The 144,179-nt window shown below is 41.8% G+C and overlaps 5 protein-coding genes across 6 annotated transcripts in view; 4 read left to right on the forward strand and 1 right to left on the reverse strand.

The window, feature by feature from the left end:
• Positions 1-2,482: 2,482 nt before the first annotated feature.
• oxct1a (3-oxoacid CoA transferase 1a) lies at positions 2,483-70,019 on the reverse strand. The gene is made up of 17 exons (XM_083785034.1): positions 69,774-70,019; positions 66,359-66,467; positions 65,163-65,253; positions 58,283-58,418; positions 57,909-58,058; positions 57,263-57,369; positions 54,780-54,840; positions 34,623-34,730; positions 34,146-34,260; positions 32,934-33,028; positions 32,089-32,137; positions 31,846-31,918; positions 29,871-29,946; positions 16,401-16,490; positions 14,746-14,826; positions 4,745-4,846; positions 2,483-4,021 (listed from the first exon to the last, which is right to left on the reverse strand). Exons 1-17 carry the CDS (start codon positions 69,867-69,869, stop codon positions 3,986-3,988), a joined length of 1,575 nt encoding a protein of 524 aa, XP_083641160.1. The 5' UTR covers positions 69,870-70,019; the 3' UTR covers positions 2,483-3,985.
• An 827-nt stretch (positions 70,020-70,846) lies between these two features.
• rimoc1 (rab7a interacting mon1-ccz1 complex subunit 1) lies at positions 70,847-79,453 on the forward strand. 2 transcript variants are annotated; one of them, XM_083783247.1, is made up of 6 exons: positions 70,847-70,955; positions 71,691-71,800; positions 74,301-74,447; positions 75,446-75,577; positions 77,373-77,487; positions 77,633-79,453. In XM_083783247.1, exons 1-6 carry the CDS (start codon positions 70,862-70,864, stop codon positions 77,866-77,868), a joined length of 834 nt encoding a protein of 277 aa, XP_083639373.1. In that variant the 5' UTR covers positions 70,847-70,861; the 3' UTR covers positions 77,869-79,453. The 2 variants fall into 2 exon arrangements, with proteins under 2 accessions (XP_083639373.1, XP_083639374.1); XM_083783248.1 differs by having other exon boundaries at positions 75,452-75,577.
• Positions 79,454-79,963: 510 nt separating this feature from the next.
• fbxo4 (F-box protein 4) lies at positions 79,964-83,934 on the forward strand. Its single transcript, XM_083783256.1, has 7 exons — positions 79,964-80,225; positions 80,751-81,028; positions 81,192-81,418; positions 82,704-82,779; positions 82,896-83,068; positions 83,615-83,750; positions 83,851-83,934. Exons 1-6 carry the CDS (start codon positions 80,064-80,066, stop codon positions 83,707-83,709), a joined length of 1,011 nt encoding a protein of 336 aa, XP_083639382.1. The 5' UTR covers positions 79,964-80,063; the 3' UTR covers positions 83,710-83,750; positions 83,851-83,934.
• Positions 83,935-98,880: 14,946 nt separating this feature from the next.
• On the forward strand, positions 98,881-141,123 carry ghra (growth hormone receptor a). The gene is made up of 10 exons (XM_083784172.1): positions 98,881-99,223; positions 112,062-112,171; positions 125,458-125,590; positions 125,935-126,107; positions 129,969-130,147; positions 133,584-133,743; positions 134,118-134,205; positions 134,579-134,648; positions 135,977-136,209; positions 136,364-141,123. The coding sequence occupies exons 2-10, from the start codon at positions 112,066-112,068 to the stop codon at positions 137,118-137,120; spliced, it is 1,899 nt and encodes a 632-aa protein (XP_083640298.1). The 5' UTR covers positions 98,881-99,223; positions 112,062-112,065; the 3' UTR covers positions 137,121-141,123.
• A 2,935-nt stretch (positions 141,124-144,058) lies between these two features.
• Positions 144,059-144,179, forward strand: part of LOC310871702 (elastase-1-like) — a gene marked incomplete at its 3' end in the record, with an annotated part of 8,490 nt that continues 8,369 nt past the window's right edge. Inside the window, exon 1 of the mRNA XM_083783342.1 lies at positions 144,059-144,110. Coding sequence (XP_083639468.1) covers positions 144,071-144,110 — 40 coding nt within the window. The 5' untranslated portion in view covers positions 144,059-144,070. The remainder of the gene's footprint in view (positions 144,111-144,179) is intronic.

A 144,179-nucleotide genomic window follows, 5' to 3' on the forward strand; every position in this document is an offset into this window, starting at 1 on the left:
ATTTCCACTCAAGCGGGCAATTGCACGCAACTCGTCCATGTATGTTTTGGTAGCATTAACACGGGCATTTAACGTATAAACACTTGCCAAGCTCTGTATTTCGTAAACAACTGCATCTTGATTGGAATGTTTCAACTGAAACGGCAGCAGGGGCTCTAATGTTTCCATGGCAGTGCCACATTTAAACTCTGCTATCAAGTGGTGGTGGAAATCTGAGTTTTTGTCATTAATGGTAAAGAATCTGTTAATTTCACCATGTTTCTGAAGATAAGTAACGACCTCATCATCAGCGGATGTACCTGTTATCCCATTAACTATTACAGAGTTGGGGATTTTGATCGATTCTTTCATCACAATTTCCATTTTGACTGTATTAGGTTTGGACTCAGATTTTGAATGTAACCCGTTGCAAATCAATAATAACCAATTAAGTGACAATTAAGCATCCCACACAGCTCCTGGCTAGCTCGCCAATTGTAATACCAACTTGTGCCAAACGGGGGCGAGTGACACTTCTGTGAGTAACTTGTAGCACCTATAAGGCACTATAGCAAAATCTGGACTAGTTATTGTGTAGGTTCGACTGCTGGAGCTATGGGGAGTGCTTAAATGAGACTCAGACACAAGGAGGTTAAATGTTAAATGATTGCCGGCAGTTATATTGAAAAAAACAATTAACAAACAAACATACAAACATACAATATGGAAAAGAAATAAATTGGTACCAACTTGAATAGCAATTGCTCAAATTCTCACAGTTCACTGTGTCTCTCTAATTTGGGTGCACCCTTCTAACTTTCCAGTTCAATCAAACAATCAAAATAGGACATACAATTTACAAATATCCACCCTTTCAATAAGTAATGAATTGATCACTCAGTCACTGTTCTCCCAATGAATGAACAAGGTAAGGTAAGGTAATGTATGTATGCAAAATCAGTATATGTGTTATGGTTCAGAGTTCCAAGGATAAACCATCCAGGTATGTATCAGTGTATGTGTCAAAGTTCCATATGGTTTCCAAAACTGTAAGTGTCAGAGTTCCAATTCCAGGGGAATGTATGTGCATGCGTGTGCGCGAAGGGAGAGAGGGGGAATTGGGATTACTGCAGCTGAGAGTGGGGGAGTCTGCAGATTAAGGCCTACCACACCGTAGAGTGCAGTAGTCTGTCTGTCCAGTGGTCACCAGAGTATGGGGGAATACTCGCTGTCGCTCAATCTCTAGATCCTGGTGGGAAGCTCGCCATCTATTGGAATGGTCAACTGGAAAACGATCCAATCCAACAAAAAAAACCTGACCTGTCATCAGACAGGGTCAGAGAAATCTAATCAGTATCAAAGTATCAACTGTGTTGATTAGTTTTTAACCATGAAATATGCATTACATGAACTTTCTTTAAATGAAAACAAATTAAATACTGTATGCAACACTGTGCATTTTTAACCTTTGTACATACTTTTTCACATTATGTATTTTAAACAACACACACCTTCACATGAACATCAGTACACTTGTAGGAAGTGCATCATGAAATGGATTACATCCATTTTAGTAAACAACCATAAACTTCTTCTTAGTAGTATTACACTCTCAAAGTGTTCACTTGCAAAGTGCAAAAATAACAACAATATCCCTTCATTGAAATTAAATGAACTGTCTCACCGATTCTGTGTGAAACAGGCTGGGCACAAACAATGCAATGGCTGCCCCAGTGAATCCACAATGGTTTCTAGAAATAAACAATACCACTCATCAAAACCAAAGTAATTTCCAATTATTTGTTACTCTTAAATTAACTCATAAGATGTGGTGAGTTACCTTGCTTCGCTGTGGTTTGTGCTCATAAAACTCTTCTAGTATCACACTTTTTCTCTCTCTGTTCTGTGCTCTTCTCATGTGCTGTGCACTGCTGTTTGGCTGTCTTTCTCTCTCTAACCTCAACAGCTGAACTGACTCAGTTCAATTGGGCTTGATTAGTGCAGCACTGCAGGTAGAAGGTAATCACTGCTTCAACAGGTTACTGTGTGGCTGGAACAGCATATCAGCCAGGCCTAAACTGACTGCTGATTGGTGGAACCACATGTCACTCTGTCTCTAATATCTAGTGATTTTTAGATAGCTTAACAAATCTCTGCACTACTCAGTGGTTAGGTTTCAGACAGGGTCACTAAACATAGTAACTTTAGATTTAGTTCTTAGGCAAAAGCACACATATAAGGCAACTGTAGCTTGTCTCTATATGTTAGGGTTATACTGTAATCCACTAAATCATGTGTGTTACATATGGGCATGTCTAGAGATTGGGTGTTTGTGGTCAAATACCCGTTGATTGGTGCCGTGGCATGTATATACTGTGTACCTCATGTATAGTTAGTTGATTTTATTCCAGACAAGGCCACAGTGGTCAGAAATGTTTTGCTTATGATAAAAAAAAAAAGCTATATGGTTCTCACCTTTTTAGATAGGATTTCAGAATGCTGCTGAACTGTAACCAAACTTGTATTTTATTTAATATACAACAACAACAGCACAGGAACAGTCAGAGCAGAAAAATATTAAGTCTGAATGTTTTGTTGTTAAAATGTCTGTTTATGTACAGTACTATACAGTATTTCACTCCAGTCTGGTATTGCAGAGACAAATGATTCTCTGTCTCTCTCTCCGTCTGTCTCTCTCGGCTGGTGTTGTGCCGAGATGCCCATTGCCATGTTTATCCAACCCTCGCACATTCTTACCCTAACCACAACAAAACATTGTCTCACAGATTGCGTTAGCACCTGCAAGGAACACTGCATTGGGTTATCGGCTGAATGTGTCACTTTGCTGCAGTCAAACTAAATGCCATTGTTTAACAATCAAGACATTTGGAATTTCTGACTGATTATCCGCTTTCGATCTTTCATTCATATGTCATTATAGTCAAAATGTTCAAACAATGTCAGAAGTTGTAACATTCTTCTAAAATAGCAGATGTACAGATCTATACAGTAACAGCACTATTAGAAGGCTGGTGATAAGTGGTTAAATGACAAACCAAGTTGGAGTCAAAGCCAGATGGCTGGAGAGTGTTGAACAGTAAATACTGTAAGTCAGATAATTCAATTATCAATGAATTTACTGTAGATACATATCGTTGTGAAGTTTGATTTGTGCAAGTCTAATCAACTAAGTGAGTTGATTCGACAAAAGAGACGAATTATTTTTAGAACGATTCATTCGCAAATCACAGTTTGTAAGCAAGTTAGAGGCCAGGATAGTTCACATCTAAGAAAAAAGTTACATGAAGGCTTCATGTTTGAAGCTCAGACATTAAGTTCTTACAATTACTGTACTGTGTTTCAATCCAACAGATAAACCAATTAATTACACACAAATTCTACATTGGATATTTCATCCATAGACAAGTTCATTAGTAAATGCAGGTTTCCATTGGTTTCATTCGGCACCGATTATAGACAAGTTTATCTACAGTATATTAGGTGTATACTGTTTATTGTCTAATTCATAACGGCTCACATTTCAACCCTGTTCATCCCTTATATATCCCATTACAGTAACGTACAGTAACTAAGTACTGACTCTTTTGTAAATATTAATGTACAAGAATAATTCATTTTCATCCAATCAGGAGAATGATTCCTGTGATCGGTGAATATTTGGTTCTCTCCTAATAACTACTGCCGTATAGGCTATGTGAAGTAATCACGAGGACCAAGACAAAATGTTCCGTAATACCTTTTTTTTAACACATCACAGAAATTTAATTTAGATCAGTAGTATAGCTTGTATTGTGAGCTAAATTAGGACACCCCACTCTGGCCCCTATGACTCTCACTAATTATGCATCATCAGCACTTAAACCCATGTCTGTCATGCAACAACCTTGGCCAAAGAATCTTCTCAATATCACCTGAAACAAGAATTAAAGAGGACTATTCTTTAAAGCCTTCAAGATCAGGACTCCTCTGATCACTTCCAGGTGTTTTAGATCTGCTGCATGGGCCTCAGGTTGGGGGACACCTGTCAGACATCAAACACAACAACAGTGTTAACTTTGACAGAAAGACAGAAAGATGTGGTTTAGTTTTTTTCATAGTCTTTTGAATAAAATTTCATTTAGTTTTTGTCATATTTTATTAGACATCTTAAAAGTTTTAGTCGACAAAATAATGTTTTGGTGGGCCTTGATGGGGGTTGTAAGGGCTGACTTTACACTTGGTTGCATGCTGAAAATAGCATTGTGAGCTTGTAGATCTGCTGTTTTCAGATCGCAAAATTTGTATTTGTTGACGAAATTGTCAATATATTTAGTCTTAGTTTTACCATAGCTTATTTTTACATTTTTTTAGTCTTTATCAGTGAATAAAGGTAGACGACGAACATTTTTCGTCATAGTTTTAGTCAACGAAATTAACATTGCACAACAAGGGTGACAAAATTAGCAAGATGAAGTGGTTAAAATACCACACACTTGATACCATGAAATCCATCCTACACTGCTACTAGCTGCTTTACTGACTGCTGTTTTTAAAAAGACATGTAAAATGTGCTACTGCAACGCAATGGTCCCATTCATTTTAAGCTTTCAGCCATTTTAGTACTATAAATGCTTTGCTACAGTCCAGACATACATTTTTCATTTGACATCATCAGCTGAAGTGAAATACTATAATGGGAAGGTCCTTGGCCAGGCTACAGTTTGGCTGTTTGTGAGCTCCATTGTTGTTTGTAACAGTTACTCACTGCAAACTCTGCACCAGTGCACGCCTTGATGTCCTCTGCTGTCAGTCCCTCCCACACCTCGATTAGAGTCAGGCCATTTGTCTTGTCAACGTCAAACACCGCCTGGTGGAGGGAAAGAAAATAGGGATGGCACAGTATGTTTTGTTGGGAAGAGAGAAAGATGGAGATAACTGAAAAGAGGAGACAGAGCATTCTATCTCTTCAATAGAAAGCTTTGAAACTCGTTAAATGGAAATTGATTCGAGTTCACAGACACAGTTCTGCTGTTACAACAACTCATACCTCCTCAGCTGTGCAAAGGCACTGTGCACTCTGGAGAATCATAGCAAAAGCTGCCTTTCAGGCACCCCAAGGACACGACATACTCCAAACGATGGAAATGAAAAACCATCAAAGGTAAAACACAATGTTGAATCCTGACCACCAGAGGATGACTGGCATAGAGAAACTGACTTTAATGGTTTCAGAGTATGGTCTTTGCTCTTAAGGTCTGCAGCCACCGACTCCAAAACACACTTCCTTCTATCCTGAAGCATACAGACCATTTCCTGCGCAACTCAGAATATCCTCCACTCTGCTAACATTTTGAGGTGTTGCATGTGAGCTGTATGAGCTGTGCATTTGTTAAACTGGCTGAGCCTGTCCGTTGATTGTCTTTACACTTTAGCCACCATATCTTTCATTATCAGTAATTACTGAAGCAGCTGTGCCTCTTATCAAGCTTTATCAAGTGCCACAAGGAAATGTAATTATTTTATAGTGGCATACTTGATTTCTCTGTTCGATATCTTATGGACGCAAGACTTTAACTAGTGCCTGGCCTAGGTTGTACAAAAATATAAAATATACCTTACACGCTAATTAGTCTGTAGTCTAATGTCTGCTTATGAGCAAGAACAGCCCTTTCACCCAACCTTTTTCTTCCAGAAATACATCACACCCCACCCTGAACCGTAATTGTTTTTCTCAACTCATTAACTAATCCTCCTTATCGTAGCTCTTGTCCAATGCTTACAGTATAGTCCCACACTCCCATTATCTGATCCTATATGATTGCAGGATCATTTGCTGAGCACTACGGAGTGACCTTGCACTCTCTACTCTCCATTTCCTGTCTCCCGCTATCCTATCAAAAAAATAAAAGCCCAGAAAAACACACTTTTTATGTATATTCCCATAGAAATCATTCCTATTATGATTATATTACGATTGATTACTGTAGAACTGATTATTCTGTAGAACTATTGAACACTTACTTAACTCATTCTAGGTACTTATTTTCTTTTAACAAATAGCCATCCAGGCCAAAGATGTCTTTACAATTGTCCTTACAACTCTCTTTCTAAAAAAATAGAACAAATCTTAGCCTGTGCTGAACTATTGCTACTGCCATTTAGCTATGTATGAGTTAAAAATTGACTTAGAATACCTTTCACCAGTTACATCATCATGGATTACAAGTTAACATAAACAGCCTTTTCCTTTGTGAAATTAAGTTTGTCATGTTTCTTTTATTTTTTTTTAACAATGAAATCTAGTTAGAAATTGCAAGTTTGAAGTCCAAGGTTGATAAAACATAGTGATGAATAAGTAACTCAATAACCATATTTCCCCTCAAATATAACATTGGACTGATGCCAGTGCTTCGGTTATTTGACGTCGTAGGCGGACCCAGGCCTGCTGAGCTGAGCTAGATGCTGTTAATCTGATTGGGCAGAGAGTGACAGGCTAAAGCCATAGAGATATCCAAGGAGGAGTCTCACTCAGCTCATTAGAACCCTGCACAGTGACAAGGCAGTAGGCAGAAATCACACTATGGCAGTGCAAGACAGATGGGATGTCACAGACTACATGGGAGCAATGGATAATGGAGACCTTGAAACGTAGCTGCAAACAGCGTGACATTAAAAGTGATTAGAGAACGTTCACGATTCCCAATGAACAGTTTGTCTCTTAATTGCTGAGTTGAGGAGAACGAGCGAGATGGTAAGAATGAGTCAGAGCTGGAAAAGAGGCTGAAAGAGAGGTAGGGAAGCATGACCTAATTAGTGATCATAAGGAATCCGACAGTCACCTTCTAATCGTTATCTATCTTGACCAGCATTGTCATCATCATCATTGTCATTCATCACACTGCTGTCTAGTGGAGGCAAATCATTAAGGAACTGAGTCTGAGGCCTCATTCACACATAAACATGTTCTGTGCTCTGCCTGTGTTTGATGGCCGCCTCAATGATTTTCCAATGGGAGGGGAGCGGGACAGAACACAGCCATCAAACACAAATGTTTGGTCAAACCATGTGATGGGGGGAGAGTGGTGGCCTAAAAAAACTAAAAAATGACCAAACATTTGTTTGATGGTGTTTGATACGTGTTTGATACACATGTACACAGTAAAATCCAAACTCTTAGAGCTAAATTAACCCTTACACCTGAGGTCAGCAAGATAGCTTGCGAGGCTCCGACCAACTCATTGGAGGCAATGTGGGGTTCAATGTCTTGCCCATGGAAACTTCGACATGTGGATGGACACTTCGACATGTGGACAGGAGAAGCCGGGATTCGAACCGCCGACCCACGGATCATTGGACGACCTGCTCTACCTCCTGAGCCACAGCCGCCCCATAAGCATAGAAATGCTATATACAGTATATGGGGAAAGGTAATTGCCATCATTGATTGACACTACTCATCACTGCAGATGCCACAGGCGGCTATTTGTTGTGGCACCGCTGCTATAATCTGAATAATTCAGGTATTGCGCTCCTTCTGCCTTGAACGGATGGCAGAGAGAGCATATCTTTCGAATGAAAATGCCGTCTCCCTGAGTAATGCTACATCAAAGGTGCGATGATTGATTTACCTTGGGGAGTGGACGGGAGTACCCCAAGCACAATGGTCCACAGAGGTGGCACGATTTAATCATAAAACACACACGACACACGTGCGTGATCACACACACAAACTACTTCAAATCTACTTCAAAGCCCATCATTATAACAACATTGCTGCAAGCCGACTTGGTAAAAAGGGAAACAGCGTAGCTGTGATTAAGAGGAATGGGAAACGGTAATGTAGGAAATAAAACGCCCTGCCTAGGGAAATAAGAGAGGAAAAAGTGAGAACTGTAGATTTGCAGCCTGCCTGCAACTTCCATCTGGGATCTCAAATACAATTTGCACCATTTAGGACATATTTCAATTCCTTTTCACCATGGCCACAAGGAGTACATGGAGGATTTTCCTTGTTTGTGTGAATACAAGTTCCTGTGTATGTGTGTGTGTGCGCGTGCGTGCGTGCGTGCGTGCGTGTGTGTGTGTGTGTGTGTGTGTGTGTGTGTACATGTGACAGTATGGAGACAGAAATGTTTGTGTCATTTGGCACGGTTGTAGGAAACCAGTTTCTTCTCTAATTTTGGAAACAAATTAGAGCTGAGATTTCAATTATGCAGAGAAGTAGCAACACATTAGAGATAACCACTAATGGGGTTATACCACAGTCATGTCTGCTACTGTCAACTGCAATGCTATCAACGCTTCCTCTGGGGACCCACAAATTTGTCTCTGCCCCTGTCCGTCTGTCCTTAGGTGCCCGTGTTTGTCGGTCTGTGAGCAATTAATCTCCGGCACTCATTCTGTGTAATATAATAAGTCACTTGAACTGACTGGTACTGGTATTATGTATGAGTATCAGTGGTCTATCAAAGGTAAGCGTAAACACCCCACCACACGTGCACGCACATACACATACACATGAAGAAAGTCAAGGAACAGAGTGCATGCAGGGTAATTTCAACAGCAATAGCAGCAAAGCCTTGATTACAGGGTTTCCCCCACTAAACAAAACCATGATCAAAAGCGTGTTATTAGGGAAGGGCAGATGGCTTATGAATTAATATTGAATAATACTCTCTATTTTGGAGTGATTGGATAGAATTCCAGAGAGATGGCACTTGAGACATTAAGGAAAGTGACATGTAAATTGCAGGATCTCTGCCTGTCTATTGGCAGCGCTTTATTAAAGACTCCATTGCCGAATTGTAGATCAATGCCCACCGCTGCTGTGAGGGACCTCAACTCCTCTCCTCCACCTCATACTAAGACCTCCAACAGGAGCCAATTTAAGCAATAGGATTAGACCTCTGTGGGACAATTGGGATATTCCCAGATTCACTGAGCCCCTCTCTCTTCCTCTTGGGTCCTCTTTGAGGTTTCTTCCTGTTAAAGGGTGCATCTTTCCTTGCTCCCATTAGCCAATTTTAATATAGGATATAAAACCAACCAAATAAAGTTTGATATTCAGAAGAAAACATATTTAAATAGTAGGATAACGTAGCTAAATATCTATATAGGCTCATATTACCCCGTTCTCCCCTATACAGTATACCTAAAATGCCATGAGATAATAATTTGTTGTGATTTGCCGTTATATAATTTAAATTGTCTGGACTTGATTGCATGCCTTACATAAATATCAAGGTCACAGTTAAATATAAGGGTTTATATTTTAATGAGGACACATGACTGCGTTGCAGCTAAAATGTTTTACACATAACCAGACACACAGGATTATGGTAATGTAATCCCCACCTCCTCCTTTTAGCTCAACACTAAAACGCAATGAAATGTTCTCAAATTAATTGCATTCTCAAAAAGAAAATATGAGGTGGTGTTTGTGAGCTTAGCAGAGCAGGATTGGGAGGAATGTAGGAATGGAAGTGGAACCGGAGATGGCAAGGATGAAGGGGGTGAACGGTGTAAGGAGAGAAGACAGAAGAGGACGTGACAGAAAAAGGGGGCAAGAATAATTAGTGGCATACTATTCTATTCCATTATAAGCTGTAAGTATAAAGTAATAGATGAAATGACATAGAGGGGGGATTTAATAGACAGATATAAAGACAGAGAGAGAGCTGGAAGAGAGTGTAAAGGAAGAGGAGGTGGTCCAAATATTATCACCCCTTTATACAGTGGGCCTACATGCAGACACAAATGTTTTCACTTAGATATCGGGCTGTGTGCTTGAAATTAATGCTGGCAGACCAAGCAAAAAAGAACAGACGGGGAGGAGAAGTGAAGCAAAAGAGAAATGTAAGGAAATGGAGCAGACTTTGTCTGACAGGTCATGTCTCCACAGCACAGTAAGCTACCACAGAGGGTAATGAGCCCATGACCATGCACCCATGGTGCCAGCCAGCTCTACCAGACAACACTGGAACATCTCTGCAGGCATGCTCTAATCTCCACCGCAATGCTTCTCAGTAACTTCTTCCTTTCTTCAGGTTCAGCATTGCATTTCACCCAAGCACTGTAGCTGAGTAAACAACAACTAAAGAGGCTTGCAATGTAGTTAATGTTTAGGTGACCTGTTTACCTGTTCATCAATTTCATATACCGTTAACAAACACCCATTCTTCTAGAATCTAGATGAATCTGGACCTGCTACTTGCTTCCATGTAGTTATCCCCCCTGTGAGTTTGTCTGTCTGTTAGCAGCTAATCTCTGGCACCGTTGGGCAGATTGGCATGAAACGTAAACTCCCAGTAGGCCAAGGAAGAATCTCTTTTTGGCCAACTCCCCACATTATATAGGCCACGTCCCGTGACTTTATGGGCCCTGGTTAGGTAACCCAGCCTGGCAGGTATCTGGGTCGATTTACACTTATGATGTGGTTATGGCTTAGGAAGGATTTAGGGGCCATGTCCACTAAAATGTGTTTTCCCGGCTGAAAACGCCATGGCACTCGCCTAAAAAGTGTTGTAAAGTTGAAACTTCGCTGGCGATTCCAAAAACGTGGTGCTCCCATATTGTACAATAATTCAAAACATAGGCTGCGCTCAGCTGAAGAAGAAAGAAAAACTCAGCACTCAGCTGAAAAAGAACTCATCTGAAACAGAAATAAATATACACAGCCCCTAAGACGTTTCTTGGGAACGAGAGTGTTGTTTTTTTTTGCCAGCCACTCAGAGGTGCTCCATGGGTAGTCAAATTTAAAAGAATATCTGAGAATGTACAATTGTACATTATAACCGTAGAACGGAGTCATTCTACACTGACGATTCACCCTGAAAATAGCAGGAATAGCAGATCTACAAGCTCATTTGGTTGACGGGCGCGCAGAATAGGATTTTCCCCTTCTTTGGGACTGGAAAAAAGAGAATGACACCCTAGAAAAATCTAAAAAAGGTAATCACACTTTTTCACTCTGCATGCTTAGCAGCTTCAGGCCCATCACTTTTAATGAGTGATTCATGAACCATCACAATGATGCAGCACCCATCCTGTGGTGAGGACGAATGGGGATGTACCGATGAAGCATCAACATCACCCATCCTGTGGTGAGGACGAATGGGGATGTACCGATGAAGCATCAACATCACCCATCCTGTGGTGAGGACGAATGGGGATGTACCGATGAAGCATCACCATCACCCATCCTGTGGTGAGGACGAATGGGGATGTACCGATGAAGCATCACCATCACCCATCCTGTGGTGAGGACGAATGGGGATGTACCGATGAAGCATCACCATCACCCATCCTGTGGTGAGGACGAATGGGGATGTACCGATGAAGCATCACCATCACCCATCCTGTGGTGAGGACGAATGGGGATGTACCGATGAAGCATCACCATCACCCATCCTGTGGTGAGGACGAATGGGGATGGTACCGATGAAGCATCACCATCACCCATCCTGTGGTGAGGACGAATGGGGATGGTACCGATGAAGCATCACCATCACCCATCCTGTGGTGAGGACGAATGGGGATGTACCGATGAAGCATCACCATCACCCATCCTGTGGTGAGGACGAATGGGGATGGTACCGATGAAGCATCACCATCACCCATCCTGTGGTGAGGACGAATGGGGATGTACCGATGAAGCATCAACATCACCCATCCTGTGGTGAGGACGAATGGGGATGTACCGATGAAGCATCAACATCACCCATCCTGTGGTGAGGACGAATGGGGATGTACCGATGAAGCATCACCATCACCCATCCTGTGGTGAGGACGAATGGGGATGGTACCGATGAAGCATCACCATCACCAGTGACAGGAACAAGCTGGGCCATGTGGAGTGGATGGTGAGATCATTAAAGCACAGCATCGTCCACAGTCCCAAATCTAACCGCACAGTAAAAAAAAATCACACCGGTGTGAACTGAGTGGTGCAACTCCCCTCTCCCCCCTCTCTCATTATCTCTCTCTCTCTCTCTATTTCTCTCTCTCTCTCATTAGCAGGCAACAGTGCAACACTATCTCATAGTCATACTGGTGCTCATAGGTTAACACGGACATAGTCACATAGTCACATAGGTGAACACGGACATTGCTGTTCCTTGGAGTGGTTGCACCACTCAAAAATCCTCAGTGTAACATTACTGTGAGTGGAAAGAAAAGACCCAAATGTACCCTCAAGGGCAGGTTTTTACATTCTCCGAGTTAAATTAACAGAATCTTCTGTATGCAAGAAACAATTAAAATAAATTGATAACCAGGCTACTGGCAGTAATCGGCTGATTGGATTAGGCTGAATAAATATAACTTCCATCTTCCTGTGCCACTTTCTTTTATCACTGTGCTCATCAGTCACTCCCCACCAGGGGGGCAGTCAGACAGATATTTTGTGAAGCCACTAAGGAAATCGGGACTTCCTGAAAGTTCCTATGGCCTGTTGTGGCGCTGTCATTGGGCCCAAAAAAACCCATAGCTCCACCATGTATTCACCTAGACTGTATTACCTTAATAAACATGGGCATGAATACTTTCTGCTTCCAGTCACTAGTTTAAAGTCTCATTTCATAATATTCTTTTTGGAAAACCATAACCATAACCATGACCATAAAGTCGCGTATGTTCTGAGGGGCGTGGCTACCGTTATAGTCTATGATCGGGAGCCACCCCCCGTTCGAGTCAAAATAAAAACCAACGAAGAAGAAGGGGGAAGTCCCGCCTCGTTGTCTGTTCCAGCCAATGGCCAGCTGGGCCCAAACGGATCTACAAAGATGGCGACTTACAGTTCAAGGACTGACAGGCTTCATTTTACGTCTATATAAGACCCGGAGAACGCTTTGTCTATATTTTTTACAGTCTATGCTCCCCACACTATCAGTCCCAGTGTGTGTGTGTGTGTGTGTGTGTGTGTGTGTGTGTGTACATGAGCATCAAGGTGTCTTTCTTTGGCTTCTGTGTGCATGCGTGCGAGTATTACTGACACATTATGGGAACTGATTGGTTGTTGATAAGGCAGAAAGCATACCCAGTGAATGATCATGGGCATTTCAGTCAGTCAAACGAATAAGGCAGCATAGTCAGGAAATATTAATATATTAACACTACGTTTGCCGGGGAATTTTTCAGAATAAAGGCGCTAGAGTGGCAAGCAGATGGGCAGATTTTACTCTGAAAAGCCCCGCCTTTCCATTTCTCCCCAAAACCGGGAGGTATAATGTTCCATTACTACCTCGTGCTAATAAGTCTGATCTCTCTTTAGAAGGGTTAATATTCCAAACGTGATGCTTCGTTAAGTCAGACACTAGGACAGAACATCGGCGTTCTGATCAGAACCATGGACATCAGGACATGGCCGTAGACTTCGAGATGATAGCAAGTTCTGCCGGCCCGTAAAAGTGAAAGGCTTCGCACATGTGCTAAATAGGTCCAGGAGCTCTGAGCAAGGCGTTGCCTAGCAACGGCCGCTGTCAAAAAAATGGATTTGAGCAATCCCGCTTTATATAATATTAATGGAAGCTAACTTGCATACTGGGTGTACGCAGGGGTCGATTGTCTTTTTTGGGGGGGGGGGGGGGGGGTCGAACCCCCCAATACCCCTTAAATGCATAGAAAACTGCATTTTAGCACAGTATACCTAACCTATAACACGATACAAAAACAGGTCTTACAAATCATTAGTCCAAATGTCTCTTGCAATGTCTTCTTCTGAAGATATCAGATACAGGTATCTGATAACTATTTTCCCCATCAAAGCAAATTCAATTAAATTAAAATAAGCACACATTAAACAGCTTTTTACTGTTTGTGTTTACTTACAATAAATTACTGTTTTTGAAAACCAAAAGATGTTGAGAATGGAGCAGAACATACTGTAGTAAATACTTTGGGGGACCTTGACTGATTTATAGTAGGCCTACAATCGTTTGGATTGCAGTGTCCCCACATTGTTTCATCAGGAACAATATTTCTAGTTATTATTAATAATAATAATACATTATTATTATTATTACCTGTGCTTGCTACTGGATCTGCTCCTGCTGTGAGTACTTGCAGGGTCTCTGCTGGCTTATTATCCAGGCTAGGTTTCTGCCTCCTCCCCATCTGTCTCACTCTCAGTCTCAAGCAACTCTATGGTCTCAATTTGCTCTGCATCTTCATCAACTGTAGTTTTTCTAACTTTTTCTTTAACTACATTATCAGCTTAACTCTATCTTTTCTCTTAAACAGTTGAGCTATTGTTCGTTGCATTGCCATTTGGCTTAAATTATTTGTTTAATCGCATTCCCACCTACTATATCCTTCATATGCATGCATATGTTAGGGAGATGAACGTCCGTTTCCGTATCCGCTCTGAATTTTCAACATGCAAAGTGAACTGGTCCCTGCAGCCAGCACATCGACGCAAGTGAGAAACACTTCTCCTCTCTCCAGTCCGTGCGGTGGTGGATTAATAACAACGGGTCGCATCGCTGACTGACATAAACACACAGTTACAATTCAGAAGCACTTCATTAAAAAAACTCAACTAATAACACTTGTGTGTGTTAATCTGCCCGATTCTGACGTTAGTATATAATGTTTTGATTGTTTTCCTCTTGGACATGCGTTTGTGGGCACAGTGGCAGGTTATTTAATATAGTATTTTGATAGCTCCGGTGCGCTCCGGGGCGTCAGGTCTTACCGGGTCGGAGCTCCGGACCGTCCCGGCCCACTTTTACCCCTGGGTGCACGTATGACAATCAAGTAAATACATACCTTTTCTGTGATGATGCGATCCACACATTGTTTCCCTGTCAATGGCAGGTTGCATTTTTCCAGGATCTTGTGTTTTCCACCCTGAGAGAGACAGAGAGAGAGAGAGAGAGAGAGAGAGAGAGAGATGGAGGGAGAGAGTTGGATTAGGGGTCATTTATCCCGTTTATGTTCGGACTCAGTCAAATGCCACGTGTTTGTTTCAGGGATGCAGCTGGCAACAGAGTACTTTCATTATTCTCTCCCTAGGGGTGTGTGATCCCATGTGTGTCTCAATTTCCCCAACACCCCCACACCATCCCCGTCCCCATGCCTGTGTGCATGTGCGCACCCCACACCCACTCAATCACTAATGATGACAGGCCTCAGTGCGCTTGATGTATTCTCACCTGTTGCACCATCTGGACTACAGCCGCAGTGGCACATCAGACAACATTGGCATACTGTATATCAGTAGGCTTCCCTGGACACACAGCACCGTGTTGCCATTGCATCATGCCAGCCGGCGGAGCATTCTAAAAGTAAACCAATTAAGCCAAATCCTACAACCGGGAGGTGATTTATATACAATGCAGGACTGGCCTAATGGCTGAGAGTCCATTTTCAGATGTGCATTTAACTTAACCGTAAGCTAAATAGCCAGAGACTTGAGAGAGGCAGTCTGTCTACAGACAAGTAAGACGCGCAAACGCGGGGAGCGAACGCAGCTCGTGTGTGTGTGGTTGTGTGTGTGTGTGTGTGTGTGTGTGTGTGTGTGTGTGTGTGCTACAGCTGCGCCCTGTGTGTGTGTGTGTGTGCTACAGCTGCGCCCTCTGGTGGCGGGTGGGTGGTGTAACAGCGGGACAGACACACACACACACAGACACACACACAGACAGACATTCAGCCCTTGCTGTCATAGTAAGTGGCTCACTGCGTTCGCAAAAACCTCATGGGGCTGAGCACGCACTGACAGACAAAAAGGCATTAAGCAATCCATTAGCAGAATCATCCTCAATCAGTCATTATACTCTCTCACTCATTATCATAGAAGACAGAGACAAGGTGCACTGCTCGGAGGCACTTGGAGGCTAAACGGTCCATCCATTAAATAGGACTTGGGATTCTTGGAAAATAAAATTAGAAAGCAAATGGAGGGGAGGGGGAAAAATGTAAACAAGAAAGAATGAGTTACTATTGATGATGCCACTGCTAAGGAAACGAGTGCAATAGATGCTCACATGATGTCACAGTGTAAATGGTAAATGGTGCATTTATATAGCGCCTTTATCCAAGGCGCTTTACAGAGATTGTGCATTACATTCACCCATTCACACACACATTCATACACCGATGGCAGCGGAAACCATGCAAGGCACCAACTAGCACATCGGGAGCAATTAGGGGTTCAGTGTCTTGCTCAAGGACACTTCGACAGTAACTCTGGGGGAGCCCGGGTTCGAACTGGAAACCTTACGGTTACCATCCAGGCACTCTACCCCTGAGCCACCGCCGCCCCTGCCAGTGTGACATCCAAACACACATGCATGCACCTAGTGGTTGACAAAGTACTCAACCCTAGTACTAGTCAAAGTATAGATATTGTACTCAAGTGAAGGTACTTAATTACTGGCAACCAGCATGCACAGTGCATACACCTGCTGCAACAAATGTAGTACCTTGGCTGAATGTTCCATGGTCACCACCACCTTGGTTCCAGCACTGGCCACTAGGTCCATGGCTCCTCCCATTCCCTTCACCATCTTCCCCTGAGGAGAAGAAGAGCCTTGGTTGACTGATTGATTTATTAGGTGACTGATTTAACTCAATTATCACTAATTAATTTATGCATTCAACCTTTTGGATTTCAGTATAATGTTTTTCACAGCAAAATTACAAAGTACAAACTACAAACCAGTCGTGACAAATTTACAAATAATGTTTTTGGTGATAATAGAGCATGTGGAAACATTTTCACTCAAATCTAATTATGAGATATGAACCTTTGCATTTGTGACACGCCCAAGTGGCTAAGACTTAGCATCAGAACAAGTGCACCACGTTTGGTTGCGACGAGTTCGCAGTTTACTATGAAAACCTGAATATCATGTCAGTCAGTCCGTCATGCCTCGTGCATTTCATGTCAGTCCGTCAGCTCTCGTGACACGCTCCATATATGGCCGTCTCCATAAATGAAGATCACACAACTGACCTCATCAAACCCTGGATAGCCATACATGGAGAAGACTGGATCATCACCTAGATCTGCATATATGGAGCCGGCCAGCAACTCTACATCTGACCTCACGGACACCATGTTGATCTGACCTCATCTAACTCTTAGATCTCCATATATGGAGCTGACCTGTTATAACATTCCATATCTTGATCCTCCCCCACCCGTCCTTCCTCTTCGATGTCTCCCTTTTGACTGATACCTGTCCATTCAACCTCTAGACAGGCCCGCCCCAAAGTAATTACCGCAGAAAATGAATGTCCGGACCTACCTGGGCCCTAACTGGGCTGGCCTTACTAATTAGCACACATTTTACGCCCTACCCAGCCGAAAATGCCCAGACCTGTTTCAGTGCGGCTTACTGGTTACAATACTTTAGATAAAAGGAGAACTTCACCCATTTCCAACCTATCTTTATATAATTGGTCCTCACAAATGCTCATTATTAAATGGTATCATTTCTGTGTATTTGCTGTGTGTCTCAGAAGAGGGCTGTACCTGAGCTGAACCTGAACTATGTGAATTGTAAAAAACGAAACAGGGAAGTTCCATGGTCAAGCTCCTGAAAGAGAGGAGGCCAGATTAATAAGGAACGTTGTTGTCTATGTCTATTGTTGACCTATACAAATTATTACAATTTGATTGAAATTACATTTCAAATGTCAAAAAAGGATAGAAAACAACAACAACAACTATGATTACGTACAGATAATTCAACAAAAATGAATTAAGTTTAAATAAATTTAAATTAAGGGACAGAAGTAGAGGGAAATATGTTTGCAAAATTGTATGGAAAATCGAACTATTAAAATATATATAAGTAATGGAAAAAATACGACCTCACCCTCATGCATTAGAAGTACCGTCTAATCATATGCGTGAGGGGGATTTTAATTGATGACAATTGCTTAACATTTATAGGCCAAAATGTAAAGTTGCTTGTGATAACAATTGATGCCCACTTGACACTTTGTAATCTGAGTAGCGGCTGAGTTTTTGGATCCCTAATAAGCGAATTAAACTAAAACATGTAACGTAATTCAAAAGAATAAATTAATTTAGAGTTGAGGAAAAACACATTCCTCTTCACTGACACAACTTGAAAGTGCAGGCAAATGCAACATTTTCTCTATAGAATACAGTATCTTAGTACAACTAGAAAAAGTGCCCCCTGTGAAAAGGGTGCCATTTGTTCTTACACCATTGATGGCAATTGGATGATTTGAGGCATTTTGTTCCAAAAATGTGTTTTGCAAAAATCCACCTGTAGGTGGCGCTATAACAGGCCAATGTGAAAAGGGTGGGATATATTCCTCAGCCTAGTAGGAAAGTCTGTGGAAGATTTCACGTAAATTGCACACTGCGTTCATGATTTGAGGCTTTTTGTTTCAAAAAGGATGGAATATGAAATATCGGACAGATCCAACTTGAACACATGACTATAGAGATAGTGTGTAACGATTTGCAGGATTTTTGGGCAGAATCTGGAGGATATTATAAAAAAAACGTGTTTATCAAAAGTTGGCCTCCTGGTGGCGCTATAACAGGCCGTTCTGGAAATTCATCGTTAGCATCGAGTGTGTGTGCAAAATGTGGCATTGACCGGGTTAACGGTGCCGGAGATTAGCTGTTCAGACGGACGGACGGACGGACAGACAGACACAGGAGTGCAAAACATACTCTCTCCCCATGCCTTCGGCCTGGTGGACAATTAGTAGAATACAACCGCTGCTGTTCAGGCCTTTGTCTTCAAAAGCAAGAATACTTTTCATTGGCCAATGGAAACTTTCAACCTTTGAAAATAACCTAAGAGGGAGTTGAGAAGGACAGAAATACATAGTCTCTGAAATTGTCAGAATACAAATCTGGGTGTGAAAACTCATTACAGTAACAACATCACAAACGGGTGTCTATGAAACTAAATAGCCTAGAATCACTATGCGGTGCGGTGCCTCAAATAATTAATGCCAATCCACTTTAAGCTTAACAAAGGGACATTAACTGAAACAAAGCAGGATTCCAATTAAACAGGAATAAATATTGTATTTATTTTATTAAAATGGGAGACCTGAAAAAATAAATCACCATAAAAAATATAATTGCCAGGTGGGAGAATGATTGTCTTCGACTATCTCATTCTTCCGTTTCTGAATAAGGAAGGCTGACATGTAGATATCGCTGCAGGGCAGTGGCTGTGTAACTGAATTAAAATCCCATTCGCTCATCAATCATACGTAGGAAGAGCTTGCCATGCTTTCTGCTCAACAACCAGAGGATATGTTCGGCACGCCACATAATAAGGATACTGTATGCCTCAAGGGAGGCAGGCTGGGAGAGGAAGATATCAGCTGAGAGGAGAGCGAGTACGAAGAGCGGTGTAAGAGGTGGATGGTGGGGGGCTGGTGGATGGGTCCAGGGGGGGGAATTTAATTTCTGAATGTGGCCTGCAGAGTGCAGAATCACACATAGGCTACTGTACGCGAATGTTCACATATGAAGTGGAAATCACTGAAAAACACTTGTCTATCCTAGCAAGCAAATCCCCGCAAAACACTCAGACTGAGTAACATACATATAGATTGACAGAACTATTGAAGTGTTCAGGTAAAGAAAAAGAAGAAAAAAGCAGACAATGGGAATGATGAATGTCTGACCTCTGCAGTGCTTTTCAGATGGCTGCTCAACTAAGTTATATCTTATTCTTACCGGTATTCTATAAACCCATATCTCCTTGGATGGTGACCCTGAGATGGCAGGCTAAAAAGGACACTCTGGCCTTTCTCATATTGGCAACATTAATTTGATCCCTGGTGCTTAAAGAGCTTGGTGTGTGCATGTGTGTGTGTGCGCGCGCGCGTGCGTGCGTGCGTGCAGGAAGATAACACAACATAAGCTCGGAATGTCAGGGTTAGATTTACAGCTATGTTACTCAGAGTAGACATTCAATAATGGAGTCCACCCAGCCATTGGGTTGCCGTTAATGAAAGGGGAAGGGGGGGGAGGGGGCAAGTGGTGCCACATACAGTCATTTAACCCTGTTGCAGCTCATCTAATAAGGTTGCTGAGTGCAAAGATACAATTAACCAAATGCAAAAAAAAAATTGATCACTAAGCCATTGAAAATGGGGATGAGAATAAAATGAATCAAATGGCCATAAATGATGCAACTGTATTGCAGCCATTAAAGCTACGGGTATTGCCACAGGCCATTGGACGTTAGGCCATTGGATGTTAACTGTGGAGAGAAATGAACCAGCAACAGTGCGGCATTCATGACCAGTGCCAGCATGCTGACATCTAGCATTAAAATGATACTAGGTTCAAGCCTAAAATGGGTTTGTTTCCACCGTTATAGAATTAAACAAGAAAATGCATGAAATTTAGTGCTTGGTTCGTACAAATTACTCATCACTCACTTTCGATCATAATCGAAAAAGAGGGGTATGGGGCTTGTCATTGTCCTATATCACACTGAATTTGCTTATCCTCGGCTCTGCAGCTTACAGTAGCATCTGGTTATCTGAGCTAGCTTTGATCTTTAAGCTGCTTCATATAACACAATTCAAACGTATTCTTGTGCATGTGAGAGAGAGAGAGAGAGAGAGAGAGAGAGAGAGAGATAGAGAGACATGTCAGATTTTTGGCTGCGTATCGTGTGGCTTGCCATAAATAGTAGGCTACATCTGCAAGCTCACAACGTGCCGCAGATCGACGCGTTGCAAGCTTGTAGATCTGCAATTTTCGGTGAGCGACGCCACCCTACAACCAAGTACAGAAATCACCCTTGAGAGCATGAGACTAAGCATGTGAGACAGAGAGAGAAGGAGAGCATGATATAGGGAATTAAATAATAACCTATTCCATCCTGCACACTGAAGTGAATTCATCAAATCAAATCAAGGTGTAAACTTTTGTTGGCTGTTGCCTAGACTTGTTTTGTCTGGGTGAGCATGGTTGCCATGCTACAGTGAATCTGCTCACCTGGAGTCTGTGGTGGACGTGAATAGGTCCTTTCTAGAACACCAACCTTTTTCACCTCATGTTCATGACCTTGAGGATTTAGGACAACAGCCTTTCACAAAACCAATAATTCTGGAGGACCTAAAAAATTGCTGGCTGTCACTGCATCGGACATCGCGACCATGGCGAATGAATGATGCAAACCATGCTACTAATCTAAACGATGCCTCACTCATGCAGAATGATGCCTTTATTGGTGGTGGAAAAAAACTCACATAGCCTAATGTTCATGTTCTGTAGCCTACTCAGTACAGCTTGAATTAATGAGAATTGCAACAACATTGTAGGCATGTGCAATTAACCGAAAATGTATCAAAACCAATATATTTTTTTGATCAATATCTGAATTAATCTTGCTTACATAGTTTAATCTATTAAATCTAAATTTAGTATAATCGACTTAATCAATATAAACCACTTAATGGTATTATACATCACTAGCCCTACTTGAAAGTGTACCATTTTAACTCTCTGAGTTACATGAACACTGATGTCTTGGTCCAGGGACCCCCAGGGGTCCTTTACGAATTACAGGTTGGTTACTCTGAGTGTACAGTTGTACACTCTCAGAGTTAGGGTTTTACAATGTAGATTGGGGCCCGAGAGATACACAATTACTGTATATCAAATGGGCCAAATTCGTTTTGAAGTTTGAGAATCGCTGCTTATTGTAAACCTACAGAAAAGAAGAATAAAGGGACATCCACGGAAGGGAAATATCCTCTGCCAAGTGCTCAACAAGCGTGGCAGTAATTTAGGCATTTAATTAAAACAAGCTTTGATGACATTAACCTTGCCGGGTCCGAGTGAAGCCTCACAGGTTTTAATTTCCTCACCGCTCTGATTGTGTCCTTCTGGAGGTGTGTGTGTGTGTGTGTGTGTGTGTGTGTGCACACAAGCTGCAGAGATGCCATTGAACACACTTCATTATCGCGTTCACACAAAACATGAAAACAAGCCGTGACACGTCTGACCTCTCTGACATTCTCATACAAACCCATTGTCAAATTTGCAAAACACAAACCATCTTTTGAGGCAGCATACACAGCGGCCAAGCGCTGTTACTTATGAGGCGAATGTGAGTTGGATGTAATTGCACAACACTGTACATAGTGAGTATGAGAACCAAATCGAATCACTTACATGTTATCTTTTTTTGTTCCATTTTCTTTCTTTTTTTCCTAAATTAGATCTCTAATGAGAAAATCTTTGCGCACCAGTTCCCATGGATTTGTCACACACCCAACACGCCCATCTTCTGGAAACATGTATTTGACTCTCTAGCGGGTTCATTGAACTCTCCCTTTGAAATGTATCCTTGCCAAAGGGAGATACGGTACATACAGTAGCCCCCACATTTGCTAATTAAATAGGCACTGAGGTGCAAGTTCAAGATGAAATCTCTATTCACTTTCTCACTGAATGTCTTTAAAAAGGGGGATGCATGTGCGTGTCTTCTGGAGGGAGTGATATAAATATTGAAAGATTCAGCTAAAAGGAGACCTTCCCAGGTGGAAACTCTACTCCGATGACACCTGACCTGTGAGCTTGTAGAATGGCTATATGTTCGGTGTGTGAGCATTCATGTGAAATATTAAAAAGAAGATGTAATACAATTGATAAGACTGTCTTATACCTTCTTATCTATCTATCTATCTATAAATGCGGCACGTCTCTGTATGTCTGTAATCTGTAATCCACGTAACTCGAGAATCTTTCGCCCATACCGACTTCAAATTCGACACACGTGTTCCACACCACCACAGGGAGTGCAGTGTCGAGTCCGTCTGACCCACGGTTGTCCAGAACCAGCACAAAAGCCTCTGCCCAGGCTCCGGACATGGCCAAAATCCAGATCACCCCTGAATCTCCTCCATATACAGTATGGCCAGTACAGAATTCATTCCATATGTTGATCTGACCTCATCAAACCCCTAGCTCTGCCAGTTGACCTCACCTGTACATTCCATGACGTCACATTGAGATTAGGCAACACACGTTTGGGCACATTTGGGCATGCCTGACACAGAACTCCATATATAGGAATAAAGGGACACAGAGAGACAGATACAGAACCGTTTGACGCAACAACTTCAAATTCGACACACGTGTTCCACACCCCCAGGCCAGCTCTCTGATAGGGCAGTAAGCAGTACAGGGGCCCCCCAGGGGACAGTTAGTTCCTCCCTTTTAATTACCCTATACACAAATGACTGTGTCAGCTCACAGCCCAATCAGTGTGTGTCAAATTCTCTGACGACACTGTTATCCTTAGTTTACTCACAAGTTCTTTGACACCAGTAGCCATACAACTGGAGTGGACAGGTTTGTAACCTGGTGTGATGAACATCACTTACAAGTTAATGTAAGAAAAACGGAGGAGATTGTAGTGGATCCCAGGTCTATAGGTGACCACACCACGATCACCATACATGGTCATGACATCAAACAGGTCACATCCTATAAATATCTAGGAGTGCACATGGATTGTGATATGAGCTGGCACTCCCATGTGACAAGTATGTGTGCAAAAGTACACCAACGCCTTCATTTTCTACGTAGGCTCAGACTTTCTGGTGTAAGTAGAAACATAATGCTGATCTTCTATAGAGCTAGCATAGAGTCAATTCTAAGGTATGGTATCACCAGTAGGTTTAGAAACCTAACTGTAAAATACAAATCTGAGATACTTAGATTAGCCAAAATGGCAGGGAAGATCATGGGTATGTCTACACCTCCAATCACTGCCCAGGTCATCTTTGAGCAGGCCACCATTGGACAGGTTAAGAAAATTGTGTCTGACCCCTCCCATGTACTATACCCTGAGTATCGGCTAATGCCATCAGGTAGGAGGTACGAGGTCCATGCGTGCAAATACAATAGGTACAAGCATTCCTTTGTCCCTCTGTCAATCACGCTCCTTAACAGAGTCCTTGCAGAGGGCAGACAGGGTAGGGGTCGAAGGTTACAAGTAAGACGCGCAAACGCGGGAAGCGAACGCAGCTCGTAAATTGCAATAACAACAATTAGAATAAATTACGTACTTTTTTTTTCTTTTTAGTTAGTAATTTTTTTAAGTTTTCTACTGTGTGTGTGTGTGTTTGTTTGTTTGTTTGTTGTGTGTGTGTGTGTGTGTGTGTGTGTGCTACAGCTGCGCCCTCTGGTGGCGGGCGAATGGTGTCACAGCGGGACAGACAGACACAGTTCGCAATAATTCATCTTCTGCACTAGGTATGTTGGGTATGGTTTTTTAATGTTGTACGGGTCACTGTGTGCCTTTGTTGTCTTGTATTGTATTGTATTTTATTTGTATGATGCAGAGGGTCCAAGACAAATTTCTCTCTTGGGAGACAAAATAAAGAAACCTTGACCTTGACCCCACATAGTGCAGTGCCCGGTGTCGAGACCGTCGGATAGCCGGTTGTCCAGAACCAGCACAAAAGCCTCTGCCCGGGAATTGGACCCCTATATCTCCATATATGGAGATGGCCATACCCATAGATTACATGGGCATGCCTGACAAAGAAATGGTAATTGGTAAATAGTGCATTTATATAGCGCCTTTATCCAGGCGCTTTACATAGATTGTGCATTACATTCACCCATTCACACACACCTTCATACACCAATGGTGGCAGAAACCATGCAAGGCACCAACCAACAAATCAGGAGCAATTAGGGGTTCAGTGTCTGGCTCAAGGACACTTCTACACTAACTCTGGGGAAGCCCGGGTTCGAACTGGCAACCTTGCGGTTACCATCCAGCCATTCTACCCCTGAGCCACCGCCGCCCTCCATATATGGGCAAAAAAGGGACACAGAATAATAACTGGGTGGGGAATGCATTTCCAACTTCGATCCAAGTAGGCCAGTGCACAACGGTTATACAAAATACCTGGTTGGGGTGGTCCTTGACGATTGTTCAAAATATGATAGTGGTCCAGAGCTCAAACATTTTTTGAGAAGCACAGTTGTCATTCCCATTTATTCAACAAGGTCTCCCTCAGAGAGGGAGCAGAATTCACAACCATCCCATTTGGCATGTGAAGGGACATGCATGGAGGAGTGGCAAAGACATACCTCACAAAAAAAGGCCAGAACCAAGCTCTACACTTTCATCACTACAACAACTTAGTGCAGGGTTTTTCAACTGATTGTGAATAAGGGTCCACCACCCTGACTTAGAATTAACCTGGGGACCACTGTTGTGTTGGGGGATATGGGTTAAGATTAGTGCTTTTGTATCACTTGCTATGCATCCCATGTGTATAAATCCCAGTTATTCTATTCTACCAGTGGTCCACGGACCACCTTTTGAAAACCCCTGACTTAGTGGAACTAAACATTTTACAATGGTGACTATGTAGCAGTCCTTCTAGAAGCGTCCAACGCATAGAGTTATATAAAAACGGAGTACGGATGTTGGTGCCCAAATGCGAAAAGATTCATGCACCAAGGCATGAACACTGTGGTTTCAGGCGATAGCATGTGCAGCAGCATCTTTTATGTGCTAAGCTTGGTTATGGGGGCTTGGTCCTACCTGTGCTTGGTTCATTCATACAACACTTACAATAACCTCAAGAAGAACTACTTTTCCATGAGCCATCAGGCAATCATTTCAAAGACAAGAAAATGAACTACCATTACTATATATTCTGTCTGCCATTATAGTAAGAGAAGGGTACTGCTGCAGTACAAATGCATGATGGGAGTCTTATAACCTGTCTACCACTGTATGTCTAATGCTAGACAAGTCTAGCGTTCACTGTTGCGTTACCATGACAACATATACATTTTCATCTTGTGGATTGTGTAGCCCTTGTGTTCACTTATCAGTAAACGACTGGAGAAACATGGTAGAAAATCACCCCCTTGACAACCCAAGAGCTCCCACTTCCTTCCTCCCTCTCTCTCTCTGGTTCTCTGACAATCTCCTCTGTCTGATACAAATGTCTCTCTCTATTTAATAACATAGCGACGGACTGCTGAGAGAATTGTTGCCCAGACAACTAATGACAAGTGCCAGTGGCATAGGCAGGACTGGCAGAAAACAATAGGCTCCATGTTCAGTTTCAATGGACGACGCTCTTGTGTACGGAGTCCCTTATATGTAACTAGAGGGGTAGAATATTGTATTACCACTTGAGCCCCATATGATTTACCTTTAGCCTATAAAGACATGTTCCAAATACGGACACCAGATTGAAAGTGGTTAATTAAAGCAATAAGCCACAAGAGGTCTCAGGTTATCGGGTATTTTATAATGGCTGAGAGACGTCGGGTCTCCGACCCTGTCAGCCATTATAAAATATACGGTAAGCTGGGACCTCGCGTGGCTTATTGCTTTTCTAAAACGGTTACAAACATATAACATATAATATATAGCAATATCTTCCTCATAAAACGTAACCACCAGAGCGAGCCACACTTTGTTTTTACTCCAGTCTCTGTGACGGGGGAATGGGAGGCGCTTGATGTCTTTACGAGGCCGCCCGGAGCCACACATTCAGGTACTTAGACGCCCGCACGGCCAGGGTGTGTAAGGCAATCAAGTGCTCCCCTTCCCCAGTTCAGCTACAGAGTTGCGGGATAGGCTGGGAATGATATAAAGTGATTGAAGGTGTGGATTATCGTGAGAAGCAAAAAAGCAGCCAAGCACGGAAAGATGCCAATCAGAATCAAGTATTGGGACTAACCGTTTTAGAAACTGATTAAAACTAAGAAATATGCCCTTTTGATCCTTTGAGCCAAAGTTCATCTGGCAATTCCACATGAACTGCAACAATGCAATAATAGGACTAAAAGACGCATTATACAATAATTGCTGCATCAAATAGTTTTTCCTACTGTTCTTTGTAGACTACAAATTGTTTCTTCAAACTAACTTAATCGTTATTCGTTAACCTGTGGTGGGGTTGTGTGTGAAGTGTTTATGTGAGTAATTACTAATTTGTTGAGCATTGGCACTGTTGGCAATTAATTCACTGACTTTAAATCAATAGCCACATAGCATGGAATGCATTGATACAATACTGGCAACTGAGAAGAGGAACGTGTTAGAGACACAATTTTCCTCCACTTCTTTCATTAATCACATGACAATGCCATTCTTCACTCAGGCACAGAATTGTCACGATATATCCAGCTAGTGGTGAATACTGGACAACTCACAAACAACCTTTACAATAGTTGCCTTAGGTTCAAGATTCATTGAACTTGTAATATGCTATTGGCTGTTTATATTCTTTTTGTAAAAATATAAAAAGATACTCCTATGGAAAGGCAATCACTGTAGTAGCCTTTTCATAAATTATATTTACTAGTCTTTACCCGTTGTGAGATATTTGCCCCCCCCCCCCCCCCCCCCTTGTGGCCGTGAAGGGTACTGCGCCCGGGTGCGTTTGTAATTGACTAATACATAAATTAATAGTCATGAATGTGTCAAATCGAAAAAAGGGCTTTGTTACGCCCTCCATATTCATATGGTCAATGCATGTGTGAATTGTGGGAGTGATTGGTGCAGGCAGTAAGGAGTTACGGCACTGTTTCTGACAGACACACACACACACACGGACACAGACATTGTTAGAATTATAGTATGATGATGATATTAGGCTGTCTGCTGTCATGAAAGTTTATAGTTAGAACACCAAAGTAGTAGTAGTTTTGGACTGAATGTTTTCTTTATCCTCGTATTGAGTTTCTGTTTTCGCCAAAGTTTTTGTTTTTTTGTTCTCAAAAGTGTACATCTGTGATCTGTTGTCCTTCAAGTTCCCTCCTGGGGACAATTCCGGGAGGAAAAACGGGGATGGGGTGAGTTATCCCGTTACCCTAGTGCAGGGGTTCCCAAACTGTGGTGCGTGCCGTGCACCCCTTGTGGGGGTGCGTGACATGTAAAGGGTAATGGCGGTTTTATGGTGTTATTTAACACAAACGGCAAAATCTGGTAAAACACTGTTGTAAGGAGATGTATAGAGCAGCTGCGGGAGTATACAGCAGCTGCATGTCTCTCAGTGAGTGCAGTGACATTCTGTGATTATTTGCCATAATCATATTAAAAATGTATCATTTTCATCCAAATACAACAAGACTTAGTGTTGGGGGGGTGCGTCAGTTAGGTCAGGAGGTAACAGTTGGTGCACGGGCAAAACAGTTTGGGGACCGCTGCGGCCTAGTGGCTACCCCATGCCTTCCCATAGCATTGATTAGGTATCGTCTTGAAGGGGTGCCTTCTTTTACAACAATTTAGAGTACATGTAATGTAAATCATCACAATCCAGCAACTCATGGCAATGTTTGCCCTCTTTAAAACAATAATATTAAATAAAAATCACACCTGTGTGAAGTGAGGGGCGCCACACACATTCAAATTCAAATAGGTATTTACCACACCCCAAAAAAACCAAACAACCAACAGAGCCCTATCTAAGGATCTATGGCTGCGCTCTGGCACAGATGGGACCGGCATATCTAAAATGTAACTGGGCGCCTGGCCTCGCAAGGCTTTAAAACTAAGTAATTAGTAATATCATGAAATCAATTCTCCTGAAACTCAGCATCAACCAGTGAAGAGAAGATAATGGGTGTATTATGGTCACATTCCTTAGAATTGATTAATCCTTTTCGCACCAGTTGGAGACGGGAGATAACCTTTTTACTGAGCCCGGAGTAGAGGGAGTTGCAGTAGATAGACTATGCAATATGCATCACAAATAAATGAAAGCCTAAATGACCTTTTCAAGGTGTGCAAATGATGAGGACTTTCAGTTTCACAGCTGGAAGAAGCATGATTGTACCTCCTTTCTCACTTGACCATCTAAGGACAAGTCAGAGACACATATCACACCCAGATAAAGAGAGAGGTGGGGGGGGGGGATCTCTGAGTTTGCCTCATATATCTGGATTCTGGAGGAAGTTCTGGGACATAGTGTCACAAAGACATGTAAGGATACTGCACATACTGTATTGCCTTCACCACCAGGTTACACATCCCAGTGGGATGTATAACTGTGTATCATGTGCATAACAATGAAAATGGATGTGGCTATGAATAATATGTCTATGTGCATGTCTAATATGTCTATGTGCAAATGTCCACCAATGTGGACATTTGGTTTAGTCAGCTAGCTTATTCATCAGCTTGACACGCAAAATAAAGTCACAGCTAAACAGTAGTAGCTGAGTTATAAAATTGTAAACTGTACACCAAATTATATAATCTGTATACATATTTGTTTTTCCATGTTTCACCTCGAGTGGAGATTGAAAACCCTCGCTTGTAAAAGCATTGAATGCGCTCAACTGGAAAATGTTCATCTCCATTTTGCATATTAAAAACGCCCATAATCGACATAATCACCATTGCCAATCGCCTACGTAAAACATTTCCAATTTCACGCTATGTACCCATCTTTAGATACTGAATAATTTTCATAATCACTTGGGGGGTTGCAATTCAATTCATGTATCATGTATCTGGCAGAATAGTGAAGACTAAAATGGAGATTGGAACAGAGAAATGTGTTCCAATTAACAATTAAATCCAGAATGATTTAAGCTAGGACACAAAGACGACTTAATAGTTCACCTTTAAATGTGGCAATCCAAAATGAACAGGTCTCTTGTATTATGTACATTCCTAATCAACATATATTTGTATTAATAAATAAACAAAATCACAATCCCTTCAGGCCCAATTACTCTGCCAACAATTAAATGTGATCGAAACATTTATAGCCTAATAATTGTAATTGCTTTGTGAGAGCAGTGTGGAGTATTTTGCTTGCTCACAACGGCTTGTATTGTGCTGCGTTGTACATCCGCTTGTCGAATGTTCACATATTACAACATGCCCAGAAAAAGGAGTTTTTAACATAATCCAAAACAGACTTACTGGAATCATCCAGTTTGCAAGATCTCCAGTCTTGGACACCTGCATGGCTCCCAGCATGGTCAGGTTGATATGACCCCTGAGGAGGAGGAGACAGTCATCAGCTTACCTATCGATTCGCTTATCCATCTGCCAGTTAATCAATTGCTCCCTACATTAACCATGTTTTTGGCTGTGACCTGTCAGAGGCAGTAGCAGCCCAGTGATGGGTGTCATCAATGTTAATGTGCTGTATACTTAATGGAACATTAATTATGCATTAGTGCATAGATGTCGGAGAGAGAATTTGCCATGAGACCTGTATCACTGCGACTAATTGATGGTTTAGGTACATGATATATGATACAGCAGTGCAATTCATTATGACAAAACATATCACAGTTCAAATGTATAGCCTGCCCATTGACTCAGTGTTCTACAATAGTTTCCATTCAACTATGGACACACCACACACATACTGTACACAGAACTAATGAACAGACTCGCGCACGCACACACACACACACACACACACCCCAGTTTTGTATGACTCAGCATGGCCAGAAGAGCTTTGTGAAGAATCTGTCAACTTGACCATTGGGCAGCACTATTTATGAGTGCTATTGAATTTCCGCTGGGAGGAGGAACAGAAGCCATGCTTTAGGGAGGGTGGGTGGGAGGAGGAACAGAAGCCATGCTTTAGGGAGGGTGGGTGGGAGGAGGAACAGAAGCCATGCTTTAGGGAGGGTGGGTGGGCCGTGTCACAGACAACGAGTAAATCAATACCAGCCGGGGGAATATTGTCACGGCTGACATCTCGCTGCACAGGCGATAATGGTTATTTGTTAATGCACAGAGGTTACAAATCACGGCTGGGGCTTGTGTTCAGTCTTTTTTATGGTTACTGGTGGCTTTTTTGTTCAGGTGATAAACTGTTCTGACATGAGTGGAAAGCCTATTAAGAAAGTTATGAAATGGCCTGGGCCGTGGCTCAGCGGTCCAGGCACCTTGGCTGGTAATCCAATCTGGCAGTGTGCCGCGGGTTCGACTCCCGATCCCGACGGCCTTTACTGCATGTCATCCCCCCCCCCATCTCTCTCCCCATTTCCTGTCAGCCTACTGTCTGTCCCTCCATAAAAAATATAAAATAAAAGGTAAAAGCCACAAAAAAACATTAAAAAGTAATAATAATAAAGTTATGAAATATAAGGTGTTCTGCGAACACAGCTAGCAGGATGAGCGAGAGAGGGGTAGAGGCTTTAGTTCCGACATACTATTGGTCCGATCATATAGTATTAGACCGACAACCTACCTCAAACGCTAACCTAACCATAACCGCAAGCACAGGAGCAGCGCATGTCCGACCATTGTTTCTGCATGTCGGACCTTTGGTGGTGTCGGATCTGCGTGTGAATCCCCGAGAGAGAGGTTCCCCTCTGGCTGGTTCTCAGCAAAACCCTATAGATGATGTATGTCTGATGTGTGTCCCTACATGATAGTGAAGTGACAATTTAAGGACTTTTAAAGCACCTTAACTGCAGAAGACTTGATATGGCATCTTTGTAATTAATCCCGTTGTCTGCCGAATACTTGATATGGTGTCTTTGATCGCTTTATATCAATATGAAACGGTTTAGCTGAAAACCAACTTTCAGCCCTGGCCTGGTTGCTAGGCAACGGCCTGCTCACCCCCCGCCCGCACGAAACGTGCTCGCACATGCGTAGACTCCCATTATAACAGGGATCTTTTCTTTTCAGAAACTACGAGCGCTGTTCATGGTTTTGATCATCCATCCGAGGTTCGGATCTGATTTATGATATTTCATGACATCATGATTAGAATATTAACGTTTCTGAAAAAAGATAGACATCGTTTCTTCTTCTCTGGCATCTTGTTCTTTAAAATGTGCCTCAAATCTGATGATTTAGAAGACTTTTTTTTAAATTTCAACGTCAGGCCTAAATGGGTTAAGCATGATCTAATACGTTATAGCCTTACCCTCTGATCATGGCAAAGGACTCATCACTGGAGAAATAGGCTGCACCAGGAAGCACTGTGACCGTCTCCTTTCCTGTACACAGCATGAGGAGTGAGGATTACTTATCACAATCTGGGGATTCATGTAACAAGATAGATGCAAACAATTAAACAATTAAAAAATGAAATGAAATATGAAATATATAAGTGTGTCATACAAAATACTGATTGACAATGACCATTCTGTTGCACAGGGAAACTCACCAGCATTAATAAGGTCTGCATCTACGTTCTCCTCTGTGGGGTATGGGCCCTATACAGAAAGCAGAGAGATTAGATGACCGTGCACACACGCACGCAAAATCAGGTCAGTCCGCCTGACTGACCATGATCTTTCAAGTCAAGAGACACACACAAAGGCACAATCACATCTTTCTGATTAGATGAGACATTTCTCTCCTTGTGACATAAGGATCAATCCTTATAGGGGTAGCATAAAGAATGGGAGAGGAGAGGAAAAGGAGAGGAGAGCGGAGACTGAAAGACTGAAACTTTGACAAATAATTCATTAACATAGCTGCCTACATTCACCTGTCAACAGAACTGATTGGAAAGCCTTGCCGTAGCCACATCCTTTGTTGGATGTGCAGCAGGCAAATAATGAATGCAGGAGAAAGGAATTGAACTGTCAAACCCCCACATTTGTTATATAATAAATCCAGCACAATATAAATTTAAATTCTTGAAAAAAGGAAGGCTACTCTTCTAATGATGTGCTCAAGAGTGCTTCAGTTTCAAATGTATATAAGAAAAAGGTCAAACTTCACAGCGGAGCAATAATAATGTTATGCCTGATTTATACTTGGTTGCACGCTGTGTCGCGCACTGACAATAGCAGACCTACAAGCTCACAACAAGTTGTGTCGGCAACACATTGTGAGCTTGCTATTTCGGTTGCACGACACTGGCACAAAACTAAGTATAACTCAGGCCATACTCTCCTCATTACTGTGTTTACCAGCTGGTGCACTGAAACCTATAAATAATAAGATCAGACATACTTTAACTTTTTACTTTTAACAATAGGAGAAAACAAGTGGCTGCCTTACCAATCCCAGAATACCATTCTCACTTTGCAGGTGCACAGTGATGTCAGACCCGATAAAGTTGCTGGCCAGCATGGGAATACCAATACCAAGGTTGGCTGATGGACTCTGATGTCAAAGATCATAACATAACTAAGCATAATGCCTACAAATACTAACAATAATACTACGTAACGTATATATTATTAACTCATTTATTGCGGCTATCCGTTAGCATAAATCCCAGTTCCAGGTGACACCATACGCGTTCACTTTAAAAGTCGGAGTCGGCGCCCCCCACACACACTCGCTACACACACTAAAGTATCATTGGAACAAGCACACACTGTTTACCTTTCGTCAGAAGCTTTTACATGGTGGGAGCGTTGCGGTACAAAGGCACAAATTAAATCCGAAATTTGGATGGCAGAAGATCCACCAAGGACAGCTCTCCTGGAGTCCGAATTATATGGACGTTTGAAAATCCTCCTTTCAAACTTGGACACTCAGGCATGAAGGAAGCATGAGTTCAAGTCCGTTGCTCTCCCCTTGTTCCCCATATATGGGGACTAGGTTGGTGGAGGGTGTGTAGAGCCCAGGATCACATTAGATGATTGACACAGGGGTGAAAAATGGGTTACAAAATCGTGGGATAAAAAATATATTAAAAAAAGAAAATCCTCCTTTCAACTGCTTTACACAGTGATTATATTTTCAATCCCATAGCTGGAGTGGTGGGGCGTTGCCATAGGAACCGGACCAATGTTAAAAGCTGCGGTGGGACTCAACCCATTATATAGACACAGTATACGTTGGGGTCCGTATATATATATATATACGGACCTGGGATATGACGTCCCCTAGCACCGGGGTCCGTATATCGGACATGGGAAAGAAATAATTAATACTCTAATGCTGCGTTCACATGGATTCAGGCAGACGATAGATGGCAAGCCAGATACCATCACTGTTGGGCAGAAACCTTGTAGACTAACTCCATATTATGTTTTTTTTATTTTATGTTTTTTTGTGGCTTTCGCCTTTATTTTTATTTTATGGAGGGACAGACAGTAGGCTGACAGGACATTAGGAGAGAGATGGGGGGATGACATGCAGTAAAGGCCATCGGGATCGTGAGTCGAACCCGCAGCACACTGCCAGACTGGATTACCAGCCAAGGTGCTTGGACCGCTGAGCCACGGCTCAGGCCATCTTTTTATGGTTTTAAAAGGATACCATACATTCCATCCTCAAACTCCAGAGCAGCCCGGCGAATGATCCTTTCTCGAACAATATCAGAATCTTTCTTTGGTTTGGGCTTCTCCGTCTGGCCTTTCTGTACTGTGCGTCTCTGGTGGAGAGAGAGAGCGAGAGCGAGAGCGAGAGCGAGAACGAGAGAGAGAGAGAGAGAGATGGTGACAGGAAGAGAAATTGAGCAGCCATGCCAAGATTGTTCAAGATTATCAGCCAGACGATGAACTGAAAAACTGACGATGAATTCACAGGAAAATGTATTAACTTCTATTGTTCATATACTGTAGTCATATCCTTCAAGATTGGAGGATCGGAGTGCTGGCCTTCAGACAGAATGTAAATTCAATCAGTGGAGGGATTTTAAACACAATAGTGGAAAGAAACAAACCCACGTATCAAAGCACAATAACATTGCCCACTGCCCTTTTGAGTTTGAACACAGCATTTATAAGTGCATACCTCAATCCTCTTCTCGTAGCTGCTTCCTTTGACAATCCTGTCGATGTAGACACTAGGAATGTGGATGTCCTCCTCAGCAAAGGTGCCCACATCCACTATCTCCTCCACCTATAGAGACAGACAGACAGACAGACAGACAGACAGACAGATGAGCAGAGACCTCTCCAGGGAAAATCCCGGTCCAAATCATTAGAAGTGGAGATCAGGGAACCATACTAATAGAATCACTCTCCCTGGAAATAACTTCTGCCCACTCAGATATACTGTAGAAAAAGCAACGCAGATTTACTAATAGATAATCCTGAGGATTGGGCCCCCAACTTTTTTAATGCGTTTCTCTACTGCTGTAGATGTCGCTCCTGTGATTGGGATCTTTCTCGTGGCAAAAACCGCTGCCATACAGTTCTGTATGGCCCTGGGATCACTTTTAGATTGTGACAAACGATTTCCACCTGCACCTTCTATCCATGCCCATCTCCATTTCTTTATCACACTTATCGTAATAAAAATGTGAGTCACTGCCGGCAGGGCATTGTGACTTGAGTCATCGCTGGCGAGGGATAAGAAACTGCCAAACTCGCATGCCAGTGGACATGGAGTGGATAAGGGGTTGGTGGATAAGGGGTTGGTGGAGGATCCAACATATTAAACCTAGTGCCCCTGTTCTGCGGGGTCAGCTAGAAAAGGAGGCGGCTTAGTATAGACCCCTGGGGGACTCTAGTCAACAGTGGTTTGAAGGCTGACTTTCAGCATGAGAAACACAGGGACTGGTTCTTTCTCCATTGTTTCTATAGAGCACCGAAGTCTGACGCCACTTTCAGTAGAGGGCACCAATACACAGGTTCATGTCTTTTTTTATTTGCAGTGAAATCTCCATAGAGCGATTTTAGGTCGCTTCATATAAGAACTGTGTTTGAAAAATAAACCGAACACCCCAGCCTTTCTGTCAGGGGAGTGGCTGTGCGTCGTTGATGATGTCCATTCATATTTGATACAGCCAGTTTCTGGAGAAAATGGAATTCATGTGGCCGCAAACGCCTTGAAACTACATATGAAGGCAATGTCGCTGCTAATATATTATTCATTCAGCTGGTGGTGACTCGACTCGTACTAACCACGAAACATTAAATATAAATAAAATAAAAATAAACGTAATTAACATTCAGTTTCTGTTGTGCGACGGGCAGATGCAGCCACCCGCCTACCCGGAAATGTAGTCTCTGGGTTGTTTGGGTTGTTTTGAACGCTTATTTTGTTACTCTTTGGGTATATTTGTACATTTCAACCTACAGTCGATGCTTCATATCCATATGAGTGAAAAGGCCGGGGTGATCGGTTTATTTTTCAAAGACAGTTCTTATATGAGGCGATCTAAAATCCCCCTATGGAGATTACAATGCAAATAAAAAGTACACGAACCTGTGGATTGATGCCCTCTACTGACAGTGACGTCAGGACTTCGGTGCTCTATATATATGGCTGTGTATCAGGCGTATCCCACACACTCGGTGGAGAAGCACCAGTAATATTTTGTATACAATATTCTGATAATCATTACAGAGGAGGTCAAACACACAATGTGTCCATCGTCAGTGACAAACATATTGGCATGATCTGCTTCTCAACTACTGTACATTGAAATGGAAGAAAAACTATTAAACTGATACATCGCTTATAAGGTTTCCAAGTACCATTTCCAGAATTTGTATTATTCTTTTTTTTTAATCAATTTTGGGAAAGAATAATAGAATTATTAGGAAAAAATGTTTGAACAGGCTGAGTGTGAGTCTATGATATTTCTGTCGGCCTAACGACATACAGATGGAAATGGCAATGGATTTTAGGGATAGCAGGCCCACAAGGACCATGCCTGCTCCTTCCTGTTGCAACAAAAAGGGCCTACACAGCCTTAACTCCTCCGATGCAGATACCAGAGGTGTGTATGCAACTTGCAAGTGTACACAGTAACATCAACAGACCCGTAAGAGTCCATTTGGACTCAAGAGTTAAATGACTCCCTAAGAATTTTACTTCAATCCAACTCGTACAGTACATCTAGCAGTACAAATGTGGTGTGTGACAGCAGTATTGACTGCACTAAATCTGTCCAGAGAAAAAACACAGGCTTGCATAATCGTATAGGCAGAATTGGGCATTTAGCCGAGTGTAGATTAAAGCAGGCTTTTCTGGTGCCAAAACATTTCTGAAGAATGCAAAGTGACATAACTCTACACTCTACAGGGTGCTCAAAAATAGGGAAGAGCTAGAAAAAGGGCAGTATTTGTCTTAACATCTCTGAAGGAGACCAGTGGGAACTGTCATAACTAAATTCACACGTGCAAAGTACTTCACTGCATTTGCACAAGGGGCACAAGACGCTAACCGACGAATTTAATTGAATCTCTCCAGACCTATGCTGCTGCCTCCCTCCCCACCCTAAGAGTTGAGTGCAAAAAGAGGAGCCAACAGTGGATCTCCATCTTTAGTGTTGTCATGGATACGCAGGATTTTGTTTGCCGTGGGCCGGAGACTGCTCGGCTGGGTAAGTGATTTCACCATCTAACACTCAGTCTCATAGGGATCCTCCAAGGTTAGTGAACGTCCAAATGCAGTGCTGGAAAGTAACTGAGTATGTTTACTCAAGTACTGTATTTTAAACTTCTACACTCCATTACATGCCACTCCAATAAATCAGAGGCAAATATTGTACCTTTTCTTATCCACTACAAGTATTGTTAAAAAAATATTGGTTACAATGAAGTTACTTTGCAGATTTATATTATTTCAAAACATAAATTAAAGGTATATTCAGTGATTTCACTTAATTCAAATATCACTTCTTTTTTTGTTTTGTTGTGATAATCCTCCCTACTATCATATCGAGCGGGACGGGCCTTCGTGTGTGTACTGTTGGCCTGTTGCACTGTAGTGTGTGCATGTGCACATCTTGTTACCGGGCGGACCGGGATTTTTTCCAAATCACTGAATGCTCCTTTAATCAATCAAGTCCTATTTTATACTTTGTCAAACTTGTAAGGCATTCTGCCTGATGTGTTCTTTTATCTTTGGTACTTTAAGTATATTTTGATGCCAATAGTAATAGAATACAGGACTTGTAACAGATACTACCAAATTTCTAGTGCTACTTTTATTTCAGGAGTAAATTCTGGAGTACTTCTTCACAGAAGTAACTAATACAGCCCTCTGACACAATTGCATGCCCACATATCATTCTTTGTGAAAATGCCATTTGCAATGGAGAGGACTTTAGCACGCAACACTAATTCACATTTAGTTGTTGATAGAAGGGGACTGTGATAACCACCTGGAATGTTTTGTGGCACAAATTCCCCAAAGTGAAAAGACTGAAGACTACAAAGTACACAAAGCTGTTTAAAAAAAATTGCATCTCACATTTGCTGTATTCAGCTCAAATTTCAATTAGCTTTCCAAAGCTAAGGCAGCACAATACAACGAGCTCATACAATGTAAATGTACCGTGTGTAGCCTACTGTATATAAACAGCCTTCTCTCCCTTTCATGTGGGTGATGCACTCAAGCTGCACCGGTGCTTGGATGTAGCGGTTTTAGACCAGAGGATGGGTATAGATATATATAAAGAATATAAGAATATATATGTGCTCACAGATGTATCTTTAAGCATGTAACACAGTTAAGTGCATAAACAGGCATGTGTATTGAGCCGGCAAATTTTCTTACACTCAGACACACGCACACACACACACACGCACACACACACACACACACACACACACACACACACACACACACACACACACACACGCACACATGTATTCCTATATCTGCGAAAGAATTTTCACATCAATGAGAGCAGAGTAAGGCATGAAGAGCTCTGTTCATGGCACATGGCACATGGGTACAATCAAAGTGCCCTCTGGACATGCGCGCGCACGCATACATGCACGCACCTTATTTTGTCAGTTTGTGCTCTTTGGGGCTGTAAGCACTGTCAAAACCAATTAGTTTCAAACTGATGGGCACACAGTGTCTCCAGATTCCTAGAATAAACCACCTTGAAAAAGGTGTTTGTGTGTGTGTGTGTGTGTGTGTGTGTGTTAGACAATTTGTCCTATTGCTTGCTCATTATTGGTCAACCCAAAACAAACAGTTTAACATTCCTATCAATAGATGTAGGAATCAGCAGAGATGCCAAGTAATGCTGCATTCATATAGAATCAGACAAACGGAATACCGGACTTAATTTTAGTGGATCGGAGCAGGACGGTAAACGGAACAGGACAGCATGGCAGCCAGAACCGGCGACGGTAACGGCAGACGGCATCAATGTTAAAATATTTCATCTTTTTACCATATTAAAAATATGAGGGAAAATAGAACAGAAAAACACAGCTCATGAAAATTAACCGATTAAAGACGTTCACAAAACGGGGGACATGACTAAAGCTCATCCAATGCCACAGCGGTTTGTACCGGATCCTTTCACCGGATCAAAATGAGAGTGTTACATGGGGAAACTGGACGCAGCTGAGCACCGTAAATTGATATTAAAAAAGGCGTGATAAGGCGTCACTGGCAACGAGTATGTGTGTGTGTGTGTGTGTGTGTGTACCATGTGACAATGAGGAGAAAGAGACAGAGTAGCTACGGGTGACAGAACAGAAGGATGACAGTGACTCCATACTTTTATTACCGTGTATTTATAGACTCTCAATCTCAACCCTGTGTGTGTGTGTGTGTGTGTGTGTGTGTGTGTGTGTGTGTGTGTGTGTGTGTGTGTGTGTGTGTGTGTGTGAGTGAGTGAGTGAGAGAGAGAGAGCTTAACCATGCTGTTAGCCTGCCAGTGTCTGGGCTCAGCTCAGGCTCCTCTAACCCAGAATATTGACACCACGACAATCAGTTTCTCCGCAATGTTCAAAGAGCCTTTTATGCTATACAAAAGTAAATGGGAAACTAAGGACAGCCAACTTCTATGTAAGTACGCCACAGAGGCTAAAGCGCTACATGCATTTACGTTTCAAATGATTCATAATGCAATGTGATGTGATGAATGTAAAAATAAGCCTACCCCTGGTTCCCCAGGGAACTGCCCATAGATCCGAAGTCCCGTTAGTCCGAACATGCACTGCTCCCGTGCTTGCGGTTAGGTTTGCTCCCGTGCTTGCGGTTAGGTTTAGGTTTGCTCCCGTGCTTGCGGTTAGGTTTAGGTTAGGGTTAGAGACAGGGATAGTAATTTCGGCACAATGAACCTTCTGACTAATGACACGGCACCGGTTCCCCAAACACTGGCCCATTAGCACGAGTCCGGGTGAACCAATATGTCTCTCTTGCTCTGTCTCTATCTATCTCACACACACACACACACACTCCTTGCAACTACTCACAACTCCTTGCAACAAAACAAACCACACCAATGCAACTTGTTGCATGTTGCAAGGAGTTGGTGAAAAGTTGACTCTGTCCGATTGAATGAAAATACCAAGGATTCGTCAGGGACTGTTGTTTATAAACTGCTTCGAGTCCATGTTACTTCCGTGTTGCGTAGCATAACAGTGACGTCACTTTGGAATCCTTGGTATCTTTACCGTTACTGTGTGTTCAGAGCAGCAGCAGCAGCAGCAGCGGAACAAAAACAAGCTGCAGCCCATTTTGTTACTCGCGCTAATGAAATAAAGCACTACACGGTATGGGATTATTATTTTACGTCAATACATATTGAAGTATCAGAAGATGATGTAACCCAGGTAAAGTAATGAGTCACTCTAGATGTCCTTGTTAATATAACGCCATTTAGGTCAACAATATAACATTATAGCAGCGCAGCGGATAGGCTACTTAGGCCAGTCAACGGTCTTTCCCGCGGTTTAGGTTTAGGTGATGATGCCCCCCCTACCCGTATGCAGGCATTTTGTTGGGAACCCCTGCTGTAGAAGACCCGGACGGACAGACAGACAGACAGACAGAGTGACTGTAGTTTCATTTCTCTTAAAAAGCCCTTGATTATGGACTATAGACAACATTTGACCAATCATAGTCGACTATACAAATCCTTAGTCGGGGACAGCCCTAGAAAGCATACAGGAACACAAATATTTTAGCTTTAGCTGCAAAGGTTTTGTGCTTTAAAGGTTACATTCACAATATGACCTCATTATACAACACGCATGGGAGCACTGTGGCGCAGTCGGTAGCACTTCTTCTGCTTCCTTCTGTGCCGACTGCCCAGCCTAGGCAATGACCATTGATTTAATTTCAACACAGATGCCTGGAGGCTGTTGATGAGACCATGAGGATGGAGCTCATTCAGGTCCAATTAGACCCCAGACCGCTCTGAAGGTATACAGAACATTACATACACATTTGCTGTATACCCTCTTGCGCACGCTCGCGCGCGCGCACGCACGCACGCACGCACGCACGCACACACACACACACACACACACACACACACACACACACACACACACACACACACACACACACACACACACACACACACACACACACACACACACACACACACACACACACACACACACACACACACACACACACACACACACACACACACACACACACACACACACACACACGAAGAGCAAATGGGTACATGGTTTACTGCAACAGATAATCCAACTGTGGCATAGAACTCCGCTTTGATATAATCCCCAGTGTGTCGAATCCCACAATGCACTGAGCCTTTCATGTGTACCTGCAATAGCGAAATAAATGTACCTGCTGAATACTATAGCACATTACACAATTGAATATCATGGATTGGTTACCTAGCAACCATAGTGGGAGCTGATGATGATTTGGTCATTTTCAAAGTGCTTTCCTGTTAAATTCAGTCAGACAACCCAACAATCTGCTTGTCTGACACACAAAATACCTACTTTTTCTTATTCACAGAAACACTAGCGTGTTCTGGGACAGATTTTATTTCACTGAATATTTGATTTGATTTGATTTATTTGATATATTCAAGATACAGTTCAAAAAGAGCAGTGCATAATTGTCAGGATTGCACAAAAATACTTAATTCCATTGTTATTATTATTGTTAATAAATAAATACAGCATATGGTATAGCAAGAACATGCGTTGACTAAAATCCCAATAATAAGGACATTACAACGACACCACATCATAGATCAAAACAAAACAATAAATACATAATAAATAGATAAATACAGCACTATTCTAGCTTGCCCATCAGCCAGTTTTTCAACATATTTTTTTAAAATGTTCAAGGACTGGGCAAATTTAATTTCCCTGGGGATGTTGTTCCAATCCTCCACCCCTGTATATTTAAATGAGCTTCTGCCTACCTTATTTTTTAGGTTTGGTAGTTTAAGATCAGCTACACTCGCCCTTGTATTCAAGCTATGGGACTCGTTGACAGACGGGAAGTAACCTTTAAAATATGTTGGGCATTTTTCCTTTAAAATGAGTCTCAGTTGTTGTATTCTGCCTTCGACTGGAAGCCAATTTAATTGTCTAAAGTGGTTAGCACCAATGTGGGTTCTTGGGGAGAGATACAGAACTACCTGCATTAGTTTATTTTGTGATGTCTGTAGTTTATCTTTGGTATTTTTAGATATACCGCTGTACCAGGTTAGGCAGGTGTAATCAAAGTGACATTGGACTAATGCTGAGGCCAGTGTCCTCATAGTGGTTCTGACTAGGAATTTGGCGATCCTAGCTAGGAACTTAGTCCTTGCGTGGATCTTGCAAATAACTGAGTGAGCCATCGATTCACTGGTCATGTTCTGGTCTAGTGTACAACCTAGATATGGAACAGATGTTTTCACCTGGAGTTTAACTCTGTTACATTCAACTGAAAAGTTGGATATCTCTCTTAAGTTGTGTCTTGAAGCAAAAACTATACATTCGGATTTACCCAAATGCAGGGATAACTTGTTATCACTTAACCATCAGTTGACCTTTTTTAACTCGTTTTCTAGAGAGCGACTAACTGATTCCAAGCACATCAGTAGTGCAGAATCATCAGTAGTGCAGAATCATCTGCGTACAAAAATAAAGGACCTATTATGCTTCCTTGAGGAACTCAAGGAAGCATTTTTCAGCTCCGAGAGCAAACCACCTGTTTCGACCATTTGGAATCTGTCTGAAAGGTAGGACTGTATCAGTGACTGAGCCTCACTTTTAAAACCTATTTCCTTTAATTTATATAATAATATCTGGTGATTGATTGTGTCAAAGGCCTTCTGAACGTCCAGCATGACCATCCCGCAGTACTTGCCATTGTCAACTTCCTTTTTTATCAGGTCAGTTAGGTATAGTAGTGTGACTGTCTAAAACCCGACTGTAAGTTATATAAAATATCAAACTGATTTACATAATTTGAAATCTGTTCGTGGATAACTCTTTCAAATATTTTGCTAAGAATGCTTAAAATAGATACTGATCGGTAATTACTTACATCATCCCTCCTGAATGTTTTATGTAGGGCAGTAACTCTGTTTTTTTTTTATTCATGGGGCACCTTTGCTTGGGAGATTGAAAGACTTATAATGTGTGTGTTACATGGAGCTATCACCTCAGCTCCATCCCGCAAAAAAGTGGCAGGGATGGCACCTAGGACTGTTGCTTTGGCAGCATCTAATCCTCTTAAAATCTTTGCAACTGTTTCCTTTGGTATTTGTGAGAAAGATAACTGCTCTTTCCCTATGCCTTTGACCTCGTAATAATGATTTACTTGGGTTTCTCCATATGTTTCTGGACTAAATCATTAGCAAGGGCGGCGGTGGCTCAGGGGTAGAGTGCCTGGATGGTAACCGTAAGGTTGCCAGTTCGAACCCGGGCTCCCCCAGAGTTACTGTCGAAGTGTCCTTGAGCAAGACACTGAACCCCTAATTGCTCCCGATGTGCTAGTTGGTGCCTTGCATGGTTTCCGCTGCCATCGGTGTATGAATGTGTGTGTGATAAAGGCGCTATATAAATGCACCATTTACCATTTACCAATATTGGTGAAAAACTCATTAAAGTTCTCTGCCACACTGTCTTTATCAAAGGTAACTTCAGGGTTGCCCAGAGCTTTTTAGAGTCCCTTTTATGTTCTTCGATCTTATTCTTAAAAAAAGTTTTTTGGCTTCTTCCACCATTTTTTGTACTTTATTTCTCAACTTTTTGAATTTACTATCTAGTTCTGGTATCCTGTTTCTCTTAAATTTCTTAAATATTTTGTCTCTTAGATGTATTGTGTCTAGAATAGCTTTATTCATCCATGGCTGCGTTCTTTGTTTTATTCTAAGCTTCTTTTTGGAGCTATTTTATCTAAAACATTAAGAAACGTACTTTGAAATAATATTAAGTTACCGTGACAAAGACTACATTTGCTGTCAATAATAACCAGTGTAAGATGTAGTTCATTGGTAAGTAAAGGAGAGACACTTTATTGTGAAGGGCCCTTCACAGCGCCTGCTGGAAAGAGAGTTTGTGTTGCTCAGAGCCTTATATCCCTCTGGCCCTCCGGCGTTTGTCGCTGTGAATGTGAAGTTGTTGGCACTGCATGTTGCCGGTAAAAGGACCTGCTGTCACTACGTTATGCCACTGAAAGTCATTATCATTTGAGGAGGCTTGTGTTTCAATTCCAGAAGTACTTCAAGTTTCATTACCTGCCTTTGTCAAGATGCACATGTGCATTTGGAACTACATATCTCTCTCTGTCAGTGTTTTTCCACGCTGGCATACCTGAATCAGGTGAACATATGGAATAAATTCTGTACTGGAGATCTAAGGGTGGCAGCGGGGGCAGTGTCTTGAGTGTACAGGGTTTGAGGAGGGCCCAGGTAGGGCCAGGCCTTGATTTTCAGGCATGTTGAACTTGAGAACTCTAGTTTTCGCGGGCTGCACTACTAACGAGTTTGAATGGACAGGTATCAGTCAAAAGGGAGACATCGAAGAGGAAGGACGGGTGAGGAGGATCAACATATGGAATGTCAGAACAGGTCAGCTCCATATATGGAGATCTAAGGGTTTGAGGTCAGACGTAGAACTGCTGGCCGGTTCCATATATGCAGATCTAGGTGATGAATATGATCCAGTCTTCTCCATGTATAGCTATCAAAGGCCAGTGTCGTGATCTTCATAATATATGGAGACATCCATATATGGTGGCGTGTCTTTCACGAGGCGTGACCATATATGGAGGCGTGATGTCACAACAAGGCATGACCATATATGGAGGTGTGACCGACCGCACGACCGACTAAACTGGGACCTACGGTTGCAATCAACTGAATAATCTCTATGAAGATAGGATAGCACTATAATATTGTAAATGTTATGGTAAATGTTTTATTTGCTAAAGCAGAATGAAAAGAATGAATCTCGTCCAAAGTCACCCACTTGGGCCATTGGGATATAAAGACCGCTGTGTGAAAGTCAAAGGGTTAGAGAGCACACAAGCTCAGAGGAAATAAATATGTGCAAATTATATTTAATCTTATTTAATTTTATCTCTGCATCTGTCAGTGCTTGCGCTTTTATGCCCATATATGGAGATCACTGTTTTCATCAGTATATGACCACGTGGGCATGCACCCTTTTGTTGACATATATGGAGCTGACTGATTGGTTTGTGCCCGATGCCATGATGACACATTGAGCTTGGACAACACACTCCATATTAAATTCAACAAAGTGCACCATTACTGGACATACTGAAAAGTGCACCGTTTATGTGTGTCTTCTCTTGACTAAACTCCTTCAAAGTCACCATTATAATCTCTAAAGGAACACCATGAACCTGGATCATTTCACTTTTCAAGGCAAGACAAATAAGTGGTCCATTCCTCTCAGAATCAAAATGTCATCACTGACAGACCAGAATTGTCCTTGTATATCAATCTGACAGCCAATGTGGGCAAAGGCTTTTAAAAGCACAGGCTGCTGTTGAATGTGGTCACACATTGTTCTGGCTGAATTTGGGATGGATGCATGATGCATCATATTCTGTCACTCCTGACCAATTTGAAATTGTAGCTTAGCAATTATCAGTTAAAACATCAACCCATCCCATATACTTAACAAAGGGATGGGCAACTTTGATGATGGAGAGGGCCACTATATTTATCAACTTTGATGATGGAGAGGGCCACTATATTTCCACACTCACTCCAGAGGGTCACATTGCTGTCAGGCAGAAACCTCTTATCTCCGTATTTTTTTATTTTTTATTAATGCCCTACTTTGTCATTCTGTCACACAAAAGTAGAAATAATTGCCGATCTACAAGTTCAAAACATGTCGCATGTGTGACGTGATCTGCCTATTTTTGGTCAAGAGATTACGTGTAGAGGGTGGAAAAGGGGTTCAAGTAGGCCTACAGAGGTCCGTTTAATGGCGCAGTATAAATGGTGAAGTATATACCATGCTTTAAAGGTGTAGGGTAACGGAAATGGTGGGCATTTTATTTTGAAGTTTCAGACGGTTTCAACATGAAACACCGCTCTGAAGTTTCTGAACCAATCAGAGCGTCGCATCCCTTCAGGCGATGGGACGGTAGTTAGGGACGGTAGCTATGCTATACGCAGGAGCATGGTGTGTGTTTGTTTACAAGTCAGATAGTTGGCCAGCTGTACCAGTTTACGGTTATGTGGCTTATTTCTACCCTATAATGTTTTCAGATACATATTTTAGCGTGATGATTAAGTTGAAACCGAGTAATACACTGTCTGGATGTTATCTTGAATGGGAATAAAAACTGAGGATTTCTGTAATCAGTAGCAGCTGTGCTGGACGGATGCGCAGATATGGGGAATTATACGGGTGAGCTTCATTTGTATTGGCTTTTATCGATGTGTATCTCTACACATCATCACGCTGCACGTTTTCAGGAAGTAATTAAAAAAATATTTGTATGGACTTTTGATATAAACTATAGGCTATGGACAGTCAAAGGAACAGCGCAGAGTGAATCTGTGGGTGAAAAAAAGTGCGCTGGGTTACTCGGCTGTAGCAAATTAATGGTTGGGTGGTGCACACTCACATAAACACTGTATTAAATTATGGCCGATTAATGTAACACTTTAACACTAATTTAACACTTATTATTACTAAAAAATAAAATAAAACGTTGTTGGGCACGTTGGCCGGCCAGGAAAACTGCCCCATAATTGTACCCATCTGTCTGTGTCCCTTTTGTGCCCATATATGGAGATCTTTGTCGGTCCTTGTCTCTTTTATGCCAGAATATGTAGATCTGTGATGTCATCAGTTATGTTCATATATTGGAATGACCATATATGGGCATATGTTGGGATCGGCGGTTACGGAACGTGTTTGAAATTATGCACATGACCATAATTGGCATAGCGGTTGGATCAGTGGCTCTGGACAACCGGATCTCTGCATCTGTCAGTGCTTGCGCTTTTATGCCCATATATGGAGATCACTGTTTTCATCAGTATATGACCACGTGGGCATGCACCCTTTTGTTGACATATATGGAGCTGACTGATTGGTTTGTGCCCGATGCCATGATGACACATTGAGCTTGGACAACACACTCCATATTAACTCCTTGTATGGTTATGGCTGAGTCATAGTGACATGAGCTAACATCAGAATAGTGACATGAGCATGACATCAGAATAGTGACATGAGCGTGACATCAGAATAGTGACATGAGCGTGACATCAGAAGATGATATAAATGTCCTCTGTCTAACCTATCTTTATATTATGATGAATATAGCATAGCGATGCCATCCACTAAACAGTTCACCATCTGTACTCTCCTGCTTTTAGGCTTCCTTTATCTGTTGCAGATAAAGGAAGACATCACTGATCTCATGGCTGGAGTGAAGTGTGTCCTGGTTGGTGTATGGCCAGAGAAAGCCTGTGTGCCCACCGACCCATCTTCCTCCAGCCACTTCGTTATCATCCGGAGCTCCGACTGCGACTTTGACAGTGGGGTCCCCAACGCCCACAAAGCAGAGTGCAAGATGGACATTGTTCACAACGTGAGCCTTGTTGAATCGATCAGAATGAGATCTTTCAAATCTGATGACTTCACACTCCTTTATGTGTTGGTATGTGTCTTACTGAGGCGAGTTATCTGGTGGGTTATCCTCATGCGCGAAGATGAGATAGCCAATTACTTGGTCCAGTATATCCTCTGTTGGAGAAGCAGCCACATGCTAAATAGATTCCCTGTCCACAACCACAAGAAAGGGGGCGATGCGGACGACGTGTGTGCCATCTGTCTGGAAGAGTACGAGGAAGGAGACATGCTGAGGGCCCTGCCGTGTTCGCATGCCTTCCACAGTAAGTGTGTGGACTACTGGCTGTACGACATGATAAAGACCACGTGTCCCCTGTGCACGCAGGAGGTGTGGCTGACCGTCGATGATGAAGAGTAAGAATGCTGGAGGAGCTGTCACAGCCCAGCTCACGAAAACGCAGTGGGTGGTCAATGGCAGTATAGTTAAAACCCTAGTCTTAGAGAACTGGACTTGAGTTCAGGCTTGGGCGGCCAATCATGGTCCTGCCCCACACCCCGCCCCAATCTGCCAAAAGCCAATCACAAACATGCCTGCCAGAGAGCACACAAGAAACGACCCTGCCAAAACACGAGCACACCAAGAAAAACGAGGGGGCCCGCCCACCTCCCACATCTACGGACAGACAAATAAAGAAATAAAAATTCACCTCCACATCTACGGACAGACAAATAAAGAAATAAAAATTCACCTCCACATCTACAGACAGACAAATAAAGAAATAAAAATAAAGTTTGATTCTTACACTGTCAGCTTGTTCTTTTGTCTATGGCATGTCATGATCTAATAATTTCGTTTATAATTAAATGTGACCCACACAATCAGTTGGTTGTTTGTTGCAATGAGGAAGTCTTCAATCATTACAAAATGTTCTAATTTGATTAGTTTACTGCCTTTCTTATCATTGTTCAGCTCCTGCATCGGACCTGCCAAACTAACGGACTGTGGACCTCCTTTCTTTAATATCCAATATTATTAACTGATCATAACGTTACAGGCAATCGCTTTGGACTGGAACCCAAAGCGATGACTGCCCGATCATCGCATCTTATTATAGTCTATTTGAGAACACAGAGGAAGCCGGAATAATAACTGTCATGATGTGATATATATTATATAGGCCTAATCAATACATACACAAAAGTGGTGTTACTGCACTCTTTCATTTTATTTCTATTATTTGTAATCAAATGTTATTGAAATGACATGTTCCTCAATTTTACAGTAGAATACTGTATATTATTTGTTCATATAATTCATATATATAATTCATTCATTGTAATATACAGGGCAAGACATACTGTATGTCACAGTCAAATTGCTTTACACAGTACATTCAAGTTGTAACATATAAGTCTACACAATAGCCTATGAAGTGAATAGGCTATTATTTAATTGTTTAATGATTACACTGCAATGACAATGTCTGTGCTTTGATAAGGTTAATGTTTAAGTATATTATCCGAATTATATGATCTATAGTGTTACCCCTGGCATTATAGGCTACAAGTCAAGCATCAGTAATGTTTTGGATCGTCATATACATTTTCAGGTCTTATCTGAATCAATGACAGAGGTTGTAAGGACATCACAGTTTTTAATTAAAAAGTCTACATAACCCTTGGGAACTACTTTCATTTGCTGTTGTCAGCCATGGCTGTATTGTCTCCCAATCCCTAACGATAGCAAGCGAAAATCTAACGTCTGCCTGTCACAGAGATCGTACAAATCCATTTAGGCACCCAAGACCACTGACATTTAACTAATATAAGGCATATCTCCCTCATATCTCCCTCATTACGCACAGACTTGGACAGCCCTGCATGGCGTTCTCTTCCTCTCAATTTTATTAATGTAAGAACAATGAGTTCTATTGCAGCATGATAACTTATTTCCAGGAAGAGAAAGGCTATTTCTATTAGCTTGGAATCGACATTGATGTCAGCAGTTTTCTGAACTGTCCATAATCCACCAATGAGACACAGACTGAATAGACGGACATCGTGCCATAGACCAAACAGAAATTGTGCCATCTTATAATGATCACTAGTGGTTACCAGTTACATGAAGATAAGGTTGAAAATGGTTGAAAAAGTGTTCCTTTAGGCGTACACCATAGAAGCTGTCACACACACACAGACAAGAGTTTAACAAACACAAAGCCAAATCTGATCTACTGTATGCACATGCATGAAACTGCCCTGAGAGAACATGAATAATATGTATGCAGTGGCCTCTGAAACACCTGAACAATGGCTGGCGTCTCTTTGGTCACAGCCTTTTCGGAGTACAACCGCAGCAGGATCAATACTGACCACACGCCAGATTTATGACATGTCATGCTCTGAATTCTAAAGAGCAACTTACCGCCAGGACAACCACAACTGCTTCACTATCAGGCATTAAAGGCTCATAATGGACCTGGCTGCTCAGTCCCATTACTTTATTGTGCCCAATAATTCATCTTTTCATAGAAAATGTTCACGTGTTGTGTGCGCTGCTACAACAGAGGGAAGGTGGCAGATACAGTAAGTAAGGACTGATGACAAAACTTGTTCCGACAATAATGGGTGTCTGAGCTCTTAGACAGAGGCTATATCTCATGAATTAATTGATGCCTAATGTTATGCTTTAATCAAAAATAAGTACATTATACTATTTTCAAGTGATTCATTTCTGTATACAAGACAATCATAAGGATCATGGACCATTTGAGAGTGATGAAAACCAATGACAGAATGTGGAGGGATGAACCAATTTTAATTCAGTGAATATCTCTTTCACAATTGAATGTGCCATGAAAAAAAACATGAATTTGTTTGTCATTCACATTAGATGGCCGCCTGGCTAAAAAGCATTCATTTCATATGCAGACAAGCGTCTCAAAGAGCTGTTTGTTGGAACGAGATATTGAAAGGAGGCGTGCGAATAAGAGACTTCGTCAAAGACTACTGGCAGAAATGACAGATGTCTGATGCAGCCTGATTTTGGCACATGGAAAATATTGGATGTTTTTTTTCTTGCGAGCATTTAACTTGATTTCTGATGTGGGTGTGATAGGATCTCAAACAAGGTTGGGAAATGTAAGCCAGAGAAACTAGGCATGGGATTGACATGTGCGACAAATAATTATTTAGTCATTATGCAGTCCAACTACAGCCCTCGTCTCATGGCTGTGTTTCAGAACCACTCCCTCCGCTTGGTACAGACACCCTGAGCAGATGGTTCCTTCCTTTCGTGCAAAGATTGAAGCAGACGTTTCATGATTAAACCCACCAAATTATGTCCTTGGCGGTTTGTGTGGCCTCGTCTCGTCTGCACTGAGTTGAGCTGCTTCATCATTCATGTCACTCTCTCCCTTCTTCTTAAGTCACACAAGAGTCTTTACTGTACCAAACTGCATCGCTTGCGTCAGAGGGAGGAGGAACAATATTACTTATTTGGAGAGAAAATGTGGCATTGTCATGGTGTGACACTGAACCACGACCTGCTGTTTTCATTATGAACACTCCAGGGCTCCAGACTAAGGGGGGCCCCACGTCCCGGGGACTATAAAATATCTATTTGGGACAACCAAAACATTTGGTTACCCCTCTGGGGCTGATCTAAAGATTCTAAGAAGGCATTTATTTCAAGGATTAATGCATTTATCAAGGATTATTATGATACCTTGATACCTATTATGATTCCTTGCCACTTTCAAAAGCAATGCTGTAAGTCTTTAAATAACCGTTATATGTTCTGCCCTCACATTAGTATGAATGGTTAGAATGACATTCAAAATTAAAATAAATCGGGACTGTATACATTCACTTTGGGACGGTTAAAATTATCTTTTGGGACGGTTCCGGGATGTTGGTGAAAAACTTTAGTCTGGAGCCCTGGAACACTCCCATCATCTCCCCGTCAACAGATTCAAGACACAGACATCCTAATGGGATCCTTTTTTATTAGGGTCCTTGGACCCTAATTAAAAGCGACAAAATGTTTCATTGTGATGTCACACTGTATCGCAATATTTTACACGCACGCACGCACACTCGGTGTAGGTAGGGAGGCAGGCACACCAGCAAGGAAAGAACAGCATTTCAAGCATGGCCCGGGCAGGAATGCATCTATTATGGAGAAGTTTTCTCATTCCTCCCTGCTGCTCTCTGACTCAAATAGTTTCTATATTGGAGGTGTTTACTGTGAAACTAGGCTGTGTGTGCAGCAAGAATTCTTCTGCAAATGTCCTGTGAATATCGTGAACAGACAGATGGAATGAAATGTATCCTGTGTGTGATGCAGAAGTCTGTAAGTACAAAGAGTAGCATTCATTTCAGTGGTAAAAATGCACTCAGTGAGGTGCCACTGGGGGGGGGGGGGGGATCACAGTCTATACAACTCACGCACGCATGCACACGTGAGAAAAGAATCAAGACAGACAATATTTCTGTTTACCTACATGTCCCCCTGCTCCCCAGCATCACAGTTTGAAAAAGAGTCAAAGACACAATGAGAGTAAATGGCTCACAGGCTCTAAAACTTAAGGCATCTTGTAGTAAATGAATAATACCACTACTAGGACAGTCTACCAGTATAATGTTCACCAAGTGGAGGTGTAAAACAGGCTCACTAACCATAACATAAATATCCATGGCAGTATTAGTGGTTTTGGATGCACTGCAATGTGCAATACACCTGGGGTGTATAGTGAAAGAGATACAGCAGAATATCCGATAATCATTTACACTTGAGGAAGGAGTGCCCTCGATCTTAGCCTTTGAGGAATCCTGATACTAGAAGCAAATTTTCTAGAGCATGTATTGGATTTGCCTGCCGGGGTTTCTCACTTTGCTTAAATCTCAGGAAGCGTGTGACGAAAGGCCTCAGGGGAGCCCAGTCCTTGGATGGAGCCAATGAACGGTGAGCACTCTTCAAATCCAGGCCTCCGGGAAAATCCTCCTGGAAGATCTCCCAATGTGTTTTCTTCAGTTAAGATATGGCATAAATTCTCTAATGTCAGATCACTTTAAGTTTTGTAGAATTGCAGCATTAGATTTAGTCTCAAACACTGATCCATCCAAGGATTTAGTAGACGTCTGTCCTGTTATTTCACTTGTAGTGATGATAAGGATTAGAACTGGTAACTTGTGATACAAGTAACACACATCATGGATGGTTTAAGCAAAATAAACAATAATGGTGCTGGAACTATCCAATCAAACAGGCATCTTCCTCTGCACTTCTCTTTATCAAGAAGGTTGATTAAGTTTTCAGCCAGGACAAAGACAGCCAATGTCTCTACTACAATTAGCGGCTGCTAGGGAGACCGTTTGTGAGAAAAGGTCTGCCTGCTCGCACACCACATGTCCAATTGCCTCAATATTTTCCACAGAAAATCGGTTTATGCTCAACGTCTACTTTGAATTTTTCATTTTACATATTTTTATTTTGTTTGGCCCATGTTTTTGTCAGGATCTCCTCAATGGTCAGTAAGAATACATTGAGGACACATTGAGCACTCATTCAAGGTTACTTCGACTATGCATGCACCTCATGGTACCATAGCACCACAAAGGCCCTAAAAACAAGGCTCCAGACATCCCAAAACAAACTGATCAGGCCTTACTCCTACAACTCATCTTACCGCTGCTCATGTTGCCAGGTTGGGATGGGTACAGGACAGAGTACAGCAACTTGCAATGGGCCTGGTCTACAAGATACGCTACACCACAAAGACACCGACGTACCTGTCAAATGACTTCCAAAACGTCAACGCCATCCACAATCACAACACCAGAGGGAGCTCCACAAAATCATGTTCCAAACCTCTAGTATACCAAATTCTCAACATGCTATAATCATACCCACTATTCAAAACAACATCTTCATTGCTCACTACATGGACACAATTACTACATTTTCCCACAAATAACACAACACTGCTAACTAACTAACTAAATCTGCACATGCCCCAAGGGCGCTTTTTTCAAGTCAACTAAATTAGTCACAAGTGTTGCCCATTGCTCACACACCACGCACCACTGCCACAGTGCCACAATAACCCATGTATAAGCGAAAACCTGACCTTTAACAGATTAAAATCATTCAATCGAAACAATAGGTGTGTTGTGGTGTTGGCGGCTACGTGATGTGTGTGCTGTGCTGTCAGCAATGCTAGCATCTGGATTGGAGTCTTTCCTGATGCTATTCTGCAGCTTTCTCCACCATGCTCTCTTCATGGTCTACATTAAAAAACATCCATAAAATACTTATAGTATATAATAAGGTGCACAACCTGGTGTCCTGAGGAAATACGTATCATTTGACACAGTGTGGCACCAGTGCCAAAATAATCTAACCCTAACCTAACATAACCACACGCCGTAGCCACATAGCCGGAATGTCAGCGTGTCTGAATGCCACGCTGCTATGCTATATGCTTACAAGACGGGTAACTTCCGCCCGCCCCGGAAGTGATAGCCGTCCATACTTGAGCCAAATCTTCATTCTAGGCTATGCATCGTCGCAGGATGGTTTCACTTTCTTTTTTTTTTTAAAGATATTTTTTTGCGGCTTACGCCTTTTATTGATTTTTGAAGGGACAGACAGTAGGCTGACAGGAAACGGGAGAGAGATGGGGGATGACATGCGGTAAAGGCCGTGTCGGGTCCGGGAGTCGAACCCGCGGCACACTGCGACTGGATTACCAGTCCGGTGCCCAGACCGTTACGCTACGGCCTGGGCCTGGTTTCACTTTCTTAGCGTGATCAAAGTTAAGACTTTTATAAGGTTTTATAAGATTGCAGTTTGTCTCATTTTGAGATAAGGTACTATTAAGCGTGCGTGCGGCCACGTGCGCGTCAGATCCGTGTGGAGGCTGTCTAACATGTGAGTAAAAGCAAAGAAAAGCAATTAACGAAAACCTTTTTTTTTATTGCTGGATTAAATCAATTTAAAGAAAGACGAGTTCCCTCATTTTGGCACAGGCGGGTCATGGAGAGAAGAACGAGGTTCCCGCGTTCTTGGCATAGATTCGGTTAATATACTTTATTATAGAGTATATTATTGAGTATTTAATACTAACACTATTCATAATCATTGTGCACCGTGACAGATGATTGTTGTGTCTGATATGCGTACCTCTACTATGGTGGTTTTGGCTGCCTTGCACATGGGCTGGTTGAAGTTCCTCGCCGTTTTCCTGTCCGAAGAGAAGGACAGAGGTGGCTATAAACAAAACAGATTTGTTTTTTGTCCAGTCACTTGTTAAAACAAAACCTGAAAAACAGAGGTGACAGTGAAGACCTTACCACAAACGCACATCAATATAGGTGGAAAAACTAAAAACAATAAGGACTACCCATGTCTGCTTTTCAGAGCTGCTTAAAAAAGCAATCAACACTGTTGAAAAGGCTTGTAGATTACTTGAGGTGAAACACTGCTCTCTTGTGAATAAAGACTGAACTGCATCAACTGCAGCAATATCAATGAATAGGAAGAAAATGCCATTCTTAAAAACAATGTGTCATTCACACATTTCATTTGTATTGTTGCTTGGCTCATTTCAGCAATTTAGAGCAGAGGTTTTCAACTGGTGGTACGTGGATCACTGGTGGTCCCTGAAGGTATTGCATGTGGTTCCCCCTGGCCATGTCTTTAGTAATGTACTGTAGGAAAGTGAAGATTTGTTTGCCCATCATTTTATTTGGTTCTATTTTGGAGAAGCTTAATAACAGAGTTATTAATTAAATACATTATCATCATAATCAGTTGTCATTTGAGGAGGCTTATGCTTCAATTCCAAAAGTACTTCCAATCCACAGACTGTCAAGAGAGGCAGATATGAAACACAGTCCCTGTTCTGAATGAGTTGTCAGGCAGAGTTTACAGTAAAAGCTAAATTAATGTTACCTTCAACCTTTCTCAACTAGTGGTCCAAGGACCACCGTAGTATTGTGCAATGAATTAACAGGATATAATATAATATTATATATATATATATATATATATATATATAATATATAATTTAAAGCTTTCCTCCCTCAAACCATTCAAATTCAAATATTTTCTTAAATTTGATGGACTTATGACATATGATTTTAACAGAATACATTTAATTTTATTTATTTATTTACTTAATTTTTTTTTTTACATATTCCCATGGTCCACCTGCAGGCCTAACCATGTCATAGACCACTAATTGGTTGAGATGCATTGGTTGAGATGCATATTGTTACCAAAGTAAACTATTCTTAGCCTATAGTTTCCAGCAATGTCTCGTCATAGAGAGCCCTCATCTCTTTGATCTCCACCCCTCGCCCTGTTCTGGGGCAAGCAGAACCATAGCTGAACGCTGTAGAATCTAGCTGACAATTCATGCGCTTTGCGTTTGTAAACTTACTGATTTGCCTACTAAAGATTGAACAGAAAACTAATGAAAAGACGAGGCTTCCGCTCAACATACCGTACAAGGACAAGCTATGAGGAAGAGAGCGTTATTTCTGCAAAATCGGGGACATTATGGACACACAGAATGGAAAGATGATTTTGACAGCCCACTTTCACGGCTACAACTGTATTGAAGCAGTAGCCTACCTTATTGAAGGAACGAGCTATTATACATAATTGCTTTGCTTCCATAGCGAAACATCTGCAGGAAATCTTTCATGCCATGTTTATTTTACATCTGCGGTGGGTGCTCCGTTGATTCGGAACTGAATTAATTAATCAAGAACACCAGGCTTTCCACCAAAAGTCTGCTGTCTCGCTGGCCGAAGTTTGCATGCTTTTCGCTTGATGGAGATGCAAAAGAATCACAACCTATACACCCAATTAAAATAGAAACCTCAGATTATATAAAACTTGGAATTAAAAAAATCGCTTCAGATTAAATGAAGAGTGCTCGACTGTTGCCTCCATTATATGCGCCATGAGTGCACATTTGCTTGATAGTTGATACTTGCTTGTTTGATAGTCGAGACAATAATATCCTTCCTTCTAAAGTCCTTCTGTTATGGTACAAGTATGAAATGAGCAAATCTGCACAATTCTAAGTCAATAAAGTGGTATGAAATAGCATGGAAAAGTCACTGTTTACAATCTCCGTCATGTCACTCTAGCAAAGTGATTGATCTGTGTCTGTCTATAGCCCTCACTTGCCCCACAACAGGGCTCCGGGCTCCCAAATGACAAATGTTAACACCCTCCCCCCACATTCTGCCTGGCCTTATATTGCCATCACAAGAAAACAGAGGTGCCCAGGTTGATTCTTAGTCAGGGTGGTGGTCACCCTGACTAAACCAAAGGTCAAAACTAACTAAGTGACTAAACCAAAAGGTCAAAACCAACTAAATCCATTTACAGTATTATGTATGTAATGTGCCCCTTCGTCCTTTTGAACTGCAGATCTCATCTCATGGTATGAAAGAAATAACTGTCCCCACATCCCTACAAATAATACCATCCATTACTGAATGGCCTGAATTCGCAAGCACGTGCTGCTTATGGTGCAAACATGAAAAGGTGATTAAGAGAAGTTTAACGTGCTCTGAGGTGAGAAGTAGCTGAACCACAGGAAAAGTAAATATTTACACTGTCGTAAGGGAACATGTGGGCTCCAGTACCTGAAGACAATGTTTCCTGCTTTGTCGGCTTTCCAGGCCTTGATCAGAGCAAAGTCTCCAGTGATAGCCTTTTCCATGATGTAGTTCCTACCGTTGAATTCCCGCACCTACACATATTCAAGACATCATACATGCAGTATTTATTTACAGTAGTGCTTTTCTAAAAAGTTGCCAAGACGAAAAGGCAAAAGCAAACTATATGGCTTAGTGCTTAACCGCATTAATCCTATCTTGGGTAATTATTTTAGTTATTTATATATAGTTTTTATTTATTTTAAACAGCAAAAAATACCAGATACCAGAACACATTGCGATGCAACACGTTGTGAACTTCTAGATCAGCAAATGTATATAGGCCTTAAGTGGTTAAAAAGTAGAAATGCAATTATGTCAGAATTTGTCACACAGAACAACAATCACACACCACTTAACTCAGGTGACTCATGGTGGCTCTATTCAGCAACAAACTGCTATTTGGAAAAAATCCAAATGAAATTTGTGAAGAATATCTAGTGGTTGGCATTCATTCAAATAGCTGATGCCATGGAAGAACAATTCGTTTGCCCCAGCACTAAACTGATGCGGGTGAGTTCATTTTATTTCTTTCAAGTGAAACAACCAATATGCCAATAGGCTGCGTTCTGACCTCCCTCGACTCGCTTGCAATGGCGATGGTGCCATCTTTGTTGTATTTGATGGGGGAGCCTCCCTCTTGGATCAGTGTACCATAGCCTGTGGCTGTGAAGAAGGCTGGAACTCCTGCTCCCCCTGCTCTGATCCTCTCTGCCAGGGTACCCTGAAGGTGCAAGGTGGGGAGGAGGAAAGCAAAGAAACAGATTTTCAAACAATATATGCCATTTACTGAGCAACAGTCAGATGGAATATAAATGACAAAATAGTAGTTTTAAGAGTTTAGCAAATTGAAGGCAAGGCTTGTACGTAGCATGTAGGTATGCTGGATTTGACAATGTTGCTGTGTGTGTGTGTGTGTGTGTGTGTGTGTGTGTGTGTGTGTCCAACCTGTGGTGTAAGTTCCACCTCCAGCTCCCCAGACAGATACTGTCTCTCAAACTCCACATTCTCTCCAACGTATGAGGAAATCATCCTTTTGATCTGTTTTGTCTTGAGGAGGAGGCCAAGCCCGAAGTTATCCACCCTGTGCTTGCGCACACGCACACACACACACACACACACACACACACACACACACACACACACACACACATTAGTGTTTTAAAAGAGTATAGACACATGCGAGACGATGCAAAACGCATCACAGAAGCCCCAAATAGGCTCTGCCTGTCACACTTTTCCAACCCGGAAGAACGGATGAAAAGGAAGTATGCGCTGGGTGAACAACTGTCACGTTTTCCTTTTACTTTATACCTGATGTAAACAGGTATAAAGTATAGTCTGGGTCACTTTCCCAAATATATGAACTCCGAAGGCAAATCGTGTTAATTTATGGCATACATGTTTTCTAGGGGTATTAAGGTCTGCTGAATCCAAATCTGCTGTATGCCAAGCTCAAAAATAGATGCTAAGCCCTCAAAATGGACCATTTAAAGATGGCGGCCACCACTATGCTGAAACATATAATAAAACACATTATGTTTGACTAAACATGGTAGAAAATAGACTGAAATGTCCTCTTTTATGTTTTCATATATCGGGAATACAATGCAATATTCTGATTTAAGATCAATTGTGAAGAAACCAGTTTTATATAATTTATAGTGACAATTGTCCTCTTTAGTCCAGGCCCTTAGGGATATGTCGTGCTAATCAGTCTAAAAGCACCATATTTGGCCCAGATGTAGTCCAGGGCATGTTCTAATGATTTAGAACATGCTTGGTGTCCATTTCAGGAGGTTTGACGATAAGAAACATTTTGGAATACTTATCTTTATGATTGGGTGTGTCTGGACACCTAATTTGCATATGTCCAAGATGGAGGCAATATGAAAATACCTTGTTGTACCTTAACATTTCACACTATATTGGCAAACTTGTGTCTATTTGTATGTTTTTTCTTTAGCATTAGAAACATTGGAATGCTCTTATACTGTATGTTGTCGTCTGGACCCTCATTATTGGTGCAGGCACTCTCACATGAGGGTGGCCTGGATGCTCAGTAGAGCACTCACCTTTCAACCACAATAGAGTATGTGCATGCATAAAGTGAGTGGCAAAGTGAGTTTAACGTTGTTTAATGCAATCAGATTTCTGTTTGGAGGTATGAGCTGTCACGGGTAAAGGTATGATGATGATGTCATGTGCATGCCCTCTATGACTATGCCATGGCTTTGATCCTGGGCACCTCCGACTCTGATAAGAAGGCACTTTGACCTACTTACTTGTACTACTTACTGTTATAGAGTCCCATATACTGAAATCATGAATATGACAACCATGCAGACACAATAGCAAGGGGATGGGATTAGCCACTGCAACCACATGGATGTGCTAAAGAAAGATGTTGATGTGGAAAACACAACTGGCTAGAATCGCTAGATGTACTGTATGGGGAATCGAGATAGCCGAAGACGCAGATGAAGGAGTCGCTGGACATCAGAGTTGATCTGCACAGGCTCCAAGGTGAGGGCAACTATACTGTAGGTTGCCTGTCAGATCCAGTGTTGCCTACTTGCCTCCAAAACTGCCTATTCACAGCCTGTTAGCACATGGAAGAGAGGCAAAGCCAGTGACTTTTGGAGACCAGGAGCATTGCAGATATCATGAACAGGAATGTCCCAGTAGTTATTTCCGCAGCCAAAGCCAATCCAGCTGTGTGATGCTTAATGTCTCAAATAAGTGGATTGCAAGAACTACAATTGATAGACAAATGCCTTTATGGCCATTGGCCCCAGCATGGGCCATGTACAGAACAATTGTTGTGTCCTTTTCAGGATGGTTTCAAAGCTGTAGTGCAGATAAATTGAATCCAGGTTAGTTTGAGAGCACATTTTTCTTGTTACAAAGCAGCAGTTAACCCTACATGTCATCATCCATGAGCTCATCACTGATAATCCCAAAAAGTCACTTCTACAGTTACTTAGAGGAAGAAAGTATACCAGACATTATTAGGTGTACATGTTGTCATCAATCGCGTGCGTGCGTGCATGTGTGCGTGTGGCGAAGTATCAATGATTAATTGCTGGTCTGATCTAAACATATTGTTTAAATTCTAAACAATGTTAATATGTTAGCTGTATCAAAACTACTTACTTACTTATGTTATTGTTTCAATATCTGAAAATTGCATAGGTTGTTTGTTTTGAGTTTAACTCAATCTGGGGGCGAAAATGTACAATAGATATTGGTGAATAGTGACCATATTGGTAATAATAAGCAAATTAAAGTGCTCTAGTCTAGATAGATTGAATCATCATAATACACCAAGTTTACCAAGAGTGTTTTTCAAATCTTCCTATAACTGCCATCTCGGAAATATATACGAATTAGGCGTCCACCCAATCATAAAGAAAAGTATTTCAACATGTATCTATTGTCTAAAAATGTGAAATACACAAGTTTGCATATGTTGATCATCTGGTTTAAACATTACAGCCCACACCGTTTATATGTGGTGGCCATATTGGATTTGGCTGCTGTGGCGACCCCGAAGGTCGCTGACTTGGGTGCCCTAACTAAATCATTAGAGCATGCGCTGGGCTACATCCAGGCCTGGATTGGCCACAGGACATACCAGGCATGTGCCCGGTGGGCTGACCCTCTGGTGGGCCGGTCTGGGCCAAATGTTAAATTAGTTGTCTGTTGGTTGTGTATCATTTATGTTGTATACTGTTAAATGTGGAGGTGTTAAGGGCTTGTATTTCAAGTATTTGTATGGGCCTCGACCCCTGAAAAGTCACTAGAGTATCTGCGCACTGGTTGTGGTGGGCCAGTCTGGGCCAAATTCCGCAAAAATGTCCGGGCCAAATTTTTGTCTTAGTCCAACCATGGCTACATATGGGGAAACTTTGGTGATTAGACTGATTAAGGGCCTGGACCATTCATAGAGAAGCAGCAAGCCGTTTGTGGCTGATATTGTAGTTAGGCCATCAGTTTATACCACAGGCATGCAATATTATTTTTAAGCAGTTTCTTCACAAGTATTATGGAGTTGGTTTCCTTGTACACATGTTATGTACATATACTTATTGGGAACATCAATTATTGCTTAAAGTTGGTTGGAAAAATATTCGCCAATAAATGTCAATTTTCACAATATGTATGAATTTTAAGCAATTTCCTCACACTTGATTTCAAATCAGAATATTGAATTGTATTCCCCATATATGAAAACATAAAAAATTACACTTCAGTCTATATTTCTACCTTGTTTAGTAAAAAATATAGGCGTTTTATTATGTTTCAGCATAATGGGGGCCGCCATCTTTAAATGGTCCATTTTGAGGGCTTAGCATCCATTTTTGAGTTTGGCATACAGCAGATTTGGATTCAGCAGACCTTAATACCCCTAGAAAACATGTATGCCATAAATTAACACGATTTGCCTTCAGCACATTCTCTGAAATCCTGCCTTGACTAGTAGTGATCTTTCTGGTTTTATCCTCGTAGCAGTTTTTGTATTGACCTACTACAAATGTCAATCAAGCTTGTTTGTTAAAGGTATATTCAGTGATTTCACTTAATTCAAATTTCACTTATTTTTTTGTTTTGTTGTGATAATCCTCCCTACTATAGAGTGTGCTGGCCATATAAGGATTTCCTCCCTGTCCCCAGTTAACCTCTGGGGGTCAAAAAAACCATAGGTTTCGTTTTTGACTCTCTATCCTGATTGGACGAAAGGCTGGGTCCCACAGCCAAAAATGAAACCTAAGGTTTTTTGAGCGAAATCACTGAATATACCTTTAAATGTAGGCTATATAAAATTGTACAATCCTATGCGGTAGGCTATATTAATGTCTGTAGTATGATGTATGAATGCATGAGAAAGTGTGTGTGTGTGTGTGTGTGTGTGTGTGTGTGTGTGTGTGTGTGTGTGTGTGTGCGTGTGTGTGTGTGTGTGTGTGTGTGTGTGTGTATATACAAGTTTAGTGTTGTTCAACATTTTCATGTCAGTGACCCACACATCCTTCTTTTGAAAGGTTTTATGCAAGAATTTTTACAGAAAACCCCATAAAGACAGTTTTTGTTGTTAGACTACATTTAGAACAAAATTATACAAAACTAGATTGGTCTATACTGTGTAGTCGGATAAGAGTGGAGAGTGAAACCTATGATTTGAAGTCATTCTTATAAATTCTCTCACTGAGCTAACTTCTAGTCAGTGTACAAAATGGTAAAATGTAACTGTCCCTCATTTTTCTGTAGGCTTCCTGAAACTCAGTCAAGGACCCCTGTGGGTGCCCTGACCTCACTTTTTCAACCAGTGTATGCAGCAAACTGTTGAGCATTAGCACAGAATCATTTGCTTGCTATTAGTTATCCATACTACAATCTGTATGATCACACACTCTGGTATATTTCCTTTTCATTATACCAGCCAAGAAGAGAACTACACTCATTCATGAAGACATGAGTATTCTATCTATAGTTCCGAAGCAACTGTTCCAAAGCAGTTGTGGAATGAGGACGACACAGAGAACCCTGCTTTGTCCTTCATTCAAGTCCTATGTCAGCTGATGAGACATCTAGGTCATGTGTGCTTAGAATACAAAAAGAAAATCACATGATTTACCCTGTTGCACAATAAAACTTGCATGTGTTGTGCACAAAACGGTAGTGTGTGGGTGTGTTCCCCACAGACATAATAATATTTACTGCCACCGCCCTTAAAGTAGCCAGGCCAATGTCTTGATAAAAGCCACCGCCCTTACTACTTCAAGGGGCTGATGATTGTATTGTAAAAATGATAGTGAGTTGTTATAGTGTGTTTGTTCAGTTACTGTCTCCCAGTCTCTCTTGTTCTTTAAAACAGAACATGACAGTGGTAAAATTTCAGTATTTGTCTTTACAATGTAAACCTCCAGTAGGGAATTACCCTCTCAAAGTTTTGCTTCCATGCACCATTGTCCATCTCATATTACACTGCAGCCCATTGTTTCTGAGTGAATGCTAAAGCTAGAGTGCTATATAGAATAAAGAAGCACTGTTTCTATCTACATTCACTCCAGAATGATCTAGCTCACCAAGCAAATGAAAGATAATATGTATTATCATGCTTTTTTATTTTTTTAATATGTGCCTATTTGTATTGTTTCTCTTATGACTAGACTGTTCAAGAGCATGGCCTTTAACATACAGTACATGCTGGAAAGCAAACATTTTGACTGTCTGTCCCAAGGGTGATAAAGTCCAACTTTGGTTAAAGCATACTGGCAGCTTTCAGCAAAGCCATATTACCACTTTTATTCTTTTCTGGTTGTGTTTTTTCAGGCACTAAATTATAGCAATAATTTCAGTCTAACATTGCAGTCGTGATATAATGATATAATGGTGAAATGTATTCACTTCATGGTATACTGACCATTTAAATCTCCTTACAACCTGATTTTGATAAGGCAACCTGGCCTAGAATTTGAGATGCACTACCAAGTCCAATATTATGTTTTCATTGAAATGGTAGTTTCAAGCCAATTCATGCTGCCAACTTTATCATCCGAAATAATAATAAAGTGTATAATAATAATATCCGTAGATCAAAATTCAACAATATTTCACAGCATAGTAGACTTACGTAGTAGTTCTGCAGCTTTCTCCTCCATGAGCTACAGACAGGCATTCAGACTAGTGTGCATTGTTGCCGCTCTATCTCACAAAACTTCATAGGGTATCAGATACCTGATGAAGGTTGTTTAGACCGAAACGTCTGAAAAGTCTGAATAAAACTGCTGCTCTATAAGTGAAGACAGTGTGTTTCCTCTCATGATTCGCATTTGGTTGCCGGCTCCTACGCACCTGTCATTGTAGTTGTACATAAGGCCTCTTCTCTACCAACCCTTCAAGGATATAAAATCTAATATAAAATGCATATTGTTATAATCATGATCGCCCATGTCTGTGTACTTGAACGTGAGACACAGTGTACTTGATACAGTATGTATTGTGTACTGCCTGATCTGTAGCATACTTTATAGTTAGGCTACGAGAGACATCTCAGACAGCAAGGTCAGCCTTGCTGCAGTAGGCACGTTTGTTATTATGTCTCATATCTTGTCATTACGATCCAGCACTGTATATGTTCCCGTTTGTGTAATAAACTTTGTGAACCTTTAGCAAGTTTAGCATGATACTGTCTCGTGTCGCGTTATTGTTCTCCCGGGCCCGCCGCCGCAGTCGCCGTACCGAAGGAATACTTCAAACGGATTATCACACACCACCCAGCCTGCACACACTACCTGTCTGTCAAACCAGACGAGGGTCCAGTACAACACATATCACAATGAAACATGTTGTGAGCTTGTAGAAAAACATTATTGGAAATTTGAAGAATGCCCAAAATAGGTTCACCAGACTTTTACACATTTATATGAAAGCAATTTTTTTGGAAGGAAGAAAGGGAAACAAATTATATATATATATATATTTATACCGGATATATAACAATAATGTTATTCATATTATTTAGGAGTAAATAGCACTGTGCCCCTCAATCTTTAAACAACCGTGGTTGCAGATTCTGGCCATGATCAAATTGAAACAAACATCTTCTTACAATTCTTTATGAAGTCCATTTACTGTTGAAACAACAACTTTGGATTTTTGAGTAGAGCTTTTGGCTTGACAACATCCTTTATAAAAAATCTTCCACCACCATGGAAGGCAACGCGTGTTTTAGGTTTAGGGTTGCATGTAGGTACCTGCACATGATGTTCACCGTCATACAAACAGCCTCACACACACACACACACACACACACACAAACACTTACCCAGCATTGTTGCTTACTGCCGTGAGACCGTTAACGCCAGTCTTCAGTAAACTGTTTATAAGGTTCTCTGGGATTCCACACAACCCAAAGCCTGTATATAAAGAGAGACATTAGTTACGCAATAGAACAAGTCAAATGCTTTGAGAAAGGTCATGGAGATAACACAATGGAAAGTGCCAGCCTGGAGAGACTATAAATATGAGCTGTGAGATCTCAGTACACAGTGCACATACACTGTGTGCATGCACTGTACTAATGGCACAGAATGAGTACAATGTACAATGTGGTGACACTTGTTTGACTGCAAGGTTGAACAAGGCTGTGCATACATATGCCCAATCAAGTTAAACAGTCAGTCTATTAGCCCAGTGGTTTCCAAACTTTTCAGGTCGAGACCCAAAAGAGAACTAACAACAAACTAGATCTACAAGCTTGCAATGCGGCACGAAGCAACACGTTCACTACTTCTTAATTATTGTTCTTTTCTTTTTTTTTTACTCTTGTCGTGACCCATAAAATTGGTCCGTGAACGGCAAATGGGTCGAGACCCACTGCTTGGGAAACAGTGCACTAGCCTATAGACCGATTCACAGAGGGTTTCCTGGGTGCGGCCATTACTGAGGTGTACCATTAAGTGCAGCTACACCTGGTCTACAGAGCACCTGCTCCATGTATTACACCTCAGAAATGGCCGCGCCCAGGGCACCCCTCTGTGAATCGGTCTATATGTTTATAATCTGAGTTCCCAGAAGTTTTATTTTTCGCCACTAGGCGGGCGAGAAAGACTTCTGGGAAAAAAGGACCGTATCCCTGTGAGGGAAGTACGTTGCGCTCAGAATCTGAGCGGACACTCCCCTTTCCGGTCTGAAGCACTGTGCATACCATGAAAATAGTCCGAAGGGAATCCAATTCCAAATTGAATTGTAGTAGGCCACCACCGCTCAAGGAGCAATTGTTTCCCTTCCGTCTTATTTAGATGTAGCGCCCACTCCATGTGGAACCCGCCCCTGTCTTTTTATTCGCATTTCTATTTGAAACGCAATGCACTGGGCCACGCCCCTGCTGCACAGGATCTGAGGCCAATTTTCCTAGACTAATATGTTTATAACACACCAACAACAGCATTTTGCTCTTAATAAACTGGGTGACACCGTCAGTCGTCACTGAACCGGTGCGGTCCTGACTGTACAGCTTACCTCCCACTAGAACAGTTGCACCGTTTGGGATGTCTTTCACAGCTTCTGTGGGATCTGTGTAGAACTTAGAATTCCTCTGGCTGGTGGTGGAAAAGTAACAGCCACATGTCTGTGGAAAGAGAACAAATGCATTTAAGTATAAGCTGTGGAGTGGATAGAAACAGAACAATGTGCGAGGGGGAAACAGATATATACAGCTTACGGGGCTGATCCAGTTTATACAGTCAAAGAATGAAAAGATAAACAAAACTGCTGAGCAAATCCAGCAACAAAGGGAGCAGAGATTTAGGACATCATTGTGCCACTTCACAGTTTGCAGACTCAGCTAGAAAATACATTATTTCACTATTTCACTCAACTATGACTAAAGATCAGCTAATTCATTTGAAAATTATGATTTACAGCCTTAAGCCCTAACCACACCAAAGGGTCAAGGCGGTTTTAGCGTTGTCCCTGCAGTGTGATGTCTTGTTGCACGTTGACCCTAGTGATTCAATGCATCATCATTATTCCATCTACATTGTATGAAAAACAGTAATGCACCTTTCAAAGTACAACTAACGACCCACTCTGTTTTGAAGCCCAGATTTCCCTAGGTTGTGGGTTGTGTTCAATTTACAGTACAGATATGTTAACTCTATGTATAAATGCACCATGTCTCTGTACATCTGTAATGCACGTAACTAGAGAACCGTTAGCACCACCGACTTCAAATTTGACATACGCATTCCACACCCCCACAGGAAGTGCAGTGCCTGGTGTCGAGTTGGTCGGACCCACGGTTGTCCAGAACCACCACAAAAGGCTCTTCCTGGGCTCTGGACAGGGCCGCTGCCCATGCTCCATATATGGAGCTGGCCTGACATCATTCTGACATCTGCATAGACTCCATACTTGGGTATGCCTGACAAAGAACTCCATATATGGGCATAAAAGGGACAGGGACATAATAACTGGGTGGGGCATTCATTTCTAACTTGCATCGTTCCAAGTAGGCCAGTGCCCAATCGGCAGTTCCTGACAGTTCCTGTCTTTTCCTTCCTGTCTTTTCCATGTGAGAAAACCATCTGGTGGACAGTCAGTAAAGGGTGTAAAACTGACTGTCTACCAGGAAGGAGTTCTTATAAAGTCAACTTTAACTCCATCTGGGGCCAGGGCTTTCATTTTCAGACAGAATCCCATCCTCACCTATTGCTTTATTCATTAACCCTTGGCATAACTAATTATGCAACAGTTAGTTCCAACCAAGTAATTTGATTGGTCTGTCATTATCTATCTTAGATACACTGTCCAAGTCCAAGTCCAGTTGAGTTGGCAGAGCGAAATAAATTATTACAAAAACATAAAGATAATAATCTGTTGTTTTCTGTTTACTGTTAACTAATAAAAACTGTTTATTACACAAGATCACACTTGAGGTTGTGTTGAATATCAGTATGGCTGTGATTCAGTTGTATAGGCTGCCCAAGAGAAACATTCACCCCGTTAGAAATATTCCCTCGTTAAATGTGCCAAGGTGGTTGCAACTATTTTGGAAACCAGAAAATGTTTAACAACCTTAAAATTATAAACCTATTTCAAATTGTGAAATTCAACATGTTAATCCTGTAAGGGGCCTTATGATGAACGGTCTACTCTATCTCAGGATAACACCATTCATCATATCTTGGCTGTGTCTGAGATGTTATAACCAAGATGTCAGAAATATAAACTGGACTAATGTGTATTCTACTCTGGAGCTAGAGCCTTCTTTACATATTATTTTTATTAACATCTTTAAGAGGAGTGTATACTCTATGGCTATACACATTTTCACTAGAAGAGCAGGAGATGGAAAAATGAATCATCATTCCTTTAATAAAGTTGCTCTACATATAAGCTTATTATGCTCTTGGATGTGCTTCAATTGTTTTCAGGGCTATTTATGGGTGCGAGTCTATCCCATACACATGGCTGCAATGGAAACATTCTCATCAGCTGTGTGACTCGTGTGGGACCATGCTGGTAGTAAGTTATGCAAGAACGATCTCTGATTTCTCTCTCTCTCAACATTTGTAGTCCACACACACACACACACACACACACACACACACGTCAGGCTCGTACTTGGCCTCACCCCCCGAACCCCTGCCCACTTTGACAGGCTGGAATGGCTTAGGGTCGACGACAGAGCAGCATCTTTAGTACAGTGCAGCATCTTGCAATGGGATACACCACCAAGATACCCATGTACCTGTCTAAATACTTCCTTAATGTTAACGAAGTCCACACCCACAACACCAGAGGGAGTGCAACAAACCATGTACAACCCAGATTCGGCACAAACAAGGGACTAAATTATTTTCGCTCCTATGCCACCAAAATGTGGAACGCCCTACCAACAGTCATTAAGACATGTGAATCCCTTGACTCCTTCAAAACCGCTCTCAAAAGCAATTTGAAACTGGCCCCCATAAAATCGGAATCCCCCCCCCCCCCCTTTGTTTCCCCCCCTCACTGTATATGTTTATTTTCCCTTTTTACCTCCTTTATGATGAATTCCTGTTCTGTTCTGTTCTTTGGCTATATAGAAGTGTCTATTTGTACGTCTCTAAATGTTTTGATTAATTGAACAACGTGGACCCTCTTGTAAACAAGTGTAATGCTTTATTGGGTCGTCCACTCACAGTCTTTTGTATTGAGTTGTGCTTGAAATTCTACTGTAATTCTGCAAACTGTTAATAAATATTTCAATCAATCAATCAAACACTTAACACACACACCCCTCTTGGGAAAAGATACAGCACACGTCAATGTCATCCAACTAACTAAAGTGCATGTTTGTGAGGTGTCGATGCAGTGAGATACAAGTTCCAAATTGAAATATATACTGCATTTAAAATAATATTTAAATGGCTATTCAAAACACATTGTTGGATTTTGCATGCATATAACGTCTCAAATCTCAGGACAATCGGGAGGTCACATGTATTTTGTGGAGGTGACTTACTTACTTTATTATTTGACCGATATGCTAACAGATTGGCCTGATTGGGTCAGTTGACGGATGAACCAACAACATCTCTGGCAGTGCAACACACAACAGAAACAAATAATGTATAATGTAATATACATATACAATATATAAGTGATTATAAACCTTATTTTAATTTGGACTGTACATGTCTCGGTTAGCCTCGGTGCTCACTACCACTGGTCGAATTTCAATGAAGGTCCAGACTCCAGAGGAACCGAAACGTCTGTCAATTTGAATTAAAAAAGCTCATGCTGATATGCAAGAGCAGACAGCATTGTGCAGGATTTTTGTTCATGAAATACTTTGCTTCAGTTGTCACTGTCCCGCGCACTTTACGCACAGGTCTGCATCTGAACAAAGTGGATGTGCGAATATTTCCTTTGCAAAAATAATACTGACCTTGTTCAAGGAATGAGTAGTGAGTGAGTAGTAGGAACCAGATAGATTTTTGAAGAACACATTTTCCACCCTCGTCAATACTTTAAAGGCCGCCATGTTTTAGAGGTGTCAGATGGCTGCTAGCAGTGCAGCACAGGGGAGAGGTTACGTGGACCGTGGGTTTTTTGAGGCACGGGTTGTTGTGTTGACGGGGAGGGATGATGCCGACTGAAAGCTCGCAACAGTGCAGCTAACATTAGCTGCAGCAGAGCCTGGCGGCTGACAGTCAGTCTGCAAGTGATGAGCGCGCTGTGGGCGGGGGGCTGGGCACAGGAGGCGTGACCAACAGAGTGACAGACGCTCGAGCTCATTAACATTTAACTGCTTCACCGCGGGTGCGTGTGTGTGTGCGCGCGCGTGCGTGTACTTACTTTTTATTTTACTCCCATATATATTCAATATTTCTTTGTACATACATTGTTTTGTTTTGATTGTTTCTTTTGTTCCACTTTTCCTTTAGCAATGTAAACGTATGTTTTCTCATGCCAATAAAGATAATTTGAATTGAGAGATACAAAATTACACACATTCTTATGATGAGGAAAAGCAAGTAACCTAGCCCTATACAAAATGTTATTTCTCTGTCACTCTGTGGAATGTCGACCTGCGCAAATTAAATCTAGACAGCCAGGCATTTATTGAGTAGGTTATAACTTATTTAATACTATACTATACTATGCTTATTGTTATTTTAACTTGTCTCAAATAGTTCTATTTTACTATTGCCTTAAATGGCCCACATTGTAAATACACGTGTTTATACTTTGTAATTTTATTAATATTCTTTGTTTGTTTGTTGTATTCCAAATAAGACAACCAAATAAAATAAATAAAACACAGGCTTTTTACTTGCGAAAGGGTCGTGCGACAAAGTAAGTATACTTAACAAAATAAATATGACAAAGTATAATAATTTAATATGATAAATTCGCATTTTATTATATTTCCTCGATCTGTCCTCCGTTGTTTCTATAACACAAAAAGGAAACATAAACACACTTTGGGGCACGTGAATAATCCTAGGCTCACGTGACCAACGTTTTTTAGTCATGGCCGACGACTGCAGGCGACAGGGGTTCGAGCTGGAGAGAAGGATATTTGAGTTGGATATCAAGTGTGCCAGCCTCCGAACAGAAAAACAAGGTACAAAACACACACACAATGATGAACGTTGTGCTCGTTCCTTTTGTGTAGGTGACAGCTTTGTCCAGTTTAATTGCTCTGCTAGCTAGCTAGCGTTATCTAACTTAGCTCGATGCTACCATAGCAACAACAACTGCTCTTCTGATGAAACATTACGTGTTTTCCAAATAAACTCTCGGCAGCCGGACTGTACGGTGTGATATGAACATATTGACGTTTTAGCATGTTTTATTGCATGCCAACTTAAATGTGAGCTAACTACCTGCATTTTGACGGGTTGGCACAGTGTTAGCTTGCTAATGCTAGCTAAAGAACATGCGTGTTGCTAAATAGCGAAGTCATCTGGCTTTCTGAAATATATTGAGCCATGTGCAACTTGTCAACAAGCTACTACCTAATGTTACCTACCTATACCTCCACGAGTGAGCTACCCAATGTGAACTAACGTTAGACGATCAGTTGTCAATCCAATGTTGAGCTGTATCTCAGTTGTGGTACTTATTTCTAGTTTAAAAACACAAATATGCGACAATGACACATCTGTATTCAGCCTCGAAATGAAAAACAACTATTTATTTGTAGGTTATCTACCCTTTCATTAACCCTGTTATTTTGCATGAACAAATGGTATTCATCAGATGAACACTATAGCGTCACTGTAGTGTATCTTAACTTGACATGTTGAAAGAATTGTCATTAGAATTGTAGTTCCTAACAAATCTCTATTTTCCATAGATGATGACTATTTGCAGAATGCGTCTGCCATACTAGACAAGTTGAAAAGCTTTTACAGACAAGGAGGGGAGAGTAGCAGTCTTCCTAAACTGCTTCAGGATTACACACAGGTACTGCAGAGTGTTGCCCAATATCTTAATGTTCAGTAGGCACAACATAATGGCAACATTGATTATTTTTAGGCTCTATATGATTTTGGAAATCAACCGGCCCATTGCTTATACTAAATTAAGCTGCCATGGACTGTTGCTTAAGGAAAAACATCTTTCCTCCAAATTATCATCCAACTGTTTCAGAGCCGTGGCACAAAGACTACTTTGGAAAGTATTAAGACAAATTATTGATGGTCATATATTTTCATTTTATATATTACGTGGAGAAATGTTCAGCTGTTTTCAGTTTGGTTAATTACTGGATTAAAAAGCAGTGCTTTTTTCTGAATAGACCTGTTATGTTTATTGTTTACATTAGTTAAGTAAAGATTATTCAATAGTTTCAGACTACACCAGTCCTTGTTCTGAAAATTGTATAATAATGAGAGGGAAAAATATTGGTTTGCTTTTCTAAAGTGTCTTTACTCTATAATGTTCCATACACACACAGATGGTGGAGGCTACCATGCAAGGCCCAACAGTTATGTGGAATACCACTCATTTTCAACATTGAACTGTCATTAATTATTTCTCTGCCAGCTAGCTGTTAGCATAAATGAAGTTCCCTGTGGCACCATCAGCGTTCATTTTCAGTTTGCCCGCCCCGTACACCCACTCAGTACACACACACATTAGTATCATTAGCACAAGCACACACTGTTTACCTCTGGCCAGAAGCGTCGGGAGCTACGCAGTACAAAGTCACAAATTACATCCGAAATTTGTATGGCTGAAGATCCCCCATGGACAGCTCTGCTGGATTTTGACTTATGGAGATTTGAAAGTCCTGCTCGTAACCTGTGTAGCCTAGAACTTTGGGTCATGCACTGATCAGTGACATCACGATGTACTTTGCAGGCCAAATGTTGCGTTCACACGGGCAGATGAAACAAGGCAAAGACGAATCACATGTTGTGTGAGTTGATTTGGAGCAGCTACATGCATCATTGCGTCTTTGCAATGTCATGTCACTGGCTTCCATTGACAATGAATGGTAGACTGCATCGTTTCATCTGCTCGTGTGAACGCAACAATGAGTACATCTTTGTGACGTCCCTGATCACATGACCCAAAGTTCTAGACCTCCAGTTCTAGGCTAAACAGAAGTGGGGGACTTTATTATTTCCACACAACAACTCTAAGGTATATTAATGACATACCGGTACTTCAATGTTGAAAATGAGTGGTATTCCCCTTTAGGGTTTCAGTGTTTTGCTCAAGGACACTGACATGAAGCCAGGAGCTGCCGGCGATTGAACTGGGAGCCTTCTGGTTACCAAACAGCCACTCTATCTCCTGAACCACTGCCACCCCATTATTATAGCAGGTTATAACTACTATGGAAATTATAACCTAGTTTACTCAAATATTGACAGAAAAGTAGTGATCGGTTTGCTAGCCAAATGAAGCATGCAGTTTGTCAATTAAATCCAAAGGTGAAAATGATCACAGATTGATAATAAATTCTGCTATTTAATTACCTGGGCTGTTGGATACTGCTTGTGATTTGGGCTTGCAAAATCTTATTCTAACAGTTTAATGGAATTGTGCACATTTCTTTACATTACATGGATGCTGAATATGTTAATGTTAATAGGAATGTATTGGATAATTTCATTGGGTGGCAACGCCAGAGGTTGTAATTTTATCTTTGTGGTACAGTCAGTAGAAGTCACAAATGATTGATCTATTCTAAATATGATATTGCTGGACTGTTATTGGTCTATGTATGGCCTTGAATGTACCCAGGTATTGGCCACAGTATATTTCAAGAGGTACTTGATCTCTTTTTTGAGGACGCATGGTCGATTAATATTACATCCTAACTTGGTTCAGAATTCCCTACAATTCAATCTTAAGTGGGGAATTGGGAAGGGCTTTTGTTAACACCCTTCCGCATTATCGCCCTTATCACAACATCTGTGTGTTGACAATCACACAAGGTAACTGAAATACCGTATTCAGTAGCCGAAAGGCCTGTCTAAGGATCGAGACAAATTATAATCACCTACAGTAACTCAATTTTTGAGGGTTTCTTTTCTTCCATAAATCAATGCTATTGAAAACCAGTCTGTGTGTTGGTTAAAACGATATTGAAGCAATGAAATGTATTAAAGGGCTTGGGAAAAACCTCTTAAATCCATTGGACACTCAAACTGTCTAAAAGCATCTAACTCCACCACCTCTCCCCCTCTCATGCAAGTAATGGACAATATATAAAGTCACAATAACTTTGATGAGGCAGTATTGCATTGTTTTACAAATATAAGGTTTTCTTCATTTTCAGAAAAATTAACATTTTGGAGGTGGTTTCTTTCTGACAGCAGATATGTTTATTATACCCCCATGAGAGTTTGGGAAGGTTTTTGGATGGCAGGCTTTGCATGGAATTAATTTAAAAAAAAAAACGTGTTACTGTTTCTATTTCTATTTTGGGTGTTTTCTTTGTGTGTTTTAGGTGATACTAGACATAACATTTTATGAGGAGAATAAGCTCGTGGACCAGGAGTTTCCTGAAGACTGCTCACCATTCAAAATTCAGCAGCTTTTGCAGGATCTCACTGAGCCAGAGGTGTTGGCTGGAAGATTGGCACCAGCACAGGAGGTGGGTTGTGGTAGTGGGATGGGGGTCAGTGCTCATGTGTGTCTAATTACACATGAGAAGCATGCACTTGGATTTAAACTTTGCTTTAGAAAGCAGATTTATTCCCCAGCCAAACACTGATAAATCATTGTCTGTGGTTGCCAGTCACAAACCTTTTCTATAGGTATTCATCTCTATTCCAGATATCAGTTTTGCAATTAAAATAATACTCTGTTTTCTGTTTTATTTGTATTAGAGGTGTGGAAAATAATTGATTCTATGATGCATCATGATTCAGGCATTGATGATTCTGCGACATAATGACTACTTGGTCTTGGACAATAAAGTTGTGAAGATACAATTACTTCAGTGAGCGACACTGTTGTACGACGAGGCTTCAGAGATTGTTTTGTGTAATTAGTGTAGTTGATTTGTGTAGTTAATTGCACAATTAGTCACATAATCACATTTGTCATTGGCGCAAACTTGAAGGAACTGAAAATAAGTGTATTGTGTTGTATACGGAGAAGGATGCATCCGAAAACTAGCGAAATGTGTGGTAAATCTGCAAATAAAATACTTACCACTAGCTTTCTTCACAAATGTGTTCATAAAGGTGTCTACTATAACATATACATATGTTCCAACCCAACTCCCTTGGGAAACTTGTGACAGCTGCTGAAAGTTGGGGTACCATTAAACAATATAAGGCAAAATTTCATTATGCTTTAAGTAGCATGTGAAGTGTCAAACTAGGGGTTTTTCATGATGCTGAATCCATTCCAAGCATTAGTTTTGCACGAAAACACTCCTTGGGCTAAATAGCCGTCATCACATTTGTGATTTAGACAGTGTTTTTTGTGCAAGACTAGTACTCACTTGTACACTCTGGCTACTCTATATAGCTGTCTCTGCTGGATAATTGTTATCGAGATTAAGTTGACCCACATAAGTTGACCCACATTTAATGCAATCATCACTTTCTCACATGGTTGTCCTTGTCCTTTGATCTATGGCAGGTGCAGTCTGTGTTGGGCCTTGAGCTATTAGAATGTCTGTACTGGAGACGTGGAGCTCTACTGTACATGTACTGCCACACACTTCACCAACGTAAGCAATGGATCAAGAAGAACAAGGACACATTCCTTAAGGTAACACACCATTCTTATATCATAGAGGGTACAGGTACTAATGATCATGATGGAAACATACAGTTGCATCGATCCCGTTTATATTTGACGAAAATGGTAGTGATTGGTCAGAAGTGGCCAGTCGTGAAGGTAGATGGCCATATAGTAGGCTACATACCACATAATGGCAAAGTTCCCATTTAATCCGGGCAGAGACCTGTGTGCCACATGTATTTATTTGAGTTATTTGAGAAATTAAATTCATTAAGTGAAAGGTTTTGAAGAAAGTTATAGCAGGGACAGTATTACATTGCATTGTAATGTCTGCCCATGTTGGGTTAAAAAATGGCATCATTCTTTTAGCCTGGTTTCCAGCCATATTTACTGCGTTCCGTGAATTTGTTTTGTCACTCCGCTACTCAGTCTGGCCAGCCTCCTGTTTTGACTCGTATTTCATAACGTCACCTGTTTTGTAGCTACTTTGTTGCTGATACGTCATCAGCCAGCGCCACTCTGTCCATGCTTTTCTCACTGTTGAAAAATGTGTGACAGTTTAAGACTCGAGACCTATGGTAAAAAGTAAATTCTAGTTTTATTCAGTCGTCCACTATGTCAGATTCAGTAGTACAAAAAAACTGCCAGCTGTGTGGGGTGAGTGATGAATGATCAGGGGATGGGACGTTAACAGGGCAACAGCAGAGCTGGACATTGATATGATGTCAAACTAGTGTTTTTAATCCAACCAGACCAATCGGAAGCCTCTGGTCAATTTATCAGTTTTGGCATGTCTTTCCAGACTGAGTGACAAAGTGACAAAACAAATCACAGAACACTGCGAATCAGGCTGGAAATCAAATCAGGCTATCATTCTTTCATCTCATCACAAATTTAATGGAGCCTACAACTGTAATACCCATCATAAATGTAATCTTCATAATAAATTAAATTAAATGAGACAGTAGCTATAGCTAGAAGACTGCTGCTGCATTCACACTGGCAGATACAAAGTCTACGATTCATTTTTCCATGGATGCCTGCAACATGAAGATACAAAGCGATGCCCAACATTTGTAACTCTCCTTCACTCTCCACACAATTCCTGCTTGTAATAATTTCCGTCCGCTAGTTCCATATTCTTTTTAACCCCAGGCTTTATTTTCCTATATATTGTTGTTGCTTGCGCGTACTTAATGTCACAGAGTTGCGGTTGTAGTGTGATCAACACTACAACTGCAACTCTGTGACAGACTGTTGCACACTGCATCACTTTGTAGTTTTGTTTATCTTCTGTAGCTGCCAGTGTGAATGCAGCTTTGTTCTACTAAGATAAAGGTCTTATTTTAGCATGAGATGGCAAGGTAAAAAATTATAGGCAGTGATAGATGTGGGAGTAGGTATGTTTGCATTCATGCAATCGTTTGCTTATACTCAAAGGGTAAATTGTTTGTTGATCCACCGTTGGCCATGCCACTCCCAAACCATTAGGGCGCAGGCACACTGTCACGTCAAAAAATGCCTAGAGCAGGCATCTCTTCCGTGTTTTTAAACAGCCGGTGGATGGAAATTACACTTGTGCGTGGCTTCAACTTCAGCGTTGGCCAAAAAACTGAAGCGCTTTGCCGATGCTACAAGTTTAAGCTGCATTTCCATCCACCAGCTGTTTAAACACAGGAAGAGACACCTGCTCTAGGCATTTTCTTGCCACCTCTTGACGCGTATGTGTGCTTAACAATGTAAAATACTCTGCTACCATTTCCTCTACGGCTCACCAGAGTATTCACCACCATAATGGTCTTCTCTGGTTCTGTTGGCACAGTGTATTCAGGAGGGTGTACGTTACCTGATGCGAATGCTACAGGTGAGGAATTCTGTGAAACTTAATGATGGAGTTGTGCTCCATGATACTGCTACAGCCAACTTCCTCTCTGAAGGTAAGAAAAACAGTCAGATCTCTCTCACACATGGTGTACCAATCTTGACAAAAGTTTAATGATCAAAGCATTCAAACAAACTAGTACTTCTTATACAAAGTACGGTAGTCGTTTGATTTTCATCCCTGCATACCTTTTCAACCAGGCATCTTCTCGGACACCCACCTGTTGACAATGATGTACATCGGTGAGATGTGCTTCTGGGCAGTTAAGTATGAGGACTGCAGCGTTGACACAATGGAGCGCAAAGAAGACCGTCTCCAGTTCCGGGACATTGGAACACAGATCCTCAACAAATACGTGCTGGCCTGCGAGGGTCCTCTGCAGGGCCAGGGTTGGAACACAGAGAATGCCAAGGAAATCCTTAGTATCTTACAGTGAACTGAGCTGCTTCTGTGTTGAAGTTGCCCTCAGGCACAGATCTGAGATCAGTATTTAATTATATCACCCCTAAATAAAATCATCACCCTTTTGGTTAGGGGTGTGGTATGATGGTGGGGCAAAGCAGACAGGTGGGAGGGGGTGGGGTGTAGTCCTTGGATCAGTGTCTATAGGCAACCTCATCCTTTGCCAGCTCTGGCCAAAGGTGGGAGAATGGGAGGCTACACAGTAAAATTGTCCGTGTTCATTTAACTCTTGAGTGTCCAAATGGACCTGTATGGGTCAATTTGGCAAAAGAAAAATGTAATTCAGTATTTAGCAATACATTATGCTTTTGTTATAGCACTTACTAAGTGTGCATACCAAACTGACAACAAATATAATAATAAATAACTAGAAATAGCTTGAATAAAAGAAAATACTGTGCAAAATATTAAACTTTGGCAGTCACATTTTTTAATTCTTAGTTAAACTGTCAAACTGTCAGAAATTATCTAATATTATGGTATAAGGACCTATTGGAGCTGAATTGGTGGGCCATGGAGCTCAGCTGCAGTTTCTCTTAAAGGTTTTTGGCCAGTAACAGGCTGTGTCTATATGATCCAGGAAGAGAGCTCTAGGCCCAGCTGACAACCAGAACTTCATAGAAGAAATGGGCAGCAATAAGGTAATTAAGAATGATACCCATGCCCTCAATCTCCTCCAGCAAGAGCAGCACTACTGCATCCAGAGAGTATGTAGGAATCTCTCGTCTGCTTCTGGGATGCGAGGGCCCAGAAAGCTTTCACCTGCACCATGCCCCTCTTACTATACAATATGTGGAGATCTTTGGGTACTTGGGTAGATCTTTTGGTAGTTCTTGTTGATCGGAATCGGGAACCCAATGGAGTTCATTTGGTTTCACTTGGACACTCAAGAGATAAATTAACACTCATGGTTTTGCAGTGTAGAGAGTGTAAGTTATATGGTGTAAAGTTGTTGGGGAGGTAAAGGAGGAATCTTATCGAATATTTTTCTCCCTATCCTCCCCCTGAAAAGCACTTATCTTCCAGATTCCAGACTGTTGGTTTGGGCATGTCTTTTGCTCTGAGAATGTGGTAGAATTACATTAATATTAATATAAAAAAAGATTATTAAGAAAATAACATTTAAAAAACAAAACAAAAAACGATTGTTTAAAGTTTAACGATAATCCAGCTGGGAATGAGAGATTGCACAGCATTTGTTTTTTTTAATTTATTTTTATTTGCTTTTTGCCTTTGTTTTTTGTTAATATTTTTTTTTTATTAATTGCATTTATATATTACAAAAAGGTAAAGGAGATGATCACAAAAAGTGTTGATTGAGACTGAAGTATTCAAGACCTTTTTCAAGTATGTACAGTTTTATTCTTAATATCAGCTTTGTAATATGCCACTTGTTTTCCCTCATCTATTGTAAGTTCCATTTTCTGCAACTCTGATAACTTTGATAGTATGCCTATAAATGGAGAATCTGTGTTGGTGGTCTTTTGAGGAAGAAAAAAAAATATTGTTTTTTTAATGTCTTCATTGAAAATAAATAGGCGCGTTGGTTAATGGCAAAATCATTGTCTAAATCATGGCCTGTACTACTGTGTGTGTGTATATATTAGAATTTGATGGTCTCCAAGCTAGCCCAGTGGTTTTCAACCAGTGGTCCTTGAGGGGTTCCAGGTGGTCCCCAGCTAAATGATGGAGAGCTGGTAACCAAATGGACCCTAATAGATCTTTAACTCTTGAGCATAAAATGAAACCCTTAAGAGTTAAATTATTAGAAATTGTAGAATAATTATTTTGATCACATCATTACAGCATGTCATTGTGGACACATTCCGACGACAACAAAATATTCAACGTTTTGGGACTGAGGCTAATTCTCATCAAATGGTGGTCCGTGGCTCAAATAAATAATGGACCTTGATATGACAAAGGTTGAAAACCACTGTTCTAGCCTGAATAATTATGTCCACCATCTGTCTAGGACTACAATATCCAGAATGCACCACAAACTCCCAACAAGGAAGTGCCAACGAAACGTCATATTTGTTGCCGTCATAGGTTTGACACTTTGCACACATTTCACAATGTTTTTACAATCGTTCTCTTAAAGCTTAAGTAGTATTCCGATATGCGTTGACGAAAAGGACAGTCGTCACCTTTCAACACCGTCACCACATGGAGGGGAAAACTCGGCAGTTTAGTGAATATGCTGTGATTCGCAGTCTCAGGCGTTTCAGAGAGAAATACTTTTCAAGTGCAGGTAAACTCGAAGATGATCTGACAACTGTCGCCGACACAGACGCGGAGGATATGCCATGTTTTCTGGACGTCTTGCCGGTGAGTATATGTAGTATGTATATCCATAAAATAATCAAGCAGCAGTAGCACGCTAGCAGACAATACACTAGTTCTGTCTTTCAATCATTTTATTATGATTGTTATTACATTTTCACAATCTGATACACAGATACGCCGGATACAAGACAAACCCTTTTCCCTCTCCCTTACACTTTTCTTTTACTCTCGCTCCCCCTACTGTTAGGCATAGGAACATTTCAACAGCGCCAAAGGATCGAGACTGTCATCGGTCATCATTATACTCGTAATGATATCATGCCTGTCACTCAGTCTTGTATCAACTTGGCTACTGTTGGGAGTGACATCATGCCAAATTGCCAATAAAGCTCCTTTGAATTGAATTGACATCATAATGTAGTCTCTGAATATAAAATATGGTAATTAAATCAGTCACGCATAATTCAGAAATTGAATTGGCAAATCTGACAGAACTATGAAACAGACCACCACCTATGCTCCAGCCTCCATTACTAGGGTTAATCTATTCTAACCACTTGTCTGTAGGTGAATGTACAGTTCTTGATCATGACACTCCTGTCTCCTCCGGATATCTGTCGCCTCGGCGCCACCAGCTGCTACTGGAGGGATGTGGTCAGAGACCCATTATTGTGGCGCTACTTCCTGCAGAGAGACATGCCGCAGTGGTCCTCCATTGATCACATGTCCATGCCTCAACTACAGTACTTGGCTGGCCCACTGTGTAGTGAGAATGACAAAATATACTTGGATGAAGTAGCGGATGGTGACCAAGGAAAGGAACCCAAACATGACTACATGGCAGAGTGAGTCCAGAATAGATCCACCCATTGTGATTCCATATTGACCTCCCAATGCTTAAATATATGCTCATGGGGGAGCTTATATCTGTTGTGGCTGCTTGACTGTTACATTGTCCATTCTCATCAGTGACATACAAATTGAGTCTCTGTCATTGTGTTGACACAGATACTTGAAAGGCTGCCCAGCCCACAGGCAAAGATGGCGTCCCTTGCGTCCGCCATACGAGGCGGTGGCATCATTCCTTCAGTCTCTGGTACTGTCCTCTGAGCCACGCTATGCCATGTTTGGCCCTGGCATGGAGCAGCTGGATGTCTCTTTGGTAACCAGGCTAATGCATAGCCCGGACATACTCCCTGTAGCTATAGCAGGCATACCCCCGCGGCAGATAAATGGTGAGATGAAGCTTTAGCATCATGCATGTGTTATCTAGAGTTTCTCCGATACCAGTCGGTATCAGGCCCAATACTCTGACCCGGTACCAAAACATTCAATTGATTGCTGTGGTGTGAGCAAAACGGCATGCCAAGTGAACCAAAAACAGCGCTCATTACCATCCATTCCCCTATGAGGCAAACAAGTTTCTTTTTTGAAAGTACTGTTGTAAATATATTTAATCAATGTGTAGCCTATTGTATTGATGAATGTATATGACAACACAAAATGCACCAAATACTAATAATAGGAGGCTATACGCAGTATGGCCAATATATTGCCAGGCATACACCGAAATACACATATTACATTTACATTGTAATTATTTTTTCATTTAGAAATCAAATTTGCCTTTTTTTTAAAAGGTACATTTTTAACATTACATTGAACAATGAAATTAAAGTGTAGAAAAGAGGGCTGAAATAATTTGTTGCTCAACAAAAACAAAAAGTATTAGTATCGGTGAGTACTAAAAATGGTATCGGAGCATCTCTAGTGTTATCTCCACCAGGATCTTGACTGTCAACTTGTGTAAACATATCTATGACATTACAGAGCTAACTTGCTCTCAAGAAGCAAGAGGTGGGGCAGTACAAATTTGTTAACCGTTAATTAATTCAAACAATTGAATGTGTATGAGAGAGAGGGAGGAAAACAGTAGAGGCCATGACATGTACAACTGGTAAATCATCACGTGCACGGTGCTACTTGCATGGCTGTATAGGTAGAACCTTCACTGCATACATTACTATTATCATTAGGGGTCTCCTGGTGGAGAATGGCATTCTACTGACTGAGCATACTCCTAGTTCAGAGATCAATTTTATCTTGAGGACTGACCAAGGGACCATTCAACTTTATTTGTCTCTTCTCCTATTGTTGGTCACAAGTTCACAACTGACCCTGGATTGATGCTTTTGAGACCTATTAAACCATGTACTACTACTAAGTCTTTCTTTAGTATTATGTGCCAGACCTTTCAATATGACAAATTGAGAGATGATAGGCCCTATATTTTCTGATTGCATGTTTTTTGTCCACTACTATAACCATTCATTCTAAAATAATTCTAAATATTACTTTTGTACTATATTATTGCTTGTTAGAGGCCTTAATCCAGTGCTGTTGTTTCCAGAAAGTCTAATGTCATTTTAGTTATCCTCCAGTAGGTGGCTGTCTTGTCTCATAACAAGTGCCACTCTCAAACCTTTTTTCAGTCAATAACCACACCAACCTTTGTTCTAGGAGTTGGTTCTGGGATCAGTTTCATGTACAATAACCAATACAAATTCAATATTCTGACTCTCTACTCGACTAATAGGTAAGTATTTATTAGTTTAAGTTGTATTACAATATAATCTAATTCATCATCCATTTATTTCCACATATTACTGTGAATGCCCTTCACCTTATTTAAGCTGTTGTTTGTGTTGGCAGAGCAGAGAGGGAAAGGGCCAGAGTGGAACAGCGAAATGTCAGCAGTAAACTTTTCACTTTCGGGGGAATGGACCAGTCAGGCCACCCAGTCTTCAGCCCCACGCCGCAGGTCCAGGAAGTGTGTCTGGCAGTGGATGGCTTCATCTATGTATCCAATGCAGAGCCAGGCAGAGGTGAGATGAGGCACCAGTACCACTCCAACTAACATGGATGATAGTGATTCTTTATTCTTTATCCGGATCCCCATCAGCTTCCACAAAGTGGTTGCTAGTCTTCCTGGGATCCACACAAAATATATACAATAAAAACGGATAATTTAAATTTAAAACAGACAAGATCAAGTTATCAGCTAAAACAGTGAAGTCCAACAAATACAGTGATACAGTGTCCTTTTTTGAGGACAAATCATTGGTCAGTAAAATAACTGATGTACAACGGCATATGACAAAGTATAAAAAAGGACTTTAAACACAAACCATAAAGACCCTATTCTGGGCATGTCATAGGTGGATATCAGGTGAAAATATCAGATTTTCGGCAAAGAGATTTGGCGTAGACGGCAAATAAAGATACAGTTTAATGAATTAGAAAACATCTGCTTACCTTGCTATGTCATTACTAGGTGAGGGGGAGTTGGAGGGAGCTCAGATCCAGGCTGTGTTGAGTCCAGCCTGGGGCTTGAGCTCCAGACCTCTCCTGGTTCTCTCCTGTGTCTCCAGAGTGGAAAGAGACACAGTTATGGCCACAAGCCTGGCATCCAGTAGCACTAGCACAGGACCAAGAGCCAGCTGGAGAACACCTTGTGTGGAAGTAGCACACAGGCTTGGACTTCCCCAACTGCCCAATCCCTGGATGGTAAAGTACTGCCTGTGTATATAATATTCATAATCTCCATATGCTCTCCGTGCTGCGTTTATATCCGTCTATATGTCTTTGTGTGTTGTCACTGCGTCAGGTGCAGGACATTGTAGCAGAATCCTTGTCTGGACTTCTGGATGGAGTTTCATGGTTGCTGAAGTGCTCTGGAGTCAGACTACAGCAGCAGCTAGCCGACTAATCCCAATTGCTGCCAGAGGACATGAAACAATTGACCCCTTGTGTCGTTACACAGGATACCTGTTCTACACCACTTCATGGCTGGTTCATGTAATCCGTTTCTCAATTGGATCCTTGCCTTTTATACAACTGTCTGACACACCTCTGGGTAGGCCACCCAACCTGGCAAAGACCTGCACTCAGAGGAGCTCCCTTTTCTATTCTTAACCCATTCTGGGCGGGAATCACTTTTGGTGTTCTAACCCTTCTGGACGAGAACCCCTCTTGGGCTTCTGTACAGTATGTACAGTATTCAAAAATGTAAATATTTTGATGCTGCTATCTAAATATTTGAAGTTTTTCAGAAAACTTAGGTCAGGATTTAGAAGCGTTTTTAGAATCAGCCTGATACAGGCTCACTACACTACCCACATAAATGTATGAAATGAAGATATACTGTACCATGTTCTTTTTTAATGAAAGGTTATGAATTGAAGATATACTGTACCATGTGCTTTTTTAATGAAAGGTACACTTTTTACAGTGTTGTATAACTGCTGCTCTTTTCACAAGCGCACACAAACTAAAATAATGAGGACAACGAAAGGTATTTCCTCTATCCAGAGTTGAGTGGTAAGCCAGATTCTGCTGCCACAACAGAGTGAGTCTCTACAGGCTGCGACTCCACTCAGGCCTGTTTTGAACAAAAAGCTGCAAATTACTGAACACACGCAGCATCCGATTGCGGTGAAACTTTGCATGCACATAAGCAGCACGGAATGTGATGTTCATGTATGATGATGATAAGAGTGCCCCTTACTTCACACGGGTGTGATTTCTTTAAATAATACTTTTTTATAATACTGGATCTGTCCATCCTGATTGCCCAATTCCAAACATTGCTGGCCCACAACCTGACCCGACGACCCGTGCTCTGAGGAGCACTTTTTCTAGTTTCCTTTCCTCTGAGGTCAGCACTGGTACAGTACATAATCCTCTGCCCACAATTGTCTTAATCCCGGAGGAGAGTTCTCTGCTTTGGCATTAGTACTCTGGTCTGAAAGAATGGAGACGACCTTTCATATTCTAAATTGTATGGCTAATTATAATGGATGTAATGTAGACCGTATTAATCCTGAGGGGGATTCCATTTCTGCTTCACCCAACTGGGGGGGTAGTGGGTAAAGTGTCTTGCTCACACATCGAGGGCCAGGCATCGGACCTGGAACCTTCTGTTTCCCAGGTGAGTATAGATCTCTGTCTCTGACCCTTTTATGCCCATGTATGGAGATCCCTGATCCCTGTCATCAATATCATATGACACGTCGCTGGCAACGTCATAGACTGGCCTATATAACCCTAGGGGAATTTGTTGCCAGCCGCCATCATTCCCAATGGGCATCGGCCTAGTAATTTATATATAAACTAAGTGCGGTGAGAATTAAAATATGAGAATCAAACAATAACTTTGAGGGGTCCTAGCCCCTCCTATATTCAGCTATAGTATAGATTTTCGTCCTAACACCAAACATTAAATGCCATTGACAGTGAATGGAGAATTTACATCGTATGTAGACGAGCAAATTGGCAATTTTGTCCTAACACAAACATTAAATGCCATTGACAATGAATCGAGAATTTACGTCATGTGTAGACAGTCACGAGCAAATCGGTATTTTCGTCCTACACAGATTACAATGAATGAAGTGATTTAAACACTGATTTATCAAGTCTAAACTCCTCAGGCGGGTTGTTCCAGAGTTGAGGAGCCCTGACAGAAAAGGTAATGCCTCTACTGGTTTTAGTTTGTTTGTTTTTTAAGACAAAATGGCACAACCAAACATGGTAACATCATGAATGAATAAAGAAAACAAAACACAAGAACAAGTTAAAACCCTAGCAGCAATGTTCAGTAACATGTTGAGCCAACTTGTGTGCAGTCGCACAAACTTTGATTCTGCCTATTCAGATAGATTCTGCACTGTTGGCCCACTTTTTTTAGCATAACTAAATTACTTCACATACTTGTGCTAGAAATCTAGTTCAAACTTCAACATGTTTAGCTTTATGCAGTTATTTATGCTTGTATTTTTCATTATGCAAATTATTTTTTGCATGAGGAAGGGAGGGTCAGATCTTTCTAGGTTCACACAGAGATGCTATCTGTGGTTGCTATAACAACGCATTCAAACATTGCCGCTTCCTGGGGTGGCACTGACTGAATACATCCATACCATCCATCATCACTGGATCAGGGAATTTTCTAGTGTACATGTATATTGCGGGTTTTCAGCAAGCCCACATAATTTCAGCAGGAACTGCTTTTCTAGTTTTCTTTCTTTTTTTCTTTCTGAAATCCTCAAATAGCAACACACCGCTCTGTTCCCATTGAAAAGCATTGGCAGAATCCGCCCACATAGGCAGAATCAAAGTTTGGTGTGACCGCACCCTAAAATAGTTTTTTGTTAACGCATCATTGCAATAGTCAAGGCTTGAAGAAAACAAACTAGACAAAGTGCCAATCGGCACAGGTCTCCACCAGGGCAGGTCAGGTTGTGGCCTCATGGTGGCGCTATAACAGGCTGTTGAGGAAGATTTGGGCCGGAGGTTCGTATTGGAGGGATGCAGGTACAATGTTTTTCCATGTGTGCATACATAAGTTGTATACAGATCGATGCAGTTATAGCTAAAAACAGGAATTGGCCTGTTATAGCGCCACCGTGAGGCTGATTTTGAGGAATAAATTGTGGCATGTCGTCCTCGGCCTAGTGAAAATGTGCGTGTATAATGTAATGGAAATTGCACACTGTGTTTGTGATTTGTGGGCTTTTTTCGAAATGGACGAATCGTGTGAGCTTTGGAAGCCAATCTTAGCCAATCAGGATGGAATATGAGAAATCAAACAAACCTGTCTTGATCACATGACTATGGAGATCATGTGTACCGAAATTTGCGTGAAATTTGGATAAAATCTGAAGGAGTAATAATAGAAAATGTGTTTTACATTCGGCCTCCTGGTGGCGCTATAAAGAGCAGATGTGAAAAATTCCAGGCAAAGGTTTTTCCTTGGCCTCTAGGGAGTTGGCATACAAAGTTATCCACAGATCCGTGCAGTTAGAGGTAAAAACAGTTTTTGGCCAGTTATAGCGCCACCTTGAGGCTGAGTTGAAATTGTTCATGTGGCATTTCGTCCTCGGCCTAGTGGGAATGTGGGTGCACAATTTCACGGAAATCCCGCGATGTGTTCATGATTTGCAGCATTTTGTTTGAAACTGAGCACTCCTGTGAACTTTGGAAGCCAATCTTAGCCAATCAGGATGGAGTCTGAGAAATGTGAAAGACCGGTTTGGTTGAATGGCTGTAGAGAGACTGTGTACCAATTTGCGTGATGTTTGGACAAAATCTGTAGGTGTACTGTGCAAAAACTTGTTTAGCACAAAGCGGCCTCCTGGTGGCGCTATAACAGGCCGTTGTGGAAAGTTTGGGGCAGAGGTTCATCGTTGGCATCCAGGGAGTGTGTGTGCAAAATTTGGCATCGACCGGGTTAACGGTGGCCGAGATTAGCTCCTCACGGACGGACGGACACACACACACACACACACACACACACACACGGACGGACGGACGGACACACGGACGGACGGAGTGCAAAACATACTCTCCCCACATGCCTTCGGCCTGGTGGAGACAATAACTAAACACCTTTGTTATGTTGTGTTTTCAGTATTGTGTTCCAATACAAATGTGGCATGAGACACCATTATGTGTGACTCAAACTGGCTCATTCTTCATAATGTTATTCATCATGTAGTTTTGCACAGAATATGAGTAGATTGTCTTCAATATTCCTGGGATTTTCCCCCCACACATACCCTGACAGCAGTAATGGGATAATGTATCTCAACACCACTCTTTTGTTGCAGTCCCCTAGGTAACCATAAATCATTGCCCTTAAAGCATTTTCCTCCAACCCCTTTAAAAGCGCCCTGAATCTCATTTAATAATTTTCATAGAGATCCAAATTTAGAAGAAGACAATGGTTGGTGCAATTTAGACGCATTAGGTCCAGACTGAAGATGGATTCTTTCAAAATGTAAAGAGAAATAATGGAAGAGTCAGCTGCTATGTAGGCATACATGTGAACTGTGAAATGACCCTTTCATCCGAATGCATCCTGTGTAAACAGGATGTCTGTCTCTGGTCCTAACTTCTCAACCATTTCCCCATACATATACAGTACAGTATTCACTTACAACTTACACGAAAATCTGTGTGCACGCCATGCATATGCTTTTGTTATCTGCCCAACCATAAAGGCGGAGCAAAACCTTCAACAATAACCACTTGCAAGTAGTAATAAATATATATTGTCTTTAGGGCAAGTATGCAGGGAATAACAATTGCAAATCCTTTGTTATTAGACTGTGTGTAACCAGTGGAGAAAGAGATTTTCTAGCTCGCATGGAACAGTTCTCAATGGATGATCAAATGGAATGTATGGATTAAAAGACATTATTTCATTTCATGAACAGTTTGTTCTGAACTAGAAGATGACAAGAAGAAGAACGGAAGGTGAGAAGAAGGTAGACCTTTAGGCTATTAATCCAGAAGGAAATTCAGTTTTACAGAGCTGATGGCTGCTCAGAGGCATCCAGGGGGGATTTTATACAGGAACAATTCTAAATGTGCAAAAACACAATGCTATATTGGTGTATTCTCAAGATTAGTGACTTTATTGTCCATTATACATCTTCGGTTTAACACACATTTCACTAGTGCAAATAATCGTTAAATGAACCCGCTGACAACACATTTCTCAGTAAAACACCTGAGCATCACTGGCATTTCTTTTTCTTTCTTTTGAAAACAAAACGCCTGTGGTCCCCGAGGCTACTGTGTCTCCCTGGATGTTGGTGAAGATGCCACTGACAGCTTTTTGCCCCAGGATGACTATACAGTAGAAAGAGCACTGCTGTCCCATCTCCTCCAGCGTATGACACATGTACTGCTGATCTGGTTTCTGTCCTCCCTTTTGAAGTCCTACCACTTTTTCCCCCCCACAATACGTTGACCCAGTCCACTGCCTAGATCCATTTTTGGCATGAGACAGTTTCTCACTCCCTTTATATATATTGTTTCATCTTTTCAACTAGCTTTCATTAATCTGTTATTCCAGACTTTGAAATCTATAATGTACGTATTATCGGGTTAATTGTGTGAGTTTTTCTTTGGGTAAAACACCATGTCATGATTCATGATGAAAAAACACATCTTTCATGCATATGACAAACAAATTCCATATGGAGAAATTGAAAACGATGTGCATGCCTCAATTTAGTGTGGATGCTGCGAAAACCTTCATACACATGGCCTCAGAGGTCAGAATACAACCTGGATAGAGCCTGTCTTTTTTCAAGCAGATTAAGTGAAGGAATTCATGTCCATCGATCCAACCCGGTCCTAACACCCGCCCCTGCCGTGTCACTCCAGCATGCCACATATCCTGACCTTCACGTAGATGAGAACTCTGTACAGAGGTGATGCGGATGGACGGTCTTGTGTCCTGGATTTCAGACGAAGCAGAGCTGTGTTGGATACAGTAGTGAACAGCAACGTAGGGCCCCACAGGAGACAGTCCTGTCTCCTATCCGGTTCACCGTCCAAGGCAACTCCATGGATGTGGTACCCGTCTGCAATCTTCTATGCTGTCTTTGTCACTGGTCACATGTAATCGGTCAAGATGAAGAATATGACCGGTATATAACCGGTATTGCATAATAGGGTGGGGTACGCATTCCAGATTTTCATTGTTCCCAACTTGCATCGTTCCCAAGTAGGCCGGTGCCCCACGGCACAGGTCTAGTTTTGAAAAAGCAGAGGAGCACAATAGCCTAATCCTGCCAAGGTATATCATTAGAGCATAGGAAATCTTTCTTCCCAAAGGCCATGCAACTCTTTATTACCAACGTTTACCGTAAACTCTTTCAGCAAGTGTGGACCATATTATTGGACCATATTATTAGTGGACTGAAGAGAAAGTGGTTGTAACCAACTTTTGTTAACCAACTTACAACCTACTTGTTTATGCCATTTAAAAGCACATTATTAAGATTCAATTATTGAGGATTTTTGCTGTTGTAGGGATGTTTCTATTAGTTATCATTTTAGACTTAAAAAACGGGTCGTATTATAATCAGGGACTAGACTATTTTACATTCAATGTTATTTTTCCACAAATGAGTCTTGAAAATGGGGGTCGTCTTATATTCGGGACAATACGGTATTACCTAATGTTTGTACACTTTCCTAACTGTTTTTGCCACCCTGGACTTTCCTGAGGGATAAAAGTGCATTTCATCTGTGGAAAAGTATTTAAATAGTATGATATACTACTTTACTGAATGAATGAATGAATTGTTGTTGCTATGGCTTAGGTTAGGGATCCAGAGGTGGGACATGCTGGGGTTGGGGTTTTCTAAGGACTGTTTATTTAAGCTTTAGACTGTGGACTATAGGCATATGTGTCCACATAATGGAGGCTGGGCTTAGGTGGGGGAGGTTCCATGGTCGTGTTTCTGAAGGGGGGGATGGTTCCCAGACCTCTGGATGCCTCTAGCCTCTCTTCCAGAATGGGAAGGGGCCTCTAGGATGTGACGTCACAAGCAAGAAGCGCCTGTTTACTGACACTTGAGGAGACCTTAGCAACACCATGAGGACAGTTGAAGCTCTGGAAGAAGAAGAAATATATGTAATGGCTGCACATTGCCATGTAATAATAAAAAATTGTCAGTTTCTTGAGTGAGAGCAAAGAGAGAGCAAGAGAAACAGTTTAAAGTATTCCCAATAGATCCAAAGCTACTACCATTGGCTTCAGCTTCAAGTCTCTGTGAATTAAATGAAGAAAACAGGATCAACCAGTATTGTAGGGACAATGCAACATGTGTTGTGTATTTAATTATGTGATATAGCAGCATGTTTTGAAAGTGTCTCCCAGTGTTTTTCTAACAAATTCTCGTGGTTGCAGAGTGAGCATAACTTAATACACATCAAATTCAAATTGAATGTGTATGGCAATATATAATAATTAAATTAGTATATAGAAAAGTAATGAGAAGAGTTGCTTCCAAGCAGAAGTCACAAGTTCATACAGCAGCCTGCTTTTTGTCCCTCTCCCTCTATATTGTCCTTACAAGTTACAACTCTCATTACAGCTTCCTCATCCTTTCCTTCTGCTATGAGTTTCTCTCTTTTCTCTTCCTCCTGGTTGCTCTCTCCTTTTCATCAGTGTTAAGTCCCTGATTTGTATTCTACAATAACCGCCAACATTAAAACAGACACTGGGAAAAAAATACATAATTTGCATGATGCATTCACTGATTAGGCCAGGCGTCCCACTTAATTGGCTTGTTTTGCACCTGACTGGGGCTCCCATGCTGATACTTTGCGGATTTTCACCATGCCTCACAATCTCACTAATTCCCTTCAATTTCCCCCCTTCTTCTTCAGCGCTTCCGTCTCACCTGCCTCCTACTGGCTTGTCTATGACGAGATGTGGTCTTGTACAGCATGATGCACTTAGTTGATTGCTGGTGTCACACACCAAAAATAGCCAATCTACATGCTACTCATTGTGAGCTTGTAGATCTGCTATTTTCCATGCATGACACGGCGTGCAACAAATTATAACTCAGGCCAGGCGTACCACTGTGAACAGCAGTGTGAACTATACCCAAAAATGTGAGTGGAGTGGAAGGAAAGTGGACCTTTGCTGTGTCTGTTGATGTTCCTGTGGGTGTGGGTGCGTGCGTATGTGCATCTGTGTTGTGTGTCTATGTCACCCCTGCAGCCATTTTATCTCTTCCTATCCTAATCCAATAGGAATTAAATGCATTACAGGTGACTGGTAGGGGATGATGCAAAGGCCACTAACCCATTACGTGGAAAATACAAGCCTGAACTGGACCTAGACAAGTCTTGTAGCTTGCCAAAAGAAATGACCATCTCTTTCTAGTATGATGATTTCTTGTATTGTATGACCACTTACCATCTGATACAGTTGCACTCAGTTAGAGCTTGACCCTCTGTTAATGTTGACTGACAGTACACCACTGATGTAGTGAATATCAGCGAGAGTGCAAGATATGTCTATTTATTATTGTTGCGGCCGTAGCTTGCAGATTACTATGAAAACCTGCAAAACCTGTCGATCCGTGTGTCATGCCACCATATATGGCCGTCAGTCCGTTACGGCTCGTGACACGTCACACCACCATATATGTTCGATGCTCCATATGGCTGTCTCTATATATGAAGATCACGACACTGACCTCATCAAACCCTGGATAGCCATACATGGTGAAGACTGGATCATCACCTAGATCTGCATATATGGAGCCGGCCAGCAACTCTACTGTACATCTGATCTCAAACCCTTAAATCTCCATTTATGGAGCTGACCTGTTCTGACATTCCATATGTTGATCCTTCCCACCCATTCTTCCTCTTCGATGTCTCCCTTTTGACTGATACCTGTCCATTCAACCTCTAGACGGGCCCGCCTCAAAGTTATTAGTGCAGCTGCGCCTGGCAGCCGGTGAAAACTAGAGTTCTCAACAGGCCAGAAAATTAAGACCTGGCTCTACCTGGGCCCTCATCAAACCCTGTACACTCAAGACACTACCCCCACTACCACCCTTAGATCTCCATATATGGAGCTGACCTTTTCTGACATTCCATATGTTGATCTTCCGCTAGGTCGCTTCTCGCCCTCAGGGCGTCTTACTGGTTATAGCTGATGAGATGTTTTGAATAATGCCAAAATAATAGCAATCCTCTCTCTCCCTCTCTCTCTCTCTCTCTCTTTCTCTCTCTCTGTCTCTCTCTCTCTCTCTCTCTCTCTCTCTCTCTCTTATTTTATGTCTTTCATAATTTCTTTCCTCAGTTCTTGTTATATTATCTGTAGATGTTTTTTTCCCCCTGTCTTAAAAAGAAGAAATGGGACACTGGGATCTAATGTTGATAAAAGAGTGTGCTGCTGCTGTCTTTATGAATTGAATACATAGGACCACAACAACACCTGCAGGGCTTTTTGTGTTATCCTTTTATCATTATTGTCTCCACCAGGCCGAAGGCATGGGGGGAGAGTATGTTTTGCACTCCGTCCGTCCGTCCGTGTGTCCGTCCGTGTGTGTGTCCGTGAGCAGCTAATCTCCGGCACCGTTAACCCGGTCGATGCCAAATTTTGCACACACACTCCCTGGATGCCAACGATGAACCTCTGCCCCAGAACGGCCTGTTATAGCGCCACCAGGAGGCCGCTTTGTGCAAAACAAGTTTTTGCACAGTACACCTACAGATTTGGTAATTTGGCAAATTGGTACACAGTCTCTCTAGAGCCATTCAACGAAACGGGTCTTTCAGATTTCTCAGACTCCATCCTGATTGGTTAAGATTGGCTTCCAAAGTTCACAGGAGCTCTCAGTTTCAAACAAAATGCTGCAAATCATGAACACATCGCGTGATTTCCGTGAAATTGTGCACGCACATTCCCACTAGGCCGAGGAAGAAATGCCACATGAACAATTTCAACTCAGCCTCAAGGTGGCGCTATAACTGGCCGAAAAGTGTTTTTACCTCTAATTTTCATTGTTTTGTTCCACTTTTGCTGTGGCAATGTAAATGTCACACACACACACCGAAACAAACATGTTTAAATTACTCCTAAACATTTTGCCAAACATCACACACTCTCCTAACCTCCTGGTGGAGACCTGTGCCCAGAAGGGCACTTTTTCTAGTTGTTTAACTGTACCTGTATCTTTTGTCAATTGTACTTTTTGTTTATTTGTTAATAAAGTATTCAATCGATCAATAAATCAACCAAATAGGACTGGCAAGGCCTTTGCAAAATATGCTATTTTATTCTAAAAACAATAATGCAAGTATGATCCTGATATCCATCATCCAAAACTAAATTGAGTGCTTAATGGGTAAAACTGCCATAAAATTGCATTAACCATATTACAGAGTTTATATCGTGAATTACTTTGATGAAAAAAACATCTGATCAATGTATGTATGTCGACAAATGTATTCCACACTACATGAATCTGTAATGAACAATTATTTGGAGTATATACAGTACTTACTTTGATACTGAATCCACAACAATGGTTCCTTTTTTTTCTCCACGATTTTATCCTGTGTAATCCTGGGCTCTACACACCCTCCGCCAACCTGGGGAGAGCAACGGACTTGAACTCATGCTTCCTTCATGCATGAGCTAGTGTCCAAGTTGCTCCTTTACACCTGACAGGGGGGAGTTTCCCTGGTTGGATGTAGCGTGTGGAAGGAACACGTTATTCCAACTAGTTCCTTTCCCCTCCATCAGGCGCCCCGGCTGGCCAGGGGGAGGCAGTTTAGAGACCAGGATTACTGCATGTTTTTTGTGAGGGTACCTACCCTAGGGGACACGGGGAGAACATGCAAACTCCACACAGAAAGGCCCTTTCAACAATGGTTCTTTAGTTTATACTGTAAGTGAAATCTCAGAATGGTGTAGGCCAGTTGTTGACAGGTCATCATCACATGTGACATGGCCAAAATGTAATGTAGCCTATAGGCTACACAGTAACACATTTAGGTCCATTTAGACTCATTAAGATAAATTATGGGAGGATTTTACTGTACATTACCCAAAATAAATGTATTAATGCCAACAACAAAGTGTTGACCAAACAACAATGAGGATGGCTTAGGGTTAAAGTTGGTATGAACGGAGCCCTTTAGCTCCAACTGTCCAATCCAAGCACAGTAGCATCACTTTGTGTAGGCTGTGTTCATTGTTCTGTTGTCACATTCAATTTAGCACAATTGCTGTAACCGAGCATGATTACTTAAGAGGTAGAGCAGAAAATCAGGGGGATGAATATAGTCTATTACAAAGCGACTAATTCAATGGACGCCCCCACTCTCCTCCAATCAGAACTCGCTGTACAGTAATTTTCTATTATGTTGATATGCTGGGGTTATTTTCTGTTATAAAATCATGTCTATACTGTTTGTCTTTGGGAATTAATAATATGTGCTTCAATTCCACTGCAGGGTGAGGGTAACACTTATTTAGCAGCCTAACACACCATTGGTTTCCTGTGGGAGAAGGCTGATTAATAGCATTTTCTTTTTAAAAGTGAAAATACTACTGAACACATGCAAACGTATTTGCAGGAGTCTCTTTGAACTATAGTTTGTTTACATCAGAGCATCCTGGTGAATTTACAGAGCCTTTATTTAAGACGGAGATGCATGGATTGGAAAGTCAAGCCATAACTTGTGAACTGGATAGAGACAGGAGTATAAATAAGGACTGCTCGATACAGACAGGCCAATTCCATCTCTCCCTCTGCATCACGATTTATATCAACAATGTTTTCTAGAGGCAGGAAGAGGAATGTTATTGAGCCAGAAAAACAGCCAGTCCTGTCCGTTATCTATACCTCATACGACAGTGTTTCTCGCTGAAAATAAGTTCAGATTTCATGATTGTATTTTATAATTGTTAATCAAATCTCTCCCTCACACTCACACATACGTGCACGCACATGCACACACACACACACACACGCACGCACGCACGCACGCACGCACGCACGCACGCACGCACGCACGCACGCACGCACGCACGCATGCACACACACACACACACACACACACACACACACACACACACACACACACGCTACATACTGACAGATCAGTGCCAAATCCGTCCTCCATACTCTATGATGTGTGTGCCTGGGGTAAAGTCGGTTGGATCAGCAGATCTCCAAAAAATTCGACTATATAAGTAGGTAGGCCTACACAAATCCTGATAAATGGATAGTACTGACGTCATAGACTGGCCTCCAAGTATATGGCCATATAAGGAGATCCCCTGAGGTCATCAATATGACATTACTGACATCATAGACTGGTCTTTGAGTACTTTGATAATGGGTACTGCAGTGCAAAGTACTCTGACAGGTATTGCATAACCAGGGACATGCGTTCCCAATGCAATGGGGTCAGGCATCATACAGTATGTTCCAAAGGACATTAGTTTAGTGTTAGTAGACCGTATTTACACAGAGTAGAGGCACAATTTATTTCACTTCAACCCATAGGGGGTCCACAAATATGGAAGAAACGTGATATTTCTTTTTTTTTCATCAATCTTCACATTTGGTACAAATGATCATGAATCATGTAACAATGAGCTTGAACACCAGAGACAGAGAGAGAGGAAGGAAGACGCTTTTGAAGCATTTGATGTTATATTACTGCATAAGACAGATGGGCATATTATATGGGGTGTGCCTCCCTCCTGGTATTTGATCATGCCGTGAAGAAAAGCATGATGTAGGCGATACATTGTTACATTACAGCCAATAATATGATTTCTGCCATCTAGTGTTGCTATATGACAAACAGCATTCTGCAAATCTTTGTACTCCATTCCGCAAACAATAAGCCAACTAATTTATGCTCCAATATTAAAACACCTAAACTAGAAACATATTATCAACACACAACAGCCCTACATCTAGTTTTCAACCTTTTTATACCAAGTACCACCACAGGAAATATCTGGATCTCCAAGTACCACCATAATAACTGATACAGGATCGTAGACCTGACCCATCTTATTCAGGTATTAACACAGGAGGAAAGTGTAATTTATTATTTTAATTGTTTTGTTTTTGTTCCATTCCTAAGCCAATTTTGCTGCCAATGTTTCTAGGGAGCCTATTTCAACCATTTTCAACCAATTTCTTGGTCAGAAGAACTACCTGTATTACAGTTTTTCACGATTGTTAACACACGAAACACAATTTGCACAACCTTCACTTCATGTACCTAATCACTTGACACAATTTGCACTACATCACACTCTTTTATCTGCATTAGACTCTGACTTTCATTCTTTACACTCTGATGTCAATTACACATAACCTTGTTGTCCAAACACTATACACACAATGTTCAGTTGTTGCACACACTTCTCGCATAAAATCTCAAAGCATCAACCTACTGTACAACACACAAATAGTCAAATCTCTAAACATTCAGGTCTGGTGAGGACTGCACTCACTGCAGCATAAAAGGGGCTTGAGAGAGCCTCTGTTTTGTTTGGTGAACAATGGAGAACCTTGAAGAGACAACCAGAGAAGGAGAGGGGTAAGAGTGAGAGGAGGAGGAGGTAGAGGAGTAGATGGACAGAGAGAAGGAGGAGGAGGAGAAGGGGGGTAGAGGAAGACAAGGACTAGGAGGAGAAGGACATGGAGGATGAGGACATGGTGGAGGAGGAGGACATGGTGGAGGAGGAGAACAAGGTGGAGGTGGAGGAGGAGGAGGACGAGGAGGGAGAGGAAGAGGAGAAAGAAGGAGAACGGTCATATCTAATGAGATTCGGGCAACTGTGGTTGACCATGTGCTCAATCATGGTTTGACCATGAGCGAGGCTTGCCGAAGGGTCCAACCCAATCTCAGCCACTACACAATTGCTGGCATCATTAGAATTTTTTTCTGTTCTATTCCTTCCACCAGAATCCTATTGAGGAGCCGGCTTTGAGCAGGCTCGTTTACAGTAAAAAACTAAACTGAGAAAAAAATATTTGTGTGCTGTTTTATGTTTGACTATGAAAAAGTATACTACACAGTCATTTTACAAAAGGAGAAATGGCTCATTCTGTGTGTTCCATTTCTATGATTGTGTTTTAAATTTCATTGTGCTGTAAATGCTTGGTAGTGTGTAGCCAAATGCTAGTTGTGTGTACTCAATGAATGGTATGTGTGTGCCATTTGAAAATACGCTGTAAGTACCAAATGAAAACACGAGTTCCATTTTGGGAACAGTTAAGAGATTTGATAGCAAAGAAAGAGTCATCATGGAAAAGGAGAGTCAGGGTTTAGCATTTTGTGTGTATTGTTTTCAGATGTGTGTGTGCAGTTTTGAGAATGCCGGAAAAACGTTTGTTAACAATCGTGAAAAACTGTAATATAAATATTGTCTTTTTTCTTATTTTTTGGGCGACTCCTCTGCATACCGTCTATGGTACCACCAGAGTGGGGCTCAAGTACCACCAGTGGTAGCTATAGTAGTCTAGTACCAGTGGTTGGGAACATCTGATCTAGACTACAGTTTACACTCTTGTCTTCTTGACGCAGCTGCATAGCCTATCATCCCTGCATGTCACCAGTCACCTGCCTCCCCAGCCATCCCTATATGTGCCCCTTTCTCAATATAATTATAATATTTAGTTTTCTCTCTACAGCAAATCACTTATAGCATGTGTTGTTCATAACCAGCTGATATAGGGGGCAGGGCTACACTACTGTATACCTATTTCTGCATTTACACAAACTCGTTTTGTCACATTAGGAATGCCATTGGGAATAGCAAACGTGATAAAGGCTGAAAGGCAGCACATTTAGCCATCAAATTAATTGATGCAAAACTAAAAGGATGAAAAATACCAGCTGCGTGTTTTCTCTCAGGGCGCGGGTTCTTATTGACTAGGCTTCTCCTGAGAGACCCCGGCTCGAAGACGTCACACATAGACCCCAGTGGGTGCTCCACGTAGGGCTACTGACTTTCGGATAATTAAGTTTTAATTAAGGCAACCATATTTAATGGTGATCGAAAAGTGATCTGAAAATCGAAATAGCCTATAAACTTTAATCGGTGCAGGCCAATATGCCTAATTCCCTGTAGCCTATATATTTTTAATGTGCACATTTTGCCTAATTTAGAATGTATCCAAGTTGTATTTAACATAGGCTAAACCACACACCACAGTACCACTAGCTAAGCTGTTGGTATCACTCATAGGTTTCACTTGCAGATTGGTTGCGCTGGAACAACGATTTTTTGGCAGACGAGGGCGCTTCACCGCTGTGCGAACTGAGCACATGAGCCTCTCCTGTCGTCTCACCAAGAGGCAACGAGACGAGTTGCTGTCCAAATAGCCTACATGATGAACAGAGCTTACCGGATTCGACCAGGTCACCCAGCATCGGCAAGGCCAAGGGCGAACCTAAATTAATGACTAGTGGTATTATAGGTAATGTAAATAAAAACCTCGTCCTTTCCGCTCGCGCAAGAGAGATCGCTTTCTAGGCGACTTGGCGAAGAAGTGACGGACGACTTCTTCTGCGTGTTGGTTGAGGCTACGCAGCTGCAGATGAACAAGTTCTGAAAAGTCGATTCGCAGTAGGCTATCTTTACAGTTTCCCAGGTCATAACATCGTATTAAGTAAGTGTTTTTTACATTGTTGTTTGTTAATTTTAAATATGGCTACAGTCAGTGTACGTGTGTTCTTTTTTCCCCTGAATTGTCTAATGGCATGCTTGTAGCACAGACACGACACGAAACTTTAGGCTATTTAAATGACCTTGCTTGGTTAAAGAAACAGTTTTCCTCAACAACCTGTCCTATGTAGGAGTATTATTGTTACTGGTCATTTTAGTAGGCTACCGTAGTAGGCCTACTAGTAGCCAAAGTTGGGTTCAACTTGGAGAGTAACTAAACAATTTAATAGCTATCCTTTGGCGAGGTACACGCGTGCCAGTAGGGTGGTAGCAGGACTTGGAATATCCTCGAAATAGGTTACAGATCTGGATATGGCATGACTATGATTATGAATGGTCTTTTTTTCTGTATCTTCTTTTTGTTCATATTTATTACAATTGTCTAATAACCAGGCTATCGCCTCTCGCATCTTGTGAAATATGTATAGCTGCTACCAGCCTCAAACCACACCAATCCACACTGATGTCAATCAAACTGTTGATATTAACTGATAGCTGATTAACATAATTGTATTCTGATTATTTTGCAGCCGTAAAGAAAAACCTTATACCCAAGAATGGCAGCAGAAACACAAAACTAACCACACAATTTGTCGAGAGGCTCTACAATTAATTATTGTTGACTATTTTATGAATGTATAGCCTATACAAAATAATGTAAACATTGTAAATGTAGGTCCACTACATCACATCACATCATAAAAGATAAGGAAGCATAGGTTCATAATAATTAAGAAGGTGACATGGAATTATTGTCTTCTATACTTGCAGAAGAACCCTGAGCAATTTTAGCCTGGATCAGGTGTAAGCTGCTATACTGAGTAGCCATACAAAACTCATTGTTGCTCTGTCAATTTGAAAACAAAAAACAAATCAGCTTTGAGAATCTGAGGAATATGTTTGTGTTTGAGATGAAGAAGCTTTCAGTTGCTATTTAATCATGGTGTTTTGTGCTGCTGAAAATAGCATATATTTGAGTATTTTCAGTGTGTGACACTATCGTATGACATAGAACATGAAGAGTGGCTTTCTGGTCTGTTCTGCACACACCATAGCACTCAAACCATTAGAGTCAGCTACAGTGTACACACACATGTGCACACATGTTCAGCATCCATGTGTGTGGTTGTCTGTCTGTGTGAGAGAGAAGGAGGGGTTGGGGTTGTGGGGGTGACCGTTCAATGCAAGAGTCAAGGACTTCATTTGAAGTCTAATGTCTTTGAACAAAACCCTTACTCTGAATTCACTCATCATTTCGCAGTCATGTTCTGAGAATGCGGCAAGATTCATGGCAAAGTCTATGGAGAGCAATGACGCTCTGCGTTGGGGTGCAGAGCTATAGAACAGCGACCGCCGCTTCTCTCATTGCGTTGGGGTGCAGCAGAGCCAGCAAAAAGTGTCAAAGTAGAGAGAAAAAACCCCCCCTCATCTTTGACGCTTTCGCACAGAGCGACAAGTCAATCAAAGCACGCTGTGCTCTGAAATAGGCATGGAGTTGCATACACTTGACATCACAGAAAAAGACTAAGACTACTTAGACTAGTGAATATCGATAAAGTTTTAAACTAACAGTTGTAGGTGTGAAATTAATCAAGATTGAGCAACAACTACACAGACTATTTGTTGCATAAATTGTGTGAATCCAGTACAAACACTCCCTGTCTGTACTTTTACTCCCCTGTCTGTGAAATCCCCAGCCAGGCACACCTGCTGCATGGCTTTGATCCATTCAGAGTTCTCGCTGGGTGTGGACTGGGCACACACTCAACACAATTTAAGATGGACAGAAACAGACGGATGGAAGTAGCAAATATTGATAGTCTTATTTTTAACTATAGCAGTTGTAGAGACAACTAAAAATCTGAACTGAGTGATGCAACTCCATATGGGGGTTCCCGGGGGGTACTCGGAACTTCCAGACCCACAGGAATGAGCCCAGAATGCCGGCCCGGTTCCAGTGTGCCGCCCTGCGTCCAAAACACAGAGAAATGACAGCGTTACCATGTGGGGGTCCCCGGGGGGTCCCTCTACTGTACTGTACTGTCACTGTACTGTACTGTCACACCTGAAATAATCATATACTGTGCGTGCGTGTGTGTGTGTTAGGCTGTGCAACAATGACACTTGGTGGTGAAAACCAAGTCTGAACCTCAGTAGCAGACACACATTGGCAGTGACAGGCTGTTACTCATAACCTTGGATATGCCCAAATTATTGCATTTCCAAATGTTCTCATTATAAATGTTCTCTCGACGGTTCTGGCGTGTTAAGCCTAGTTCACTTCAGACTAAAGATTTGCAACAAGTAAGTTGAAACTTGCAGCCTGTGTTTGCCAACCACCTGATATTATATAACCTTTTTTATTTGTATTTAATTAATAAGTGGAATATCTCATGAGACTCAGTGGATGTTATCACAATATACTTGTAGTGATAATAATCGCAATATACCAGAATTTGATTAATTCATGTAGCAATTCTGATCATTTTTTATTAGGTTAATTAGTCATTAGCTCTGTCCATTGTATGAAGAACACCTTTTAGACAAATGTTGGATGTCTGATCTATCACTGGCATTTGTGTGGTCACACCTACATGGCTCACGCACGCACATGCGTGCGCACACACACACACACACACACACACACACACACACACACGGCATGTGCACACATGCACACGCGCGCACACACATACATGGCCTGCACACACACACGCGCAAAACGTCTCAGTCTGGAATGCTGCAAAGCATTTTCCACATAGATCACTTTACGTGTGCATGCTGCAACAAACACGTTCTTTCTCTCTTGCTTTGTATTCTGTCTTTTCTTTTCCTTTCTTGTTCTGTATTTCTCACACACACATATATGCGTGCTCCCACATCTTAGCCGAGTTGTGCAGATGTGTGTCCTGATCTCCTTCCAGGAGAGGCTCTTCAGAGCCAGTGTGCTGACACTGAGTTTTCCACTCCCTCTTATGAAATAAGAGTAGGAGATATAAGAGCCATCCAAGGGCCAGGTCTGCATGCCTTAGCTTAGAGCATGCACGCACACACGCACGCGTGCACACACACACACACACACACACACACACACACACACACACACACACACACACACACACACACACACACACACACACACACACACACAGGTTAATAGATACATCCAACAATGCAAGGTCTATTAAGAGCAGCTGGTTGCACAGCGGTATTCATGCTCCACCCCTGCCTGAGCTGTTCTGCCAGTGTGGCCTCATCTTCATCAGCACATCTGTGCAACATGTAGGCACATGTCTGTGGCTTGTTCAAACCTTGTTTTTTTTTTGGGAGCATTATTATTTATTTGCACGATCCACAGTGGACCTTGAACAAAATGTGTGCAATTCTCTTCGTAGGAGCATTGAAATGTTCCATAATATTGGCCTTGCTTGGTAAAAATACAGATATTTTTTTAATGTTCCATTATGTGATATAGGCTCTCATCCAAATCCTGAATTACACATTAATTATGTGCTGTACTAACTGTAGCTATAACTAATAAAATAAAATAATGTCAGCAGTGATAAGACCTTCCCAAATCAATCAGAAAAATCTTGTCATTGTGCAATCACAATATTGTTTTGGTCATCTCTTTTGGTCTCATTTGGAAATTGTTGTTGGACTAGAGTTTAATTTCCCTGTGTCCATTTAAAAGCATAGACCCTGAAAATATTGAGGATATTTGTGTGCAGTACCTAGCTGTTTCAGCAGCTTGTCCTTAATTAAAACACGCTTGTATTAATAAACTGTCTTCCTCATGGGGTTTTGAACTTTAACACACTGCTGCTATGCACCATGTGGCTGTAAAGTCAAGCACCACAGTAATAATTGTATATAATAAAATATATGAGTATTTGAATTTATTGGCCAAACTGGCAATATAATACAACAGAACTTCCAAAGCCGCTTCTTTTTTTTGTTATCAAATGTTTTTTATTTAAGACAATAAATCACAATAAGACACGTTAACACCAAGAATGACTAAAGAAAACAAAACACATAACAGCAAAAGCAAGGAACACAAAAACAAACAAACAATCCCACCCCCAAAGCCGCTTCTATAAAATGAAGCATGGATTGGCACACACATTCAGTAAAGGCAACTTTGGGAAAACACAGTTTTACCACCCCAAAAATTGGTGTGCGCTGTTATTAATTTATGATTTTTTTTTCTCTTACACCGACTTTTATCCCTATTTAGGACAGGGATATCCCAGGGATTATTCCTCTTTAGCCTAGTATGGGTCAGGCCGGGCGAGAGATGGAAAGCTAATGTGTCAACGACCATGGTTATGACATCACATCACATTATGACCACACCACACATATGGTGCACTGTACCCTCCTCTCTCAGCAGGGAGCGAACCCACAATGACACAGATGAGCCAATTACGCTTTTTACTGTAATAGGCAAGGATTCGTATGAAGCTGTTTCTGTCTTTCTGTTTATTGAAATGTGGAAAATGGATGTACTTTCTTTCAACAATTTGATTTCAATAAAACATGACAGCAGATTAGTCTTGGCAGCTCCAGAAACAGCTCTGACTGTCACTAGATACTGAATAAGTTTAGACTTTGGTGTAGAATGTGTTGTTTTCTAGCCTAAAGCTTCTGTGTTTTTAACAATGACATCAATCAAACAATCATGTTTGATCATGGAACAAACTTCCATTATGTCTTTTTCATTGTGTGTGTGAGTGTGTGTGCGTGTGCGGTTGCGTGTGTGTGTTCGTGTGTGTGTGTGTATGTGCGTGTGTGTGCATGCGTGTATGCGCGCACCTGTGTAACTTGTCGTGTGCACAGGCGCAGAATGTTGTTTACACCTTATAAAGGGTTGCCGTATGCACTACAGTCATCTCAGTTTGAAGCCGTGGTTCCACTAAAGAGCTCTGTGTGGAATGCGTGTGAATTCATTCATGTGCATCTTCAGGTAGACAGGCTGTAATGCTACAGGCCATAATCCATAAGCCTGCAGAATTCTCAGTAAAGTAGTCCACCCAGGAATCCGCCATTCCACCATCACGGAAATTACCACTGAAGCCGTCCGTGGATTTCTCGGCCATCCTGACAAATTATATTAGTTTTTCTACCTACTATAATAAGGATTTGTACATGGTGAGACAGGTGAGGAGTCTGACTAAGGACATCTTGTACGTAGGACATTTTCTTCACACTCCATGATCTGCCCTGTGGAATTTGTCAAAGCTCTAGGGGTGTAGTAGTCGTGGTACTACACCACTACAACTAAACATTCCTACTAAACATAGGAATCCATCCTTATCCTATTAAACTAAGGCTTGGTTCATTCATGCTCCTCTGCGTGCCTGCTTTCATGAGCCCGTGATGGCATCCACAAGCACGTGATCGCATCTGCGTCCTCTAACCAAATGGACCCATAAGGTTCCATTTGGTTACAGGGTGATGACATCAGAATTTATGGATACATTTACAACGCTGAGGATTGTATTGTGCGGGCTATCAATGAAACTGTATGTGCGGTGATGTCAATGTGCCTCCATTGATGATTGTCCTGGCAATGATTGTAAGGAAAGATCAACTTTGTGGTTGTGTGGGTTTATTGTTTAAACTACAAGTGAATAGCTGCATAATACTTAGTAGTACCAATTCATTTCAATGGGCTTTATTGGCATGATGACTATGAGAAAACATACGTTTACATTGCCAAAGCAAAAGGCACAATACAACAATACAGCGAACTAAGTCGTATATTCGGCCATTCTGGTTCATGTGTCAAATCTCATCCGCATAATTTACATGAATGCACCAGTCAGGTAGTGTTGAATCGTATTTAGAGAACAGATTTTGTATCTATCGCTAGTAATTACACATCTGATTTGAGGATCTGTTCAATATCTACATCCCCCCACTAGCTCAGATTATGGAAAACAACAAAATAAACTGGCATAGTTATGCAGACGATACACAAATCTACATAATCACATCACCAGAGGAATATATTTCCAATACAAAATGCATTGAACAAATGTCTTCAATTTAACGAAGACAAAACTGTAAAAAGTTATAGTTTTTGGAGCCAAGGAAGACAAAAGTCAGCACCCAGCTCAAAACACTTTGTGTAGTCATGGACTCACACCTAAACAGCCACATCACAAAGTCAGCCCTTTATCACCTCAAAGATATAGCATGGGTTAAAGCCAAGGACTAGTCTGCCAGGATAATCTACGGCACCGTTGGACCAATCCACATCGAACACACTCCCTGGATGCCAGAGCAGAACCTCTGCCCCAAATGTTTCACATTGCCCATTTAGCAATGGGCAATGTGAAAGCATTCCAATTTCCAACAGATTTTGTCCAAACATCACACAAATCGCTACACTACACACATTATCTCTATAGTCATGTGACCAAGATGGATCTGTCCGATTCCTGATTGGCTAAGATTGGCGTCCAAAGTTTGCAGGAGTGCCTCAAATCATGATTTTGCAAATCCATGGTTCAATACACATTAAGTAATCAACCCCAGTACTTGAGTCAAAGTATAGATACTTCTGGTCAAATATTACTCAACTACAAGTGAAAGTTCCTCTGTCAAATTTGGATTTAAGTTAAAGTACTGGAGTAGCCTACTTGCTTTTACAAATCAGAGAAAACCTCCCTGCAAAAAAACCCTCCCTGCAAGTAAATCCAAAGTCGCTGATTTTCAAAAAGTATGCCAGGTTGAAAGTGGTTAAGACAGCTCATGAATGCTGCATGTTTACATTTCCGAAATATATCTCTCCTGGGATTTGCTGGGATTAATTTAACCTTGCTGACTCTTCCTTCTTTACTTTTGGAAGAATCTAAAACTAAACTTGGCTTTGCCACATTACCATGTGCGCATGCGCACGCGAGCGTGCCTCGGAGGCCATGGAAGGGGCTAACACAACGAGACCAACTGACCTCCTACCCCCTAACCTTCTGTTCACTTCACTCCACCCTCACACCGTCACCCCATCCGTTCTCAGTGGTGGAAAAAGTACTCTCCATTTTTACTTAAGTAAAAGTATCAATACTGCAATGTAGAACTCCGTTACAAGTAAAAGTATGGTCATCACAAATTTCTTGAGTAAAAGTACAAGTATCGATATAAAAATGTACTTAAAGTACCAAAAGTATAAAGTTAAAAATGTATACAAATACAGAAAATAGCAGATCTAGAAGTGAGCTTGTAGATCGGCTATTTCCAAATGGCCGAAATGTATATAGGATTGAAGTGGTCACTGTATGTTTTCTAATAATAATTTAAATCTACAATGTAACTACTGGTAGTAGTTAAGAAAACTAAGGTTTTCAAATAATGGTAGTGGAGTAAAAGTACAATATTTGTCTCTGAAATGTAGTGGAGTAGAAGTAAAAGTATTGGAAATCGGAAATACGCAAGTAAACTACAAATACCTCAAAATTACAAGTACAGTACTTGAGTAAATGTACTTAGTTACTTTCCGCCACTGCCCATGCGTTCTTAGCCTCCCCCCTTCTCTTGCCTACTTGTCTCACACAAACACAGATGATTAACAGAAACCAGCTCCCCAGGGAAACTTGGGGGAGGGATAGTGTCGGCCACGGGGTTACAAGTGGGTATGTGTGTGTTGGGCTGTGTTGTGCATGCGTGTGTTGGCGTGCTCGCGTGCATGTGCATGGCGCGCGCCCACACGTGTGTGTGTGTTGTGTGTGTGTGCTGCATGTGCATGCACGTGTGTAGGTTTGCCTGGTTGCATGTGTACAGTCTGTGTTGGGTCAGAGGCAGTGGGAGGAGGGTTGACCACAGAGGATTTAAATGTTTACCAAGGGACCTTAGGAGGTCTGTACCGAACCTCCCACTTTCTTGGTTGGTTAAACCTGCCTTCCCGCATGTATCGGGGCCCTAGATTGGCTGAGAGAGAGAGAGGAATGGAGGGGAAACATTAATTTTAGAGCGATCGAGAGAGAGAGAGAGAGAGAAAGGAGCTTTCACACACAGACACTTTACTCTGATAGTGGGGGAGAACAGAGCAGAGCTTTCTACAGAGATTAACATGAGGTCACATGTTGAAATGGACGAGCATTGGCCCTGAATACTGTATAGTAGTGGGGCAGTGATTCCCAATGTTATTCATTATTTCAAGGACCCCAGTTTTATTGGAATCATTTGGTTCCATTTGTCAGAGTTACAGAACTGTAAGGGTCCCAGGGGTTGACACTAACGCTTGCCCGACTGCCCGGGGCATGTAAATAAAATGGTCGGGCAGGTAAGGTTTGCTACCGGGTTGCCCGACCAGGCAGGTGCGCATTTTGAGTGTGGATGCAACCGTCTTTATTATATGAGATATATCTGTCTTGAACGTGCACAGCGCACCGCATCTCCCCCTGTCCCTATCTTTCTCTTTGTTGAAACCGACATTTATATGTTTATATTTATATGTTATCTCTTTGGTATGTTCCATAATTATGGGTGTGTCACATACTGTATATTGTCATATTATTTGATTTGCTGTATACCCTGAAATCTTGAATAAACAAAACTGTGGGGAAAAAAAGAAAGACGTCGCTCGATAGAAATACAAGATTTCTATTTAATTAAAAAATGTTGTCGGGCGACCACACCGCTCGACTTTGGGAGGAAAGCAGTGTAAAAAGAGAAGCAACAAAAGATCACAGGATCTACTGAATGTGAAGGTAGCCTACTGCATGGGGGAAGGCTTACAGTATACTGTGTGTATAGGCTCAATATGTCAGTTTGTCACATTCAGTAGATCCTGTGATCCTTTGTGGCCAGATGTAATTTCTTGGGTTTATTAGAACTATAGTAAATAATAAAATAATAAATCGCCATAATATTTTGTAAAAAAATACATATTTTGCCCCATGCTCGAAAACTGCTAAAATCCCCAAAACGAAAGAAAGCAGCAAATGAAAGAAAATTAACACTCACCTTTTAGTTTCTCTAATAACAACCTAAAACATGAACCTTGGTTGAAAAAAACTAAAGTTGTCCTTTAAAGAAGGGGGTTTAGATGAAATCATGATAGTATCTGGAGAAACTGATCTTTTACACCATTTACGTGGTATAAATAGTATAACATCATTTAGCATTTTTGTGACAGGCCTAAACATTCTCCCTTTCCTCCCCACACACAGGAACAGTTTAAAAACTTTTGCCTTTATTTTATATTTTTTATGGAGGGACAGACAGTAGGCTGACAGGAAATGGGGAGAGAGATGGGGGGAAGACATGCAGGAAGGGTTGTCGGGATCGGGAGTCGAACCCGCGGCACACCAAGGTGCCTGGACCACTGAGCCATGGCCCAGGCCACAGGAAAGTTGGTTTCTGTGGTTTTGACATATAATATTTTTGTAAATATATATATTTTTAACATTTCACAAGATCAGTATCGGACATATCGGTATCGGCCGATCATGAGAGAAACAATCGGTGATCGGTATCGGTCCCAAAAAACCTGATCGGAGCATCCCTAGGAGCTACGCACTACATCATTACGCAAAGGCCCAGACTCTTGGAGAGTATGTGCGTTTATAAGGTTAAGGAACGTTCTGTCGAATATGTCAAGGATGCCATATTACACTAAGCGAATTGCGAAGCTAATGTAGTTTAACATAACTTTTAGGCCTAGTCATTGTGGAAGTAATGTGTTGCATGTGCTGTATTGTGTGCCAGGTTTCTATAAGCTATTTTTATTCCTCATCATCTGATCTGAGTGGCCTTATATTTTGTACACACTCTAATAAATGTTTTTACATACATGCATTTGGGATGACATTTTTGGTGTGTTAGAATTCCACTTTATACATACTTTTTGAACTGCTGCTCCAGTTCTCCTCGACCCCCAAGAGCAATTTTTGGGAAATCCTTCAGCAGTAGTGCAGAATGTACGGGTTACGGGAACAGTTTGAAACTGATACAAGAATAGTTGGCATGATACCAAGACAGTCAGCAACTGTATCCCCAGTGTTTAACCAAATCACTGCCACAGGTCTATGTATCCCTGGCACTGCCACTTTATTACACAATTGTTGGGAGGGAAAAAGAAAAGAAAACAATCTCAAGATCTCTTATATAGTAGTAGTGACAAGCTAAAGTAATAATTGTAATAACTTTTAAATAAATGTATATAATGCCTTTTAAAAACCCAAGGACGCTTTAAGTGGATGCTTATGCCAGTTGATCATACTTTTTGCTCCTTTGAAAACATGACGTGAAAACAGTTTCTCTTTAGTATTTATTATACCTACACGAACAGTAAAATGTAGTATATTGTATCTTGTCTTTGACATCCTGAATCGCCTTTAAAGATTGTTGTGTGTACCTACAGTATAGTCTTTAACCTCCAAAACCCTGCTCAGAGGTTCTTAGGGTGAGTTTTCCCTAAGAAGAATGTTCTTCAAGTTCTCGGTTGTTGTGAGCAACCTCCAAATAGCTGTGAGCTATTAGTTTCTATATTTAGATGCTGGATTTGACTGGTAGAACCTGTCCAACAACACCACCTTAGTGACCAGGAACAATTTGTCATCTTATTTTAGTTTTAGGATGTGGACGGATAAGATGTGGGAGCTGGGAGGCTGTCACCACATTTCTGTGTTTAAAGCTTTGTCAGAGATTTTAGTTCTACAAGGTTGTCTGGCAAAGGAGAGGGTGTGACCTTGTTCTATGACAACAGGCCTTGATGAGAAATGCTTCTGTTGTTGTATGTACTTCTTGCAATCATGCTTTTGGCAGAGCAAGTAATGCTTCAAATCCCAAAGGCCATAGCAGCAAAGCTGAATTTTCAAAAGGATATATTACTACATTGAGTACTTTTGCATACCAAAATTGCATACCAAAATGGAGCCTGACACCACAAGGAGCCTTCATTTATTTATTTATTTATTTGTGAGTGAGTGAGTGAGTGAGTGAGTGAGTGAGTGAGTGAGTGAGTGAGTGAGTTAGTTAGTTACTGTAGTTTCTTCATTGTTTTACGATGTAGTCATTATGACAGACAGATAGTTTCATTGTAGTTCATAGTATCAGTGACCCTGAAAGTTACAAGAGTAACCTACTGGGTCATCCGAAAGTCATTGGATACAGTTGTCTCCATCGACCGTCCGGTCGATGCCAAATTTTGCACACACACTCCCTGGATGCCAACGATGAACCTCTGCCCCAAATTTTCCAGGACGGCCTGTTATAGCGCCACCAGGAGGCCGACATTTGAAAAAAAACATATTTTTATATTACTCCTCCAGATTCTGTCCAGAAATCCTGCAAATTGTTACACACTATCTCTACAGTCATGTGTTCAAGACGGATCTGTCCGATATTTCAGATTCCATCCTAATTGGCTAACATTGGCTTTCAAAGTTTGCAGGATTGGCCCGTTTCGAACAAAAAGCCTCAAATCATGAACGGAGCGTGCAGTTTACATGAAATCTTTCACGGACGCTCCTACTAGGCTGAGGAATATATCCCACCCTTTTCACATTGGCCTGTTATATCGCCACCAACAGGTGGATTTTTTGCAAAACACATTTTTGGAACAAAATGCCTCAGTCAAATCATCCAATTGCCATCCAAGGCGTAAGAAGAAATGTCACCCTTTTCACATTGGCCTATTATAGCGCCACCAGGAGGCCACAACCTGACCAGCCCTGGTGGAAAAAGTCGGGCACTTTTTCTAGTTAAATATGTATTTTCAACCCACCCCGATGCATATAAAGAGCATTGGTGTGCATGTCAACAGACACTCAGCAACACATATGACACATACTATACAGTAAACTAGACACTTGGCAACATGTATCCTGACCTGCATGCAACTGAGGAACGTAGCAGTAGCATAATCATGGTCATTAATTACACCCTATCCCATGTTAGGTTTCACATGAAAATAAGTGGCAGCCACAATTTGTGCTTATATGGAGGATATATGTGCTCGCTCTCTCTTTCGCTCTCGCACGCTCCATGGCATTATGTTTTCAAATGGAGGCCTGCAGGCTCATTAGTGTCGATTTGGGGGTCCTTGACATGAAAAAGTTTAGGAACCACTGCTCTAGAGTTGCTTGATGAACAAGGAACTGTGTCACTGTCAGGGCTAACTGGCACAGGCCTTTGCAATTTGCAACTCTAGATTTATTATAATGGGATGAATCTAGAGTTGCAATACCATCCATTGACTCCCCATTCATCCAATTTGGATCTGCGATGTGCTTAAACAACGTTAAACTCACCAACATTGCAGCTGTAGGGTTAGCTTGAATATCCTCTTTCAAACTGCAAAGCTCTTGTTTCATAAGAATCCACCAAATATTTTTCCCACTCAGCTCTGCAGTTAATTTTTCTTCTTTTTTGTTCTATCTCACTACTCACTACTACTTTAGACTCTGAGGTAGATTAGATTTTTGGCTGTCAACAGCATCCATTTGTGTTGTGGCCCAGAGATGCACGGGGTGAAATGGTTGGTGAAATGTTTGCTAAGATATGATACTGAGAATCACCATAACGTGCTGTCATTCTTACCCAAAATTCGGGACAAAGTGCGTTTGGCAACTAAAAGACCTGTCTAGTAATGAACTGATGTTCATTACTAGACAGGTCTTTTAGTTGCCAAATACGGTACGGTACGGATTGGGAACCCTATGCCCAGGACACCCCTTTGTGGATTCGTCTATAAATATAGTGATATGGCGTTTTCAGAACTACTGATAAATGTCTCACTCTTTCTGTCTTGTCTGTCTGTCTTCCTGCAGCGCCATGACTGTCTCCTTGCGCCGTTACAACCTCCTCCTTTCCTTACTGGCTTGTCTGCCCACAAGAGGATCAGCATTTCTTGGGGATCGTGATGACTTGACATTATCAGGTAGGTCACTGTTATTGTGAGTGTCCGTGCTCTACAGTGGTCCTTGAAAGGTTGTGATGCCTTTAGATTATTTTTATTTTTATTTCCGTGGTGGCAGCATTCCATGGGCCCACAGACAGCCACATTGTGATGCACAGCTAACCCACAGGTCCCCAACTCCCCATCCCCAGTGCACAACCAACCACAAACCAGGCATCTGTGTCTTATTTATTATTTTATTTTCAGCTGTAGACTTACAGTCATGTGTTCTATTGTGTAAACCTGTTTCAGTATTCTGCACCCTTTGGGTTATATTTGGCCATTTTGGTTGTTGAGGGCTTTGTATGTAATGGTGAGTATTTTGAAGTCAATTCTCTGTACAGTAGTGGAGCCTGGATGTGATGAAGCCATTCATGAGTGTCAGCAGCAGTGTGTTATAGGCTTGGACGATGGCAATGTTACGGAGGTGAAAGAAGGCAGTTTTAGTGATTTGGTTGACATGGGACTGGAAGGAGAGGGTGGGGTCTGCCTCAAGTTATGGTGGCTCTATAACAGGCCGTTCTGGAAAACTTGGGGTAGCGGTTCGGAATTGGCTTCCAGGGAGTATGTGTTTGTGACCGGGGCAACAGTGCCACACATTAGCTGGTAACAGACGGATGGACGGACAGGGACAAAAACATAGTCTTCGACATGCTATCGCCTGGCGGACACAATCACACCCCACAAACATTGTTTTAACAATTGCTCTTCATGCGTCCTGTGTCAGCCCTTTGGCATAAAACGTATCAATCAATCATTAACAGAGGTGATTCCAGTTTTGCACACATCACGCTGTTGACATTTGCTATCGAATCTTATGTCAGTCACTCACAAGTAGAGTTGTCCCGATACCATTTCTTTCAGACCGAGTCCAAGTACAAGTACTTTATTTTTGTTTAACCACTTATTTCCCCCCCTTTTTCTCATATATGCAGATGGTTCTCCGATCTACACTTTGTGTAGTTGTCATTTATGCTTGTAGATCGGCTGTTTCTGGCGATTTGCTGCATTCGTTCAGCCTAGTGTCAATTGGATGTTTTGGTACTCGGGTCAGAGTATCCTGTACCGAGTACGAGTACTTGAGGGTGGTATCGGCCCGAGTACCTGATACCAGTATCGCTATCGGAACAACTCTAGTCAAAAGTTGCAGAATCCTGTGTTTGCTCAGACTCATGTGGGAGAGTTCAACATTGAGCAAACGGAACCCTTTCCTGGTTTGACTTGTCAAACAGGCCAGCAATCAATAGGGCTTGGAAGAAGGGTAAATATATGGCGTGGGCTTCTGTGTCAGAGTCCAGGGATAAGACAATACAGGTGGCTAATCCAGCTGTCACTGAACCATTTGAAATAATTAGGGGAAAGAATCTAAACGGATTATTATTATATTATTTGACAATGCAACGTGAAGTGTTGTGAACGTTGTTGTGTGCATGTGTCCGCTATTTTCACTATTTCTGAAAAAAGAAAGGTGTTTTGCACAATGTTGAACATTTTTGACAATAATGAAATGCCCAAATAGGGCCACTAGGTTGAAACTTGAAAGTGATTAAACTTGAATTTGACTTGAAATTCAGGAGGCTTTGGAGCCAACTTTGAAAGCCGCTATGGATTGCATCTAGGCCTAAGTGTGCAGCCTTGCAACATTACAGTTGGCCAATTAATGTGTTCTGATTTGAAATAGAAAATCCTTACACAAATTGAACCACATTTGCTTTTTGTTCAAATATACATGTTTTGAAAAAGAAAAAAAAACTGTTCTTGAATTGTTTTGCTTAGTGGTTATGTTTCTCTGGATTATGAACAAGTTTCTCTACACGCACATGCGTGTGCGTGCGTGCGTGCATGCGTGCGTGCGTTGAAGGTTGAGTAACACAGCTTCATGGGCTCATATGGAATAAGTACCGTAGTACACTGGCTATTTCCACTTAAAGCCTGAAATGGACATTTGATGGTCGAAAATGAAAGCAGTTCAGAAGACGAACATGTGGACTTTGTCCTTAATATTCTGGCGTAATCTTATGTTTCGATTTCTGTCTGTGGATTTATTGGTCTTCCATTGGCTGGGAGAGCAAACTGAGCTGTATACCCAGTGGATCATTTAGATGAATGTGGTTCAGTTATTGGCCCATGTTTTCAGGAATTAATGGCTGTAATAGTGTTTGGCAGAATATGAGAATTCTGCTGAAAATAACTAACTAGCATGATTGTTTATGCAACTACAGTGATGGGAATGTCCTCCATTGTGTTAATTAATGCCTAGCATATACCATATATTGCACTGGTTATCAACAGAAACGATTACTTATGATTCATTTTAAACAAACAGAGAGGTTTGAAACCAGTGCACTTTGCCCTAGCTGTTTAAACCAAAACTCGAGTTGGCATTTGTCTGTCCAGCATAGCAAAAAACTTGTGTGAGTGAGTTTAAAATATTGTCTGATGATAAGACTGATCATCTCCCAGATAATTGTCAATAGCCGCGGGTAAGTAAGGTAAAACTAGTAGTTCAGTGCATCTCCTTCCTTCCATCTTTTGGATTGGCTGGCAACTATCGGATCTTCCCCCTCATTTTGTCCAACATCTGTACACAAACAACAGCTGCTGATAGGGTGAGCAAATACACACAGCGTGCAACTTTCTCAGTGTTTCTCAGACATATCAATACAGTATAACCTCCGTGCTTCCCACATGCCTGTGTCTATTTTTGAAATACTTTATTTACACTTTTATTTACACCAGAAGGCTTGTTGAGTGTTTTTTTTTTTTTTTCACTTAATTTTTATTGATGAAAAGACAGACGGCTTGTTGAATGTTTAAGGTAGAACTCGGGAGTGATTACTTTATGTTGTGCCTTGTTTTGTTTGGGTAGAGTCCCTTTAGTTCCTCTTGGGTTAACCTAAGAGGCTTCCTGGTAGACTTGGATGTGTTTTGTAGTTTGTAGTAAAAGGTTTTCTTCTAGAGATCCAACCACTTCACAATTAGAGAGGAGACTCCTCTGTGTTTAAAGGCTTACCAGAGTGATTATAGTCTATGTTCCTCGTTTGTCGTTCTGATTCCTGGTCTCCCTGTTCTGTCTTTTGCTCACTCTGTCTGTCTTGCTGTCTCTCTCTGTCTTCCTTTTTGCGTGCTGAAAATAACAGAAATACAAGCTCACAACGCATCTCATTGCAGCACGTTGTGAGTTTGTAGATCGGCTATTTCCGTGTGTGCCACCAGCATGCAACAGAGTATAAATAAGACTGCTTACTCCCTCTCTGTCTGTCTCATTACAGACCCCAGCATCAATCCAGCTAATTGAGACCCACTGCCGTAACCAGTGGTAACCACACATACAGGGTGTAGGTGTGGCCTGGTCGGCCGTACATGCACAAAGCTACAATTACATCTTCGTCAAAGAGAGAATCACTTTTGGTGTGTTGCTGTTGTTGTGTGTACGTAGTACGCCGTGTGCAGCACGCTCAGGACAAATGTGGGATAGGGCGAAGTTAGACAGAGTTTGGAAAGTTTATGAGCTAAATTGAAGCTAGGAAACGAATATTGGGAATAGTGTCTGATTAAATTAGAGATGGCAAGAAGATATGCAGACCGGAGTGAGGATTCTGGGTGTAGGTTGTGACGTTGCATACACGTGTGAGGGGCGAAGAAGCAAGGTAAAGGCCTGTGTGTAACAGTATAAGTAGGGTGCACTGTAAAATCCTCAGGCGTTAATTTAACTCTTTGGTTACATTAAACTCTCTCAGAGTGACATTATGGATAAATGAACACTGAGGGTTTTACGGTGTAGTAGCGCGACAAACAGCTGCAGAGTCATTCTGGGCTTACACTGAACTGTCACCCCTAACACGTTGTATGTAAGGTCACAAGTTCAAATCACTACTGGCTTAGCCGTGTGAAACCTTCTGACACACTACCAAACTGCTCCTGGGGCATACACAGTAAAATCCTGAGTCTGAGAGTGTTCAAACGCACCCTTAAGGGTCAATTTGGTTACATTTTTGCACTCTTCTGAGTTACAAATAAAGTAACACTGTGGACTCTATGTCAAGTTTCATAGGTGAAACAGACAAAAAGCGAAAGATTGAATTTGCACTTTGCACACACACACACACACACGCACGCACGCACGCGCACACACGCACGCATGCATGTGAAGGTCAGGTGCATACATGTGTCCATTCCTGTAACCCCCCCCCCCCCCCAAACCATCCCCACTCATTTACTCTCACCTGGCGCTAATATGACATAATTAAGCCATAACAGTGGGCTGTGTGATGGCATTAGGGGAGATTGGCTTCGATCATTAACCGGGGCTAATACAACTGAGGTTGGTTGTAAAACATACTGGGTCACTGTGTTACCGTGCAGGCCAAGTTCACATCCATCACACATCAAAGCTACAGCATGGGAAGAGAACTGGCGGGATACACTGTAGCCAGCCTAATACTCTGTCTGAACCTTAATGAGACCACACAGGAGCCATATTCTATAGCACTGAACTGAGGGCAGGCAGGGTCCGTACAGTCAGTTTTTCAGCTGGGAGGTGAGGTGAGTACCGCAAGGTTATGAAGCCCTCAACTGGGTGGCAAGGTAATAGGGGGGCCATTGCCATTCCTGTGTGTATGCATGCGTGCGTCGGTGAACGTGTGTGCACATGAAAATGTGCGTGTGTATGTCACTTGTTTGCATGCCCCTGTCAGTATCTTGTTGCGGTTTCTTACCTTCTTTCTTCTTCCTAACATTTAACCCCGATACAGAATGTCACACAGCTACACCCAACTCAACATACCACCTCTGCATTCAGCTTGTCTCAGTGTGAAATACAAATGTACACTCCATAGCTAGTAGCCCAACAGAAGTCTGTGTGGAAAGAATTGTGGAATTAAAAGGAAATAGCTCTCTCTCTCTCTCTCTCTCTCTCTCTCTCTCTCTCTCTCTCCCTCTCTCTCTCTCTCTCTCTCTCTCTCCCTCTCTCCCCCTCTGTCCCATGTCACCATGGACACGTTGCACTGTGGGTTGTCTCTTGTAGACAGACAACGCACGGTGCCTCAGCTGGTTTCAAGGTGTTGCAGAGAGACAATGTGTGGTACTTTTCTTTTTCTTTTCTGTTTTTTGGAGGGGTGTGTGCCTGTGGATGAGTGACAGAGAAATAGTGTTGTGGCGGTCATGAACGAACAAATCAAATTAGCTAGTTATTTTTGGTGTACGAAGATCCGTTCACAGTGACTGGCTATCTAATTAGTTAATATCTTGATGATGTCACATCGAAAATGAATGTTATTTGTGGATATAAAATATATATTTCCCCTCAAAACACTCTCAAGAGTTAAATTAAAGATCTATAAGGATCCATTTGGTTAACAACACCAATCATTTAGCTGGGGACCACCTGGAACCCCCTCAAGGACCACTGGTGGTCCCTGGACCACTGGTTAAGAACCACTGATCTATGATGTTGCATGAACCTTGTGATCTTTTATATTTTCCTTCCTTATTATGCTTCCCTATGTCACTGTCTCTCTGTTACTCAAACCACAGGATTATGGTTCACATTCTGTTTTGAGTGCTGTGTAATTGTGCTGGTGCTATTGACAGCCAGAACATTACCTGTGCTTATGAATTGACAGACAGTGGAACATCAAGTCCCTCTGTGTTTGCTATGTGTCATTTAACAGCATAAAGCAATCAAATCAATTGCTCTATAACAACATGATAGAGACAAAATGAAAGAACACATTGGGTCGTGCATGTGTGCGTGTGTAGCTGTGTACACGCGCGTGTGCAGCTGTGTACTGTACACACGCGTGTGCATGCATGCGTGTGTGTGTGTGTGTGTGTGTGTGTGTGTGTGTGTGCGAGAGAGAAAGAAAGAGAGATAGAGAGAGACTGAGCCAAAAGTAGCAGTGGAGAGAGAGTATAATGTGTTCAAGATAAAAGTAGTACACCCACACACATCGTAAAATCTTCAGTGTTAATGTATCAATTTGTAATGAGTGAAATTTGAAAACTCTCTGCTATAGCTGCTACTGTATGAGCATTAGGGCAGATCCAGTCAGAACAAAATTTTCATCTGTTACTAATTAGATATTTGACACATCAAGCCTAAAGCCTTGGGTATAACCCTTCATCCTCCTAATGTTTATTTATGAACCAATGAATGTACATGCATACCACCTTGGCATGAGAATAAAGTTATATTTATTAATACAATTTCACCATTCCATTTTATGGCATGAAGCAGCAGTACATCCTGTTTTCACATCTGTGTATGCACAGTTTGCACACACACACACACACACACACACACCCGCGCATGAGCACACACACACATGGGCAGTGTTAACGTATCCATTTGTAACTCTGAGAATGTACAAATGCAACCAAATGGACTTAAATGGGGGTTGACGGCGTGTACAGAGTAATTATTTAAAACGGACTCCCTGACAGTCTTTTTATGTGTTAGCCTGCTTGTGTACAAATGAGCTGGAAAAGGTGGTCTTTTGTGGCGACAGCGTCACAGGCCCGATATCCCTTCTTCTCAGGCATTTAGCAATATGGCTACTGATAAAGCCTGATTGCTCCTTTCCTCCTACCTTTTAGCTCCCCACTGAGCAGCTTGCTGGGTGGGTGGGAGAGAGCCTTTAGAGCGTTTATTTAGGCTTTTTTGTGGATTTCTAAAGCCTAATGGCTAAAGCTGCTGTCTCGGCAGACGGACACAGACTGTTTCCTAGCTACGCCATGAGGGCCGATGTAGAGAGGAAGTGAACCTCGGAGCTGTTTTTCAGCACCAGGATCACACGCACGCACGCACACACACACACACACACACACACGCACACGCACACACAGCTCAGGCAGGTTAAAGGTAGATGCAAAACACATGCCATGCACGCACGAATGCACACACTCATTGATGATAATGTGCACACAACGCACAAACTGGGATTAGGGCTGCACGATTGTGCCGAAAATGACAATACTGATTATTTATCTTCATTTTCTTAATGCCTTTAGAATCATATATATTTGTTCAAATGGTACGCAATGACCTGTGATTTCATTGTGTCTTTGAGAGCCTGATTGGTTGGGGAGATTACAAAATTATAAACTCCCATGCTTTATTATGGAATAAAAGATGTTCATGCTGAAAACGTTTTTGGGTCGGAAGACTAGAAAAAGCACTATAAATGAAGTCCATTTATTCATTTACCATTTAGGCTCCCACGTTTCATGATTATATTATTGTAAAACGACAATTTTCCATACTTATTTTTTATTAATTGTGCAGCCTCCTGCGTAATTCACTCCTTGAAGGTGCAAATGTTTTTTTCCCACGACCCTGGAGGGCAGTCACATTACTGCTTAATATACGCTACATGGCTTTCATCAAGGTTGTCTGTTTTTCTCATGGCATTTGGCAGGTACAGGCAGGATTCTGTTTCTCATCAGTTTAGGCACAGTGTAATGTGGTGTGAGTGACAGCACTGGTTAGCAGCATGCAAGAGTTTAGGGTGGGGCTTAATTTATACTTTTCCCAGCGACCATTTGAATGTGTGAATTAAGTAAGGCCCCATGACAAGCTTCTATAGGGAGAGTACCTCAAGGCCACTTTACTGCACTTGCAGGAGCTTGAACCAGTTCTAAACCATACAGCTTGTGAAGCAGTTTATCTTACATTGTGGCTGCAGTGTTTAGAAAGCTTCTAATAACGCTTTGGTTTGGCTTTTGGTTTGGCATCATCAGTGCCATGAGGTCAGCCATCTTCTTATATTTTGTCAAAGTTTCAGCCTAACACAACCACACAAAAAAAAACATTTCTGGGGAGATAACACCGACAGCGTCTCATCAGAGCAGTACTATTCATTCACCTTATTTCTGGAAAAGGGCACTTATGATATTGTTATTGACTATTAAAAAAAATACAGTACGTTACTTTGTTCTAAATATCCACAGGGTTGACAAACTAGTCGACATAGATGATGTTCTGGACACTTTATTCTGATATTGTGTAGATATCCATAGACGTTCTCCCTGGACATACCGCTAACATTCTGATCTGCTCTATAGGACTTTGTCTAAGCATGTTCTATAGAAGGGCGAGAGTGAGAGATAGAGGCAGGGCTGAGAATGAGGTGTTAGTGCCTATAACCTTTCACCCTTGACACACTTTGGCTTCAGCTGCAGAATAAGCCATCCAGAGTTAGTGGCATTTGAAACAACTGAGAATGAAGCATAAAACAATGCTGACCTTTATCAATGAAGCTCTTTAGCAAAACTGCTGGGCTGCTATCTAGCTCAACCTGCTCAGTTAAGTCTAAACCTAACTGGTGAAAATACATTAACAGAAAAATCACACCCGTGTGAAGTGAGTGGTGCAACTCCGTGTGTGGGTCCCCAGGGGGTCCCCGGAACTTCCAGACCCACAGGAACGAGCCCAGGGCGCTGGCCCGGTTCCGGCGGGCCGCCCGCGTCCGAAACAGTTGAGAAACAGAGTTACCGTGTGGGGGTCCCCAGGGGTACTGTACTGTACTGTACTGTACTGTACTGTACTGTACTGTACTGTACTGTACTGTACTGTACTGTACTGTACTGTACTGTACTGTACTGTACTGTACTGTACTGTACTGTACTGTCCCACCCGAGGACATGTGTGTTACCCATCTTCTCCATAAGGAGCTTGAGTCCAGCAGTGGTGTTTTAGTGGATTTCAGACTGGATGGAAACCTTTTTAATATCAGGAGGCTACAGGCAAAGACCAAACTGTACACAGAGCAGGTCATTGAGTTGCAGTATGCAGATGACTGTGCTCTTGTGGCACACTCCCCACAGGACCTCCAGTCCATCCTTGCTGTGGTTTTCAAGGCCTACAGCAGGATGGGGCTGTCTGTCAACACCACCAAGACAGAAGTGGTCTGCCAATGGAGCTCCAGTACCCCATACACCCTGCCTGCCTAGGGTTGGGATTCGTTAGGATTTTAACGGTTCCGGATCCTTCCCGGATCCCTCTTAACGGTTCCGGTTCCTAACGGTTCCCTTAACGGATCCTAATTTTATTTTTTCCCCTTTTTTTCTGACATAAATTATGCTTATATTATAACTAACCTAACCAAGTACATAATAAAAACAAATTAATTAATTCAATTATTGAAAATGCACTTTACAATTATGAGGTGGCACTATTATTTAAACGTCACCACCACCACCACCAGCTAGCCACCACAACAATATCATTGTTGCAATTTGTACTGTATATTGCAATTTGCTGTATATTAAATACAGTACACATTGCAATAATGATATTGTTGTGGTGACAAATGTTGTCTTTAATGTTCAGATTAATTTAATATGAAGGACCCCTTACCCTAATGGGGAAACAAATTGGATGGATTATAAAATCCTTTTAGCAGACCTTGTATTGAACTGTAGGCTACGTTCCTGTCTTTTTTTCTGCAAACTGTTTATAAAGTAGGCTAATGAATCTATGGAGGTATATGCACCTAAACGCTGGGCTCTCAACAGTCACGCGATTAATTTAGAGCCAAATCAAAAGCAGTTGAGTTGCTTATAAGTTGTAAAAAATAAGTGCAGACAAATTGATTTGGCGTGATTCATAAAATATCAGACAGAAAGACGTCGAGACATTGGCGTTCTAAATTAACACCATTAACAACAGTTGTACAATACACCTAATGAAAAGCTCTGTAGACATTAGTAGTTTTTATTTTCTATTACGTTACTAGCCTGGGGAAAGTGAACCAGCCTTGCATCATCCTCATCCCCCGCCGGCTGTGGTGGAGCTGCGGGGAGTGCGGGCTTTCTGCATGGCTCTCAAACGCGATTTGCCTAGATTATTCTCCTGAGTTCTGGACTCGTGTAGGCGTATTGATTTTGAGTTGTTTCATCAATGTGGACGTGCAACTGGTACAAGTTGCAACAACCTTTGCAGGGAACTATAGCATAACATTTATTCCACTTTGCGTGCTCATCCTCAGAGTCATTTCCCTCTCTGTTAACCACACTTTGGAGATCTCTTCGACATCACTCGCTCCGCGGCGGTGAGCGGTCGCTGAATGCACAGAACAGTGGGCGTATCCTCCCCGACCCCACACACTCCTTTAGGTGGGGTGACGTCACCTCAGGCTCTGCTTGCATGCATGGACATTGCACAGACACAGCGGAGCTAAATGACGACTGATGATAACCGTTTGGGGAACCGTTAATAAAACACTACACACACACACGTGCGACTACACACACACACGTGCGATACCGCGTGCACGCAGCATGGCACGCGCCTTGTACACACACGCACGGACATTGCTGGCCATTGCTGGTTTCACGCATGCGCACACCACTCGTGCTCATGACGGATACATGATACGGACATTCCTGATTGTAGGAGTGGTTGCACCACTCAAAAAATATGATGTTGATGTTTTTTATATGGGGCACTTCCAGCCAGCCGACGCTAAGCTCGTGAAATTCATAAAACGCACCATGCCACTAACAATAGATATACAGGGGCTAAGATGGGAGAAATGCTTAAAAACTAGCATACTTGCCTTCAGGATTGGAGTAAGTCAATAAAAAGCAAATGGACTAAATCAATGGACAACACAATGGCCTATGACGCACAAAAGTGCATGAGGTCTTGATGAAATTACCTATTGACAAGGTCTCACACTGATGCCTGTGTTTCACACACACAGAGAATACTGAGATACTGAGATTGCGACCAAGACATCTGCAAGCTCCTCTCAGTGTACTTTTAGATATGCTATTTAAGTGGTTAATTATTTCTCTGTGAAAAAAAAGAAACGATGGTGAAGCTATATTGTCTTTGGTACACTGTCAAATCCTGATTGTTAATGGAGTTCTGAGTTTAAGGCTCAGGATTGGATTTTGCAGTGTGTGGTTACTGTCCAGATCCTTTTGGCATCCCAGGTCTGCTGCAAATCTTTTGATGGTGGCAGGCAGCAGGAATTTGTTGGACGGGAGAGAGAGCTGAACAAGCAAAGCTGTGGGAGATGAAGGGTGGGAGGCACCGACCTGTAAGCTCACACAACGCGTGGCGTCATGACGCATTGTAAACTCTGCGAACCTGTAGATCGGCTATTTGCGCAATTTTGTAAAACCAGAAAATGACTGCCTATAATGACATGCCCAAAATAGATTTGGGCCAGTTTGAAAATGGTTAACATCACAAAGTGAGAATGGGCACTTTGAAGGCCACCGATCGGGTGGCATTGTCTGTGTTCTTAAAAGGCAAATTGTTTTGTACATGTGTGTGTGACTGTGCATGTTTATTTGTTGCGCATGGTGTATATGACTATGTATGCAGTCGCATTGTGACTAAAAGGACATTGGCTCTTTTTTTATATTTCTTTGTGCGTAGTTAGTATGTATACAGTGCCGTGTGAGCTGTGAAGTGTGCTTATGTTTGTGGTCCACGTGTGATTGATGCCACAGCCAAGGAGGATGAGGGGGAAGGGGGAGGAATGGAAATCAATGTTACCTTCAGCTGCTTATTTATGGTTGCACCAAATCCCCGGTCTCTCAACTAGATGAGAATCTGTTCTCTGAGTAGGGGAGAGAGAGTAGTAGTAGTAGTAGTGGGGGGGGGGGGGGGGGGGGGGGGTGTGTGTGTGTGTGTGTGTGTGTGTGTGTGTGTGTGTGTGTGTGTGTGTGTGTGTGAAGACAGACGTGTTGACTCCTGCCGGTTACAAATGCTTCCGCCTACGTGTCTGTAATTTGGAAGTTCAAAATGAGTTGTAATTAATAAGACGGATATCCGGTCATTTCCCCACTTCCGTATCCCCTGTGTGCAGTCACTTAAATAACTCCTACTGGAAAACGAATTAGCAGGAATGTAAATTTGTACATTCAAGAATAATTTTACAAATTACAAATACTTGCTCATCAGACACCTAAATAAAATCACACCCGTGTGAAGTGAGTGGTGCAACTCCGTGTGGGGGTCCCCGGAACTTCCAGACCTGCAGGAACGTGCTCAGGGTGCCGGCCCAGTTCCGGGCCGCACCGCGTCCGAAACGGTCTAGAAATGACAGAGTTGCCGCTAGTTTTGTATCTATAGATATGGAGCGGTGTCTCCACAGTGGCTTCCATAATGTTTTCATGGCGCTGGCTGCCAGGGCACGACTCCGGTTTATTTCAGTTATTATGTTGCCATTATTATAACAGACCAATGTGAAAAGGGTGGAATATACCTCAGCCTAGTAGGAAGATGCGTGAAAGATTTCACGTAAATTGCACGCTGCGTTCATGATTTGAGGCTTTTTGTTCAAAACGGGCCAATCCTGCAAACTTTGAAAGCCAATGTTAGCCAATTAGGATGGAATATGAAATATCGGTCAGATCGGTCTTGAGCACATGACTATAGACTAGATACTGTGTAACGATTTGTGGGATTTTTGGACAAAATCTGAAGGAGTAATATAAAAAAATGTGTTTGACAAAAGTCAGCCTCCTGGTGGCGCTATAACAGGCCAATCTGGATAATTTGGCATCTAGTGAGTGTGTGTGCAAAGTTTGGCATCGACCGGGTTAACGGTGTCGGAGATTAGCTGGTAACGGACGGACATACTCTCTCCCCATGCCTTTGGCCTGGTGGTAGGACTGTCAACTCGTCAGTTCATCCACGGAAATGCTCCTTTCTACCTCAAGGAATTAGTCTCCCCACAGTCCTCGGGACGCAACCTCTGCTCTTCAAACACTAACCCCCCGACTGTGGAATATGCGCCCTGCCGACCTGAGAGCACCGTAGTCAGTTGATTCTTATACGAGAGGACTAAAGACCTTTTATATTTAGCTACACTGTTTACCTCTAGGCTTCATGCCCTCATGTTTTTAATGTTTTGTTTCTGTTTCTTAAATCTTTTTTTTAGAGGTGTGATGATATGCAAATTAATATTATTATTAGGACTGTTAAAGCCATCTCTGTGCAAATTCTCACTGGAATGCACACTTGTGCTGAAATATAAACCGTATGGAAACATGATTGATTTCCTGTCACTGTGAATTGTTTGATTTGTGCTTGTATTCCTTCCAGTAAGGGGAGGTTAAAATACATTTTCATAAATTGTGCACACAGTACTATCTGTGAGCTGCCATATGCAAAAGTGTCTACTTTTTTTTTAACTTGACAAAGTGTCTGTTTTGATAAGTTAATATTGCCTTAAAATAACAGCTTTAATAATGTGTTTCCCTCTATTTTTTCTTGCTCACCCTCTCTCTATCTGTCTTTCTCTCAGCCCCCTCGGAACCTCATATTAAAGAGTGCATATCCAGGGACCAGGAGACATTCCGCTGTGTGTGGAGTTCTGGCACTTTCCAAAACCTCTCTCATCCCGAACCGCTCCGACTCTTCTTTCATCGAAAGATGCAGTGAGTTTACCTCCCCTCTACATTACTGTCAGCCACATGCACAGTGGCACAGTGCTAATCCTACATTAAAATGCTGAGCATGTGTCCATCGCAACAGAACTATTATAGAGAGAGAGAAAGAGAGAGAGAGTGTGTGTGTGTGTGTGTGTGTGTGTGTGTGTGTGTGTGTGTGTGTGTGTGTGTGTGTGTGTGTGTGTGTGTGTGTGTGTGTGTGTGTGTGTGTGTGTGCGCGCGTGTGCGTGTGTGCGTGTGCGTGCGTGTGTACTCTTCGCTTCGAATGACATACACACTCAATTCACAAGTGGTAAACAAAGCATCTCTCCTTTCCTTTTCTGTTTCCTCAGCCCCCGCCCCCGCATCATTGAATGGCAGGAGTGTCCGAAGTATATATCAGAGAACGAGTGTTTCTTTGACAGGAACCACACGATCATCTGGAAAACGTACTGTGTGCAGCTACGCACCAGAGACAACGTCACATATTTCAGCGATGATGACTGTTTCACTGTGGAGAGCATCGGTTAGTAACCCAGCTTAAGGCTCATTTTATACATTGTCACAGCTATGGCAGTCAGCGAGGAAAAAAAGCAGTGGTAGGAGATGTGGCTGAGGTGGAGACAGGGGTGGAGGAGGGATAAGGAAAGCATAGAGGATTCTGGGTGGTTTGGGGCGGGTATAAATAGGGTCAGGTAGATTGGCATGGAGGGCGGAGAGTGACGTGAAGGGCAGGGTCAAGGTGTGTTCCTCCGCCTCCCGAACATCTGTTGTTCCAACTTTTTGGGGGTTTTTTTTTAACATATGTTTATTGATTTTCTTTACAGTACAAAGAAGTAATTTCAAAACAATTGACATATATTTTTCCCCCCCACATCCCCATGGCCAATGTTTTTTATTTAGATTAAAGGACAATTCCATGCTAGAAGGCTTTCTTTACTTTATTTGTAGTTGTTACATCCCCAAAAAAGAGGTCAAGGTGTGATTTTGTGCAAAAAAGGCATTATTGGCTATTTCCCCTAATATAAGCCCTCAATGGGGGTTGAGTTTTTGTGCTAATTCGCTTATTTCCATCTAAATAACTAGTAAAGTGTGCCGCTTGGGATACTATTTACATTATGAAGAGAGGATACTGTATATACAAAAGAAATAGATTTTTGAGCGATGGAAATAAGCGAATTAGCACAACACCCCAATGCCCCATTCAATTTAATGCAATTCATTAAGGGCTTATGGTAGGGGAAATAGCCAATAATGCACTTTTGCACAAAATAACACCTGAACTTCTTTGGTGGGGACGTAACAACTACAAATAAAGGTAAGACAGCCTTCTAGTATGGAATTCTCCTTTAACAATGGCTTCCATTATAGCCTGCTAATGTTTCAGGAATAGAAATCCTGACATTTCTATTAGCTTGGAATCCCCATTGGTGATGTCATTGGTAGGCGGGTTCTGAACTGTCGTCTGAAACCAGGGGGCTTGTTTTGTTTGCTGGAAGTTAAGTCACTTCTGGGTTCTCGCCTTTTATTCCTATTAATGGCCCAGCAAACTTCTGCTGTTTGCAAGATATTATAATCTCAATCAGAATCAACTTTATTGTCACATCACGGTTTTACAAGTAAGAGAGTGGGTGAAATCGTAGAAAACATTTTAAGCTTTTCCACAAATTGTACAAATAAAGGGCTTCTCCATGTTAGACGTGGCAAACTTTTGCTACAAAACTGCACAACTGAACGCTGTTTTACACCCTACATGTTTTACACCCTATAGTCCACGAACAATGGGACTCAATGAGGTATTGGGGCGAACTTTACACTTGATTTCACTCCACTTCAAATTGAAATATTGTACTTTTGACTCCACTACATTTCTAGGAAGGGACTCTTGGGACCCAAACGTACAAAAATATATTTTGAAATAGCTCTATTGCAAATAGAGTGAAAATAGCTGATATACAAGCTCACAACTTGTCGCACTGCAACACGTGAGCCTGTAATGTGAGCAATGCAATGACATCAACAAGAACATGTAATTGTACTTTTGAATTCTTGAGTATTTACTAGATTACTATATATGATTTATCCACCAGTGACTGACTAACAGGTGTTTTCATGACTTGGACCCTCAGTGGTGACACATTGCTCAGAAAAAGGGGCTAATATACCCCCCGCCATAGTTAAAAAGGGGCTAATATACCCCCCGCCGTAGTTAAAAAGGGGCTAATATACCCCCCGCCATAGTTAAAAAGGGGCTAATATACCCCCCGCCATAGTTAAAAAGGGGCTAATATACCCCCCGCCATAGTTAAAAAGGGGCTAATATACCCCCCCGCCATAGTTAAAAAGGGGCTAATATACCCCCCCGCCGTAGTTAAAAAGGGGTTAATATACCCCCCGCCGTAGTTAAAAAGGGGCTAATATACCCCCCGCCGTAGTTAAAAAGGGGTTAATATACCCCCCGCCGTAGTTAAAAAGGGGCTAATATACCCCACGCCATAGTTAAAAAGGGACTAATATACCCCCCGCCGTAGTTAAAAAGGGGCTAATATACCCCCCGCCGTAGTTAAAAAGGGGCTAATATACCCCCCCGCCATAGTTAAAAAGGGGCTAATATACCCCCCGCCGTAGTTAAAAAGGGGTTAATATACCCCCCGCCGTAGTTAAAAAGGGGTTAATATACCCCCCGCCGTAGTTAAAAAGGGGCTAATATACCCCCCGCCATAGTTAAAAAGGGGCTAATATACCCCCCGCCGTAGTTAAAAAGGGGCTAATATACCCCCCGCCGTAGTTAAAAAGGGGCTAATATACCCCCCGCCGTAGTTAAAAAGGGGCTAATATACCCCCCGCCGTAGTTAAAAAGGGGCTAATATACCCCCCCGCCGTAGTTAAAAAGGGGCTAATATACCCCCCGCCGTAGTTAAAAAGGGGCTAATATACCCCCCGCCGTAGTTAAAAAGGGGCTAATATACCCCCCGCCGTAGTTAAAAAGGGGTTAATATAACCCCCGCCGTAGTTAAAAAGGGGCTAATATACCCCCCGCCGTAGTTAAAAAGGGGCTAATATACCCCCCGCCGTAGTTAAAAAGGGGCTAATATACCCCCCGCCGTAGTTAAAAAGGGGCTAATATACCCCCCGCCGTAGTTAAAAAGGGGCTAATATACCCCCCGCCGTAGTTAAAAAGGGGCTAATATACCCCCCTGCCGTAGTTTGTGATAGCATTTTGCAGCATCTGAAAATGCTGCTGCATATCAGCTCTGCCAGACTCAGCAAATGTCACACACTGCATCACAACAAGTGTCACATGTGTAATTTCTGGCCATGGTTGTTCATGATGAAATGTTGAGATATCGGGAGCAGGCGTCTTTATCAGTGCAGCTGCCGCTGTGGAATGAGAGATACAGTAGGTCATATTATGTGAATGTCGGAAAGAAAAAATAATCAATGCTCATTATGTTCATGCATCACTGTGTTTTCAAAATGCAGCCTGCCATGTGCAAAGGTAATGACTACCAGTATGTTTTTATAGATAACGACTAGGATATGTTGTTCTACACTGTAAAATACAGGAGGAATTATATGAAAATAAATATATATATAATTGAATAATGTATACGGTATATACATAAATATACAAAGTATGAACAAGGACACTACTGTATGAATAGGGAGAACTGTAAAATTACAAAAAGGAATATAGCAATTGTAAAATAAATTGAATTGATTATTTTGTCGATGATTTAACCAGATACTGTAGAGTCCAATAATGACAAAAGGGACAATTTGACCAGAAGGCTGCAACCCGTGCAGTTGTGCACGTCACAGAAAAACGACATTCTGAAAGCCCTCAAGATCAATTATTGTGAGAGAAAAGATAGAGACAGGAGCACATAGACAGAGATCGTTAATACTATATGCAAGCTTTGCAAGTGGGACATGTCCTTGTTAAGTAGGGATGCTCCGATCACGTTTTTGGGGGCCGATCCCGATCACCGATCTTTTTTTTTAAGATCGGCCGATTCCGATCCCGATCCCGATCTTTTTTAATATTTTTATTAATATATATATATATATTTCTTTTACATTTTTTACTTATAAAAAAACCTGGCAACCCGCGCCCCGCGGTCATTTTCCGCTAACCTGAGCGGGGCTCCCTAGCCTGCACCCATCATCCCATGCACCCTCGAGAGAAAAAAAGGGAAAAAATGCAGCCTTGAGCCTACCAATGTAACGTTGTGGTCTTGTGGATCGGTGGATTTTGCACGGCCGATCCGATCGATCGGTGATCGGCCACGATCGATCGGCCACCGATTGATCGGCGCATCCCTATTGTTAAGCATTCAACTATTAGATCAACCATAAAGTCATATGATTGGTTGTTCCTTTGCAGTGCATCCAGACCCCCCCGTGGCTCTCAACTGGACACTGATGGACGTGAGTCCCTCAGGTCTGTACTATGACGTCATGATCGTCTGGGATCCACCGCCCTCAGCAGATGTCTCCACTGGGTGGATGCGTCTGGTATACGAGATCCAGTACAAGAAGATAAACAGCTCGAACTGGGAAATAGTGAGTCTCTCTCTCTCTCTCTCTCTTTCTCTCTCTCTGTGTTTATGACTCTCTCTCTCTCTCTCTCTCTCTCTCTCTCTGTCTCTACACTTCCAGGACACTACACTACACTACACTTCATAGGAACGCATGCACAGAGGAATGCAGTCACACACATGTTTACATGGACAAACACACGTAGGTGTGGTCACAGAGGCACAGTTTCTCGTTTCATCTCCCCTCCCCCTACACTCCCGTCCTGAGGACACATAGACCACCCCCTCCACACACACACACACACACACACACACACACACACACACACACACACACACACACACACACACACACAGCACACACAGCACACAACAGCCAGGACTCCTTAGCGTGACACATTTCCCAGCAGCTAATAGTCAGTGAGGCTTTGTTGGGCCTGGAGCGGAAGCAGGAACCGGTCCCTCTGGGGAACAGCTTCAATGAAGGAGAAGGAAGGTTTACGGGGTCAGAGGTCACGGATTTGCAGAATTACAGTACATTTCAAGCACAACTCAATACAAAAACTGTTAACTGTATTACTGCATTACACTATAGGGTCCACCATTTTCAATTCATCAGAACATGTAGAGACTGACGTACAAATATTCATAACCAAAAACAGGACATCATCATAAAAGGACGTACAAAAGGGGAAAAACATACATACAGTGAGGGGGAAAAGGGTTTGGGGGGATTCAGATTTTACGGGGGCCAGTTTCGAATTGCCGTCGGCCATATGGTGCCCTTTGAGAGCGGTTTTGAAGGAGTCAATGGATTAGCATGTCTTAATGACTGTTGGTAGGGCGTTCTACATTTTGGTGGCATAGGAGCGGAATTAATTTAGTCCCTTGTTTGTGCCGAATCTGGGTTGCACATTGTTTGTTGAACTTCATCTGGTGTTGTGGGTGTGGACTTCCATTTATAAGGAAGTATTTAGACAGGTACATGGGTATCTTGGTGGAGTAGCAAATATTGTGGACCAGACCCAATGCAAGATGCTGTACTCTGTCGTCAACCCTAAAGGTGCATGCATAGTCGAAGAAACCTTGTACGAGGGCTCCTGGGTCCAGTGAGGAGATCCTGAATAGGAATCTTGTTCTTTGGTTGACTTTTTGGATTAAGTTGGTGGCCATTTCATCACTGGAAAGATTTGCATCCAGGATTTAACCCATATGTAGGTAATTTCATCAGCAGTGCTGAGTCATCTGCGAACAGGAACAACTGTCTGACTATGTGATTGAGAGTGAGACAAACTCAACCTTTGAAACGGTCTTCTAGCCCCAAAATACTGTACATATCTTCAAGTGTGTTTGAAAGGCCTTTTTGTAAAGGGGCAGTTTACAATTGAGGTATTTAGCGACACAATTATACAGTAACTTAAAAAGTGGGTAAGTGGTTGGAGAATTAAGTGGCATGTACCCTAGTCAACAAACATTAAGGTATATGGTCATGGTTACAGAGTACACAAAATAATATTTAAGTGGCTACAATACTAAGTAGCTATAGGACACCAGCTAAATAACATGTTATCATGTTATTAACTGTAGCATTTTTGGACAAGCAAAAGCTATAGCCTACCTATCTCTTAATTACATCTAACATTAGTATGTGAACAAATAAGCAACATACTGTAGATCTACAGTACCTCTATTGACAACAGGCAACAAGAAGTGATACAAGGAAAGGAGGAGTGATAGCATCATCAGTATATTACAACCAAGAAGTGGTGTTAACCCTTTCGGAAGTGTTAATGTGCTCAGTGTTAAGGAAGTGTTAACATCCACACTCTTTGCGCAGTGAAATCCTTACAAACAAAAACACAGAAACTCGCTTACAATACGCACACCTGGCAACCCTGCTTCCTGTCTTTCTATTGGCTCCACACACCACACACTACACACACAGCTATGTTCCACACACACACACACACACACACACACACACACACACACACACACACACACACTACACAGCGTCAGCGATTTGGAATGGAATCACACAGAGCACAAACGAAAGTGGGCAAGTCCCAAACAGAATGTCACATGTGTGCAGTCACAGTGTGGGAACGTAGGATAGTTTGTTTGTGATTGTCGCCGGCTCAGGTAAGAAGTGTGTGAGGTAAGAAGACCAGCACGTCTTCAATGAAAAAACACTTTATCCAACCCTTTCTTTCTCTCTCCGCTGTGTCCGACAGTCGGAGACCATGAGGCGGGGGGACGCTCCTATTACGAGCCTCACTACAGTACACAAACTATTTACCCTATCCGCTACTACATGTGGAGGCCGTCAAATCCCGCAATTTCCTTCTTCACATTGCCGCCGCAGCGCAAAGTACAGTTGAGCCACCCGAAGGGGGAAATTCTAGTTACACTACAGTTGTAGTAGTGTACTGTATACCTAGAGCTACAGTCACCCCAACTATGTCTTGTTCATGAAAAGAAATTTATAATTATTATTTCCTGTTTTATATATTTTTCATTCTTCTCCCAAGTTAATTATTAATTCATTAGAGCGACAGAGAGAGAGAAGAGTGTGTGTGTACGTGTGTGCGTCAATTTAACAAAGGTGCAGACGATCAGAAATCAGCAGAGAGTGATTGGCGTTTGCGCTACTCTATGCCGAATTGAAGTGGACTCGGCCCCAGACTTTTTTTTTTCTCCCTGGAAATAATAACGTCTGGGTTTCCGAGGCTACTAGTGAAGTGACAGAGATCACCCTCCTCCGCGCCCGGCCGGCCCTCCACTGTGGAAGATTCAAACCCTATAGTCTCCATGGTGGTGGGCAGGAACTTTATACCCCTGCGCCACTCAGACACATGTGCAGGGTTGGGAGGGTTACTTTTAAAAAGGAATCCCCTACAGTTACAAGTTACTTGCTAAAAAATGTAGTCAGTAACGTAATCCCGATTACTCCATTTAAAAAGTAACTACAAGTTACTTTCAGTTACTTTTGGATTACTTTGAAGTAAAATTCAATTTAATTAGATAATACACGTTTTACCATTGATAGACAGCCTCCACTGTGAGGATTTTACACAGAGTCAGAGAGGAACTCCAATCCATTCCGTTTGGTGTAATTTATAACTTGTTTGTAAAATTAATGAGGGGAAGGGGAGAATGTAATCCTCATGTAACCCCTGTTACAACACCGCCATTACTGTAATCCAGATTACACATTTTAAAATGTACTCTAAGACGTTACAGTTACGTTTTTTTTTTACTCTGATTACAGTAACTTCCCAACCCTGCACATGTGAACATAAAATTGTTGTCATTGTAGTGGGTGCAGGTGTACAGGTGACAGGCAACAGTCTTCATCTCACTGCAAATGATTCAGTTATTATCGCCCTAAAACCTATCCTTTTTACTATCTCGTTCTCTCTCTCTCTCTCTCTCTCTCTCTCTCTCTCTCTCTCTTTCAGATGAAGGCGCAGAGCAATACAGAGAAGACCATCTATGGCTTGCAAATCGGGGAGGAATACGAGGTCCACGTTCGGTCCAGGATGCAGACCTTCAACAAATTTGGAAACTTTTGTGAACCCATTATAATTTATGTGCCTGAGGTTCCACTTCCCTTGTCAAGTAAGAAGTCTGGATTGGTCACGTGATTACGAAGTGTTATTGTGTGTTGTGAGTGTACTGCATATTGAGCAAAGATGACTGAGCTGGCTCCTCCTGTTTTAGTGAGACTGAAAGTTGTTGCTTGACCATTTAAACCCTATATAATTAATTGACTGGAGTCCCCCAGGGGTCTATACTTGGCCCCCTTCTTTTTTACCCTCTTCACCAAATCTCTTCATCGAAAATAGCCAATGTACAAAGCTCACTGAATGCTTGCCCCTTAATAGGGACCCTAACTGTAAATCTTGTGCTTCATGCAAAAGAAAATGTAATAATGCAATGCTGACGATGATGACTAATGGTGATACTGGGTTCTGTTTAATGTTCTTCTATAGAGTCATTTCATTTCACACTGGTTCTCATCTTTGGCCTTGTCTGCATGGTCATCCTCATAATGCTGATTGTCTTCTCTCAACAGCACAGGTGAGAAGATTTCTTTATTTATAAAAAATAAAAATACATTTATAAAATACATTATCAAGGGCACAAATATTTTTCAGTTGCTTCTGATGTCCCACACACCCGAAACAACATGTGTATCTGTGATTGAATCCAAACAGGCCCTAAATGTACAGAATATACTGTAAGCAACACATGCACATAAACCTATTCACGGTATACAGTCTGTCATATTACCAAGACCTAGGACAAATCATGGGTAAAGAAAGCACCTTCTCCAACTAATCGATCGATCGACTGCCTATAATGGAGGAGATTGAACAGTATGTTGCAAGATGCACACACACTGTATAAATGCTGTATCTGTGAACTGATGTGATTATCGCTCCTCTCATAGATTAATGGTGATTCTGTTGCCACCTGTTCCTGCTCCCAAAATTAAAGGCATAGACCCTGATCTCCTCAAGGTGAGTGTTTTAGTGTGCATGTGTGCTCATGTGCAAGTCATCTGTCATGTCACACAGATCAGTGTATGTTTTACTCCAATGAAACAAGCATCGAAACAAGACTATGAGACAATCAAACGTCCAGTGCAAAAATGTATGTCGATTGAAAAACTAAAACATTAAAGTCTTGGAAATGAATAATGTACAAGAGCTATGTGATCCACCGATATCCTGATCATTGTGAAGTCAATAATTCACATGTGGAAATGTCCATTGTTGTTAAGATGAGTTGACTTGATTTGATAAATTATTGTGTAAACAGAGATTTTTACGTTACACGTCCATGGTAAGCTTAACCAATTAAACTTGAAATACTTGATTGACAAGCCCCCCCCCCCCCCCCTATGGATCTATACTTGGTCCGCTCTGCAACCAAATATTTTGCTAGATCTATAGATCTGCTATCTGTGGAGCTGTAGATTTCCAATTTTCACAGAATGTTTGCCTATTATGACATGCACAGAGGGGCACTACGGTTAATTAAAAACAGATACCATCTCTTATTTATTGAGATAAACAATGCCACAAGCACCCTTGAGGCATAATAAGTGATGAAGTGGGTCCCTTTCTACTATTGTGTTCTGAGTGTGCTGTTGACAAGTGATGTGGGATGTATTTAACGCCCTGCCTAGTTCTTTTTTCACAACAATATGAACCCCTGCACTTCAAAGAAACTCATCATCAAAACCCTGAAAAGAATGAATATCAATCAGTAATGCACCACAGAATCAAGCATGAAAACAATACCTTTAAATCCCCACAAAGACATAAGAAGCTTGGTCACGTGATGTTGTGCTTGAGGTTGTAGATCAGATGTTTTGGTGCGCACACGCAACTACTGTAAAAAGAGGCACCTTGTGCGCCCGACACTTCCATTTCAACCTCTGGCATTTGTTGAGTGGTAATCAAATCATAATTGATACCGAATTAACATATAGACACTTTTATTAATACAGAGAATATAGAAGTGGGCGCAATATGAATTAATGAACCTGTGTATGCCTAATTGCCTAATTGCCTACATGCCTACATGCCGTACATGGATTAGGTATAAGGGCAGGTCGAGAGCTTGAGTGTTGGGTTCGATTGCGTGTTTGCAATGCCACACCCCTAAAACACACCTCCACCCGCAGTAGGCAATCGCCTCAAGTTTTAGCGGCAAGGGCAGCCGGAAGATATCGTTTAGGGGCAACGGAGCTGCCTTGTCCCTTAAAATGGAGAAGGGGATAGGACCCGTCTTTCAATTGTTTTTCCTGATTGAATTTCACTAATTCACCGCTGCATTGTAGAAGGGAAAGCTGGAGGAGCTGGATGCATTCCTCAGTGGTGGAGGTATGGGTGGGTTGCCCTCCTACGCTGCAGATTTCTACCAGGATGAGCCATGGGTGGAGTTCATCGAGGTGGGTTTTAAGGACACCGTCCCTGGGGAGAAGGGAGACGACCAGGCTTCTGACACCCAGAGGCTCCTGGCCCTATCCCAACCCACCAGCCGCCACCACCTAGGCTGCTCCCATTCCCTCAGGTACAAATGGCCTGGACTTTCTTCTCATTGATGTTGGTTTTGTCTTGGAAGTTTGTACACAGTAATAAGTATGTTTTTTCTAAACGATTCTCCTCCTCTCCATCTCTGTCCCCCCATCCTATCTACCTCTCACTCTCTTTTCCATCACTCTCAGCTTCCCCGATGACGACTTGTGCCGGGCCAGCTGTTATGACCCAGACATTTCCGATCAGGAGAGGTTCATGCTGATGGCAACCCTGCTCCCTGGCCAGCCCGAGGGTGGTGAAGCCCCCTTGGATGTTTCAAATGGAAGTGCCACTCAAAGCCAGCCCAGAGAGCCTCAGACATGGGTCAACACAGACTTCTACGCCCAGGTCCGTGACGTGACCCCATCTGGAGGGGTGGTGCTGTCTCCTGGCCAACAACTGAGAGCCCAGGAGACCGTTCCCGCCACAGAGGAGGAGAGACAAAAGAAGGAAAGCAAGAAGGAAGGAGATGAGGAGGGAGAAAAAGTGAACGACAGGAGTCCGAAAGAGCCCCAGTTTCAGCTCCTGGTGGTGGATCCTGATAGTGGTGGCTACACCACGGAGGGAACTGCTTGGCAGATCAGCACCCACCCTGGTGCTCCTGTGTCCTGTGAGGGGTACCAGACTATGCCCCCCCAGCCCATGGAGACCAAACCCCAACCACCAGCCACACTGGGGGAATATCAGTCCCCCTATATCCTTCCCGAATCCCCTGGAAGCCCATTCCTTCCCCCTGTCTCGGACTACACAGTGGTACAAGAGGTGGACTGCCAGCACAGCCTGCTCCTCGACCCGCCCTCCCCACAGTCTCCCCCTCGCTGTGTCCCACAGCATCCGCTCAAGCCCCTACCGGCCATGCCCATAGGGTACATATCCCCAGAGTTCCTGGGCAACCTCTCACCCTGAAAAGACTACAAATCCCACAAGACCTTTGGGTGTGACATTGATGCACCGGGAATTCCCTTAAAGTCACAGATGGACTGCTTTGTAACAGATTCCTGCTGGAAACAAAAAAGAACTCAGTGTACAGCACGGGTGAGACTGCACAAGTGTTTGTTACCAGAGGCTGATGAAAGGGAAGCTTCAAAGGCTTAGTAGCTGCAGTATGTTGTTGATAAGACTATTGTTGCAACTAGAGGCTGAGATGAAGCGTGGCTGCTTAACAGCTAATTGTGGAATTTGTGAATATTTTATGTTGAGCAATCAACATATTAGACTGGACTTATCTGGATGTATATCATGTCATCCAAATAATAGACAGCCCAAAAAATACACACTCAAAAACCCAATGCACAGATTTCTTTGTAGACATATGCTGTATGTGCCACATGTTAACAGATAATAAGCTGAGATTATGATTGTAAGGAGTGTAAACGCAGCCCAGTACTAAATCTGCTATAGATGTTATTCTGTCTTTGGTGCACTTCATTTAGAACTGAGCCATGAATTCAGTTGTGTTTTGACTGTAACAAATTTGTAACATAACTGCTTCTTGTTAAAGTCTTAATCTTACGCAGATGTTGATGTACAGCTCGGGACAGGGGAGGGAGAGGACAAGCACATTGGTTCTTGTGATCTTCAAGTCATATGACACCTACAGTACGATAATACATCGTTAACATTGTTGCCTGTCACCGGCATGGCTGTCATGTAGGACTGGTCTTCTCTCAACCAATAATTAGAAAGGGGTATACTTGTCACTCAAAACAATTGCCACGACATGGGATATTGGACAGGACCAGAGATATATTTTTATAATGTCAGATATCACTCAAAATGTATTCTTTTTCTTTTTCTTTTTTGTAACCATGGAATCTGTTTAAGAATACATTATTTACAGCGAGGCTGCACCCGGCAGCTTTGTGACAAGAAGGGGTTTTACACACACACACACACACACACACACACACACACACACACACACACCTTCATCTGGGAGCTGCTCAAAGCCTCCACTGTCTTGTTGGACAATGAGTAGTCAAGCGTAGCCAGACTGTTGCCTCCTGCAATTTTCAAATGCTTCCGTCATAAAGTCTGGAACACTGAAGCTCTGATCATGAGCAAGTGATAAAGCGGAAGTGAGGCCTCCTCCCCACTTCTGTTTCGTCTTTACAGTCGCGCACATTTATCCTAATATGAATCGAAATCATCTAAACATATATCAGTATAGCTTGCTGCTTTGCAGAAATGGATATTTAAAAATATATATATATATATTTAAAAAATATATGTTTGTGAACGGAAATGCTAGCTTCTTTGCTCGGATTTATTATTTCCAGACTCTATAGCATTCGGAGATTGTGGAATAGTTGTCTGGCTACGCAAGACTAGACACATGAGCAGCTCTATGGGAATAGATGAATAAAGTGCCTTCCTCAAGGGCACATGCTTGGTAGTTTTTGGAGGAGGGGTTGTTTCCTTCCCCTGCCAAGGCATGATATAAGACAAAACAGGATGAATTACCGGTATGCATCATAAAAGAAGAAGAAGTCTCACCTTCACATCAACACCTACAGTACAGAGCATTCATCACTTTACAGAGTAGCCTTAATTAGTGAGATAAATGCCTATACAATAGATGCTCCCGTTATCCAAGGGTCAATAACTGGAATGTGTAATAATTAGATACGTATTTGTTTTTGTTTCACAGTAGAGAATATTTGCAGTGCCTGTGCTTATGATACCATGTAGTTAGCTCACACTTTCTGTGATGAGTATACATTTTTATGTGTGTGTGTGTGTGTGTGTGTGTGTGTGTGTGTGTGTGTGTGTGTGTGTGTATGCGTGCGTGCGTATGTGTGTGTGTGTGTGTGTGTATTCGTGCGTGCGCGCATATGTGTGTGTGTGTGTGCATGTGTGTGTATGTATGTATGTATAATGTATATATGTATGTATAAATTATAGCTACACACGTGCGAGCACGCTCGCAGACAGACACACACACACGCACACTCACAGGCATGCATATAGAATGCCTACGTGTATACTGTACCATTCGCCTGTTGCGCCTCCAGCTGATCTTCAGAAGTAGCTCAATGACAGAATCTGCATGTCACCAGTTGCAATGAGCTGAAAAGAAACCCAATTTAACTAAGGAAATAGCTACATGTTTTCCAATTGTGCTAACAGCACAATTGACCCCACACACAGATGGACAAAAATGCCGTATCAGGAGCTAGTATCATGATTACCCACATTATTTTCCCAAATAAATAATAGGACAGAGACAGGGACATAAGAATTCCACCACCTACATCCACACTGGGTATAAATTCTGGTCTTTACACATTTTCAGTCAGACATGCCCTTTGGACATTGTATTTAATTTAATGGTGGGTGGAGATGGTCACAAGACTAGCTGATGGTTTTGGTCAGAAGTGGACTGATGATATGTTGTGATAATGATATGCCTGTGGCACAAACGCATCAGAAAATAAGCTATTTCAATACAGATTGTGTGATTCAAGGTTGTGTGTGGCACAATATTATTAATGATCTCTCTTTCGGTTGGAACAGTTTACCATCAAAGGTGTTGTATTATGTGTTGCATCTACTAAGCTTGTTATTGTTGTTGTTTAACTGTAAACAACATAGAGTTCGGAGTCAAAAGCAAACGGGCCCTGACATATGAATAATTCTCTTTGAGACTCGTCCTTGAGATACGAAGATGGATGAGTCAGATTGAATAGGTCTTTTGTGTCAGACAATCTCTGTGACTCCTGCTTTCTCCATCTTCAACTTCAAGGGATGAAGAAAGGAACAATACAATGACAGGTTTCTCAATGTGAATACAGTTTGATGTCATTCTCTCTCTCTCTTTCTCTCTCTCTGCTGCCTAATGCCGATGAGACCAGCTGGTCAATGCTGTTACAGAAATGTCTTAATATATTTACTAGTGATGTACGATTATGAGTATATATTTGTATATCATTAATGTTACTAATCAGAATGTATTGCTGCTTGGTACAGTACCTGTATTTTTTTGCATTCAGCCTTACCATGGGGGGCATTCAGGTCAGGAGAGTGTTTATGTTTTGTGTACAAGTGTAACTCATTTTTAAAGGGATGCTTTCTTTATTTCTTTTTCATATTCCCTATGTGCTTTTCAGATACCTATTCAGAAAATTGACTTTGGTCAAAAAATCATTAGCTGCCACTAATACCTATTCTACCTGAAATTAACTTAATCTAATTGGCCAAATTATTTAATCTCACCGAAACTGGCATCCAATGCCAGTTGCCTCCTAGATCCCAGTCATTCATCGATTGTGCTTGATATAATTTGCCACTGCTTGCTTACATCAATACGAGTTTACGTACCAAGTACAGACTGCTACCGGGTTACAGATGGTCCTAAATAATACCATATGATATCACATTGTCATGTGAAAAGTACAGCAGGTTTCCTTTAAACTGATTATTCCCCTGATGCATCTCTGTGTTTATGAAGATGATCAGATGATTCATAAAAGCACTGTTAAGGTTCCACTGCAGTTGTACATTGGTCATTGTGAATTGAGTGCAATCTGGAATGTGTGATGCAGTTGTGCAATTTGTAGCACCACAAAATAATATAATCTCTGAAATGTTTTGTTTAAGAGGTTGGAGATGGCAAGTGGAACAGGGAAACTCTTTTTGAGACATACAATATAGTTGTTTACCACATTTGTTTTTGCATATCTAAAGTAAGCCGATTTTTGGCGTAACAGAATGTTTGCAACTATTATTTCGAGCTTATGAATGTTACAAAGTATTTCAAGCAAGCATTTTGTTTACACATATAACTGATCTACAGTACAATAACTAGTATTCAAATGGCATATTGAAGACTAAATCAAGTCTCTGTGAATTACTTATTACATTAAACAGTTATGTTTTAATTCAACACAGTGATTGAACAAAATACCAATATGCTTCAATTCCCTTATTTCACTAAACTTTGTCTACATAGGGTTCAGAAACATGTGCTGTAATAGCATATTTTACTTAATATACAATATGCTACTGTAATAGCATATTGCATATTAAGTCAAATGTATGTGTACATACAGCAGACATAGCCTAAGACACCATGTGTGGGTCACAGACCAATTTATATGGGTCACGACTCAAATAAAAATCCCATTTTCTTTTCCTACATTAAAAAAAAATATATATATATATTTTCATTATTATATTTTGTACAATATATATATATATATAAAGTAGTGAAAATAGCGGATCTACAGGATCTGCTATTTTCACTAGAGGTTTGGGTCCTGGGCAAACGTCTAATCTCTCTTGTGGGTCTCGACATGAAAGGTTTGGGAACCACTGGCCTAAGATACCAATATATTGCAATGCATGACCATTATGGACTAAGTTTTTTTTCTCTTCAACTTTTTTCATATATGATGGAAGTGGGCATATTATTGAGATCTGGAATTTTGTATTGGCTGTAAGATGTAGACTGCAGCTGCTCATTAACCAAATTCAGAAAGACAGAAAGACACAAAGTGTGTGTGTGTGTGTGTGTGTGTGTGTGTGTGTGTGTGTGTGTGTGTGTGTGTGTGTGCGTGTGTGCATGTGTGCGTGTGTGTGCGTGCATGTGTGCATGTCAGAGGTCATGATTTGAAACACTGTCCACAGTCCATGACAAATGGACTCATATCTGAGAATTGGAATATCTTCATTCTAAATCACATCTGAATATTACCTTTGTTCAGTCCTCATGGCAAAACTAACTAGAAATGAACTCTGTCGGGGTGCCAACTTGCATCTCCCGCATTAAAGTCCAACATATTAACCACTAGACCAAAGGGATATCCATAGGGACTGGGGGAGATATTAGACTTTTGAGGCCTTCAGGCAGAGGCTCTGAGTCACTGCTACACACGCACGCACGCACGCACACACACACACACACACATACATACAGTACATAATGGTGGTCCCTCCCCAGAACACCTGGGCTTACGAATGGAATGAAGAAATTATCAAAATAACATCATATGAATATATGTTGGGCAGGATAAATGCAGAAAGCAAAATGAAAGAGACATGGGGATGAATTCTGGATGTATATGAACCTTAAATGAACATTCATTTCCTTGCTGTTATTTTTCTTCTTTTTTTATTTTCATTTTTATGTTTCTTGGACTGGCTATTTGTAAGGTTTGTAATGTTGACGCTGCTTTGTACTGAACCTAGATCTTGTACGATTTTGAAAAACAAATACATTTTTGAATTATAAAAAAAAAGAATGGTGGTCCCTTATTGGCCAGTGGACAACATCGACATACATACATACCCGATACCCGGGTGATGACTCACAAAATGGCCTTCCTAACAGGGTTTGTGTGTGTGTGTGTGTGTGTGTGTGTGTGTGTGTGTGTGTGTGTGTGTGTGTGTGTGTGTGTGTGTGTGTGTGTGTGTGTGTGTGTGTGTGTGTGTGTGTGTGCGTGCGTGCGTGAGTGAGTGAGTGAGTGAGTGCATGCGTGCGTAAGCGTGTGCATGTATGTGTATGTGAGTTTGTGAGTGTGTGATTCTCTCTTCCTACTCTGAGTTAAGTGGAAGGCAAAGCGCTGCAGAGACAGCCAGGCATTGGGGGGAAAGCATATCGGACAATTAAGACAGAGGTTGTGTACTGTGTGCTGCTCCATGTGGGGCTGATTGGATCAGAAAGATAGCCACTCACAGCTCTTCGTCTCAGGACATTGTGGGTAATTACCCATAAGTCACTGCTTGCCTGTATTGGATCTTGGGGCCAATTACGCCCACACTAGATGCGCACCTAGGCCTCACGTATTACCTCGGGTTGCTTGTTGACCTTTTCAGAGACGCAGCCTGAGAGACTATTCAGATATATTACACAAGGAGTGAGGAGATGATGTTGAGCTGCCGGCCTCTAAAATACTTCCAATGGTTACAGTGTGTTTTAACCATTTAATATTTTCATTGGAATGTCACATACAATAGGCCTATATACAACATATAGATGCATCGATAGGGAGGATTTGAGGAAAGCATAATACATTACAAGCACAAATCCCACAATCCAAAGTCAACAGTAGATAAAAAAGGACTATATAAATAGGGAGCTAGTTTTATTAAAGGTCGATCCTCACTCCTGCTAAAATGTAGCTTGTTTGGCGTTTATGATACTACAAATTCTCACGATTGAAATTATTGTAAGCATTCGCTTCACCACAACAGTGGGTTTCTGTTTTTGTTTTGCTTTTCGGCAAGAAAATTGCTTTTAAACGTTTGGCCTATAGGCCTCAATCACACTATTGAGACGGCTGTCTTGTCCATGTCTTGTGTCTTGTCCGTGTTTAATGGCCGCCCCAATGCATTTCCAATGGAAGTCACATGGTCTGACCAAACATTTTTGTTTGATGGCTGTGTTGTGCCCCCCTCCCCCGCATCAAACAAAAATGTTTGGTCAAACCATGTGACTTGCATTGTTAATGCATGCAGCCATTAAACACGACACAAGACACGGGCAAGACAGCCGTCTCACACAGCATTGTGTTTTTGTGTTTCTGGTGTGTATATGTTGCAATATTTGTCTCAACAACAACCACAATTGGCTACACATTTCACAGGCACTCATGTTTTTGTTTATTTTTCAGCCAAAAGGTTGGCTCATGCTATACGAGTATATGATCCATTTGCCATTGGTCACACCAGGGTGTGTGAGGCCATTGGCTATGATAACGCGTATGTCTGTGTGTGTGTGTGAGAGAGACCACAGGTGCATACCTGGCTGCTGACACAGAGGAAGGCTAAGCACACATTCCAGATCAACTGAAGGTCAACATCAGCTATAAAAGAAAGGGAGTTTCTTTACAGACACATTTTGGAACACTGCAGACATGCTCAGGCTTTTGGTGTTGACCACTTTTGCAGCCATGGGTAAATAAATGCACACACACACACACACACACACACACACACACACACACACACACACACACACACACA

The sequence above is a fragment of the Protomyctophum parallelum genome, assembly GCF_964188405.1.
Source record: "Protomyctophum parallelum genome assembly, chromosome: 15".
Classification (NCBI taxonomy): domain Eukaryota; kingdom Metazoa; phylum Chordata; class Actinopteri; order Myctophiformes; family Myctophidae; genus Protomyctophum; species Protomyctophum parallelum.

Coding starts and splice junctions, on each gene's coding strand:
- oxct1a (XM_083785034.1), bottom strand. CDS start 69,869: ATGGCGGCCTTTAAAGTATTGACGAGGGTGGAAAATGTGTTCTTCAAA. Junction 34,731..54,779: donor CCAAAACCACCATAGTAGAG/GTACGCATATCA, acceptor CTGTCTCTATAG/GTGGAGGAGATAGTGGATGT. Junction 4,022..4,744: donor GCACTGGTGCAGAGTTTGCA/GTGAGTAACTGT, acceptor GATGTCTGACAG/GTGTCCCCCAACCTGAGGCC.
- rimoc1 (XM_083783247.1), top strand. CDS start 70,862: ATGGCCGACGACTGCAGGCGACAGGGGTTCGAGCTGGAGAGAAGGATA. Junction 74,448..75,445: donor GATTGGCACCAGCACAGGAG/GTGGGTTGTGGT, acceptor GATCTATGGCAG/GTGCAGTCTGTGTTGGGCCT. Junction 75,578..77,372: donor ACAAGGACACATTCCTTAAG/GTAACACACCAT, acceptor CTGTTGGCACAG/TGTATTCAGGAGGGTGTACG.
- fbxo4 (XM_083783256.1), top strand. CDS start 80,064: ATGGAGGGGAAAACTCGGCAGTTTAGTGAATATGCTGTGATTCGCAGT. Junction 80,226..80,750: donor GTTTTCTGGACGTCTTGCCG/GTGAGTATATGT, acceptor ACTTGTCTGTAG/GTGAATGTACAGTTCTTGAT. Junction 81,029..81,191: donor AAACATGACTACATGGCAGA/GTGAGTCCAGAA, acceptor GTGTTGACACAG/ATACTTGAAAGGCTGCCCAG.
- ghra (XM_083784172.1), top strand. CDS start 112,066: ATGACTGTCTCCTTGCGCCGTTACAACCTCCTCCTTTCCTTACTGGCT. Junction 134,649..135,976: donor TAGACCCTGATCTCCTCAAG/GTGAGTGTTTTA, acceptor GCTGCATTGTAG/AAGGGAAAGCTGGAGGAGCT. Junction 136,210..136,363: donor GGCTGCTCCCATTCCCTCAG/GTACAAATGGCC, acceptor CATCACTCTCAG/CTTCCCCGATGACGACTTGT.